The sequence below is a fragment of the Anopheles cruzii genome, chromosome 3, assembly GCF_943734635.1.
Source record: "Anopheles cruzii chromosome 3, idAnoCruzAS_RS32_06, whole genome shotgun sequence".
NCBI lineage: Eukaryota > Metazoa > Arthropoda > Insecta > Diptera > Culicidae > Anopheles > Anopheles cruzii.
Genome location: NC_069145.1, coordinates 60,346,044 through 60,479,033, shown reverse-complemented (window position 1 = coordinate 60,479,033; position 132,990 = coordinate 60,346,044). Strand labels below are relative to the sequence as shown.

General features: G+C 47.3%; 2 protein-coding genes across 2 annotated transcripts in view; one reads left to right on the top strand and one right to left on the bottom strand.

Moving 5' to 3' along the window:
* The window catches only part of LOC128274702 (Krueppel homolog 1), a 7,672-nt gene extending 6,540 nt beyond the window's left edge, over positions 1-1,132 (top strand). Inside the window, exons 3-4 of the mRNA XM_053012985.1 lie at positions 1-562; positions 630-1,132. The exon at positions 1-562 is cut by the window's left edge and continues 426 nt beyond it. Of these exons, the coding sequence (XP_052868945.1) occupies positions 1-562; positions 630-1,119 (1,052 nt within the window). The 3' untranslated portion in view covers positions 1,120-1,132. The remainder of the gene's footprint in view (positions 563-629) is intronic.
* An 11,762-nt stretch (positions 1,133-12,894) lies between these two features.
* LOC128270722 (nuclear receptor coactivator 2) lies at positions 12,895-107,978 on the bottom strand. Its single transcript, XM_053008137.1, has 18 exons — positions 107,883-107,978; positions 92,959-93,080; positions 25,707-26,115; positions 25,471-25,626; positions 23,902-24,309; positions 23,544-23,835; positions 21,864-23,467; positions 20,696-20,908; positions 20,046-20,135; positions 18,842-19,697; positions 18,173-18,748; positions 17,975-18,103; positions 17,597-17,913; positions 17,238-17,526; positions 16,835-16,975; positions 13,863-14,432; positions 13,465-13,574; positions 12,895-12,969 (listed from the first exon to the last, which is right to left on the bottom strand). The coding sequence occupies exons 1-18, from the start codon at positions 107,976-107,978 to the stop codon at positions 12,895-12,897; spliced, it is 6,453 nt and encodes a 2,150-aa protein (XP_052864097.1).
* Between the last annotated feature and the right edge of the window lie 25,012 nt (positions 107,979-132,990).

Sequence of the window (132,990 nt, the reverse complement as noted above, 5' to 3'; positions counted from 1 at the left end):
TCGAGTACTCGTCCAGTGCCGAGGAACCGGAAAGCAACGGTTCGTGCGATGAACCAGCTGGCGGGCGTCCTGCAGCGGAAGTGCGGCACGAGGAGGAAGACGAGGATGAAGAGGACGACGATGAGGAGGACGAGGAGGAACAACGGGAGAGTAAATATTCCGATCGCATCCTGGTGGCGTACGATGGCAGACGGGCCCGGGATCATCAGGAACCGGTCTTCGGTGCGGTGGAACAGCGTCCCAGCATCCCAATCCAGCAGACTTATGGAGCGTCGTTGGGTGGTGTTGATCCTGCCCTGCTGGCTGCCGCCTCGATCGCCGCCGCGGTCGAGAACGGCCTGTCGTCGGTGGAGGTGAAACTGCAGCGCTCGCTGTCACCGTCGGTCCAACGATCGACCTCACTGTCGATCACGAGGATCACTCCGCCACCGTCGTCCTCAATGCAGGAGCCGGCAACGGTCGCAACCTCCACAGCCACCAGCAGCCCGTTCCCTTACGAACCGATGGGCATCATGAAGCATCACGGGTACTTTGCACCCGCTTCCCAGGTCACCGACTTCCGGTAAGTTAGAGCTCTCCGATTCACGGTCCGCTCGGCGCTAACCTCCCGTGTTTCCCTCCCCCCGTAGGTCATCGAGCGATATCGTGCGGCAGGTGGAGGCCGCCATCGCCGGCACGGAGAACCTGCTGACGCCGCCCCGCTCCTCACCGGAATCTCCCGATCGCTCGTCGTCGCCCGAATCCGATTCAGTATTAATGGCCGATCGGGACAACAACACGCTGCCGCCGCGCAAGCGAAAGCTCTACTTTAAGGACAGCCAGGTCGCGGCCCCGAAAGTACCCGCGCTCGTTGTCCCCGAACAGCGCCAGAACCACACCACCCAACCTCAGCAGGTCACCGACTGTAACGCCGCCGTTAGCCATCTGCAGCAGCAGCAACCACTTCATTCCGCCCAACAACCTCAGCTTTTCCTTCATCAACAACAACAGCAGCAACAGCAGCAGCATTATCAGCCGTGTGAGGTGACGCCATCATCACCACCACCACCACCACAAACGGTGGCCCCATCCGTCATTCGGATGAGCTCCGTCATCCAGTACGCCAACAAGTCATCGTAGAGTCGAGCGACGAACCCGGTGACGATCCCTTATTTATGTGTATTTTATGGAGGGTGGTCAGACCCCAACCTTCAAGCCACACTCGCGTCACGTCACATACCCCGCCACGAAGCACATAACCGGAAAAGAAACGGAACCGAAACAAAAAAAAACAACAAGACTGCCTCACACGGGCTAGGCTAATCAGTAGCAGGTCCCCCCCCAAGAAGAAACACTGACGAGCCTGGCGATGATAATTTATATGCAAATGCAAACAAACTGCAACATTTACTGTCGTAATTATTTCTTCTGAGTAATATTATTAGTATCATTAGTGACGCATTAATCGCCCGGATCGTTCCGACGTCAGCACGACGAAGCTGAGCTCCTCTCGTGATCCCACAGCGCGCTCTCATTGCTCTGCGCGTTAGAAAGTCTGGGATTGGAGACGGTGAGAGAGAAAGGAAGAGGGAGGGCGTGTGTGGGGTGTGTGGACCTTTCCGCGCGCCACGCGACACGGAGACCGCGGAGTTTGCGGAGGAATCGTTTAAGACTGTTGATCATTGTCAAATGTTTTTTGCTAAACAAAAGCGAATACTTATGGAGTGCGGCTGGGGCTAAGAGACGCGGTGGCGGTGGTGTGTGTTGTAATATGAGAGGTCGGCTCGATCGGCTGAGGAGCAGCTCGGAGAGGATTAGGTAAAATTTACATTACTAAAGATATGATATACAAAACGTGCGCAGCGCAAGGCCCTCTGCCCCCCGGGAAGTGGCTGGCTGTGGCGGGGTGAGGGTGCTTGTGCTTTTGTTGTGTATCCGCTTTAAACGGTGGCCATTTCTGAGCAAAGGACGAAAAGACTAGTATAGCGCGCTGTACAGCTTATATAGTTAGGGTTAAAACGAGAGCGGCGTGTAGGGGTTAAGGAGAGCGCTGGTAAGGGGGAAGGTGGGACGCGCCACGGGGGCAGGGCGCAGGAACAGAATAGACTGGATCATTTTCCAAAAGCGACGACAAAAACGCGCTAAATATTTAGCACCGTAAGCCATTCGGATCAAACATTATTAGGGCCGCCGGCCACCACACAAGCGAGTCAAAAAGAAAGAAAAGAAAACAACAACCACCAGCCAGGGTTGGTTGGCCATTTGCATTTACTTTGAGGGGGCTGTAGATCCCCAGTAGCCCGCGGCGAGCGTTAAATTATGTCGTGTCCTGGCACTCTGAACTCACGTGCCGCGTATAATAACAATGTAGACATTTAGGCGGTGTAGCGATTAAGTTGCGCGCGGGCTGACGGCAGAACTGACCACAAAACGTCACACTAAACCCTCACACGCATCAACACACACACAGACACAGTCTCAGGGGCACGCGGCAGTCATTTTTGTGGAGGGTGTGTGTTTTGCCGGGAAGATATCAACAAAAACCTGTTGGCTTCGTTTGGAGCAAAGTACACCTCGGATACTGCCACGCACACATACACACACACATATATATGCATTCACAACACCCCGAAGGATGTGAGGACGATATCCGTTATCAGCAGAAGCCTCCGTTCTGGGGCGAAGCCAGTGACAGCCAGTGAGCGCCCAGCACGCAGCCCACTGCTGCGAGGTGGCTGCGTACCGTACGGGCACAGCAAGGACGCAGTACTTGAGCAACAAAAATACCTCGAATCGAAGATGCTTTCCATCGAACAAATCGTCTCTTTGCAGAGCAGCAGTCGGCGAACGACTTTCAGTCGAATCTTTCACCGACGCATAAGGTGGCTCCGAGGGGTGGAAGCTGCTTCTTGAACTGACGATGCGTGTGTGAGAACTGAACGGAGAAAAAAAGGGGACTCTTTGGCCCGGACGTGCTCTTTGGGTTCTCTCCTCCGCGTGTCCTGCGAGTCGCGCTTTTGTAAATAGTCATACTAGTTGTTACACACCGTTCCGGCTTATACGGCGCGCGCACACCGCATCCGTGCCGATCTTCTGTTGCCGCGTGTTGATCGTTTTCGTTGCTCTGCCTTCGTTTAGCTGTTTTCTTTTTACTATTCTGCAAAAAGTATAAGAAAGTTTGCAATCATAAAAAGTATCTTTATAAACTGTAGCCAGAGAGAGAGAGAGGAGGGCGATGAAGGGAGCGTTAGCCTGTCTGTGGTTCTCACAGATTGTCCTCTTGGTGAAAACACGTGTACTGCATACAATCTCTGTACCTTATAGCAATGGATTCGCTCTAGTTTAGTCATCCAGTTCCTTAGGCGGCTCCCAAATAAAGGCAAATCTAGCAAACTATGTGTTGCTTCATCGACCTACGGCGTGTTTTTGTTTTTCGTTGCCTGCCGTTTGCTCGTTTGCTGGGCAACGTCCTCATGCTCCTTGCGTTAATCCGATAAATAACTAAATAAGAAACCAGAAATCAAAATCGAACCCTCACACTCGTACTGATCATTGCCAAATGTTCAACCACCTTGGGTGGTGGCGGTGAGTAGGCAAGAGCTCCCTTACCTCAACAACTGACAGAAAAGCCAAGTTTACAAAATAAATTCTTCATCACCTTAAGAACTGATTGTTTAGCTTGCCTTGCCTTGGCTTAAGGAACAATGTGCAAAACAAACACGCTCACGCTGAAAAACTGCGCCGCATGGACCAGACAATGCTAACACAATGGCGTATGTTTGCCAAATCGATTCCCGGCAGCGGGTGAACGACACATGTTGCGTTCTTTATTGGAAAGAAACAATCACCCTCAAACTAAATCACTTGTATCAGGTTGGGAGCAATCAGCAGAAAGATTCAAAAACACGATTCGAGACGCGCGCCAAGAGGCTGTTGTAAAGAGGACATTCGAAAGGGGTCTGTGTTTAGTTGTCTCACAATCGCTTCTCTTATATCATTACATTGAACTCAAAATAAAGCAATGCCATTTAACACGTTTCGACAGTGAAAAAGAAGTCAGCTGGAGTTGCTTCGCGTACATTTCTATGGATGACAGAAACCTGCACTGGTGGAACTACGGTTTTGTAGCGTAACTGATTCTCATTATTTTAGTGTTAAGGATAAGGAATGTAAATGCATTCCAGTGGCATTTTTTTTGACTGGCTAACTCTGACTGCCTTGAGCATCCGAAAAAAGGTAAACGAATCACTCGAATTTAATCACGTTCAAGATCACGAACCTAATTAGTTTCTCATAGTTATTTCAGTTTTTAGCAATTATTTCATTTTTGAATTGTTTTGAAGTTTCTTTTGTATTATTTATTCTTATTGTACATTTTGTGTACAGTATAATGTAAGTAACAATACTCAATAAACTTTTCAAGGATCTCCTAATGGTGAACATCCATCACAATCACGTTTAAATGGTTTATTTAACAAAATTAGGAGTTATTTGTTTGCGAACAGGGAACCTGGAATGTTCTGTGATTATAGGCAAATGAAAAATTACTAAATTATTTCTGTATTTAAACATGACGGAAAACTATGAAAAATTAACAATACGACATAAATAGCAAAAACTTACAGAAATACTTAGCAGTTCTCAAGTATCGCAATACAAAAGTCACACTTTTGACATTATCAACTTCATTTTACTTTATTTGGTGAGTCTTCGAATGAAATATGTATATATATATAATTTTATACATAGGTATATATAATGTATATATATATAGAATTTATGTACATTTTTGCTTCGGGAAAGCTAGATACAGGTTGTCCCTACTTTCATATGTTCGCCTTTTGCTACACGCTATCACCGTTTTATAACTCTGCACTACGTTGCTTCATGCCGCCCGTTTTGCTCACTTGAACTACACTTTTCACTGTGATCACGTTTGAATTCTAATCATTCTGTTTCTTTGTTCATTTGTTAGCTGATTAATTCATCGATCCGTCTGCGTTTTATTTATTTCTTTTTTTTTGCATGGATTTAAGGTTTTTCATTTGTATCCCTTTTCTGTTTGGTTTGGGTTCCGGTTTGCAAAACAAAACCACGCATCTGCAATCGGTTTTAGAGTAAATGTATCAATGGTGGTGTATATAATATAGATATATTCAATATACATACTACACCTAGCTTGTCCCGGTATCTCTCTAATGCGAAACTTTACGGATTACTCGACCATCCATTAGTTGTTTATCACAACAGACCATATTGTTTGTTTTATTCCTCGAACGCCTCCCGCGCGTCACCTGTGTGTTGACAAAGGATCGGGATCGGGATCATGCTCACTTCTGGCTTAAATGCTTTGCGTTTTTTTGTGTTTTATTTTAAATATAATTAAATTACTACCATTATACGTTTCAGTGTCGATTTGTTGTTCTCGTTTTTGTGTGGTGTGTGAACATTGGCTAATTTTGACAGCTTCTTCGAATGAATTTGTACGGTGAAGAGTTTCACAAAGAGTTTGACTCCTTGAGATCTTGAAATAGGAAGAAAAAACATTACTGGTAAAGTAGCGAGGAACGGAAAACAAGAGAAACAAACCCGCTAACAATATGCTTCCCCGTTTCGGTCGGAAGGAAAGAACCTCAACTCGCAGTCCGGTACTTTCGGTTCATCGTATACAGTCGTCGACACACTGCGCGTATGTCCCAGAGTGTGGTGGCTAACCACACCGTTTTTCCGTTGTTTTTCCGCTTTCAAGCATTATCATTATGTACATTGAGTGTGATAAAACTAAATTTATCGTGCGAAATTTTGCCAGAATTTGCAACAAAATTAAGCGTTCAACAAGAAGGGAAAGTGAAGGGCATCTAGCACTGATTGGCCAGCCATTGTCTGTGTCGAATGGAAAATGGTTCAGCGTTTACAAATATCTACGTCACAAATATTGATCTCAAAATACATCCAGCAATAGTTTCCAATGTAGTCTTTATGGATTTTCCGGTGACTTTTCTCCAAAGCTTCAGTCTGCTGACAACCAACCTCGCCCGATTTTGGTATTGTGTGTTTTTTTTATTCCTATGAAACGTTTTACTTTCGAATAATTTCTCTAGCCCTAACTCCATGAATTGCACTTGAATTTCGTCTTGCCGTTCCGTTTGCTCAGTCAGTGTGGTCGCCTGGAATGGTTTAGGGTTCCAGTCAAAATATCGTAGCGTTTTGGAGTCTTTGTTTTTGTTTTTCTTTTGTTTTTGTTTCGCAGTCTAATCATTTCCGAACCATCAGTTAATACCAAGAGTGAAATTAAAAGCTCAATAAAATACAGAAAAAAGTAGTACATAATGATTCGTTGATGCTACGTTAAATTCGACATATTTGAGACAGTTTCGTGTAGTATAGGTATGAGGGATAGATGTGTGGACAGTTTTTCGAGTTCCGGAATCCAATTATCTTATCTATTCAAACGGTGCATCGAAGAGTTTCGATTATGATTAGCTACATTTCACTACACAATTTGGTTTCATTTAGTAGACAATTGTCACAACAATGTAATGATTTTCTTTTCTGTTTACTTGGCGTTTTTCTGATGATGATACACTGTTAATGTTTGTCCGTGTTTATATTTTAAAGGTTACATAATTTTGATGTTCATTGACATTGTGACGAGATGAGATTCGGAGTCTGTGGCCATGGAAAGAAAACGTGGTCGGGATGGAATTTGAATAAATTCAAGCAGCAAAGCATAGCTTGGAGCATTGAGCATCACGCGGAGAAAAGCGTTCAAAAAGTCCAGCACCAACAATTGTAAGATAAAACAAAATTGCAATCAATACTTTTCTGGTATACTAAAATCAATGGTGACTTCATTATTAAAACCAAGAAGCCCTATGCCCTTTAATAATCACAGTCTACTAATGAAACAAACAATGCACAAAATTGGAGGCAATTTAAACAGTGATAATGCTCGTGAAATAAAAAGGAAAGTTTTGTGAGTTGTTGCGAGAACGAGTTCTTCCCTTCCCGTCGAGTTTTAGGAACGATCAGTTTGGACAGTATGGAATATCTACATCGAATTGTGTGACGCAAAGATATTTAAAACAGAATACCGACAAAAGGATTGCGACCATGCAAGCAAACCAACTATGTCAACTTCAAGCTCTCGCGTCTGTCACGGTACAGGATGACGAAATGTGTGTGTGTTTTACACGCAGGATTTTTTTATTATTTATCTCTTTTGTGTGTACTTATATGGTTGTGTGAATGATAAATACGATTCGCTTTCTTTTCTTTCTTTTTTACACAAATGTTGAAGAAGAAACATTGATTATACACCTTTTACACTGAGTGGTAACTATAGTAAATATATAGATTTCGTTTGTTGTTTAGGTTTGTGTTTGTTCGTTTGTAAGTTTGTTTGGGTAGTTTTGTAGCTTTCGGTAAGGGATTGTTTAGCATGGTAAATGTTTCGTCCCACGTTTAATATGCTCCCATTTGCACGTTTCGGCGACCCCTTCTCTGCGCGGTCACCTTGAGGGCTAGAGGGCTTTCTGTGCAGCGCACTTTAGGATTGAACTCCGCTGCAACTAGCGTTGCCATCGCAACTGTAACGAATGAATGTGCATCACACCGTCGGCGTTGGAACACTTTTGTACGTTATATTGTTTGTATTTTTTACGTCTTCGCTTGGCCGTTCCAGAGGTTAGTAATGTTTTAACTTCATTCCATCCAACACCGGCAGGATGTATGGTGGATATTCGGAAAAGGACATGTTCGACCGACAGGCAGCGGCTTGTCCGAAAGCGTCCAACATCCGTACCAACTGCAGCTTTCGAAAGTAAGCAACTTGGAAGCCCACATGCCGTTTGCTCTAAATCCAAGCACAAAATGTTTAATAAAGCGAGACAAATAAAATTAATTAAACTTTTCATCGTAATGCAGAGAGAAAATATCCAAGAAGCCTACATTTTCAACTGTAAATTCGTTAAACCGTGCTCCCTTTTCATTGCCAGCCGGCATCATCCTGCGGTCGTTCGGATTCAAGGAGCTTCTGGGACTGTTTATTAATTACGCTTGGTTCGATTTAATTGTGTAAACAGGCAGTGTTGGTTTGTTCAATATTTTCTGTGAGGGTGTTGTTTGCTTATTGTGCGCGTTTCAACTATCGTCTTCTGTTGTGTTTCGGGTCGTGGCGGCACAAGAAGGTGTAAACGCTATCCCAGCTGCTGTGCAGTAATTGGTGAATAGGAAGAAACCAACATTATTATAATTTAATCGGAACTAAAAGAATCCAAACGGTCACTTGTTACGGGTACATGTGATTACGCATCGTTTGTATAGGTATTTTGTCGCTAAAGCTCTGTTTCTGACACACGTAAAGCAGATTTTCCCATAGAAGTTAGTTGTTAATAGAAACCGCCACACGTTTAATATTGCAATAATGAAATTGTTGTTAATCATTTCATGTTACATTTTCTAAATTGTTGCTATTCGGGGCACAGAAGTGACAGAATCAGAAGGTTGATATCGTTGCGGAAATTTGAATTGAATTACGGTAACCACAAAGTGTTAGTACTGTTATGACAATAATGGCAGGTAAGCTTAAGAGAAAACTAGTGAAAGATAGGTGGACGAACTAGGCGTGCAAAATGAATAAATATTTTGGCTAACAAAATGAATTCTTTGGATTGACAAGGTCGGAAAAGGTTGGATTTACGAAACGTTGTGATAAAAGAAGGAAAACATAAAAAAGAAAATGATTATTTACTGAATTTTTGTTTTTATTCAATAATTATAACAAAAGATATATGCTCACCATATCTTGCCTTTTACTGGTTCTCTTATTTACTTTTGAATTTTCCCAATCTGTTTCGTGTTTTCACAGTTTTTCCGATCTGTTCGGGCCCTTTCGACTTCTTTGTTATTTCGCCTTTGATGCGATTTTCGGCATTATCGATTTAAATTTTCTACGTTTTCGTAAAACACTTCACTTTACTTTATTTTGCTCAATTAGATAATTCTTGCGATCTGCTTTTCTCCAGGCTTAGCATTTTCGTACGATATTACCTCCGTTCCATAAAACACAAAAATAAAACTAACCTCAACATGTAAACTGTATAATATAATAGCAATAATAATAATAATAATATATTATAATATAATAATATAATAATATAATAATATTACAATAATAGCGATAATAATATTACTACTAACTGTAATGTTCCAGATTGGGGATTTAAATTAGTCCTGTGTACTTCTCGGTAGGTGTAGGGTGTTGTGTTTTCCTCCTTTGTTTACATGCAGATACGGTAAAGTAATGCAGAAAGGTGCCTTTGACGATGACAGCCAGGAATGAAAGGTAGGGTGGTTAACTGAAATAAATCTTGCTTTACTAAGGTAGGTAAATTTGCCCTCAGATAGCCCCACGTCTGCTGAGAGGAGCGATAAAAACGATGACGGGAGCCCAATTAAAATAATGTAACAACGAACTTGTCGGAAGGACATAAAGAAGGATCGCGACAAAGCCAAAACTAATCCGCCCAATCAACCGCGGAACACGAAAACAAACGCACAACACAAGCATAACCCTGCGTCCACACTTGCAGCAAGTTGGGCCAACTTTTTGCTGTCACACTAGCAATTTCTAGACGTCAAATCTGTGAGCTCCAGTGAGTGAAATGACAGTTCGTTTGTTTATGTTTTTAATTTGGCAGTTCACCATTTCATTATTTTGCCAATTGTAGTTTTGCAGCGAATAGGCTTCTTCGAATAATAAAATGTCTTTTAAAAATAATAAAAACAAATCTAAATCGCAAAAACTATGTTTAGTTGGTGCGTCTGTGCTTGTTGCATACGCTCAGTATTTGGATGCTGAGCGTGTATCACGACGTTGTTGGACGCGAGAGCTCTTCGCGGAGGCTTCGCACCACGGATTACATTTAATCGACCAGCTGAACGATGGAATAGGGTTCCGGAATTTCACCCGAATGACCGCAACAGATTTTTGACGCACCGCTTCCATTGGTAGCTATAGCTGGGCAGTGGTTCCTCAACAATTCCGTTATGGTTCGCCATTCTTTTCTGCGGATAACATGAACAACGACTTTTTCTTGTTCACCAAATTGTTCTTCAAATTATTTTCCGCATTTCGCACATATCTTTCCCGAGGACAATTTGCACTTATTTCTCAAATTCACAAACTTGCAATCAACGTAAACAACAGCTGACACCAAACTACGTTTACAAATAATAACAAATGATGTTTTCCTTCTCTTTCTATTGCCATCTTTGTCATAATCTGATCCGCTCTCGAAATGCTGTCCAAAAATTTGGACCGCGAAAAAAGTTGCCCGTACCAACTGTCAAATTGAAAAATATGGCCTCTCAACCCGAATCGGTACAAATAACCGATAAGCAAGAGGAACTCAACGGCAACTCAAAGTAGCTCACGGATGTCCAACAAAAATGAGTGAATTTTGCTGGGCCTACATACATTTTTCCCCATTTACTGTAAGTGTGGACGCAGGGTAACACTTGTATGGTGCGATGGGAGGTACTCAGAACACAGAAAAAGCTTTCCACAATTATAAAAGGAGGGGATAAGGAAGAGAAGTTTGGCTAAAAATGGTTCAAATAAAAATACGGGCGGGCGTCGTTCTTCTTATCACGTTTCTCAACTGTTTGTAACATTTGCTTGTCAAAGGAACGGTTGAAGCTGAAACGAACGAAGTTGAGACAAAAAACGGCTTCTTGCAAGTCTTGAGACTTTTTTGTTAGAACGAGTGTGTGGTGTGTTTATCCGCTCCTAAAGTAGTAAACCTTTCCATGATGAACCCAAAACTAATGAACAAAGATCTATAAAAAAAAATCATAATGTATACAATAATAACCATAAAAGAAAAACTTGTACAACTTTTACACTTCAAAAATATATACACAACGATCACGATGCATCGCTCACGGCGAACAGCTCTCTCTCTCTCTCACACACAGACACGTCTCATATTTCCATGCTCATCATCTCTATCTGAACGATCAAAGCTATCCTGTTTCAATCTTACGTCAGGTGGGGCAGAGGGCAACATATTCAAACGGACCGTCTGGACCGGAACACAAAAAAGGCGACAAATGGAGGTTGAATGCTAAAGTGAACCAGAAACAATATGTTTTCCCCAAATCTTTGATATCTTCCCTGCACCAACAGTCAAGCTTGCAACATTTCTTCCGCATTTTCGTTTGATTTTGAACTCGTAATTTTGATTTTTGCCACAATTGCACATCGCTCAGACCTGGGGAGGAAAGTGGAGAGAAGCCAAAAAACCAACACACACACACACACACACACACACACAGGCTGCCGCGGCACATCGGAAGGTTCGTGATATCGAAAACAAGTAGAAATTATCACAGTACACGAACTGTCTCTTCCTGATCCGCCGCGTTTCATGTGGTTCGTGTGTTCGTGCTTCTTCTGCAAAAGTATGCGCAGCCATAAAGTCGCAGCTAAATAATGTGCGCGCCTGTGTCCCCCCCCACGCAAAAGGGAAGAAAAAAGTCAAAGAGACGATGCATTTCTGCCCTACATTCTCTCTCTAGTCCCGATGGCCAGCTCGAGCGAAACCTGGGCTGCGTTACCCTTTCGTCAGTTTTGAGTGTTGATCATTTGCACAAGTCACCCATTTCGCGCCCCGATACGTATACGGACTCTGACAGCCGTTCTTGCATTAGCGTTCTTGTCGGTCGCCACTTCCACTATGTTTTGGTTTCGGTTATCTTTATCGGTGTGTTGATGAGAGGTTATTTTATCGCTTCCTAATGTTACCTCCACTTGAACGTGTCCACATTTGCTGCGTTTTACTGTCCATTAACACAGCAATCGCCTCTCCTGCGCTGCAACGCTTTTCCGACGCTCTAAAGTTTCTAATCGCCTCTCTGCTTCGTACGTTTGCTTTGTTTGTTATCATTTTATACACGTGGTTTGTGTTACTACGTCCATGGGGTGTGTAAGTTTATGCATGTGTTAAGCATTTTAAGCTTTACTTTTACTTTTACTTTGAACTAAAGTTAGAGGTATTTCTATTTTCATTCATTATTTTTTAACCATCGTACACCGCCGCCGCGTACCGTTGCCACCGTTTTTTTGTGTTCCTCTGTCTAATAATATTTGCTTCATCTCTCTCGTTTCAACGTGTGCAAAAAGTGTACAAAAGCTTCTACATACGCGTAGCGTGCGTATGATAATGTACGTTTTTCTGTATCCCCATGATCTCTTTTGCTCCTCGCGTCGGTGACTTTCGCGTTATTGTTTCTGTGTTACATACATGAATAGGGGGCTAATTATGTACACTCTCTCTTTCACTACACTTTAATAGCATTTGCTCATATTATCATCTTGCTCCCCTGCAGCTCGCTGCCAATGTTTTGGCTCGCGCATTTGTTTTTTTCTTTCCCTCTGTCTGGTTCGATTTTTACATGCACAACAGCGCATCGCCTCCGCTTTCCTAGTCTTCCTTATATACGAAAGTTTTGTTTTTTTGTTTTGTTTTCTTACGTTCACTTACTAGCATTTAATTTTGTTTCTATTTTGTTTTCAACATCAAATCACAAATCAGTTGTATCATTTGTTGGTTGTGTACACACTCCCCCCCTCTCTCCCCCGTTTGCGTTCGCATCACTTTCGGCACATTTTCTTTCGCGTATGTAACATACGACGGCACTCGTTCAACACCGCGGGCGCGCGCACGCGTGTATAGGTATTTCGCGTGCGCTGTTCGCGGTGCTATAGAAAGGGTTGTGTCTTTTCTTTTGGTTTTGTGGAGCAGCTCCGCGTCCGCCAATTACAGCCAATATTATGTTCACCGCCGCGCATCCCCGGCACTCGCTGCTGCTGCTGCTGCTGCAGGGACGCCATCCATCCATCACTTCACTTCAGTCCGACAGAAGTTTTTGCAGAAGAAGGGATGAATTTTTCGGGTCACCGACTCGTGTTTCCTCCGAAAAATTCTGGATATTAGGTAGCAGATGGGAGTAGAAAAAGAAGGGTAGAAAACGGATATTAAACCATCATTAGCCATCAACAAAGCCACGCCACGGTCTGTCTGTAGAAGAAGTTGTTGTTGAAGAGCCTACTGCCCCTATAGGAAAACACTCATTTGCATATGACGAGAGGAAAGATGATTGAAAGGTCGATGATGTGAAAGCAAGACGGGTGGTGCACCGCTTTCCCGAGTACCACCAGGAGAATGTCCACGCCCAATGACACGCGGCACACCGTGACAGGGGTATACAGATCTTACACATACAACTAACATCCCCTATCCACTACTAAGTAACACGCTGTGAACGGAAAAATTGCAACGTAAAAACAAAGGTGAAATCCATTCCGCTGACGCACAGGGCGCTTGGAAGAGGTGAACTTTCGTGAACTAGCTGCTACGGGCACTGTGTGCGTGTCTGTGCGCTGCTGGCTTATTTGCGGGGAGCTAGGCACGGGCTTACCACTACCGGGGCCGGGCAAGGATCGGCACTTTTGTCATCCGCCGTCATCGGCTTTCGGTTCGCCGTCGGTTCGTCTTCCTCGATAGTGCCAATCGCTGCCAATAAAACGTCTGTGTTTTGTTTTGGAGGTCGGTAAATCGAGGCCAAATCGAGGGCGGATCGACACCAGAGCGAGGAGGGGGTGAAGCGAAAAGCGCCGTGAAAGAAAATACACAATCACTTTAGAACGGAGGACACAACCAGCATCATTGCTGCGACAGGATACATGGTGATTGAGAAGATGGTTTGAAGAGACAGTGGGAATTGGGTTCTTGGGCCCCTTAGACAAAGCCCACCAGATCGACGTTTGTTTCTCATCCCCCCCGAGGGCCCACATTCAGAGTGTGTGGGACACTAACCTTTGGGCGTGTAGTGGTAACCGAACAGCATCGATGGATCGAGATCAGTGCTACCACCAACACCGTCGGACGTCGATCGCCCACCACCGACCGAGGGACCCATGGGGCCGTTACCGGCAGTAGCACCGGTGCCCATCAGACTGCTGCTAGTGACCAAGCCGCCACCACTACTGACCACCCCACCACCACCGCCGTTCAACATGCTCGTCGAAGTGTGGAGCGCCGAGTGGCCACCACCGTTGGTGCTGCCCACGGTGCTGGTGTCACCACCGCAGGAGGACGCGGCTGACAGTGCAACACCGAGGGGCGATAGGCGCAGTGGACTGCTGCTGTGCGGTGGTGGCGGGCGCTGCACACGGCCACTAACGACGGCCCGCAGCTCTTGCCGTATGAGTTCCGATTGGTTGAGGCTATGCTGCTGATGCTGATGTTGTTGATGCTGGTGATGCTGATGCTGCTGGTGTTGGGCACCGCCATTGGGAAGGCCGGGGCCCGCAGCACCACCATTGCTTAGTCCTGCGCCACCACCAAACCCACTTCCACCACCGATCATACCCCCGCCGTTGAGACCTGCGAATGAAAAACCCACATTTTGTGGTTGTTGAGCGACGGTGTGTTGTGTGTGTCTGGGTTGTGTGTGGTACGATGGTGGGATCGGGAGCACCTATGACTCCTCTAACCCTCCATTAACGCGTGGAGCGAGCCATTTGTGGTGGCATTTGAACATTTACACAAACAACACATAAATAACGGTGGGCCAGATAGAAAGCCCACAAGGCACAGAGGCACAATAGAGAAAATGACCTTACACCTATCGGTGGCCCTGGGTGGTATTTACACGCAGTCGAAGAGGGTACACGATACACGAGGTGGTGGTGGTGGTGGTGGTTGTGGTGGTAGTGGTAGCGGTGGTTATGATAACACAGGATGGACTTTTTACAAACATTTGCTATTTACAGCTTCGCCGCACCTTACGAGCCACGTTCGAGCTTAGGACCGAACACGAAATGATGAACATCTGACAACATTAATTTGCATCTTCCGATTCGTCGGTTCTTGCGGCCCTCTTTGTCCGTTCTTTTGTATGAAATAATAATGATAACATCATGAGAGGGAAATCTGAAACGCTGACTTCAACTTGGTCTGATACAAATAAAATAATTGTTGACCACTCGATACAAACATGTTTCGTAAAGCCTGGCCCACAAAGAATCAGGAAAAATTGAATTAGCTCTATCTGGAGGTTGGTTTGACTTGGGAAACATGTCAAGGTGTCAAAATGAAGATATTTTATTGTACTTTGAGAGAAGAATTTCAGAAGTTCATTCTGTCTGTCATCGGATGTAATCGCGAACTTTCTTGCGCGCCATCATTCTCTTGCGAGATCAATAGCTTCCGTGCAAATTTATTGCCGAATACAAATTTGAACTTGGAGGGGATGTCTCCCCGTGCCGTAGCGAGATTAAATTTTGGTCCAGGAAGCTGTCCAACATCAATTTTCACATATGTTTCGTCGTCCATAAACAAGCATCCTTTGTACCTCGTCAGAACCTTCTCGTACAACTTCCTAGCGCATATTTTAAGCCACTAGGTGTTGCTGTTTGTATGCTTATATGCAAGGATCCTCTGGACAGTACTTCTGCTGGCACGTTATTTTTTTTGCAATATCCCGAACCGAAAGTCCAGGATTTGCCTTAATTGATCTCAAAACCTTCCAGTTCAGCTGCCGGTGGTATGTCGGTGGTCGGTTCAGCTGCCGGTGGTCAGCTGCCGGTAGTGGTCCACTACGACGTCTACTCTGAATCTTTCGGTCTACGGTATGGGGTGGCCGGAAACGTTAAAGCACAGCATATACAGTTGATTTTGCGAATTTGAGTGTTCTTGCGATTTTTAAAGCAGACCACGTGGGCTTCTCGACGTGCAGAATTATGTTTCTTCTTTCGAGTTCCATTGAGCATAACTTTCTCTAAACTCCGCGTACCAAGATGAATGTTTACTGAAGACGTAACTGTCAAACATTTGAAATCCGATCAGCATAGGCGCTGCTAGAAGACATACAACATTTCTCGATTCTAAGTGGGACGGGCTTTACCTATTTTTACCCAATGGTTCGGTGCCAACATAGAACAATATAATCGAACAAATTCCCAAACATTATTCACTAGAGGTTAGTAACACCGTTGAGAGAAACACAATGTTAAAGACGCATGGTTTTAGTGAACAAGGAAAAACACATACTACGGAAGAGGAGACAGAAGAGAACGACGAAGGATGAGCGATTAGATACACAGTACAGGATACGCGGCGCGGTCGGTGAAGGAACCCCAAAGAGTTGACAGTTGCACTTCGCAGCAAACCACAGCAACCTTGGCTTGGAGGAGCGCGTCCAGCGCGCGCGATGCGTTAACTCGAGGAAAAAAGCAACCCATGATGATGAGAGGCAAATGTACACAGACCCCGCCTGTTCCCCGAACAGACACAGACACAGTGTGTGTGTGTGGTGCACACGAAATAGTGAGAGTGAGTGACGGACAACGGATGGCGGATGAGTAGTGAGACGAGCAACAAAGAGAACACACGACACACAACAAGTATGAGACAGGTGGTGGGTGGGTGGTGAGAGGGAGCAGGTGGGTGTGGTGGGGTGGCAGATGGAAGCACATGAAGTGAGGGGGTGACACCATATATGTATGATGAAGATGGCGTTAACACATCTAAACACAACATCGCACACACCCAGAGACACACGCACGTTGAGAGCCAGGTTTAAATTTAGTAACCAATAGCAACGCGTTGAGAAATGTCTAACCACAGAACGGTTTCTTTGATCCTGCCTAATGTCAATCAAACGAATGAGCATGCGTGTGTTTGTGCGTGTGTGGCTGAGGCGCTCCAGCGAGGACTGAGGTGGGACATAGGACAGGGACATAGGGGGGCGCAGGGTCACAAGAGGGGGTTGTTGCGTCTCTTACCAGTTTGACCGCGATTGTAGAAATCGCCTGGCGAGGTCGCCGTGTGCTGCTGCATTGCGGCTGCATTGCCGAACATCATACCGTAACTGGTGGGATCCGGACCACCGGGCCCATGTCCACCGTACGCGGAACGGGGCGATCCTGCGAAAACAGCTATCCTTTAACGTGGTGTGTACCATTCTTCTCTCGCGAGCTCCCATTCCCAAAAAAAAGCCCCAATCGACGGACGGACGAACGAACGATCCCTGATCCCCCGGATTCACTCTCGCTTAGGACCCCGATCAGTTTAGATTTTGCCCACTACTGCAATCCGATGGCCGCACGACCGTTCTGTGACCGTTCTATGTTCTATGTGTGTCGGGGGGGTGCGTGTAACGCGGGGACACCGTTCCTGGATGCTTACCTGGCAAGTGCTGGGTGGATTGCGGTGGCCCTGCTACGCCCTGGCCCTGCCGCTGGAGCCTCATCTGCTGCTGCTGCTGGTTGGCAAACACGCTGTTGGCAAAGTTAGGCGCCGACACACCGACCGGCGACGGGCTGGGTGGCCCCGGGAAACCGCCACCGTCGACCATCGTTCCACCGAAGGTGTTCGGTTGCCGGGGCGTACCGGGGCTGTTGAGCGTGTTCCGCTGTTGCCGCTGCCCGGGGCCCACAAACTGTCGATTTGGCGTCGGATTGAATCCACCCACGGACTGCAAAGAACAAGAGAGCTTAGTGACGGCCCAACGGATTCTCCGGATGACCCTCCGGCACACGACATACCGAAAGCTGCGCATTGAGCATCGGGTTTTGCTGCTGAATGGACAGTCTGGCGTTGGCGCTCTGTTGCCACTGTTGCAACTGCTGCTGTTGCTGCTGCTGTTGCTGCGCTGACTGGCCGGGAACGACCACGTTGGGTGGGTTGATTGTTTGTCCGCCACTGGTTCCACCACCGGGCCCGCCGCCACCGAACGGTGGTTGCCGTGGGGAGAGCTGCTGGTTAACGGATCCACCGGCGTTCCCAAACCCGGACACCATTTGCTGCAGCTGAGGCGACAACCGATGGCCGGGGTTGTTGTTGAAGGGATTGCCCTGGAATCCTGTGGATTAGCGGGAATGTTAAGTCCGTTACACGCTCTGTTGGGGACGGCCGTTGCCTACCTGTCTGCTGCGGGCTGAGCTGTGTCCGCTGGCTTGGGCTCAGCTGTTGCTGCATCAGACCGGGCGAGAATCCAGGACTAAGCTGTGAATCCGGCACACTGTTTGCCCTCGTTAACGCCACGTTTGGTGCTGCAAGCAAAAACGACCCCGACCATCATCAATGAGGCGACCTGTCTGTCACACGCTCAAGAAACTTACGGCCAAGGTCCGAGTTCGCCGTCGGATTCGAGGGCACCACCATCTGTTGCTTCTGCTGCTGCTGCAGCAACCGTGCCCGCTGCTGTTCCTGCAGTATCCGATCCCGGTTTTGGTGCAGCTTCTGCATGGCCAGCATGGTCTGGGTAACGCCCGGGTTACCGGCCCCGAGCTGCCCGCCTCCCTGCGCACCGGGCGGTATCCGCATCCGTTGCGTGTACACCGGTGGAGGGGTAAAGTTTTGGTTCGGACCCGCCTGGGACTGCTGCTGCTGCATGGTGCCACCGGAACTACCGGTCGTCGATCCGTTGCCGCCCACATTCGGCGTGCCACCGGGGCCCGCTCCAGCGCTGCCGGAATTACCCGGCCCACTGGTTCCCCCGCTGCCGGCGCCCATCGCATGCATCGGATATGCCGGCGGACTGCCGCTAAACTGTGGCGGTTGCTGCAATGGTGAGGTTTCGTACTGCATCAGCACCTTCTGGATCGCGTTGATGGCCAGCTTTTCGTGAATCGGGTCGGCCTGACTGGACTGTGACGGCACCACGGACGAAGTGGACGATTCGATAGGACTTAAGCCTGCAATTTGGGCAGAGAGGGGAAAAGAAACTCATTATTGAACCGACCCGGGATCTCCCTCCGGAGGAGGAACCACTCAACAGCAACACGCACCTAAGATACTGTTGAGTTCACTCTCGGGAAAGTCTCCTTCCGGCGCAATCTCGATCACGTGATTAAGTATTTCGTTCAGCTCCGGGTCCCACTCGGAGGCGAGCTGCGTAGAGGTAGCGGGTGTCGAGGCAGCGTACGAACCACTCCCGGCCGAACCGACGCCAGAGTCCTGTATCGCGGGCGAAAAGTTTTGCTGCTGCCGCTGCGCGGCCAACATTTGCTGCTGCATCAAGGAAGCCTGCTGCTGCTGCTGCTGCGGGTGGTGTTGCTGTTGGTGGTGCTGCTGCTGACCATGGTGCGGCAGCTGCGGGTGGTGCGGATGCTGCTGATGGTGCTGCTGAGGGTGGTGGTGGTGTTGCTGTTGCTGCTGCTGCTGCTGATGATGATTGAGGTAGATATCGGAGGACGTTGGAGGCTGCTGTTGCGATTGAGAAGGCATGGCCGCTTTGCGCATCTGCTGCTGGTGCTGCTGCAGGCGCATTTGGTTCAGTTGTACTTGTTTAAGATTATTGTTGCTCGTCGTCAGGTTGTTGTTGTTGAGTGTTTGGTTCGGTGCGGTCGAGCTCGACACGTTCGCCAGCTGGCGGGCCAACCCCGAGCTCGGGATGTCCGGGATGATGCGATTGAATGGCATGGCCGTCTGCATCGGCATCGGTGCCTTGGCCGGGTTGGCCAGCAGCGACGCCAGCATTTTGTTCTTCTCGCGCAGCTTCGACGGCCGATTATCGGACCGCTTGACGGCGGAACCCTCCTCCGGCTCGGTCGACGGGCGCTTGCGATCGTTGCTCTGTACCCGCAGCATCTGGATGAGCTCCTCGTTGTTGAGCGGCGGTGGATTGTGCTCCTTCGGTTCGTCCTGCGGGCGGAAAAGATAGGGGGACAACATTAAGATATCCGCTCTTCTAAGCGCCGGTTGGTGAGTCATCTGATTGTCTTCGATTTCAAGCTCAACAAATTCAATTCCACAAGTAAACGCACTCGCACGTAGAGAAGCAGCGCAGTTGGTCGTCAGTCGTTTAGTTAGACGCCACTGAGCAAGGATAGTCCAAAAAAGGGGTGGCACGTCTCCGCCGCAGTTCACACATTCCTTCCTTCCGATGCGGATATAGTAAACTAAAGCTTTACATTCGATCGAACTCCAAACTGGCCTCAAACCGAACAACACCGTTGAGAGATAGAGAGATTTGCCTTTGCCAACACTTACTTTCACCTTCTGCAGTTGCTTAAGCAGTTCGCTCGGACCTTGCCGGTTGCGGGTGTCGCTATCGTCATCGTCACTCTTATCGTTGAGCAGCTGGAATGGTGATGGTTGAGGGTGAAGAAGGGTTTCAACATATGAGTATCGTGTAGGGTGTGAGGACCCCGGCACCCCGGCACCGCGCTCGGATCATCCGGTGTGTGTGTGTGTGTTAGGGCAGTGGCGGGCGAGTGGGTTAAAAGGGACACCACCGTTTCGGGGGGCGAGCAAACAATACGCATTTGTCACAATGAAACGAAATCGGAAACGAAAGCTTAACACTAGGTGGTCGGTGTTAAAAGAAGGAAGAACCAAAACACCGAACCGACAGAGGTCGTCTCCTTGTTGTTAGTGGTTTATTAGTGTGCAAGTGATCCAGAGCCAGAAAGGGGACCGGACGTTGGCCGGAAAACCGGTAAATGTGCTCATCATACACGATGATGGTGGTGGTGGGTTGGTGGAGAACAAACAAAACAACAACAGTGTGTAAGAATCCAAACCAAGGTTGAAACAGTGGCGCGGAATAAGTGTAAAGTGAAACGTAACAGGCACGACAGCATGACAAAAAATGATAGAAAAACAGGCAGATAGATAAGGAAAGATATGCAAAATCGTACCTGTAACAGCATGTTATTGCTACTGGACTTAGTACTTTCATTTCCAGGGCGGGCCGTAGCACTCCCTAACCCGCCACCGGCACCACCACTACTACCACCGTTACCGTTACCCTGCGTTGGGGCTCTAACTGACTGAGGTATACGTTGTGAAAGAGATGTGGTACTTAATTTATTGCCATTATTATCCTTCTCTTCTTCGGAATTTAGCAAGCCCTACGAAATGAAACCAAACAAAGTGGACAAAGAGAGAGAAAAAGAGAGAGAGATAGAGAGAAAAGGGAAGAATAGATATTTAGAGAACCGGAGAGAGAGAGAGAGAGAGAGAAAGACACGGAACTAGGACACGAATGTTTCGAACGGGTTGAGTGTTGATGGGTTTCGAAAGTGACTGAAAGTATGGCAAACAACTTTCCCCAGCCAAACACAAGAGAAAATCTATCGAACTCAAAGAAAGCTTTACGGAACACGTGGTGTTCGTTCTGGTAATTAGAAACAGCAAGTGATGTAACTGCATGCAAAATGAAGCGATAAAAAAGGGCAATTTAAAAGAAGTCGAGAGAATCGAGAAAGCGAATCAGAAGTGTGGTGAAAGGAAGGGAAACTTGAAGAAGATCAAGGAGAGCAAAACTATTTATCAACTACAGCTATCAGCCGTGCGTTTGGTGTGCGGATCCGTATCAGAAGTTGGACAGTTTGTTGTTATCGAAAGCAAATATACAAACTGACTGACGCTTGAGCCTAGGTTAGAAAATGCCTAGCCTATTGCTGCTAATGATAATGGCGAAAGAACTGCGAAGAACTGCGATAACACGATGAGATACCATAGAGTGAGAAGTCGTGTCCGCTTTGCGTCCGAGAGCATCGGTGAGTGGTACGGGTTGACCACGCAAGCCCACTACTCTATAAACTACTGAATGCGTGCACTACACTATGCAATTATCGCCAAAAAAACGTGCAAATCAAGGAACGCAGAATGTGGAAAGCAAGTGCGGTTGAAGAACGCCGAGGTTGTCAATGTTAATGATAGTGTTATTTGCTCACTACACGATACTGGAGAGAGTTAGAAAAATCGTGCAACCCAACACCGCGCTTAGGAATAGTTTACAAATCGCGCTTGCAGATTATGAAGGCCGCTACGCCACTAATGGGCCGAACGGGGTTGTCTTACCTTTAGAATTCGGTTAGGATTCCGATGATCATGATCCAGATCCAGGCCGGACGAGGACGAGGCATTTGAGTGAGGTCGCTTGGTTGTAAGCAGGTTCCGTAATCGCTCGGAATCGTGCGTATTCGATGACGGTGGCTGAGGTTGCTGCTGTTGCAGGTGTTGCTGTTGGTGTTGCTGCTGATGATGCTGTTGATGCTGCTGCTGCTGCTGCTGGTGTTGCTGTCGCTGGACCATTTGCTGTTGCTGCTGTTGCGTTTGCATCGCAGACTGGTGTTGCATGGGCGACATATGCTGCTGCTGCTGATGGTGTTGCTGCTGTTGCTGTTGCTGCTGTAGATCCTGCAGCTTGTCCTTGGTGTCTTCGAAGGGAAACTGGAACGCGTTCCCACCGAACGGTGTGCCAGTGTTGTTGTTGTTTGTGTTGTTGTTATTGTTGTTGAGCGTCAGGCTGACGAGCCCGGCCCCGGGTGCCCCCCCGCCGTTCGAGCCCATGTTACTGGACGGCGAAGGCATGCCGCCCATCGTGTTGCCGGAATAGTATGGCGTCATCGGCGAAGCGCACATCGGAGCGGCCGCCGGGCTGTACGCACTGACGGACGGTGGCCGGGGCGTGCTGACGGGGGTTACGCTCGTGCGCGAATCGGGCCGCGAGTCCCACCCGACCCCGACCGCCTCCATATCGAACGTGGAATGTGGAAACTCGAGCTCAAAGTCTGTGTTGAAAAAGTTGCTACTGTCGGACGACTGCGGGCAGAGCAGGGACGAGGACGTCGTGGTGTTTGGGTTGCTGCGAGGCGACACGATCGAACCCATCGTCGAGCCGAGCCCAACGCTTCCAACCGGTCCCCCGCCAACCGATCCCAGATCCGTCGTCCCGCCGGAGCCGCCGCCGCCGCCCATTCCGTGACCAATGTTGCCGGCCGCCATTCCACTTCCTGCTCCGCTTCCCATCATGCCGCCGGAAGCATTGCCAAGGACACCACTGCCGCCACCGCCACCGCCACTGCCACCGTTCAGCACACTCGACATGAGTGGCCCTCCCATGGTACTGACTCCTTGCGAAATTTGCGATAGATGGCGCGCGACAACATCGTTGCCACCGTTTAGACCCCCTCCTGTCCCGCCCGTCCCGGAGCTGCTCGTGCTGGGCATTAGCAGGCCCAGGGACGAGGACGAAGAGGTAGGATTGCTGTTGGCGCCGTTACCCGGGCCCAGCACGGGGCCCAGGCTGCTACCGGGGCCGGGGCCGGTCGCACCCATCGTCAGCATCGTCGTCGTGCCGGAAGCACTGCCACCACCTTCCGACAGTATGGCAACCTCACTCTCGGTCAGCACGGTACAGATGGCCATAATGAAGTCGGACTCGTTCGCTTTCGGGCAGCAGAACAGCCTGGACTGTTCCCGCACGTGCACGTACACGTCCGGGCCGCCGAGCCGCATACGGTACGTCAGCTCCAGCGATGTCCCGTTGGCCGTGCGGACGCTGCCGAGGTGTTCGCTCAACCGCGGACGGTCCTGATAGTGGCAGATATCGTAGATTGACCGTATAGTATCTTTGGTTAGATTTCCTGCAAACTGTTTCCTTAGCGTCGTTGCGTCATATTCTACAACGAAAGCAGAGCAGAAGAGACCGTGAAGCCCACAAGCCCGTGTGGCCACAAAGGGCGCCGCGACACGTACTGATAATGTTACCGCTGGTGTCCAGCTTGAGTGTGAGCTGCTCGCCCAGCGTTTGCGGCATGGTGGTGGTCGTTTCGATGGTGGCCTGATCGTCCTCGGGTAGCGTAATTAGACAGAGCACCGAGGAGGATTCCTCCGTATCATCCTTCACCGGTGCCGAGATGATCAGCAGGTCCTTGTACTTCTCCAGCCGCTGCTGCTTTTGCTCGATCGTTTCGTTCGCCCCTTCCGGCGCCCTCAATAGCCAACGAATCTTTGTCCGAATGGTACGCTTTGGCGTCTGATAGAACATCTGGAATGGCCACAAAAATGAATCAACGCATGAACACGACAGGAAACAACAGGAATGGGCACTTACCTCATTTTGATCCCAGTTTAGCTCAAACGAATTCTTATTTAAAATAGGACTCAGCTTTGAATGATCACCAGTATGCAGGTACGAATAGATAGACTGTCCGTGGAGCTCCGTGCGCGAGTAGTGCAGTACGTCGCGGACGTTCTCCGTGGCACATTCGATCACACCCTCCGAGTTGATCTCGAGCAGGGCCCAGCCGACGTTCGAGATGTAGTGCTGCACTGCCTCGAAGTAGGCCGACTTTTCCGGCGAGTGGCCGTTCACCGACGGCTCTGGTAGTGGGGGTTCAGTGGACGATACCTCTCCCTGTTGCACCGGGTGCAGTTTGCAGGAAGCGGAACAATCCGGCGAGCACTTGGAGCACCGCGAACCAGTGAGATTCGGGTTACCTTGCTCGAGCATATGACGAAACTGGGGGGGACGATAAGAAAATAAACATCGGATTAATCGACCTGTAATGAGCGCCGAACCGAACGATACACCGGAGTTGCGGCGGTTGCACCAGAATTGAAAACTGACTCATCGCCCCACGGGCAACGAGGCCACCTGCACCTGCAAGTAGCCATTCCACCTTCTTAAGTGGTTCATCATCATCATCATCGTCAGCAGCATTGTTTCCTGTACGAGACAATAAGTAGCGCCGCCACAGCGCCGCGGGCGGTCGCCACAAACAAATATAAACCAGATCAATGCGACGTCCGCGATGCAAAACGGCAAAGGCCGATTTTCGATCCTCTTTCGAGCGCACCCGACGGAGGAGGATGAGGCCTACGCTAAAAATAATCACCACCATTCCGGGGCCGCTCAAAGACGCAGCTCCGTCTGTGCGCAGCGACGTTCTACACGTTACTCGGTTCCGGCTCCTGATTCAAATCAGATTGGTTTGATCGTCGACGTTGTGCCGTATTTCCACCACTATTCTAACAGTGCTTTACTCAGGGTCGCGTTCGATCTTGTGCGATCGTGAATTGTCATCAAATCGACAACATTGTATTCGAGAATGCAACGTGAGCCGTTCGTTCGCTGAACGGAATTCTCTTCGATTGTGTGCGGCGGCGGCGGCGGCGTTGTGCCTTTAATTCGCCATTTGTTTACTTTATCAGTGTGCCGGCCGACCACTATCGCACCGCCGCACCGTGCCGCACCGTTGAAGCGGATGCGTATTTCTTCCTCCCGAAAAATGGCTTGAGACTGTGACTCTCCCGTGATTGGTGATTAGGCAACGTAAATAACCGCACGGACCGTGGAGCCGCAGAGAGAGAGCGATACGCGACGCGCGATAATGAACAATCTGCCTGCCGCACGAGGGACGATCGGTTTCATCGGGCATCGGGCTAGGCATTTGAACCCCAAGGAGGGGCCGGATGGGGCCGGATCTCGACAGGTGCCAAAGGTTTGCGCTGTTGGGTAGCAGAGCATGCTGTCCCCTCTTCGTTGAAACTAAAAATAGACGCCGCTCAGGCACCGCAGGTTATCATCAACGGCGGCGTGCTGTTGTTGATGCCTTGTAATTGCAGCAGCCCCCTCTTTAACGGCGTTGTTTTGCACGCAGATCCTTCCGAGCGAACTTACCGTCCGTACTACTTCACTTAGTATCGCCGCTTTGTCTGGTTTGCAGGTGGTCATATCCCGCTTGATCTGCAGGAACTCGCCGAGCTGCTCGATGTACTCATTTTCCAACTCTCGGCGACGCTTCTCGTTGTTGCACTTGTTGATCTGCGACTGTGGCTAAAAGTGAAACGAACGATTAGAAAAGCAATCTTCGAGGAGGAGCGGCAGGACACGCCGAGGCAGGACTCGCTAGCTACCTTGGTGTCTGGCTTTCGGCGAATCTTTTTCGATGCGTTAGGCGGACAGGCCACGGATGGTACGACGACATTCATTATTTTTGACTGACTCTGCAGCAGCTGTGGCGGAGCAGACCCAGATGTCGTGGCGGCGGACGCTGCCGTTCCGGTCGGTGACGGTGTGTGGATTTGGTTTGGCAACTGCACCGATGACTGTTGTTGCTGCTGCTGCTGCTGCTGCTGCTGGAGGCCGCCGCTAGAGGAATGTTGGGCTGCTGCTGCTGCTGACAAACCGCCACCGAGCGCGCTGCCCAAACTTTGGCCACCGGTTTGCGCGGAAAAGAACGATGCTTGCGACGGTTGCGCTGACTGCGACAGTTGAGTATGGACAAGCCACTGGTCCGGCAGTGGTAGTTCACATGGGCCAAGCCTGGAACGGGAAAGAAGAAAAGAAGGAATTAGTCTCACTGCCCACAACGCATCACAACAAATACGCAACTAATTTTCAAAACTCTCGCTGCACGCGGCTCTCGGCAGCGGCAGCTAACCGCCACACGGAGAGCTCTTCACGCGGAGGAGAGTCGCGCGTATCTCGCGCGCTAATCGCGCGCTTGTGCAATCAGCTGTTATCAGCGCGACCAAATCCTCCAAACGGCCACCCGCGCGCGCGGTCAATCCAAGAGATTGTATGACCACACGACACGCCTGTGCTGCTGCTGCTGCTGCTAGCGACTTTCGCTTCGAGCGACGTTAGGCGAATTGTCAAACCGCAACAATGCTATTTTCCCACTTTTTTTTCGCCTTCCGCAATCAACGCACTATATATGACGCGCTGATGGCCCCGGAGGAGGATGTTAACGTAGGAAGAAACGCAACATTCTGCTGCCTCATTTTATCGCCTCCCGGAGGGCTCAGTTCCCACTTCTACATTCACGTCATCATCGGCGCGCGGTGTTTTATCGGGTCTTCAGGTGGGAGACGGCGCGTATCACGTCGATCGGAACACCTGTCGCGCTAACCTCCCGAGGCCTGGCGCTTCTTGTAGGCTTCTTTTTGGAGCTTTGGATTTGTGTTCCGCCAAACAAGTGTTTGGCAAGTGTTTTGGCCACACGCAACAACTTTGCAAACAAAACCCTCGCCCCAAAATGGTGGAATAAATGATGAACTTCTCACTCGTCAAAGTCTTTGGCTCGGTTTTCGGCGCACAACAAAATCTACTAACCGATGGCTTAGTGGAACCGTGGTCACCACACCTGCACTGCTGTAGAGCGGACGGGCCATCACTCTTGGTTGTCGGGCCACTCGAACCGGAACCAAAATCGGGCCACTTGAACCGGAATCGGCAAACTCGGTGCGCTACGGACACGCTGGACACGGGAACTGACAGACAGATCCACCCACCAGCTAGTCAGCCGGCAACTGAGCTCGCGGACCGTATTCGATTTATTTATTACACACCCCTGGGTACACCGCGTTGTTATCAGCAGCGTGTTTATGGCTGTGGGGATGTCTCTACACAGAACCACGGTGCGCACGAGGTTGTGTGCGTAGTTCCTGCGCCTCGAGGGGGCCACGAAGATATGGAGTGGCGCGGTAGGTGTTTTTGATAATAAACCAACTGAAGGCAACTGTCCGTTCGGCAAGAGCAGGCTGGCGGTTCGAGGGTTAAGAATAAGTTATCAGCTCGGCAGCTCCGCAGATGCATCCTCCGAGCGTTCGGCTACTAAAAAAGGTTGCCTCAAACACCTGCCACAATCCGGCACTGGACGGCACACCCGACCCGCCGCTTGACAGCGTCATTCCATTGTGATGTAAACACGTTACATCATTCCAACCCGTGTGCCAACCTAAAGCGGTGCATTACTTCTGTAAATGAATCATACTCATAAAGTTGGAGCGCGCGCGCCGATCGACGCTCGTCGTTTAAGCGGCGATCTCACGATCAGCACACGCTTGGGCAAGCATTAAGCTGCTTTTTTTTGTATGCTCTCTTTGTGTGAATCTAATATCAGGGTGGTGATTGGGCAGTAGAGGGTGCAAAAAGGGGGGACGCGGACCCCCGTAATGTACGCATTTATTCTCGTGCGCCATCATAAAACTGCGATTGTTTCAGTACGGCGCGCATAAATCATTCGCACTCGCAGGAACCTCCAACTACACAATGGATCGGACCTGACTCTGATTGGTGGTGGCTTCAGAGCGCGACCCTACCCTTCCCTTCGGCGTTTCGAGGAAGGCCACCCCAAAATTGTCCAAACATGGAAACGCGACAATGTTTAGTGCGACGCGACAACGATCGACGATGCTGCGGTGAGAAGTTTCGCGCATAACCTTGCCTCCGGCCTGCGTGAGTCATCACGGAAGCCCACTCTGGGCGGCCCAACATCGAGAGTCCGTGGTGACTTCCTTTTTTGCTCCGCGGACAGTAGAGTGGAAAAACCGTTCCTGCCAACAGCAAGCTGAAAGTCCGAAGGTTTATTGCTGTGGACCGTCCGACAATGGGGGGTTGAAGATTGATAGACGATAGCCAATTACGACTCAGTGTGTTCGCGATGATACATTACGCAAGCGACCCAATCGGGCAGGATCTGCAAACTGGCAAACTTGGCAATAAATGGCACAATAGACGTACTAAGGCCCTTGCCCCTCTTTTAGTGAATTTAGTCCGAATTATTGCCAAAAGCTCAGCTGAGAAAAGATAATTGTCTTGTAAAATATGCTGACTTCTCTCTGTTCCGTATTACGTGGTTTGATCACACTGATCCCCTTTGCAACCCTGTTTTAAAAAGTGAGAATTACACAATGATACCTCCAAAAAATGGGAGGCTTCAGTTTTGGGATTAGACCTTCAAATATTCGATGACTCAAATTTAATTATACTTTATTCCAACAATCGCCGGAATGGATCACCGTGGTTCTGAGGAATGGAAACCCCGTTTATGTTACAAATCATACCCTTTTTGCCACTTCATGTGCTAACCCCACTAAGCCCGACACACAACACACGCAACAAAATTAATCGATCAATTTCGATGAATCGCACACGTTGGGAACACTTATTTTCATGCCGCATGCTTGCAAAACAAACATTAAACCTTCCGCCCGAATCACCACGGCACCCATTACTGAGAGCATAAAGCCGTTCGCCAATAGCTATTATACGGAAGAGGCCGGAAGGCGTTCGCGCTGTGGTGACGCGGCAAGGTGCTGACGGATGGTTGCTCATAATGGTGAAATTCGTGAATATAAAATTACTTTCAATGTCCACAACCGATGTGGGGTATCTTCAGGTGCCAGAAGAAGCTGCACGAAAAAAGTCGAGCAGTTTTACTCAAGCGACTTGACATAACCACAAACAATGAACACGAAAGCCCAACTATAAAGCAAGGATTAACAACACGAAGCAATCTCCATTTATTTTCCTCCTCACCAAAACTCGTTTTGGACGGGTTTTCTGCTGGAGTTGGTTGTTGTTGCTATCCGATTACACCCTCTCTACTCTGCTGATGACTGGCGGCGGCGGCGGCGGCTTGCGTTCGGAAGTGGGTCAAGTTCAGATGCGAATTCCGAGCATCCATTACACGGGCGGCGCTGACGAATCGTGTCTCGAGGCATGAGCCGAGAGAGTCGGTCGATCGGGTGGGGTTCAGTTTACGTCATACGCCAGTAATAATGGAGGGGAACCACATTCGAACACACACACGGCAAAAACCGCAAAAATCAAAATAACGCCGGTGGGGCGGGCCCCGGTGCCCAAACTCTCTTCTCCAGGGGCACCACCTCCCGAATGGGTTGCGGCTTTTCGATGGTACTTCCTGCCACCGTCGGCACATGACGGCCTTGGTGGTGGTGGTAGAGCGGGGAGTAGAGAGTTAGGACGGCTCGGACCGGAAAGGATCGAAACTGAAAAGTTGCCCAGTTGGCGAACCAAATTGCATCACTCGGTGCTTGAAATGGGCCAAAGTCACTAGCCAATACTAGGTCGGTTAATAAAGCCCGAGACTAAACACTTTGGTTCTTCGGTTAATTGTTTTTTTTCTGCAACGGATTGTTGGCCCTCAACCAAAGTAGTACTTTGTGGTGGTTATAGTAATTACTAATGGCCTTTTTCAGGGTCTGTTAGGGTTCTGGTCTTATCAATAGGTTTTTAAACGATACTTTTCTAGGCCACCGTTTGATTGGTAGGTTCGGTACTGCAGCAAACTGCAACACTTATTTACGCCATGCGCTGTGAATTGCGCCCAGCTACATACTCTGCCCCGAAGAATGGTAAGTATTGTGTGTTCAGTTGCGATCATGCCGGGTTTTGAAGTGCCGCCGCCACCGCCTGTCGGTTGCACAATATTCACGATTCGAACCGAGTCATCGTGAGTTGACAAGTAAGTTATGTTTCATCACGTTACTCTTTTATCAATGACTCTATTATAATGTTGTTCAAGCAAACAAAATTTATCCCATTCGAAGGCAGCCCATTAGACGAGGCGGAACGTCACGCACGCACGGATCTTCGGACACCTTCGCCTCCGTTAACCTGCCCGTCACAACGGCAGCCACAATCAACAACAATTTGCTATTAATTTACCCAACTTCCCACCACACGGACACACACACCGGGCGGAACGAAACTGCATCCTGCGCTTCATTTCCCTTTCCTTCGGAGGACTCTCCCATCGGTTCCACCGGCCGCGTGCACCGTCGGTGGACCGTGTTCTCTTTGTTCACTTGCACCCGCCTCTCTCTCCCTCTCTCTCTCTCTCGGTGTGGCCTCTGCTACTTGGCGTAGGTTTTGGGGGCTGCTAAAAATCGGTGTCAGTGGGTCACAGTCAAATCGTGTGGTAGTGGTGTGTTGTTGTGTTGTGGCCGTCGGGGCTCTGTCGCCGTCGAAATATGGCCGCCGGCCACCGTTGAGTGGTAGAAGAGAGAGAACGAGAGTGATAGTGAGAGGGAGTGGGCCAGAGAGGTTGCACAGTAAGCGGCAACAAAGCACCCAACACAGAGACACGCACTCAGCATCACCTTCATGGGGACGGAACAACAACACACGACGCAAGACTATCTGCTGCGGCGTGGATGATGCGGTTCTTATGACGTATGCGCAAACGATAACGTCGTTGCCGGTACAAAGGAAGGTACTTTCCGGTCTTTTAGGGTGCCGGCTGCAGCATCATACGGACCCCGCAAGCCTTTTCGAGTTTTCCATTTAAATATTTTTATCTTTTCTATATTTTTATTACATGTACTAATCGCGGCAGGTCGGATGATCTACTTAAAGTACAAAAAACTTTAAGAAATCCTTCATGGGCTGGAAAAGCTTGTACGAGTTGGTTTGACCTACATTAAAATAAAATAATGTAAGTCGGCTTGAAATGCAACAAACCAAGTTTGATTGAAAATTTAATCTCCCCTTAGCCGTGAGAAGACTTTCTCAAGAGGATCTACAACTTTTTGGCAGATCAAAAATAGAGTCCTATTCGAGTGATATTCACCTTAATCGAAACGTCACTAATGTTGGCTTTAATGCCCGACTGTGCCGACTTCGAACATAGTAGGCCCACGGATTGAACTTCTCCGAAATACTAATCAGCCATTTAGTAGCATGTAATACAAGGTGAAAAGCCTGTTTTGTAATACTCGAATCCCATTCATCATGACTTTCGAAGGACCTACCGGACGCGGATCAGTAAAGTAGCGAAAAAAGGAATAGAAAAAGTCTACCGCTATCGATATCAAGGATCAAGGTGTCGCTTTATGCTGCTCTACTCTCAAAAGGGATCGTACTACCTCCGGCGGGGCGGCCACTCACGACGACGTGTTTTATTTAATTTTCTCTTCGTGACCGTGACTTATCATCCATCCACCACCACCACTCACCAGCTTGCCACGAAAGCTTTCAAAGTAAAAGTGTCAAAAATCCTCACTCCCACACTCACACACACAATTAGAGCATCGATTTAAGGGCGACCAGGCCCGGAGAACGAGGCGTTTGTTATGCAAATCCGGTGACGATGGCAACCCCTTTCGAGCCGGCAGCGGCGGCACGGAAGCCACGGACGACGTGGGAGAACGAAACGGAGCCATCGGGGCAGCCTTGCCTGCAAGAGAACCAATTATGACGGTCGAAGAATGATGGCTTGGTACTGGGTACCGGTGTGTGGTGGTGGCACAAATAACACCTAAATTTGTTCAATTTACAATCGTATCGGGAAAACCGACGTTGCAAGTGCGACTCGGCTTTTGTGACACAGTTTGACAGCATCTAAAATTTATTTACTGGCTTTCAACACCCTAACCGCTGCCCTCGTCGAGGGTATCCTTTATTTTCATGTTTCTCCACTGAAAAGTGTGACCTTTGTCCCATCACTAATGAATAAACGGCGCAGACAACGGCAACGTGGGTAACGAAGAGTGGTGCAGTGGAAATTACGATGAAAAATTCATTTTGACGCGTTTCTGTCAATGCCGCGTGTGTGCGCCTCTTAAAAGCGCGCATCATGCCACACAACGGGGCTATAAGGAGCCGAACAGCCGTAACGATGGTTCGGATGATGATTACTATTATCATGACGCTAATGTGAATCACGCTCCTCGCAACGGTTGGCCAATTCGGCTTCGTGCGGTAAATTGTAATGCTTATTTTTTCACGTCCATGTAATCGCTTATTTACTAACTTCAATGGTATCATGTTCCTTGTTAGGTGAATCGGACATTGAATAATTTGATTCCGGTGAATCGTGTTGCATAAGAAATATTATTTCGAAAATGGTGACAGAAAGCGACTTTCTATTTGGTGAGGTTATCATTCTATTTTACATCTTTTATTTGCATGTTTGCTCAGTTTAAGCATAAGCTTTATTTTAAGTTTAAGCATAAGCGTTTAAGTTTAAGCTTTATTTACTTTTTATTTTACGTATTTTTACAATCGATAAAGAACTTTACGTTCCATTTGTGAAGGTTGAATAGCAGAATGTATTGTGGAATGGCCCAAAAATGTTCAACTTCAAATCGCTACTATTAGTACCGACGATGAAATTGAACCGTTTGTTTGGGAACAACCTTGGCATTTGTGGGTTTGCGCAACATCCTTGGCGAACGTGTTTTCGTAGACTAACCGCAGTAGCGCTACCAAGCGATGGAACAATAGGAAATTAAGCACATAAATCACCCGACAGCACTGAACCTCAGTGAGGGATACCGGTGACCTCAAAAGGTGTGGACAAGCCAGTTAAGAGTTCGAAATTTTATTCTCATTCGGCAAGGAGAAATATTATCTCACATTTTAGCATCGAGTGAATACAAAGCTCGCAAAGAGCTCGTCATCGGGAGTGTGATAATCATTGACGACATATTCGGCCAACACCCGACAGGTTCGATTACTAAAACAGAAACCACCAGCAGCTAGCGGTCGTTTGGGGGTGTGTTGTGTAAGACCCGGAACCCACCGGAGTTTTCACTTCACACACCAACACCAACAGGGACAGGACAGAATCAAAGGGTGGATGACGAAAATGCAAAACCGCACATTATCCGAAAAACGTTGTCAAAAGCCCGCAACCGGCAGTAAAATATGAATATCTCGCTCCAAAAACCTACGCTCGCTAACAAAAAGCTCGTGCCGTGAGAGCTTTCCATTTTTGATGGCCACTGGGTTGGCTGGCTGACGCGGCTGTTGGCGGCGTCAGCTGCGAACGTAACTGGCTCATTGCCATTGTTACGGCGTCAAGATCAACCAACCACCACCACCACGACCACCACGACCACGGATCGGATTCATCCGGCTTCGCGGTCCGGCGAGTGTGGGGCACACACTTTTACCTTCGAATTCATCCGTGTGACGCGCGCACGACGGGTGCCTCCAACTCGGACTGTCGGCCCGATCGCCTTCTCTCCTGTCATCACGACGCTCATCTGTCACAGCTGTCACATTCCCTGGTTAGATTCACTCTCGCTGTCGTTCGCTGCATAATGTATGGTCGCCCGGTGGCCGCGAGTAGAGAGTTTCATTCGCTGCGCACTACCTAAACCTCATCGACACGTCATCGTGGGCTGACCGACTGAAAGCGAAAGTGAAGCTCGGGAGATCCAGTTCGATTCACACACCAACACATTCGCCACTTTCTTTAGGGCCTCTTCTCAGCTTTCTCTCGGTCGAAAGTGACTGAGGGGCGAACCATTGGCAACGAGTGACATCATCAAGCGCGATCATGATCGATCAAAAACGCGACTTTGTTGATCGTGTCAAAAACGAGGATCATTCTCGATCCAGTTAGCACCTGACACGGATCCTGCTCGACACTCGGGTGGTGCTTATCACGGGATCCACGCTTCCTAAAAGACGTCAGGATGATCGTTCGCGAGATGCTGATGACCCACTTACAGAGTGCGAGGTTCATCATTGACCCGATTACTTTCATACATTGTCTGTGTCCATTTTTTTTCTCTCACACTCTCTCTCTCTCTCTCTCTCCACATCGCACCTTGTACTGCGCTGCGCGCGTGTGCGAATAAGTTGGACCAAACGAGCGCACAACCTTGCGCTTTGCACGACCGCAAAGGCTTGAGCAGTCTCGCGTAGTGTGTAGTAGGTACCGTGGTGGTTGTGCACTGGATGCGTGCCCTTCCCCCGTGTGTGTTACCCTGGCCATGGTCGACGGTTTGCCTGCTGGGGGCTGCCGAGAGATTGTAGCTCGAGTTGTTGCTCACGCAACACCCGCGGTCGACCGTTCAGCGAATACTTTGTTGTCCAAGTCCATGGTAAAAATCGACCGCCCGCTTCCGTACGTAGGCAAGTGTGCGCCAACACACGCGCATACACACACAGTAGCAGCGGGGACCAGGACACGCCATCGTCGGCGTCGGCACCCATGGAGACGCCTGGTACGTCATGGCGTTTTCCGAGTGTGAAAATGCGGGCAGCAGAGTATTTGGTGCCGAGTGCCGCCATTAACAAAACCTTTGCCCGTACAAAGAGGACCGGGGACCAGGAGACAGATAAGACAAGATTCAGTTGGAGTTGTTGCTCGAAACCCCGTTCCATAGCGGTTGGAAAAAGGGGCCATCTTGTTACACCACCGTGCGTGTGGCGAGAAAAATGAAATGTTTTATATAATAGTGAACCACCAGCATGAAACAGAAATAATAAAATATTCAATGTGCATATCGTCGTGGTCGCTTTATCGCTTTAAATGTTTTATTCGAAAGGCCGTGGAGTGTGCTGTGGGTACTAAAAAATGCGATGATATTTTGGGTGACTCATATTTACATCTTGCTCCTTAGTTTCCGAACCTCTTTCCAGCCGTGACGCAAGGGTTTACGAGTTTCTCCGATGTCCAATATGAATGTGGGTTTTTTTAATGCCTTTGCTATCATTTACACACTATTTCTCACTTTGCGTGCGAGGTGTATGCATAAAAAATTACACTCTTTTCACGGTGAAATGATTTCACCTTCACCTTCGCGGTTCGTTCAGAGGAGTGCGAACAACAGCACCGCGTGTATTGAAACTCTGTTGCTCTTTGATTTCATGATGTACAGTTTCGTATTAGCGCACCCGAGAGTTGCCAAAAAGGGATTCAAGCGGAAAACTCTCGCTCTTTTTAGCGAGTTCGACAGCGGACCTGGCGTTTACACAACCGAACGCCATACACAGCCATAAAACCGACAGCTTACCGGAGGCGGTGGGTTTAAATGCAAAACACAAAAACAGTACCCTAAGTTTTAGCTAGTTCCATAGTTTACTACTCCCTGTGGCCGTGCGGGGTTTAGGGCCACGCTACCGTCTGGCCACGCGCTATGATGATGCTAGAAAAAACGAGAAACAATTGAACGGACGTAAAGAGCTTGTCGATTCATGAAACGCATGAACCAACTTTTGATGCATGAGGTTGATACGAAAATAAGCATTTTCATGCGTCAAGGTGGCAAGGTTCCGTTTGGCAATGGGCAAGTTTACAACCCTTCAATCTGCCCGCAATTTCCTTTCCCAACCCTCGTCCCCTCGCCAGATTAGAGTTGTTAGCAGAGCTCATTCCGTAACCAAATTTACAGCGGACAACTCGAAGTCGACAATTGCCGGAACATAATTTATGCCGCGAGATCGTAAACTGCCGATTAGGTTTTCCTTTCTAATTGTTTCGAACCGAGCGACAAAAGTGCGTCAACCGTAATCGTAAAATCACGAAAAGGGGGGCTGCGATAATTCAAACATTAGGCAAAATGAAGTGCGTATGTCGCAGCGATTAGAGCAACAAATAAATCCACATTTCGGAACAATACTAATCAAAGAATAAACTACGTAATCTTTATCATCTCGGTCTTGGCTTTTGAAATAAGCTTTCATTAATTCAATATAACAGCCAAATTGGATCCGAATGACAATTGTGCGGTCAAATCGTTCATCTGAATAGATATTTGATGATTGATGGAGCTCTAGCTGTCAACTTAGCCCTCATCATAATGCTTTGTTGACCAAAGTTACTTTTTTCGGCATCTGGCAAAGGATTTCAACTTAAAACCAAATATGTTTTGGTCTTCAACATAAAATGCGTATTAAAAAGGGGATATTTAAGGCGAGTCTTGAAAACTTTCAAAAAAGTTCTACGAAGGTGATGCACAAATGCGGCAACAAATTGCGCATCAGTTGAATGTGACTCAAAACGCCATCTCCTTACGTTTGAAGGAAATGGAAACTGAAGATCGAACAAAGATGCTCGCCAGGCACAAAAGGAAGTTATTTCTCCATCGTATTATGACTGACGATGAAATGTGGATTAATTTATAGAATCTTAAGTTTAAAGGATCTTGGGTAAATCCGGGAGAATCATCGGATGGAATCGGATGGGTGTGATCTACTATGAGCTACTCGAACTCATTCACCAAACTTGACTCTTTTTCATCGTACGACACAAACAAGAGTTCGGGGCTAAGTTTGAGGGGACCAGGATTAGTTAAAAAATGTTCAAATTAAAGCAATTGGCGTTGCCGCTGGTCGTTTGAATCATTTACATGTCCAATTTGCCAGAGTTGGGCGCCACGTAAGCTTAGCACAGACCTTGGGCACAGAGGAACGACGATCAATTCCAGCGTCAATAATTGCTTCTGTGCCGAAAAAAAAACCGACCGACCCGTGTCGTTACTTTCTAACGCCATAAATCAACAGACCCGTAACACACCCGCTCCAAAACCGACATCGACGCTTCCTCCTCTGCCGCTGCTGCCTCGGCCGCGCTCACACACACAGCCTTCATACATAAATGTTTGAAAAGCTTAGGCTTTTTTCCCTCCAACAGCGTAATTTGCACAAATCGGGCGACAAGCTCAACAAGCTGTGGAGTGTCTCTCTCCCGCCCCATAGCAGCACCCGTAAGATACTCGCGGCCTAAACGACATGATTGGGGGCCCACCAATCCGCGGTACCACACACTACCGCGCGACCGATTGTTTTCGAAAATGACTCAAATCACCACCACCAGCATTGCGGGCCTTGCGGGTTGCTTTTGTTGGTTTTTTCGGTACAGGGTGACACGGTTTACCATAATCGGGGTCCCCTCGCCGCCGTAGAAGTTCCTGAGCGAGGCTACTGCCAAGGTCCCTCCACCCATTACCCGGGAATTGGGCTGCGTGTGTCGCGCGCGTACGCCAGGGGCACTTTTGGGGGGCCTTTGGGTGCCCCGTGGGGGGTTTTATGATTAATTTATCTTCATGGGCAATTCTCGAATTCTCGAACCGGAACCCATCAGCCGGGCGGAACAACCACACAGCACAGTACAGCGATTGAAACTCTGTCGACCCCCGAAAGACCCCAAATTGTATCGTGAAAAATGCAACAACCCAACAAACGACAAAAAAGCTACACGCTTTTATGTGTGTATCTTATCTGATTCATCGCGGAATGGCTGTTGGGACCCTGTTGTTAATGGGGAGCCCGCTCTGTAGTCAGGAAGCGGGTGAATGGAAATCACTTAACACCTCATCACCGTGTCGCCAACGAGCTCCGGAGCTCCGGAAGAGAGTCCGAAAACTTCACCGCGCCATTCGGTCGCGGCGCTGATACACGCCATTTAAAGTGATCGCTAATTAAGTTGTTAAATCTAGTCGAACATATCTTGAACCTCCCCGCTCGGGGGCCCGCGGGTGAATATGTTTGTCCACCCGGTCGCGCTAGATCGCTATCTTCCCAACAGAAGCGTCGTCGTCGTCGTTGCGGTGGTGGTGGTTGAAGCTTAAAACCGCGACGTGTCGCTGGAAAACAAATTGAAATTAGCTAAAACGAAAGACAGCAAAAAAAATGGCCAGCGACAGAGACCCCCTCGTCGCCGCCTCGGGTCTAGGAGCGCTTGTGACATACCTAACAAGCGTGTATGATTTATGCGCAATTCCTCGCGGACCCGGAGTTCTCGGAGAACCTCTCTTCGGTGTCCTTCTCACGCTTCGCTAGTCGCTAGTGGCTCGCGGAAAATTGGAAACGCAAACTAAAAATCGCCCATTTTGCAGATTACTGTGTGCTCGGAGCTAGCCAGAGGACCCGTCCCCGTGAAGCCCTGCCGGTTACCGGGCACACTTTACACGTGTACAACAGCTCGGGCTCTGCTTCACCGCCACCCTGTGCGTGCCTTTCTAGCGTTCGCAGTGCGGCCGTCGTGTCTTCGAGCACGCACACACACACGCGCACTGGATACAGGGTGGCCATGGCCATGAATCATTTCATTGGCACGAGGCCAATCGTAAAATTTGCAGTCGGCCATGCGCCGTGTCAAGTGGGCTGTGTTGAGCTGCCACCGCGGCTTACTAGGCGGCCAGTCTTACGATGTCGAACACCAAGCCAAGAACTTTGCATCGGGCGCGGTTTGTGTGTTAAAATGTAGTCATTGGAACCCCCGCTGGTTATTAAAATAGATAATAAGGACTATGCATAAAACCTTTACCAACGTTCGATTTAATTGATTGACTTTGTCGTAACGTAACGGATCACAAGACCCAATTAGCACTGAAGCCTTAACAATACGGAGAAAATGTAAGAACGAAACAAACAGTAGAGATATTGAAAAAGGAGGTAAACGTGATGTAATATTGGCTGAAAGGTAAAGGAACATAAGGATTGTCAGGATTTAACAGTTCAAAGGCATGTTGAGCTGTGTGTCGTCTGTTGATCGTCTGCGTGATTTACTAATGTAATGGGTCTAATAGTAATGGGCAATTCTTCGAAAATATATTAGGTTGGCTTAAAAGAAATCCATTATTTTTGTGTGAATTTCAAAACTGTATTTAAGATGTTCGGATGATCCGTTTGTTTGTCAGTTTGTTGTCTTTTCAAAGGAAGATTTATAATGCTTCTCTTGTAGAAGTCGTTATTGACGAAAAAATCGAGCAATTCATTTTAACAATCCTTTCTGCGCGAAAAAGGTGATAATCGCTTGATGCAAGGTGATAATCACTTGAAATTTCGCCTTTATCAAAGAAAAACTGTAAAATGTGTCGAATTTTCTCTTTGGTGACATCCATTGTTAACACCCTGTAACTCACAAACGAACGGAACAAACAATAAACAGTGAAAGCATATTTTGAAGTGTAAAGTGTCAGCTTGAAACTGTACGATCACGAGATTTCGATAACTAAAGCCATCTAGCGAGGAAATAATGTATTACTTTTTCCCCAGCCTTAAATAAAACAAAACATAAACATTTCTGGGAGATCTCCACGTAGTGATCGTTAAACGAAAGCTCAGAATCAATAAAAACATGAATGTCATGTATCTACGGTCTACCCAAAAGCTGCCTTATCAATTATACTCAAATGACTGTCGGCTGCATAACAATCTTGAAACCCACGACTCCCAACAACCTATTCCTATCGAGGAAAACCGACTAGCGCGGTTAAACGTCCCCATTAACGCCGTTAACTATAAAGTTGACTGTATTTAAGTGTTTGTTTAAGTGAATCGAAGAACTATTTTTGAACCCTCGTTTAAAGTTCCACAAGTGCACTAAATCGTTCGCCAACCTCGGAGCGGAGTAAAGCATTTAAATATCTGTCTCAGTGGCCCAGATCCTCTAGCGACGGAACGACCCTCTCTGTGTATGAGTAAGTGGCTCGTAGGTCGAGAACGCCATAACTCCGCCGGCAGACAGCTTCCGCCGATAGACGCTCGGAGAGCTCGAAATATTTATTATTCCATGCAAATGACTCACTCACGGACTTACTTGCTGCTTCGGTTGGCTCTTACATCACCCGGCTGGAGGAAAGTAGCTTCAAAGCGGCAGCAAATTGCTGTAGCTGTAATTTCTTCATGCATGCTAAGACCCGGGCGGACCGAGTGTTGTCAAAGCCTTACGACATCCAGCACCAGCAGCCACAACATCAGAGACCGCTGGTGGCGGTGGCAGGAGCCGACTTCAAATTAATAGAATAACAAATGAAGAAGTATTGAAATTATGCACACCTTGCACCCAGAGTGCGTTCCCCGTCGTCGAGTGTGCATCCACACGGGTCTGGAGATTCTGACGCAACAACGCGAAGCTATATATTGTTCCTGTTGGCGGCTGGCGCCTGCGGGGCACAGGAAGTCTTGAGACGTGGGCATCGCGCCGCCACCTTTTCCGCGACTTGAGGATGAAAAACTTCAACATTTGTTGTAAGCAAATAGTCAAAAACCGCGCCCACGATGGAGGTTGCATGTTTTACAAAACTTACAAGACAAACTCTGCGCGACTTCCCGTCAGGTTAGTGCTTTCCTGTGGTGTCAGACGCAGTAGTGAGTGCTCCCGGGTATTTGCGTTGGCGTAGCATAAATTGCGAAAAGCGCCTCGTTCTGGCTTCGCCGAAGGTTCCCCACGCACTGGTTGTGTGTGTTCAATGGACCTAACCGCGGGTTTTTGCTACATTTATGGACGCAAATAGAAAATTGACGGTATTTGCTGGAAGTCAATTTCAGCAGTCGGCGTCGGGGAGAAAGACGCTTCTCAAAACCTGAAAATGTTGATGTGGAGACCCCCAGCATTTTAGTGATCCCAGGCTCCCGCGGAGTGTTGGATATAAGATTACATAAATATTTTAGGAAAATCGTGAGACTTTTGGACAGAGCGAGCTGTGGCAATGTCGAATAAATAGAATGAATAAATAAGTTGCGCTCTGATGACATCATCGGCCGTCAAATAAGAATAAACGTCAAATTAGTCGCCCCGAACCAGAGTGGAGTCTCTAGCGCGGCTCGAAGGTCTGCCGCGGCATTGGCCTTTAGCAGTTAACAGCAAGCAGTTCCGTTGCTGACCGTTTGCGAGAGTCGTGTTTCGCACGCGATTTGCCGAGGATTTGTGTCGTCTTTTTTTTGTGGCGTGAAAAAGAAGGCGAAACGAAAAATTAATTCCAGGAAATTCAAACACCAACTTCGTTGCATTTCGCTCCTTTTGGCGGCGGCGACGGCGGGCCCTCGTCGCGTTTTGGGTAGCCTTCTTGCCATTTGCGCATTCGGCTCTCGGGTCTCTATCTATGATTTGCCAGGAGGCACGGAACCAATTAAGCAAATTGGAGTATGATACACGGCATCGCACAGAATGTTGGGTCGGTGGATCGGAACGGCTCGCGAGACCGGCGGCCGCGAAGATCGAGTGTAAATGGGGAATCGAAAAAAAGATTTACTTTTCCGTTGGTTGACGCAACCCGAATTGCAGCCATGCCGAAAGCCCACGAGAGAGTGAGAGAGAGGGAGGGCCAACACCTTTTTTGCGCCATTCTACTCGAAGAAAAGAAAAATCTCAGCGAGCATCCACGAATCAAACGACCAAAAACACGTCCATCAGAGGGGTTCCCTCATTGCCGACGAGATGAGTAAGATGAGCCACCGAAAAAGTAGTTGACGAAACGCAGGTATTTTGCGCCATCCACCGGGCCCGGGTTCCGGGCTCCCTAGAAGCGAATCAAGGCTTCAGGCTTTTTTCAGCGTAGAGACGAATCAAAGCATGGGGATTGGAAACTAAAGATGGGGCCCTCTTGGGCCGCCGTTTCGGCGAAAAGTGTGTGGCGATAGGTGGGGTGGTGGGTACCCTTTCTCAAATGGCAATTAAATTAACTTCGAGCGGGCGAAGCACATCAAACGGAAAAACTTCGGGCAAACTCTTCAAAGTTCCGCGCGCGCCCCACATTCCGTGAGCAATGGAATCCCACCGAACGCATCACCGGCAACAAAATGTCTGGTAGCTCGTCGTTCGCCTGTAAAAGTCAGTCCCCAGCTTTTGCCAAAGATATTTCAATTTCAGTTCCGAAATTTGGTCGGGCACCATTCAGGCTAGCCAATCTGTTACAACACGTGTAACTATTACTTTCCTTCGTAAGCGTATCGAAAAGCACGATCATCTAGCTCTAGTCTGCGCGCCCATACACAGTGCGGCAAGAATGTTCAGAGATCGAAGTGACATACTTGGGGTTGTTGTGAAGATACGAACGTCTTAGTTTTGAAAAAAAGCCTGAAGCTAATGAGCGATCCGAGCTCGTGATTAATATAGTGTGTAGATAGTGACATGGACTAAACTTTCCATTAGTGTCATAGTCAAACATTGTCTATTGGAAAAAGGGGTTTCAGAAGGCAAAAAAGTACGATAAACGACGACTAGGAGGGCCACGGAGAATCGGTTAAACTCAGTGGCTGCAAAATTGTATGAATTTGCAGCGAAAGATAGAATGTGCCAATAAACAATGATAGAAGATGTACTCTAAACAGTTGACAATGAACCGAACAACGAGATTCAGTCAGTCAACCGATCGCAATCCTAAATATTGCGGTCTTTTACGCAATAATGCATTGAGTTCTGCAATTCTTTGGCAAAAAGTGAAGCGATGATTCTGAGCTCTGAAATGATCCGAGGGCCAGTTACACGTCAATCGTATATCGTCTTAGAACCCATCAACAGAAGGCGCTGCAAACAAGGACAGAAATTCGACTGAGTTCAACTGAAACCAGAGATAAAACATGTTACCTCAAACCTGGTATATTATATGAATCCCTCGAATGCGAAGCAAAGCGAACCCATTTGAATAATTTGCTTTTAAACTATTTAAATTATTTAACTATGCATGCAGATCATTGTCGATTTTCGGTTCATTACTCTTCGATCATCGTCCGGAACCTTTGTTAAACCCAGTAAACGATGAGCCAAGCTCGAATTTCGGGTCAATACAATGAGTAGAGGACACACCATAGTGTGGTCCAATTCGCTAAAAGAATAACTGTGCAGATGCATAATAATCTCGGAATATTCTTGCCACACGGCGTGGATTGGGAGTATTAAAAAACAGCACCTTAACGGCATCATCTGGATGTCCCTTCAATTAACCCCTTTTTTATTTCAACTCCCATTATCCGCCCATTAAATTACTTGATCCAACCGTAATGAGCCAAATGAGTTTGGGGGGGGCCTACAGCCCCCAAGAGCAGTAGGTCTTTGATTTCACAGCGCCTATTGGGGTCCTTCGCGCCACATGACACCTACCACCGTCACGGCGGCGGCGGCGGGATATTAATTTCGAATAAAAGAAACCACATTCCAAGAAGCGGGCTGGAAGCCCCTAACACGAACGGGAGAAGCCACCGATAGTGCACCGCCCTCTGTGGCTCGCACAGCATGCATGCAAAGGGAAAAGAAGCATAAAATCAATAAATGTTATTTTTATGCTTTGCCACTTTTGCCACAGGATCATTTTCGGGGCGGCCGTCGACGTCGTCGTCGTCGCTGTGGAGATCCACACGAGCGCAGCAGACCGGGCGGCAATTTCCAATCACACACAGACACACTGCACATTACATTTTCTGTCCAAAACGCGGATTCGAGGTAAGCACCGGTCGGCGGAGGCATTAGAATTCCACCGGCGCAACTAAACAACCGTTTCTTTTTATGCGCATCCCTCCCTACGCGGCTGGCTGGAGGAAGTGACCAGAGGGGCCCAATTTAATGCCGCCGCCGGCCGGCCGGGCCCCGTAGAGTCGGAGTGTCGTAAAGAATAATTGTCTAGCAACCGACGAGAGGGCTAGTTGGCTAGTTGGCGGGTGTGTAAATAGACTCCGGATTCAGCAGAAAAAGTGGGACTCCTTTTCAGCCGAGCCTCCGGCGTCATCGTCGCCATCGCCGAGTGGGGCAAGTAAAGTTTCTTGTCACACATTCCCCCGAAGCGCGATGGGTGTGGAATAGGAATGAGCAGAGCAGCGCAGAGCTTGGGCCGCATCATTGTCAGCAACACGTTTGCGCATATTTCACCTGCGTCGTCGCGGGGTGACGAAAGGCGTAACATAACTGTGCAATCGGTGCTGCTGTGCTCAGCTGACGGCACCCTTTGCTGATTATCAAAAACCAACAAATTGTTCGGAGACAAATTAACGCAATCGAGGAGTTTAGTTTCCGTTTTCACGAAAAAAAACTCGCGGCGCCCTCGCAAATTGGTCGCCAATGGAGGAGGCCACGCCACGGCCACACCTGCGACAGCACACGTGTAAGGCTTCAAAAAATCAATTTCGCGGGCCTTTCTCAGTGTATCGGTTGGTTCTGGAAACGTTTCCAACGGCGCGGCGGCGCCCAGTGCGGGCGAAAGCCGTTAGTAAATTTGCTCTCCGTAATGAATATTGACGAGCAACTAGCGACGGCGTATGATATGTGCGCGTAAAGAGCACGCCAACACGACCGTTAAAAAGTATCGGACCGGGCCGGTGTTGAAAAAAATAAATTAAATCAAAATGTTTCACAAACTCGAATATTATATTCTAATAAATAACCTATAATCCTGAACAAGGATCGATTATTCTGCTTCTTTTTGTTCATGTACTTATCGCTCGGGATTCTAAGCGAAACACGTCAGTTCGAAACTCTGACAGCGCATCAACTTGTAACAATTAAGGTTGATGCCAAATAGGGCTTTGTTCTAACTGCGACACTCCATTAGTTTCGTGAATACGATTCTGTCTTATATTGCAATTTGTTTAAATAATAATTAGGGTCTTTTTTTAATGAATTAATGTTAAGCCAACAAAACTATAACTCAAACCAGACAACAACAATAGTACTTCAACCGATAAACCCAATGCATCGTCGACATCTTACAGCCAAGCTAGCCTGGAAAAAGGCTGTTCTGAAGTGGAGGAAATACCATGTGTTTCTTGTTAAGTTAGATTAAGACAAATATTAAGTAAATTTAATAGTTTAATATTGTTTAATCATTAAAGTAAGTGGCAGAGGTCGGCGCTGGAGTTTTTGTAAAGTAATGATTTCAAAAGGCCAGTCCGTCGACGAACATACAAGATGTATAAGTACTCATAAGTTATAGTTTAGTCGAAGTTATATTTTACACCCGTTTCTTCATTTAAAAAATAGCTTTTTGGACCAGCAAGACACCAATTAATGTTGACCATTTAGTGTCCAGCAAAGATTCTTTCGCCAAACTTTTGCCCCACGAAGCAGAGATTGACGTAAATCTCACCCAAACCTGAGGCCACAACAGGTAAAGCGGCCAGCAACCCAGCAACAGACACCATGCGACAAATGTATTAAATTATACATGCTCACTCGGATTAGAAGATGAACGACCAATAGCGTTCGAGCTACTGTTTCGACGAAAAAATTTCGGGCCTTTAATGCAAATTTCCTTAATGCAAATTATACAGACCTTAGCCAGCCGAGCCAGTGGTGTGGTGAGTTACAACACTTTCGAAAGGCCGTGTGTGGCTCCGCACAACGGAAGCAGGACACACACATGATTTGAGGCAAAAAAAAACAACGGTCCGCGGGCGCGGAACAACGGCGTGCTGGCGGCGTTTACGATGGTTAATTTTTTATTTTTACAACGGTACCCCATTTACCCTAACCTTGTTATCCGCCACCGCCCACCGCCGGCCGCCCGCTTCATTATCGACAACAATGTGTCGGCGTGGCCTCTCTCTAGTTTTTAGCGGGGTCCCCACACCACACACGGTGTGGGTGTGCCGCGCGGCGGTGTGCGTAATGCAATGCGTTTGTTTGTAGTTCTGTAGCTACGTTTTAGCCTCAACTTGCCAGCCGCGAAGAGTGTGCTGTTGAGCCGGGCCCCCTCCCGATCGGGCAACTTCTGGGGGCGGCCTCTCATACGCCTATTATGCTACTACGCAGCAGCAGCAGCAGTCAGCTGTGGCGGCTGTGGTTCGTCGGAACGCGCAGCGAAAATTCGATAATTGTTAATCGGTTGGGTTTTATGAACTTTACAAATTATTGCGTTGTTCGGGAGGAAGATTCCGTTACCACCGGTCCTGAAATTCCTTTATTCCTAAACCCTCACCTAAGGCAGGCAAAGCAAGGTAAGGAGATTCGTGGGGTTCTATGACCCACGCCCAGCGAGACAATGTCTTCTCTCCATTAACCGTAACAGGCGCGACATATTTTCCTGTGTGTAGAGACCTGGAACACTTCCGACACTATCTAACTTCCGCTTCCGTCCATCCCATTCCGTGCCGTTCAAAGCGAAAAGCAAGCTGCCCACCACGTTCTCGAGCCGTCAGAGGGCTGACTCATCGCCGTGTGTCTAAAAGTAAGTTACCAGATTATGAGCAAACGAAAAAAAATCCCTTGCGAAGAGAGAACGAGACCAGCGATGGGTTGGAATGCACTTCGCTGCGCGGCGCACCAGCCAAGACTCTTCTGGCCACCGAAAAACGGCACGAATTTCAATCTCTTTATACAGACACAGCCACATGAGACATTAACACACACGCGGGCGCGTTACTTCAGCATTCCTGAGATGCTTCACTCCTCCGTCAGCTGATGAAGAGATGCGCCATCGAAGCCAATACTTTTCGCCCCTCGACTTCGCCCGAATGTTATCCAAAGACGACGACGACAAATGGGAGCATAAATTGCGCCCCATTGAGTTCCGCGGAGCAACGCGTTCTTTGGGCATTGTTTAAAGTTAACCGTCCCCCCAAAAAAAGAACGGGAACAGCCACATTAACCCTAACTCTTTCCGATGAATACTCGGTCTCGAATCCCAAATGTGCCCCGGGTTCCGGATACCCACGTTCGCCTCTCTCGCTCTCGGAAGACGCTTCGCTTCCTTTATTATGCTCCACACCCGTCGTGAGGGAGGGACAGTTTTATGACTTTACCCTCGCCTCGGCGCCGGTTAGGGGTTAGCTAAAGGGCGTCCGGTAAAACTGGAAAATCCTTGGCGTAGGTCATTTGGGTGAAAATTGAACGTTCTTTGTCTTCCAGTACTGTGTCCCACACACGTTTTAGCGGTTTATTTTCCTCAATTCGGACACAGTTTGGCGTGACGCATTTTCATACGAATGAGACACGAGTTTTCCGTTGTCGACTCCGTTGGAAAACTCCTCCTTTCTTTGGACACAAAGCGACGAGCGACGAGTAGAAACTGCCAACCAAAACAGGTTCAAATAATATCACCAACGGTGGAAAACTCAACACAGTGTGTGAGGAGCCTTGAGCGGAAAAGCTCACACAATGCTCGCCTTTATCTGCGCCCCGTGGGCATGTCGAAGCATGGAAAGAACATAGCCTCTCGCTGAAGACGATTAAAGTAATTGGTTTTTTATGCCACTTTTGCAGTGCTACTAATAAGCGTTTAAAGCAGCATTAACTTAGAGGCCCGTCGTTAGCAGCGGCCACAGATGGCTTCACTGTCTCTGCTTTGCTTAACATTTCTTCAATATGCTCTACATAAAACGAAGCTTCCGCGGTGTGGCACACCATAAAAAACCTCTCTTTCTCGTCACGGCTCGCGGACAGCATAGAAGTGGCTAGAGGTCCGGCTAGAGAGTAGAGAGACCGTAAAACATGTAGTTTCAGATTGTTATCACAGAGTATTATTGCCATTAAAACAAGCTCCGTTCCGAAGTTCGGTTGCCTGGACGCGCTGTTCTACAAAACTCGTCCCACCAGCTCGCCGTTCCCCCCACAGGACGCTGCTTCCTCTCATCGGTTCGCCCCATTATAGCACACGCCGCACGCCCTCCTGGCGCCTTTTGTCTTCCAACTTCCAACTTTTGCGAATATTGCAAAACGGTTTGGTTTTCAAGTCGTTTTTTTCCCAGTTTTCGTTCATTCGCCAAGAGATGCGTCGGGTTTTGCGATGTTTGCCTCGGTGTCGGTGTGGTAGCCTGTGTTTTATGCACACAAAGCATTTCTCGGTAGATTCGGTGTTTTTCTCCGCTCGTCGTCGTGGTGTGCGCATGCAACATTGTTGTCGCGAGCGTCCCGAGTTGGTCGGTTGGTGCTCACTGGAAGATGCTGTAACCCAGATCATGGTTGGGAAGAGATGTTACTTTCGTTTCATTTTTGTGTTACTTTTGTGTCTTCGACTTCCTTCGCCAAAAGGAAATTCGAGCTCAGTAAGAGAACCAGCGGCAGGCATGGCGCTACAGGGTCCTTTTGTTCGCGTCTTGGTCTTGGATGTTGTTTGGAATAATTACTCCACGCCGTAGCGACATGTTGCTTATCATTCTTCGACACACTGAGAAAAAAGGAAGAAACTATTCAAAGTAGGATATTTGATGGCATTGGAAAGAAAAGGAAACTTAGGAGCTTTTGTTGATAAAATATTTTCCCATTAGCTAACGTATAAGGGTGGGACACATTTTTTTAAACTACACACTTAAAGGAAATCAGACAATCCACAAAAAACAACCCGTTGATTGATAATAACTTCTAGAAAGTGTTCAAGATGTAATTAGTCCAAATTAAAAAGAGATTACAGATTCCATTCAGATTTACTTTGAATTATAATATAAGGTTGGGGAAAAAGTAATCCATTATTTTCTTCTTTAGTAGATAGCTTTCGTAATCGATATCGATGTTAGTATGAATGATAGTAAGTGATGATAAGAAATTGAGCTCAAGAAAGGATTGTGAAAATGGATTGCTTGAGTTTTTCGCTAATAACGACCAAGACTTCTATTTTTTTATCGAAAATTGTCATTTACGATATGCCCTACATCTGCGAATAAAGAGTTTAATGATCTCTATAAAAAAGGTTCCGCATGCCAATTTATACCGTCATAGATCGAAACCACAATAGATAGAGCAATGGATGGATGTCTTTAAAAGAGCAGCGGCGTGAACTTTGTGTGTGACAAATGTGATCATCAGTAAATTAAACGGGCAAACTTCTTCTGCGTCAGCCCGACGCCCGACACCGAGTGGGATTGCCCTACATTCGAGAGCGTAATCTTGAAGGGTGCGCCCAAGGTAGAGGAGCCCACAGCCCCGACACCAGACACAGAGTGGTGGTTGTGGTGCGCGCAACCGGTGGCGGCGAAGGACCCCAAACTGCTAACTAACTTCGAAGATGAATGGCATCATGTATTTTGTTCACGTATGCGGGGCCGCCACCAACGAGAAGAGACCGACCCGCCGACCACGACAAACAATCCCGTGTGATCCTCTGTGTTCTCCCCGCAAGCCAAAGGACGCAGGATGCAGGCACACGAGGACACACACAAAGCAGCTCTCTATCTGCACGAGCCCAGGAACCGGTGGTGCCCGCGCGCGACAAACAAACCTTGAAAGATTTATTTGCAAGATTTATTGGAACTTAAAAACATTGGCCATAAATTAGAGCACCGGCAGCAGCAGCAGCAGCAGCGGTGGTCGGTCGAAAAAGGATTCACAACATGCGTACACGTCGTTCCGCACACACACGGCACGACTTTCCAATTTGATAGCGTCGGGCGATAGTGAGTAATTGTGGAGTAAAACCCGAAGCCAAACTCCCTCTGCCGAACGGAGAGTTTGACAGGCCAGAAATTAAATAGTGTCAAGTAAGGCGGCAGGATTTGTGCGGTAGTTGCGTTAGGCAACGCATGCTGGTGCCGGTCGGCAACTTTTAATTCCACCACGACCACACCACAGGGAACGCGATTATGATTGCCTTGAAATCCCCGAATGGAAGGTGACGGCAGGCGTCCTTCGATTGTTTGTTCGGCGCACGCTCACCAATCACCAAGACCCACGGAAGATCCTTCGCCGCCGCGAAACCCACGGCCGGATGGACCGCGCCAAGGACATAAAGAAGGAAGGCGTAGAAAAACGGTGCGCAGGATGCAGCAGCACGTTCTGGGCGGCGGGCTGGGTGTGTATCGAATGTCATAAAATTCTATTGTTGCGCGACAATAATGATGGGCGATGTGGATTTTTACACAGGAATTAAGTTGCTAGCCAGCCGGCGGAACAACAGGAACCTTGACGACGGACGAAGTTATGGGGTGCTGCTGTGCGCACATGTTTCGGATTTCTTTCGGAATCCGTTGGTTCGCCTTCTTGTTGTTGGCCAACACCGCTGCTACCGTTGCTGAGAGCCAGGCCAGCAAGTGAAAGCCCATCAGAATAGTGCTCGCGCGGCGCTCCACATAACCTCTCAAGGCTCACGTTTCTTTCTGGCAAGACGTTGACGGAGAAACTGGAAGCATTGTCACACGCTGCAGATTTCCGTTTCCTTCGCCTTCTGGCTGGCGAATGAAAAAAAATGGGAATGAAGCGATAGCGAAGAGCTGCACACAATTCCATCTTCTTGGATAGCAGGTCCTATCTACGACGGTCGTTCTCACTGTGATAAAATTTATGATACCCTCCGCCCGGCGTCGCTACCAGTAGCCATAGGGCTTTCCTCCATCGGCACACACTAAATGGAGCCTGGAGTTTTAGATGAACTGTGCGCGCGGCGCGGCTATGAAATTCTAGCTTTTCAATGCCCGGGACACACATCGGCCACGGAGCGCGGCGAGTGGAAGATAATATCGAGCCACATGAGAATCCACCCGATTGGTTCTAAAGAAAGAAAAAAGAACCCCCAAAAGCATGGGGCCGACACAATGTGAAATAGTGAACCCAAGCGATTGCCGCGTGGAGCGAAGAACAATAAAATTTATTGGTCTACGCCACTTTGGTTTTGGCTCATCATCAGCACAGCAACATTGGTGCTAATGATGGAAAAAAAAGTTCACATTATAAAAATGGAAAATCCCCCAAAAATAATACACACAGAAATCCACCATTAGAAGGCGATTCGGGAGGAGCAGCGATGCGCGCGCTGCAACGCAGAACAGCCTCTAGAGCCTCGTTGCCGAAAACAGTAACCTCCTGTTTCGAAACAACGAACGGGGAAAAAACGGAAGCTTTGCGATGATTTGGCGCGGGTTTTATGACAGTGCCAAAAACAACGCAGAGAAAACACAACTTAGAAGCAGTAAAAATAATACTAATCATCAACGGCTTGTTGTTAACAACTGCACAACCCCGCCCGGCGATGCGGAGTGCCGCCGCCTCCGGAAGGCTACCGGAAGCAAGACCAGGCTGCTCCGGCGTGGCCGCACACATGTGGCTTGCGGCCAAATGGTTTGTGCAGCGCGCGTTTAAATGGTCTCCGCCGTCGCCGCGAAGACCCATGGACAGCAGCAACTAACTTGCCGGAGGAAGCAATAAAATCGAAACGGCCCGGCAACCACTTACCAACGCACGCCCAGCAGAATGTTCCACAAAATGGGAAGGAAACCCACCGGGGACTCCGAAGGCTCCGAACGATGGCTTAAGACAACTTTGCAGGAGAAGGTTCTCAAAACCCGATCGAAAGTTTCTTGTTTGCATTCCAAACACACGACGAGATCCCCCGGACGAGGAGGTGTCGTCATTATTTATGGTGTAGATCCAACCATGGTGGACGGGGCCACGGGTCTTACGTTCACGGAACTGCGCTCTTGCTTGCTCAGCGAAATTAGGACTCGCGCGATCGTCGCGTCGCGATGTTTTAAAGGAAGCATTTCGCGGGAGCCATTTGTTGGAATTGCACTCTACATGGCGCTATGCAAATTGATGTTGGGTTCTACGACAATCGTAACGTCGAACTGACTGTCAAACTTGACGCAACTTCTGTATGATTCCTTTGCGGATTTTTTTTTATAATCTGCTCCTGGTAGTGATGTGACTGTTAAGAGATGATCTCTCCCCAGCTATGGGAACCGTTTAGCAGCAAGGATTGAAGTGCTTGTACTACGTTGTTCAACAAATTCGTAGCCTCGATATGAAAAATACATTTTTACGGTTCGAAATACACTTTATTATTCAGTATGGCCTTCCTGAACATCAATACACTTGTTCCAACGAGACTCCAATTTATAAATTCCATCCCTGAAGTGAAAAACTGGAACGCCTTCAAAATATGCTTCCACAGTTGTTACGACGTCATCATTTGATAAAAAACGCTTCCCGTGCACGATTTTTTTGGGTCTGAAAACAGACTGAAGTCGTCAGGGGCCAAATCTGGTGAATACTCCAACAATTCGAGCTTTAATACATGGATTTTTGCCATTTTCAAAATGCTCTTGTGACAGGATGCATTGCCCTAATGAAAGAGGATGTTTTTCTTCTGCAAACCGGGTCCTTTTTCTCGAATTTTCTCTTTCAGCTGGTTTAAACAGTTACAACAATAATCGAAATTTATTGATTCATCACTTTGCAAGTAATCCGTTAACAAAATCCGCTCGAAAATGCTTAAAATGTTGTCAAGAAAGATGCATTCAACTGCCTTTTTGTTTTATTTTTAGCGAATGCGACATCCATTTTGCAAACAGCTTTCTAAAATCCAATACTTCAGTTAAAATATTGGTTATACTACTCAATGAGATGGCTAGGCCTTACACTAAATCTCTTTCAGTGATTCGACGATTTTTCAATACGATATCCTTTATTTTTCTTACGATTTCAGGTGTTGTTACTTTTTTTGGACGTCCTTGACGTGGATCGTCTTGTCAAGGCTTGTACGAAAGTGTACGAGAGTCCTTAAACTCTTTCCTTTGCTTTTAAACTTTCCAAAACTAAAAATATAATCACTGCACGAAAAAATACTGTGATACGTCAATACTAAATGGCTTGTAAAATAAATCAAGAGATCGATTGAAAGGAAACTTCACATACGTTCATATGAAGAGAGTACCAACAATCAAAAGTACAAAAAAAAAATTAGACTCGTAGCAGCGCCCTGTGTTATCGAGCCCACGAACTTATTGAACACTCCAGTATTACTTCCCAAAAACCGGAACCGCACCCGGAGAGCACACCGGTTTACGGGCGAATAAAATAAGAGAGATTGGCACAAATATTCCACCCCTTTTTACCAGAAACTCGGCCGCCACCGAAAGGGCTCCGAAAAACCGTGGCCCAACACAGGACGGAACGTGACCGCGCCCCACAGAACCTGGCGGCTCTTCTGGAGTCGGACTCTGGGCTGATGGATTTCTCCAAGCTGCTAGCAATCAATCAAGCGAAGAACCACAAATACAATCAAGTTGTCATTTGGTCCTCGGATTGGTCGTCGGGATGGTAGCAGCCACCACCGCCAGCCCGCCTGGCCGCACAAGAAGGTCTACGAAGTCCTGTATTTTTTCCGGCGTCGTCAGAAAGCCGGCCGGGCCCGGCGGCGATGACAAACTCACCGCAATTCAGCAGCACTGACTGACAATCTTGCCATCATCATCTTGCGGCTTCCACACGCGCCACGGAGTTCACGGAAAGATAGAGCAATCATAGCAAAGCCGAAGGAAGCAACCCAATAGACGCCCCAGTCAGGGTTCTTTTACCAAAATAGGAAAAAGCATGTTTCCCGTAGCCGCGTCGTGCTTTTGCATAGGATACGCCAATAATTTGGTTGTACTGAGGGCGGGAAAAAGTCCTTCTTCCAAGAGAAGATACAACAAAGAACTTGTTTGGCACACAGTTAATTTGATTGCTGTTTGGGCGCTCCTCTATTTGAAACCCAAGCAACTAAAGTGTAGTGCGACTAAGAAAGGGTTTGTTTTCGAACTTTACTTATTCACTTGCTAACAAGCTTTATCACCGATCCATCGGTCGTTTTTGGGAACAAATTACGCCGTCCGTTAATGTTGGACACAAATTACTCCATCAAACAGTACACACTAACTCACTGCTCGAGGCTACACTTTTCATTAAAGACCCAACTACTGACCTATTTTGTTTTCGTTTTCGTTGTCCAATTTGGAAGCCCTTACCGGAGAAAAGCTAGACCACCAAGGAAGTGGGTCGTCGATTGACTATTTTCTCGGACACCACACGGACCTTCTCCCCGCGCTACTAGATAGAATGCGTTTTAGGTGGCCCATAAATCGATAGCCCCTGCCGCGCTTATAGCAGCGACCTTACCCTAACACACACAAACCGTGGGGGGGATAAAATACCTTCCCCCAAAAATGTCACGATAACAATGCGAAAGAGTAACTTACTCCAACCCGAGAGAGAGTCACAAAATAAGTCATAGCCAAGTGGGGCTATAAAGCTGATAAATATCAATTTTATTAGTACCCCCCGCTTTCTTGTGCCTCTTGTCCGGCTACTTCTGGGTATGAAGTTTTCGGAAAAGAACTACTTTTCCCGTGCGTCACGCACGGGGAAGACAGAAGAAAGCCAGGAAAAACACGAACACGAAATGTTCTACATTTCTACGAGCGGGTCTAGAAGTAGATCAATGCTAGAATTAATTTCTCCGAACGGAACGCTACGTCGTAGTGGCCCACGGGGTGACGTCTACTCGTTCGGCTGACCCTTTACAGTACTAGAGACCGGCTTGACCAAAGTTCTTACTTATTGTCGACGGCGGAAGAGAAGAACTCGCTCGTCTTACGCAGGAAAACGGACTTCTTTCGACTGCTCGAATGTTGCTGGATTTTGATTTAATACATCTTTTACTTGGATTTCGATCGAAAGCTCACCTGGAATGGAAAAAGGAGAAAAACAGGAATAGAATTAAAATAAAATTCAATAACAATTTTCGGAAAAGCACTTTTTCTCCAAAATCACTAACATTTTAGCGACTTTGTGGCTCGTGAGTCAAGTTGAGAAAAAAGGGACTCAAATAATTATATTCCCTCAGCAACGGAACCTCAGCGAGGACGACGGCACGCCACCCACCACACCGGGGTCCTTTAATTGACGAATTCTCGCTCTTGAGCGCTTAATGATTGCAATAAGAGGATATAAATTTAAATTGCACTCATTATGTGGTCTCTCTAATGGCTTACACATGCCACCACCGCCGGGAAGTGGTTTTAGCCCTCAGCGGGGCGCTACCGGCTTACTGTGGCTTCCGATAATGCCACAGCAACCGATTTTTACTACCATCCACTTCAGCGCAAAGATGGATAACAGGACCAATGGACGCGATCATGAACACTTATCATTAAGCAATTTATTGGGCTAATAAATTCTAAACAAACACTACTTCTAAATGCACCGAAATATATCCACACACACAGGGAAAAGAATCAAAAGGGAACCAAAACATGAAAGCCCAGCGCAAAAGGTGGACCACGAGGAGTTTTAGCAAGAACCCGAAAAAAGAAATCCCCCGCCGGATTTTCGGAAGATTTCGACCCAAGAATCCAGGACGAAGCAGGAGAGCAGAGCATAAGAAGCGGAGAATGGCGCAACCAAAACACAGTCGCCGGCAGCAGCAGCAGCGGCAGCGCCGGAACTTTGCTGCAAAAAGAGAGTGATGCGCTGCGATGACGACGTTCGTGAACGGGTTCATTGCTCCTATCATATGTACGCCCCACGTAAACGCACACACTCAAGGGACGTATCAAAACACAGTGGTGATCTCACACGCACACACTCTCTGACAGTTGTGGAGCGCGGCGGCGGTCGGAGATGATGGAGCAGCGCGACAGAAGATTCTTACACTCTCGAACCGCGCCGAACGCCGCGTTGTTGCGTCCTTCGAAGGATGTGCCCACGATGACGCCGCCGGATGATGCGCCGGAGTTACACAACGCGCCCACCAAGCACAAGGACAGACGGAAGGATCGGAAGGATCGTAGCGGAAAGCATGATGGAAAGCGAATGGCGGCTGGCTGACGATTGATAAGTGTTTGAAAAAGTGGATAAAAGGAAAAGTAGCTTTAAAATACTTAAATAATTTATTTTGATTAAAGTGAAACGAAAGTTGGAAAGCAAAGATTTGGATCTTGAGTAGAGTGTTTCGTCACCCATCTGGAGTTCTTCACCGGTCAACCAGACACCCTCCCGTGTGGCCGATTTCTTGGGGGTGTTAGCTGCAGAAACAACAAACATTTTGTAGCGACCCGAGAGCAACGATCAGGAATCGCGTCTGGGTCATTTCTTGTGCGGAAAAAAAGAAGAAAAAAACAAAAGACGGATTGCCCTACGAAGACCCGACGAGGGATAATTCCCGTGCACTTTCGCTCTCATCGGAAACGAAGAAAATCTGCCAACATCTGTGGCTCGCGCGTTCGTCGTTCTCGTCCCGCGGTGCGGTCTGGCCTTCTTCAAGTCTGCCCCGACTTGAAATCCGCCCTGAGAGTGAAGGGTTTAAAAATGCTGCAGATTTTCCTTGCGCCCTAATCGGGCCCTGTTATTGTGTGTGTGGGCTATAACGCACTCTTGTGCAGCACGCACCACGGTGGTAACCAAGGGTCCCTGCGCCACACGTGAACAAATCCGATTCCTTAAAAAAGTGAGAGCCACTCCGAGGAGCGCAAAAAAAGTGTGTCACATCTGGTGTCAAACGCGTTCGTCGGCGTTGCATTATTTGCAGCAGAAGGAAGGCGGCGGCCGCCACACTCCCGACGCAAAGGACACAGCTGTCCTTCTGTCCTGGACTTTGTTAGTGTCAGAGAGAGAGCCAAAAGCAGAGCGTGTGGCCGCTGCCGGAATCGCGTTTTTACATCGTTAGGATGATGGATCGCGCGGCGGCGGCGGCGCTGGGCAATATTTCTTCGGGCGGCCGAGGGAGAGCGAGAGAGTTGTAAGACGAATGGTTTCGGCGGGATGGAATTGGATTTTCGCATCCGTTTGAAGACACTAATCCATGTGGTAGGGTGTGTGGCGCATGATTTATTTGCCGCAAATTGAATAGCAACAACTGTGGGGGCCGGGGCGTGAGTGGCAAATGCAGTTAGAGGATGTAAAGAATAGGAAAGCTAATCTGATTAAGCTGTCGGATTTACTATTTGCCACGCACCAGGTGTGCACAGAGAGGACACCCATTATATTCTTTTAATCACTCAATTCGGTATCCTGTGGCCACTTAAATTGGAGTCCTTCGGTTTCGGTGGGTTTTCACTGGATTTTTGCTACAACGAAAAGCCACTTCCGATTGCGGTTAGAGCCCGTGGGTTGATCGCGGAACAATGGCGCAGGAGCTAATGTTCACCACAAAACCCGTAAATACCACCGCTAAATAAACAACAGTGCGGGGCACGTATAGTGTCTCCGCTATCGCCCTCGACGTGCTCCACAACACCACACTCTGGTGGGTTTGATCATAATTCGCACCACGTAAAACGGTAATGCGTCCCCTTCGTCCTCCGTCGGCCAGATTGCAGTTGATTTTATTTACATTTTATAGAAACTCGCCTGGCCAGGCGGCAAAACAGCAGCAAGTGAAGAGAGCCGGCAGAACAAGAAGAAAAAGAAACTCCACCCAATCCAACCCAACCAACAACAAACCACCACGCGGCGAAAACGCGAAAGGAACGCGCGAGTTCCTTTCCCTCCGCCAGCCAGGGAAAAAGATTAAGCATTTCGATCGGCGTCGTCGTGTTGGTGAGAGAACCGCACACGACGCGGCGAGAAGGAACTCGCGGGCCCCGTACACTTGAGTAAGGTTAAAGTTGATTGACCGTCACACATATTTTCTTCGTCGTTTTTCGCACTCGCGAAACACGCGAAGAAGCGCCGTACGCGGCGCACATGGGTCTGTCGTGTCCACACGCACACACCGGCACAACCGGCCGCAGCAACGCGTGCATAAGAATGCGCAAGAAAACGGAGTCCCGCGTGGTCCAGGAACACGGGAAGCGAAGACCCGCGAACTGCGTCATGCAAAGATAGCCTTCGAAGGGTTACGTTCCAGGGTCCCTTGGACACAACGCGCGAAGACGACGACGCAAACTGCAGCGCGCTGCAAAACACCGCCGGAATCCCGCGGCTTGCGTGTGTGTTTGTGTGTTTTCGCGGGCCACCCTCCCTGGGGGCCGCCTGTTTTGCATTCTCGCGAGTGCGGTCCGGTGCCGGCCGGTTTTGGCAACTGAGTTCCAAGAGGAGCTCATCCCACGGGAACGCGAGTGTTGCGCTGAGTGGTTCTGGTTTCGCGCTGTGTTTTCGCGTTGTGCAATTAATGTGCGTTTTTGTTGGCGCTTGTGTGCGTTTCGGCGAAATTATATGCCCGCGCGAAACGACCACAGAGGACCGGCAGGCAGAGCGATGGAATCCCGCGTGTGTTGCATGCGGACCAGCTTCGGTCCGACTCCTAGGCTCCGAGATGCCGTAATGCCGGATTTGCGGTCGAATGTCAACAACACCCAACACAAACACACATGTGGCGTCGGCCGTACGCCCCGGGGGAGTTGGGTTTGAATAAAATTTGACCATAGCAGGATAATATGCAGGGATGCGCATCGGCAGTCTCATAAAATATAGGAAACATTAGAGAGTCCTATAAATTGGAAGGCGTCCGCCGATTTGTTGTCCAAAACGGAACCGTGCAGCTCTGCGTGGGGCAGATAGTTTCAAAGATCTATCGGAAAAATAACCGAAATGGGATGTTTTCAAATTATTGGCCCATAACCGCTTCAGACTGGCGGGGTCTCTATATAGTAAAGGTCTCCTCCAAAGAGAGGTCGAAAAGTGTGCTTGAACCCGCGCGGTTTGATGAAATACGTACGCCCATAAGCTCTCGAGAAGGAAGGATCGCTGGGCTGGACCCTCTCGGTTTCGAATTCCGGCCCGCGAGGAACGCGAAGCAAAACATAACTTCAATTTCCTGTCAAGAAATGGGAGAACCCGAGTCCGAAAAAAAACGGTCGAACCATCGCCAACAAGGTAAACGAGGAGAGTTGAGAAACCCCCAAAAACTGATCGCCGCCGCGAAGTTGTGGGCAAAGGACGGACGACGACGCACGCGATCTGTTCTCGGTTCGATCAACGGAAGTCAGATTGAAATTTATAATATCTGCAGCCGAATTCTTGGCAGAATAAACTGGCTGGAGTTGTTTCACGGTTGGCAATACTAGGCTGTTCAATAAGTTCGTAGCCTCGATAACACAGGGCGCTGCTAGAAGTTTTTTTTTTTATATTGGTATACTCTTCATATGAACGTATGTGAAATTTAGTTTCAATTGATCACTTAATTTTTTTACAATCCATGTACAGGGTGGTCAAAAACGCGTGCACATTTTGAACTACACATTATTTCACGTTTAAAACGTCAAACTTGATTCTGGAAAATGTAGACATTTAGTAAACACTTCCACATTTACGAAATGGGTCGCTTTACGCTTGAAGAAAGCTGGGAAATATTAAAAATAAAGCCCATTCGGTCGACCCAATTTTTGAGCACATTTTCGACTGTCTGTTGTCCTATCTCGGCAATAGCAATTTGAATTTGGGTCTTGAGGTCGTCAATAGTTGCTGGTTTGTTCGCATTACATTTATCTTTCACCGCTCCCCAAAGATAATAGTCCAAATGCGTCACATCGCAGCTTCTTGGAGGCCAATTCACATCACCATTTCCGCTAAATGTTCGATTTTCGAAGATGCGGCGCAAACAATCGATCGTGGCTGTCGTTGTAGGGCACGTAGCGCCATCCTGTTGAAGCCAAATGTCGGCTAAGTTCTCAGCATCAATTTCGCCAAAGAAACAATTAACCAACATTTCTCGGTGGCGTTCGCCATCGACGGTTACGACGGCTCTTTCTTCATTCTTTCATACGGCGGCCGATGATGCCGCAAGACCAAAATCTGCACCGAACAGTCACACGTAGGGAGTGCATTGGCTTCTTTTGCACGACGTGTGGGTTTTCCGAACCCCAAAAACGACAATTCTGCTTGTTAACATAACCACCGAGGTGGGAATAAGCTTACATGAAATGTGCTTTTCAAATATCGTTCAGTTTGAGATTAGACCTACCACTTTGGAAGTAAGTTTTTAATATTTCGACCCATTTCGTAAATGTGGAAGTGTTTACTAAATGTCTACATTTTTTTGAATCAAGTTTGACGTTTTAAACGTGAAATAATGTGTAGTTCAAAATATGCACGCGTTTTTGACCACCCTGTAGTATCCACGAGTCACAGTATTTTTCACAATGTGTATTTTTTACAGTGATTGAATTTTTATTTTTGGATGGTTTAAAAGTAAAGGGAACTTATGAACGAATGTTAAACCCTTCAAGACGATCCATGTCAAAAACGTAAAAAAAACAGACACAATACCTGAAATCGTAGAAAAAGTACAGGAAATCGAATTGGAAAACAGTCGAATCACTGAAAGAGATTTAGTATAAAGCTTAACCATGTCATTGAGCAGTATAACCAATATTTTGATTGAAGGGCCGTTATGACGTCATTTGATGTCGTCATAACAGCTGCGGAAGCGTATTTTGAAGCCTTTCTAGATGCTCACTTCATGGTAGGAATGTTTAATTTGGAGATTGATGTTCAGGAAGGCCATACTGTATGTGTATTTCAGTGCTATAAGTGCGTCAAACCATAAAATTGTGTTTTTCTTAACGAGGCTACGAATTTATTGAACAGCCTAGTAAATGTTGGGTGTTTAAGAGTTGGGACCAAAACTGATTGTAATTGTTTTAATATCATCAGTTTTAATATCTTAATAACATTTAAGACTTGAATGTAGTCTAATGTGAACTCCATAATCTAATCTCGATGTGTCTCTGCACATGTCAACTTGTGGAGATCCCGGTCTTATTAAAGTTAGGGATGCTGGCATCTTGTGCACACACACCAAAGCACGGTGGTCACTTCAAGAAGACGAATCGCCATTCTCCGCTTATCGCTGGATAGGATCCACGGTCCGACCGCAGATGATCCTTTCTGATAGGAGATCGTTTGCTTTGGCCCGTTTTTTCGCTGAACGGAAGCGTTAACGACGTTTGAAGAGAGTCTCCGAGAAGAAGTAACATCCGAAACCAGTAGCCTTTCAAAAGCTGTGCTAGGCTGTCAGGCTTTCTTTGAAATGTTGCCCGCGAATTCGACGCCTTTCGCTAAACGGCTCAACTCGATCAGCTGACGCAAGAAAACACAAGGAAGCGCAAGTGGACCAGGCAAAGCTAGCTTCCTTGTACGCCCCGGACATAAATGAATCCTTGAGGAGCAGCAGCGTGTAGTGAGAAGTTGGCCGAACGCTCGCTCTATAAATAACAGCCTGACAGTTGGTAACGGAAGACAAGTTAAAAAATAAAATAAAGAAGTAAGTCAACGATCCCACCGATCCAGGAAGGGCGTAGAGCGCCAGAGAGCCGGGTGATAATTTAAAAATAGTCAAACGCGCGCGCAGCACTCCCATGTGCCCGATGCAAATTGAATATATCGGATTATGGGCGAGGGAGAGAGGGTTTTTGCCCGGCCATTCGCAAAAAAGCTGCTCCGCGGGGCGTTGGTGTAAAAATACGGTTCGATTCATGCATCCGATTACATCCGAACCGATTTGTTATGTAAATCGAAAACAACACTACTACCGGCCGGTGCTGAACCCGCGCGAAGACCCCCGGAGCCTGCTGGAGCCACTAGTGTGTGTGTGTGTGTGTGGCTCACCTACCGCGCCCAAGACCCAAGGTGGGTTTCTTGGGCGAGGTAACGAAGACCGACCGGTGCCTTTTGCTCGATGATCTCGAGAGCATCCACAAGTGATCGCCGCCGTTGGCGTCGTGGCCGCCTGCCGCTCAGGTTTAATCCTCACGTTGATTTACACAGACCCGACCAGACCACGGCGGTATCCCCTATTTCCAATTCCGGTCACGTTCCGAAGCCGGTCGGATGTCGTTGGCTTGTTTTGCTGGCTGGCTTTGCAACCAACGCCCAGCGCCGCTCGGCACGTACATAATAACATGCATCGGCATCATCGCCGTCGTCTCCGAAGCCTCTCTCGGAATCATGCTGTGCTGCCGCCGGCCTGCCTGCCTCGGAACGGGAGGACCTGGCGGACCGATTTGCGTAATACACCACCCGCTACAGTCCGGGCCCGGGCACGTTGGCCCTTTTCAAGTGCTTTTTAATGAGTGTCCTTGATTCTCGTTGGGATTGAGCTAATTTTGTGCTCATATTAAGTGTGTGTTGTGAGTGTGTGGTGCTATGAACTTTAGTAGCAAAATTAGCACACATTTTTGAAAAAACCTTTTCTTAGCCGTAACTATCTGAAGAATTCAGGATCGTGTCCCTGTGGGTCATGGAACCAGCATACGAAACGTTAGTGCAACGCTTTTCGAGCAGACAGTGAACTTTGAAGACAACAACCTGTGTGCTACTGGCCATCGGGGATTCAGTTACCCAAGGTCAAGGACTTCCGCCACTTCCGGGGGTGAATCGCAACCACCCCCCGCGGGGTGGTGATTTGAATGCCAGCATTTTCGCCTGATTGGAAATGATAGGACGAACACCGGAGGGTGGCGCTATTTGCGTTGGGTTTAACGAGATCGCAACGAGACTGGCATCGGTGGAAATGGGGACGACTTCCGGGACTCCATCCACCGGCAACAGAGGCCCATCATGTTGTTGCCTGATTGCTTGCCTGGCAGCAGCAGCATCGGGATCGGGGGCCCGATACATTGTTGCACTTACATAGGGCGGCCACCGCTAGGATTCAAGGTTAATCCACCCAGAACGTGACCGACCGCAAAGCGTGGGCAGAGCGTGGATTCGCTAACTAGACCCGACCTTTGGCACTGGGCACTGGAGCTACATTTTGACCTGTTGCTTGAGCTACACACCATATTTATATGTATGGTGAAGAATCGGTTCGGTTTGTTTCCTTTTTCGCACTCAAATTGCTTTCTTGGACGTATAGGGCAGAGGCCCCATTATGGGGTTGTAATGTTTCTGATTCAATGCGGTTTGGGGAAACTTCGGAATTAGATAAAACATCAGATGAACCGAGGGTGAAGCTTTCCATCATGATGCTTATTTATTGCCACCAAACGCATATTTTGTGCCCCTGTGATTCTTTCATGTCAACTACGCGGATTTAAGATGACGCCATTATTTCTTGGTCAGTTCCTAGGTCTTGCTCTACAGCAGACGAGCTCATCGTCCACCAATATATCCGCGCCCTGGGCCAAAAGGCGGGCCCCCGATGGGGGTTTAGTGTATTCTTTTACGACTTACATCGCCAAGTCGGGCGGCGAACAGCGGACCAATTGTTGTAACGACTGGCTACGCACAATTCGCCGTCCACAGATTACACCGTTCCTCCGAACCGGAATGGTTTGCTCGTTGTCGGAAGCCGTGTAGCAGCACAGAGCAGTAAAACAGTTAGTAAAACGGAATGTTGCGCATAAAGTGAACCCATAAATGATAACCAGTGGCCAGCGGCCAGCGGCGGTAACCACCACAATCGCTGGTGCTGGTGATAAAGTCCTGTTTTTATCGCCTTAATCCAAAAATCACGCAACCATCACCATTGCTTCAATTGGACTTTTGATTTACGTTTTACGCAGCAAAAGGCGGTCCTTCCTTCGACGGACATCGTGAAGAACAAGGACTGTCCGTTGGAGAATTGTCACTAATTTGACCATAGATTAATGTTCATTCACCAGCAGTGTTATGTGACGTGTCTTTCGATGGATTGCGCGAGGTTTTCGCGACGAAACAACCCGATAGGGTTGTTTGTGAAACGCACATTTCAACAGGTATTCTCGATTCATCTTCTTTGACGATTACCGCGCCTTGGACTTGACAATCTTATCAGCCACCCCACCCCGGGGGTGAAGTGCAAGAAGAAGAAAAACCGATACTGGGGCCGGAGCACTCAGTCTCTGCAATCGGACCACACCTGGTTCTAACGGAAGAGAAGCGGACACGGCTCTCTTTGAAGCCCAGAGCGCAAGGTGGTAAGGTTGTGACACTATTCTGCCTACCATCCATATCTTATCAGGATGGGGGTTTTTAAATAAGTACTTCTTCGTGACCATGTGCCCGGTCGGCACTCGCCTGGCCCTGAGGGGGGTCAATGAACATACGCGCGGCCAGGCAAGATGCAACTCAGGGAGCGCGGATAATAAGAAGCCGAGCAGTTGGCAATCTGTCAAGCATCTAAACGTCTTTCGAAGCATCAGCCGGAGGAGGTACCATCGACCTCTCGGGTGCGACGATTGACGCGTTGCGTAAATATTACCACCATCTTCATGCTCGGCTCCGCAGAAACTACGCAATCATTGCATTACACCCCGACCAGAGAAGGACACTCCAAATTGTCCGCAAATTAGGAGGGCTGGGGAAAAAAAACCGATGCCACGCGCTTCCTAGCCGACCCCGGTCGTTGACTTGCGTGTGCGTTTAGCCCACTTTAGTCCTGCCCCCTTCCGCGCGGGACTGGCCTGGCCAGAACTGTATCGATTATGGATGCGTCAGCCGCCCGAAGGTGGAAAAGGGCAACGGTCGGAGATCGGGAGTTCAAGGCTGACACATCGGGGGAATCAAACTCTAGCGACGACCAGCACCTCTCCCTCAGTGACGTCGATACAGCTGTCTGTGCTCCGTGTGCTCTTCTGGGCACTACCACCACCACCAACAGAGTGGTCTCTGTGGTCAGAGGTAACGGAAAAATGCAAATGCCGACCAGGACATCGCCTGCAGCAGTACCACCGGATGGCCTCACCCGTGGTTGTCTTTAGCGTTCGGGCGCTTGATGGGGTAGTCTACACACAACTAGTTCCTCAGTGGCCACGCAATTTATGCGCACTGGACGAAGCGAGGAAATTAAGTCAAATCTTCAACTAAAGTCTACACACTGGGCTGGGCTAACGGCCAGCTGAAGCCGAGGGTGATGACTCCCCGTGGACGTGCATCTTTCCGCTGGCAACGGATTAGAGCTTGACCACCGATGCGCGGGTCTGACGTCATCATCCGGAGAGCATCCATCATTAGTTTGTTCGGAGGGGCGATCCATCAACAGGCTAATCGCTTATCACCCAGGAAACCGACAGCATTCCAGCAGCTGTTAACGATCGATTATCGCACAGTATCGGTGGTATGCATTAGCATTATTGGGGGCCAAAGACTATCGCAGGACAGGACTGGCCATTCGTTGGGATGTTTTATTTGTGCCAGCAAAGAGGCCGAGTCTTATGGGTCCAATAATGAGTGTTTGAGTTTAGTGCGTTAGTAATAAATTCATTTGTTCCGTAAGTGACTAATAATCATCCTAAGAACGTAGCAGTACTCTTCGGTGTTATTCCACTCATTTTTGATCATTTAAGACGTTTATATTATCTTCGCTTAACGTAGATTTATATTATTCTATTGAAATGACATTTAGCACGCAGTCTCCATATGATTGTTATCATGTTGCCTACAAGAGAACGTTTTTCCTCTTTAAAATGTATCCAATTTCATGAAAATCGGTTGACAGATTAAAAAGTTATGCTCGTTTATGTATCAGAACCCTTGCTGCAAAAAAATAAACATGGAAAGAGTCCATATTCAATTTTGTGTTGTATTGTGTTTGTGTTTGTTAAATCAGTAGTTAACGAACTGAAGTTGATCAATATTATTTACCAAAAAAAAACAGTGAGTTCTCCCATTCCTATTCATAAAACCTAAATCCTGTCCAAATAATAATCCATTTCATATTCTTAGCCATTCCTCCGCGAACTAATTTCCTAACAGTGAACTATGTTTATTAACACTAGATATACCACACCAGTCATTTTGACTGGTCGGGCAGTTTGAATGGCAAATTTCCACTACATGTAATTTTTTTTTCCCCAAATGATGTTATGACTTTTAATAGCTCTAAGCATAGAATACATTTCACAAATAAACTTTTTTTTATATATGTTGGAAAAAAAAATTTTTTTTTTTTTTTGAGATTTATACCATGACCAGTCAAAATGACTGGTCCCTTATTCCATGAACAAATTTAGGCCAAAAAGGGCAATTGTTGCTCAGAATATGATTGGGCAGTAGATTGGGCACTCCAGACCATTGATGTGTGCAATTATTTTGGAATATATACGAATTTGTACAGAGTTAGAAGCCTCTAGAGTTTTGGGGAAAAAGTGGAAAATTACGCAAGCAAAATTGAAGGCATTCTTATGTAGTTCGGCAACGTAGTAGATAACGTTCTTATGTAGAAATTGTGTCCAACAAAGTGATAAAAATTAAATGTTTTCTGTTATATAAAAATGTATACAAATCCATTTATCGTTTACAGTTAACATTACTAAACTTGTTTTAATTTTTTTATAGACTTTTTTTTAACACTTGAAGTCATAAAAAGCAATTTTTCACATGACCAGTCATTTTGACTGGTCTGGTATAAATAGGTATATTGAAAACGGTGGTATATCTAGTGTTAATTGCGAAACGGATTTATAATTTATATTCTTTACCATCGCGGCGCACCGCCTTTGAATCGGGAGTTACAGGCTGAAGGTTGCAACACGCCAACAGCGGTGGGCGCTGGCCTTTTTTGCGCTGGTATTATTTGGAGTTGGTCAGTTTCTGACAAAAAACAAACGATGTCAGAATATGTTGGTGCCTTTGACCATCGATAGACGACCCAGCCCAGGGGGTGATTCCGTTCCGTTCCGTTCTGCGCTTGATCAATATGCATGAATTTGATTTTAGACGAGACCACCACTTTCGAAACATCATCGTGGTTGTTTCGCTTCGGAGCCCTCTTCGAAGTGAAAAAGAGCGATCAAGATGGCGCTATAGGCTGACCACGGCCAGGAAAGTCTAGCAAAGGGGGAACCCCCGTCACTAGTAAGAGGTCGATTGGGGGGAAAAACAAAAGTCTTTAGGCAATAGCGAACCGCCATTGGTGATTGGTGATTTTTTTCGATTAAAACTTCGAAACGGTATAACGGTTTTTTGTGTTTTCAATTAAAGGAATGGTAAACAATAAAAGAAAAACTGTTGCACATCGCAAAGGCTAAAGTGAACAATGAAATTCATGGAATAAATAATTCCTTGTTTAAGTATCTAAAAACCCGACAGAGAATAACACTTATCAACTTAAAAAACGTAGTTAAACTATCGAAGCATGAAAGCAACGTTTTTTTAGAAACTATAAAATCACCGATCTTTGGTTAATACGGCTTGCCCGGGAAAAAAAATAAATCAACGACAACAAACCATCCAACGGCCAACATTTTTGTGCCGCCATCGAATGCTTATGTTAGCATTTCCTAATGCAGCATCATCACTAGGCACATGTTTCTCTCCTTCGAGGCACGGCCACTTTCTGCCCGAAGCAAAAACTAACGGAATTCAAAGACCACCGTTCGTTCGGCTGTGTTGAAAGTATTCTTTTGTTATCTTTGCCTTCTCGCGGTGTTGGCAGTATCATCTTCCCGAGATCGGCTGCCGACATCCGCCGAACTACTGGAACTGCAATGCGCTCGAGGAATCAATCAAAAGAAAAAGGGCCAAGAAGAAACACAAGCGGAGCGGTGTCCGAAAATCAAGCAAATGCCCTATAAGCTGGCTAGAGCCCCGAGAAACCAGTCCAAAATCCAACATATAGTTTGATTTAAAAGTGATAAAAGCATAGCCAGCAAGCAAAGTCGGGGAACTTCGGAGCAGCGTGATTAGCGCGCTGATGAAGTCTGGCGTCTAATTGGAAGGATCGCCGCTAGGATCATCATTATTTGCATAATGGCGGATTGGGACACGCTCGAAGGAGACATTTGGTGTGTTCCATTAAATTAATAAATAGCCTTTGGGAGAGTCGCCCGCGAGCTAAGCCAGACTTTGGAACGGCACTTTTTACCAGTTCTAAGAACGGCCTCCCTCCGGTGAACGGCTCTCGAAAACTACGGACCCAGAAGGAGTCTTGTTCGCCCGAACAGCAGTAGTAGTAGTAGACACATAAATCTCCACCAGTGGCGGGACATAAAAACGGGACGCGACCATTCGCGTTCGATGGTGGTAGCACCATTTTACGGCCAATCCCCGGCCGGCCGTTTTCGCAATCCGCTTCGCGTAGGAAAAATATTATTTATAATATCACACACCACCGTTTTTGTGGCCATAAACCGCTTCGTCGATAGTTTGGAACTATTTTCCACAAGAAGTCCCCTCTCCCCCCTTGCCCGACGAAGAGAAGCATTCCCGAAACCATCTTCTTCTCTAATCAGCGAGCATCTTCGCTCCGGCAGTGAGATGCTATCGAATTCGGGGGTTTGGTTTCGTTATGCATGCTTGCGCCGTGCGATGCGAAGATGAACGGTTTCCAGGAAGGAAAAGGAAGACCGAACGACGGGCGCAAAAAAAATCGGGCTTCATTTCACAATGTGCCCCACAATCTTGCGGCATTTTTTCGGATGCTCCACGGCACCAGCCAGCCAGCCAGCCAGCAGCAGCACCGGCACCGGCGACGGTGGAGAAAGAAATAAAATAGAAGAAAATTATTCAATACTTTAAGCGCAAGCTAAGCGCTTGTGGCCAGGACGGAAAGAGAGCGACAGCGAGACAGAAGGATACGATGGGGCGAACGGAACAACCGCTAATAAAAATCGACCATGCGGCTAAGCGAACGAGGACGGCCAACGACAGGGACAGCAGCCGAGGGAGGCGGCGCGAGGGGCACACACATCCGTTGCCGCGCGCTGATGGAGCTCTGCTGATGCTGCAGCTCGCTCGTCTTTTAAGCGTCGCCCTCCTGATTATTGCTCAATTTCCGCACGTTAATTAATTCCAGCTTTTTATCCTTTCCAGCCCCAAGTGCAGTCCCGCGTGGCCGCGAGGGAAAGGCACAGGCACAGGCAGGCAGGCAGGCAGGCAGGCAGAGTGACACCAGAGGAACGGACCTGCCGCCTGCTCGTGCTGCTGCAGCACTCGACACAATAGCACGTGTGTGTTTGACTCTTCTATTCCTTTTGTCCACGTTTGCTTCGTCACTCTTGGCCGTTTATGCTCTGCGTATGTTTCGGATTTCGAGCCGTGAAGTTCTTCGCCACATAGAGATTCGATGCAGAAATAATGCACATCTACTAGCGGTGGCCAAAAACTATCGGGGATTCGCTAACTCGATAACTCGAAAAATCTTTCCTTATACTCTTTAACTATGCCATTATTTTTAAAATAAGCTCTACTTTATATGGTATACCTATGACTTAATTTTCCAATTTTCGAAACGGTCTGAAAAGTCCTTTTTGGAATAGCATTATATACATTTTTCGTTTCGGCTCCTATCTCAACTATAGATTCTTGAATGATATCCACGGACCGGCTTCTTAATATTAGAGAATATTCAGAAGTCCTGGGGGTGCTACAAAAGATATGGGTTGAGTTTGTGGCGAAATGAACCCTAATTGATGACGACAAAGTGATTAAAAAATATCACGAGCAAGTTGAGCCAAGGGTCCCTTCACAAATCCTGTCTTTTTGGCAAATATTATTCTTTGTTGATAGTTTGGCAGGAACTCATAATGCACCAACCCAACTTCATCGATACGCAACTCAACTTTGTGGATACTTAACAAAGGCTACAAATATTTTTGATAAACTTTAAATAACATCTAATAAAGTTTGGCCAATTCATCACCAGCGTCTGTCGCAAGGATGCTTAACACACAGTCGCAGCACGTTGCACAATAGCCCCTCTAAAATGTTGCCCGCAGTCCAAAAGAAGCAGCAAATGATTTAAATGAAATTTTGTCCACTTCAAGAACATTAATCAGAGACCGTTGGAATACCCCCAACAAAAAAAACCAAGACCTTCCCATCACAAACGAAGCACGGGCTGGCGGTTGGGTCCGTAGCCGCGGGGATTAGCGTTTGGCAGCAACGCTGAACGCTTCACGGTGAAACGTCAAAGTCGCTCTGCGCGCCCGCCACCTTACGAAATAGCCCTGTGGGGTTTTTTTTGGATGAAGCTGAGCATAACGAAAAATAGAAAACTACAAAACCGATGACGACATCATCACCATTACCAATCGTCGCGCGATTGCCCTGAGGTGTGTTGTGTGCCAGCCCAGGCCAGGCCCCAGACCAGTCAGCTAATCGTAAAAGAAGTTGATTCCGCTGATAACATCATCATCATCATCGATGACAATAAAAGATTCCCGCTGCCGCGGCGGCGACAGGCAGCAGATGTTGTGCGCGCCGGCGGGACGACGGGACGGGACGGGCGGTGGTTCGAGCATGGCCATAAAATCCACAACTGACTAGTTTTTCTTCTTCTTCCTTTTTCGCCTTCCGTTGGGTGTTATGAAACTTTTTTACATTTCTATGCACAGCGGCGGCGGCGACGGCGGCCGCGGTATTATGAAGTAAGAAGCCATTTATTAGGCCCGGTAATCGCTTGCGTTGCTCAGAATGCCGCGCGCCTTGACACATTGCGGCAGGATTTATCTTCAAATGCTGGGCTTCAACAATAAACGGCTTTTAATTAGCCGCCGCAGCTTTCTGCCATTGCCATTTATCAGCAGCATCCACAGGGCATTGTTGTCAGGGCTAATCCGCGGGTTTATGGTAGAAGTCCAGTTATGCGAAGCCCCTTGAATCGTGCCGATAACTAAAATTATGCATACATATTGTCCAACCGAAGTGTGGTGTTTCTGGCCTTTAAAGCTACCAAAAGCTGTGATCCTTTCCTTAAAAAGAAAACGGGAACGACAATCACCTTGCTTCTACGTCGGTCAACCGAAACGGAAGTTCTGTGTCAGTCAGCGGAACTCAACACAGCTCAAAAGTTTACGCTACATTCATCGTTCCATCGATCCGTCCATTGCACGGCACTTGCCAGAGCACCCTACAGCCCCACACAAAACCGGGGAACCGGGGAATGGAAAGAAATCGATAATGTTGCAGCATCACCAGAGTTCCCTGTCACTACTGACATGACACGGCCACCGAATCGTATCATTACGAAAACTTTGCGCCATTCTGTCATCCAACCTGTCCCAACAAATTCACAGCATAAAGCGAAAGCGAGAGAGAGGCAGGGAGAGTCACCCGTCCATCATGCGGTCATTTCTTTTGAACTCTGGTGAACTTCCTGAACATCAGAAGCTTAACGTACAGAGACAGAGCGAGGAAGGACTCGAGTGATGCACCGGGATTGGAACATGAATCTACAAGTTGCCATTCGCGCCTGGCTCCTGAACTCCTGCGGCTTCTGGGCGTTATGTTGTGCACTTCCGCGTGTGTCCGGTGTGCCTGGACGTCGCAACCACGTAACACCACACAAAGGGTTGGAACCGACCGCGGACGAGCCACGCGCTTACGTCAACCGATAGCGTGTGTGCTGTTCCAGCTGATGCCGCGCCGCGCGCAGTCACGTATCCGCGATCCGTGCGTGGAACTGACAATAACAAAATAAACAACAACCCTCTTGGGTGGGACATCTTCACCGCAACACGACAGACAATGTGACCACACCATCACCTCCTTTCCTCCGGGTGAGCTCAGTTTAAATTTGCTTATTTTTATTAATTGCGCTTTCGCGCCTCATTTCCGTTGCAATTCCCGACGGACGGAGCAGGTTCGCAAATCCCGTGGCCCAACATCCGCCAACGCGACGACACGCACACACACCAATACAGACAATGTGAGAGCGACCGAAGTGCGGCGTAGAAACGGTCTGAATCATCCTTCTTGGTCGCCGGGCAGCGCTTCGTGTTAGAACTCTCGCGGTTCGCGGCTTCCAAAAAACCGGCAACGGCAAGTTCAATAACCCTCCGCCGCATCCGCCGAGGGGGTGTGTGTGCTCGGACGCGGACTACACGCAAAAGATGCGGCCAGGGAGTGAATAAAATTATTTATTTCGCAACAACGAGCGCGTTGAAGGATCTTCGGCCAGACATTTAAATACGCGTCTAGCGTTGCTCTTGCCACGTGACGGTCGATACACACGGCACTGCAACGGAAGAGAACGCATCGCTCCCCGAATCGGAAAAATGCGCTGGTTGGTTCTCTGACTGCCGGGCCACTCATCCAGGTCCAGGCAACCAGGCGCCTCCATTTCCTGCTCCGTGGCGCGTGAGTGCTCACAGCAGTTCTGATAATTTTGAACATTTCCACGGGTCACACTAACAACAACTAGCGTGATCCTCGAGTACTCAGATGTCGTCGTCATCGTGTGAGAGGTCTTCTCCTTTCAGCGCGCGCGCACGCTTTCTCACTGTTTTGTTCACATTTCTCACTCACGATATGCTCTCTGTTCCGTTCCGTTCTCGTTCAGCAGGAGCGACTCTTCGCGTGCGCCTGTGTGAGTGCACGGGACGGTGCACACCACCGCGGTGCGCGCGCTCTGTTTGTGTGTGCTCATGCTTTTTTCCCTTCTGGTGTTCCTGTGTTTATTGATCTCGTGTTGATGCTCTCCACGTCGTCGTGACCTAGGTCAGTGTGCGACGGCAGATTCGAGGTTCGTTGCGCGAGACGCGACGCCCTTTGGTACACCTTCCGGTGCTCGGCACTGTTCAATTTCAGCATCTTTCAGAATAGCAGCACTTCATTGAAGGCAATCACAGGACAATTAGATTATTTAAACCGCTTGTTACGGGTGGGGGGATCCGATCCGGAAATCTGATTCCGCACAACATCCGTTTTATCGGTTCCCGGAGGCAAGAAAGGACGCCCCACCAAAGGGCCCACCGAAGAAGTGCGCCGAACTTTTTGTACATTTCATTTGCATAATGACTCGCCCGCGGCCACGACTGACTGTGCGCGGAGAACCCCCGCCGGAACCGGAAGCGAGGAGCAGCGGAGTTACATCAGCAGGTCGGGCCATCGATGTGCTGCATTTTCAAGGCAATTTTAAGGAGGGTTGAGGGATTTCTCTTCCATTCCAATCCCGCGCCCGCGATTGACGCGGCCACTGGTCAGTGACATTTTTATCGATCCCACATCCCGACGACGACTGCCGATGCTTTGGACGATTTAACAACGAATGGCGTGGAGCTGCCGAGAACCAACACCACCTGCAGCGGGAGGTTAGAGTGCAAAGCAATTAAAACATAAAACTTTATTCGCCTCCCTGGACGAGATGTCATAAGGGAAGGTTACGGAATAAATTTACTGTTCCTCACGTTGGCGGAGTTGTGTTGCCTTCGCCACGATCGTCATAAATTGGTTGTAGTCTCACTTACAAATTTCTCTCACTGCGTAGATCAGGATCATCGATCGTTAGTGGATACGTACCTGTGGAGAGGGAAAAGAAACGAAGGAAAGATATTACTTCGATTGCTTCTTGAAGGTTTATTACTTTAATGCATGATGCATGATTCACGTTAGCCATAAACGGGGACGATGGTCAAACGGGTGAACAGCACACACCTGCAATCATCCATCCTCAAGGACTTTTAAAGAAACACATTTATTGCAGCGCAGCGAGAGCAGCATGAATACATAAATCACCCGTTGCAATATTGAGTTCCACGTGGAACTTGATATCTGAGGCCTTAAATTGAAATTGACACGCCGATGTCCGTGATTTCGAGATTTATTTTGCATGCGGCCAAACAAGGAAAAGAATGACGTCATATTCCACGCCATCGCGAGACGCACAGAAGCGCGTCGAGATGGAGAGGCATGGTGAAGTTAAACATACCCGGAGCAGACGATGGCTGACGGCCAATGTCGCTTCGCTTCAACTGCAAACCACGACGATGATGATGATGATGATGATGATGATGGTGGTGGTTGGTGAAGTGTGATCCGTCTCACACATGCGCACTTCGAGGCACAAGATCGCCACACTTGATGGCCATATGATGTTCGTCGTGTTGTTTGCAAACCAAGGAACAACCAACAGAAAAGCGTTCGGTTATGAGCCTGTTTCCAAGCGCTTAATTGAACGTTACAAAATTAAAAAATAACCATTCAAGGACACAGAATTTCGGCATGAAAATTAACACAAGAAAAGCGTAAATCAAATTTATCATCCTCAAGTCCTCAAAAACCAAATGATGCAAATTCCCATTCCGAATCGCTAGTGTTTCGAATCTTCATCCATGAGTGGCGCATAAATTTACCGAAAATTCCACTGAGCACGCCCCGAACAGCGAGCGGTGGCGAGTGGGCGAACGGGGCGGGATAATAATAAAACGATACGAGAAGCGATGTTCATGTTCTACATAAAACTGTCTGCACCGACACCGGCGTTCGTCGGCGTTGTCGTCGTCGGCGGTGAAACATGACCTTTCCCATCGCGCGGGCAATACGTTGAAAATGCGCGCCGCCGCCGCCTCATGCAGACAACACTCGACGACCCACACTCGGCAAAAGCACCACCACCCTCCGACGAACTCCGAATCCTTTTCTGCCCCCTTTATCGCGCGCCTTCGGTTAGGACGATCCTTATTGCTGCCTTCCCGAGACTTACGACAGGACCCGAGCAAACATTGTGTCAGAACTTTGTGTTCGTTGAATATTTGGATAACACTTAACGTTAAGATTTTACCATCAACAGGTCCGTCTTTTAAATCAGTATGTTCTTGAGAGTATTCATGTCAACAGACATCGTATAATGTTCCATTTCGATCGAGACTGTTTAAAACAATCCAGCAATCGAGCAATAAACGAGGAGCTCCGAAAATGACGAGCCACAACCAAAAACCGGGCGAGAACCAGCGAGTTTCCTTATCGATTTTTAATTCCACCACCACCAACCCCGGCGTCGCTGTCGGCGGAAGCACGGCAACGCAACCTCGGGTACCTTCCTCTGCCGCCCAGACCCACCCGTTTATGGTCTGACCTGGCGCGGCATCACCGAACAAGCGACCGACCGACCGACTGGCTGGCTGGCTGGCTGCCGGTTTCGCCGTCATCGTCGGGAAATCATTTTCCCGACAAGCTCCACGGGCTGATCCTAGGGCAGTCCCTCTTCCAGGGCAGACCCGGTCCAGCCAGACATTGGCAACGATTGCTCAATCGGTGGTGGCAAAAGTTTGTCGGTTCCGTCCCTCTGTCGCTAACGCTCACACCACCACCGTCTGCTGGGAAAGCCACTCGGTGTGTGTGAGAGAGTGTTTGTGTGTGTGTTTAGGTTAGCATGTTTCACTCTTTCAACCTGTTGGCGTTAGACAACAAAGGACTGCGGCGAAGGAGAGCTAGACAGCGCGCGCCACACCGCAGTGAGTGTCCCAATTTTCGGAAAACAATAAACAGCGCACTCCCCAATCGCGAAGGACGATTTAATTTTAGGGTACCATTCAGATTTGTAATACTGTGATCCTGTTGCAGGGTTTTTTTCTCGATTCTGGTACTGTTTCCTTAATTTAACCAGTTTCTGTTTTTATTTTTCTTCTTTCTTTTGTTTTTGTTTATTTCATTATTTCTTTCATTTTATTGCTTCCTGACTCCATTTTCTCTATAAATCTGAATTAAATTGCGATTTGTTACATCGTTTTCTTTACTGTTGTTGTGACTGGTGTCTTCTTCACCTTCGTGCCATCGGGCACCACACTGCTGTGTGTTCGTTAGTTAATGCTGCCCGCAAGCATTTACTTTACACCGATGATTCAAATGCAATCACCGGGAGCCATTTAATTGAATTAAACATCTTTTTAATTGATTTTCCCTGTTTGTTTGCATTTCATTTGGACGAATGTTCCCTCTCTCGGGCGTACAAATAGCATCCACCCGGTTTACTTGAGCAATCAACCGCGGCGCGACTCTCCTTCCCGTTCCGACAATCCCTTTTTTGGACGGGTCGGTGTGAAGAAGCTCTGCTCTGCCGTGCTAGGCCAGATTATAAAATCTTCCTTCATGCTCGATGGCTGCAAACAATGCCGTCGTAGAACAACCGAACACAACCGACCAACCAGACCAGCGACTTAAACGATTCCGATGCGAGAAGGGAATGGTGCAACAACAAAATCGCGTATCGATAGTTGGGCGAGTCTATAATTAAAAGTTAATCATCAGCTTTTTGAAAAGCTGGAATTTGCTGCTGGCGGCGGCCCACCCGTTCTCGCGCCCTCTTGTTGGTGTGTGCGGTGGGGTCTTCTACACGCGCCCATCACGTTCTCGGTGCTCCACCCGTGTGTGGGTGAGCGAAGCGTTCAGGTGCGTGGTGGTAAGGGCCATTGGCAATTGGGCGGCCCAGCGGCAGCCCAAGTCTTCCCGTGGGGCCGGTTCTGGTGCCCGAGCGCGCCCAACAAAAACCAAACCGGGATCCCTTCGACACATGCTACTGTGAACAAAACTTAACGGAAATTTGCTTATAACTCAAAAAAAATTATTTATAAATAACCTTGTGTAAATAAAAAATAACTAAACTGTTTTCAAACTGTGCCGCAAAGTCCGGTACAATCGCCTTCAATGCGTCCTTCGTTTCGGGATTTTAACTTTTCTATGAATTCAAAACGATGTCCACAAAGCGGCTTCTCAAGTTGAGCGAATAGCAAAAAGTCACATGGTGTTAAGTCAGACGATTGCGGTGATTGCTGAACGATTTGGGTCGAGTTTATGTCGAAATGATCGCGAAATGATCAGGAAAATGTGATGCAAAAACATCAAGTTTTTGGCACCAATCAACATTTCACTTTTCTGAGGCTCAAATGATCACTCAAAATGGTTTCCACTGATCCTTTCGATATTCCAACAAGATCTGTAAGATCTCGGACTATCGACGGTTTTGGACCACCAATTCATTGATTTTACTGACGTCCTGAAGTAACTCATCAGTTGATGTTGATGGTCGTCCTGGCCGTGCCTCGTCCTCTTTAACGTTTTCCCGGACTTTCTTCTTTTTCTACCTTTTATAAACTCCTGTTTTCTGTAGAGGTTGCTCAGCGAAGGCTTTCTGTAACATTTTTAACCTTTTTGGCATTAATAATTTCGTTCCGCACGAAAAATTTAATAGAACTTCGTTGTTGAATTGTTTTAGACATTATGAAAAACGAAAAAATCGCTTTCAACTGTTTACAGGAGGTCTCCTTACTTTTTGGTCACAGTGCTATGCGCGCACACTGCATGAACCACACGAAGCGAAACAATCGTGTACACAACAGCGCGCATCGAACACTAATCCGAAGATGGGTGGTGATTGAGTGTGTAGTGGTCTCCTGCACACATTCCACAGTCGTCGGTCATGTTCGGTCTCACCATCCATCCAGGACGGGAGCTGGCCACTATCGATCTCCCTTACACAACCGAGACACACGCACACAAAATTCAATTTCGATAGTCACAGCCAGGGAACGGGCGCCGATATCTTGGACGGAGCCGGACGAGGTAATAGTGGCAATAATGCTGTGGAAACAGAAAGTGCAAATCATCCACAGCAATTAGATGCTCGGCCGAGAACATAATGCTACGCCGGGCGCCTCTATGCGTCCCTCTCTCTCTCTCTCTCGTCAATACAGGGTGTTCGTAGCGCACCTTTTCCGACGGCACAACGCGAGTGCCCAACAACACACCAACAACGACACCATCAACCAGCAACAACACAACACAGCACGCTTATCGATCGAGAGCTTGCGTATTGGTGGTGGTGGTGGTGTTCGAGTCCGAACGGGAGTGGACTTCGGTCACCGCGAAATATTCGATTTCGAATGTGATCGACGATGCGTGTATGTGAGCGGTCACATCGGCAACGGAATGGAGCAGAAAGAGAAATATAGGGAGAGAAACAGAGAGAGAGCGAAGAGAAGACCCAATAAGAACATAATCGAATGGGTGGCGGTTGGCTGCTTCCAATCACGGGGCTTCATCGAGAGGCATTCAATAAATTCAAGGGTTCAAAGGTGTGTGTTTGTGTGCCAACGCAACATATCCAATAGAAACCAACTAACGGAGATTTGGGGGCAGACCGCACACCTGTTGCGTCCCAAAAATCCCAACCAAGAGAGTTGCAAAACGGTCAAAAGGTAACAACATACTCTGGAGCATAACTGTATGGAATAAATAAATCTTTTTACTTCTAAACACACCATTCAGAGCAACTATGGCACTTCAAGGACTTTTCCAACCAGCCACGATACAACAAAGCAGTGGCTCAGTGTTTGTCAAAGTCCAGGAGTCCAAGTGTGGATTCCTATTTTAAACAAATCAAATTAGGAAAACGCTATGAGAGCGTAGTTTCAATCCTCAAAACCCACGACGGGTACCTCCCCACAGGTCTTCCACTGCTTTTGCTTCTCCATTGTCCATTCGAGTACCAGCCCTGCCGTACTGGGCGTACTCTTGAAGGTCACTCCGTTTATGCCGTTCCTTTCCGAGTCGAAACACACACGAAATCGCATTGAATCATATTATTTAAGAAGATTCCGAGGTTTGCTTGGAGGAAATATTGTGAAAAAATGTTGAACACTATTATGCTGCGTGTGTGTCTTATTTTTCGTTAAATTTCGAAGTAAAGTCTGTGTGATAAAGTGTTCGTGGGCAGGTGAAACAATTATAAAACAAAGATGCCAACAACGACCTTCACCATCACGACTTCGAGTTGCAACTGGCAGCCATGGCCATGCAGGTACAGACTATTCTGGACTTAAATTTGGAACAGCTTTATGGATAGTGTTCCCAACCAAAATTAGACAAATATTAAAGCAGAGATTGGGCCTTGACAGTTGGCCAGAATTAATAAATAACAACAGGAAATTTTTGTTTACTAGCCTTTTAGTATCGACGTGTCACAGTGTTTTTTCAACGGAAAAAATCAAATATCGTGCAGTGATTAAACTTTAATTTTTGGAAGGTTTAAAAACAAAGAAAATGTATGGACGAATGTTGAAAGTGTCTAAAGACTCTTCACATTTAGTTAGTACAATAAAAGAGGGTTTCTGAGTTTAAACGTGGTCGTATAAGCCCTGAAGACAATGATCCATGACAAAAACGTCAAAAAACAGACACAACACCTTAAATCGTAGAAAAAATACAGGATATCGCATTGGAAAATCGTCAAATGACTGAAAGCGATTTAGTACAAGCCTGAGTAATGAAGTGTATTTCAAACCATAAAATTGTATTTTTCTTATCGAGGCTCCGAACTTATTGAACAGCCTGGTACAGGCACCATGCGATCGTTGAGGATGATGCGAAACGGCGTTGGCAGTTAGTAACTAAAACACGTCACCTGTGATGTCGATTATACAACAGGATCCCATAAAACATCCCTCTAAAAATTTCATTTCATTGCAAATTATTCATGCTTAACAACCACTCACCAACGGCCATCGACGGACCATTTCTAATTACTGTTGAGAAATTCATAGAAGGGCCAATGTTTCACGCCAATGCATGCTGCTAAAACCCATTCTCGGCATCAATTTTTTACTGACGTGGCACATTAGGCTTGCACCAGAAGCGAGAGACAATCCCATGTTTAGTTGCACCCATCGTGATCCTAGCCTAAGCATAGCAACAGCAGCATAAAAGTGCCGTCCGCGCGCGTGCCACGAAGGACCAAACCGGCGCATTCGCTGGGGCCACCATCGGGTTCATCATTATGGCCATTATTGCACATCAAACAAACGAGATAAGAGCCGTAAATCAGGAGTCAGGGGCGTCGGGCGGCCCCGCTCCGGGGTACACCGGTTGGCTCCAATTTAAATTCTCAGCCTAAACCTGCCGAGCACACACCATAAATCGCCCGCCAGAGTCGCCGCCCGAATCCATCACACACGAAGGTGCCGCCGCTGGGCCACCTTTTAGACACCTTTTGTCCGCAGCATCGCGCCACGGGACGATCCGATGCCGTGATAAAAACACCCATATCATCTCCCCCACACCTTCGGAGGGGGTGTAGGAAAAGTAGTGCACTCGATGGCCAGCAACATAAAACAACATGCTCGTGAGCGAGTGTGACCATAAATCAATAGCTCTTTTCGGTGGCAAGTAATTAATGGCCATCCGATTACACGCGATCACCGTGGACACTGCATACGCATAATGCGCCCAGAGGGCTGATAGGGCTTTTATGCACGTTGGTGTTAATGTGGTTTTAAAATAAGTGTACATCATCCACTGTTTTGACGCTACGAAACACACCATTAATCAGTCGTAATTTTTGTGACAAGATGCCGGCTCCGATAAAACTGCAGCATAATATGGTGTGATTATGAGAGCATAATTTTTTGTCATCATTTAGCATAACTCACCGGAGAACAAAAAGGCTCGCGCCCCAAGGGCAATGATTGTTTTTTCGACCGTGCAAAATAATTTTGCGGTTGAAAATTCGATTGAATCGGGCCACTGATTTATGTTTTCGAAGCATTATGCAACGGACTGCTAAATATTAAAAAAAGAACCCAACAGTCAACTCCATTTAGCAAGTGTAGCTTTATGGGTGACAATAGAGCCGAGCACAATTGCCGTAACGATCGCTTAAGGTGATCGACAAGATCTCAGCAACAACCTTCACTCGCCAACAACCCCACCGGCAGCAGTCACCGAAATGTAAGTGAAAGAAGGCAGCTCACCACCACGACGATGATGCTGCCGCCGGGCAGAGCTCGGTGCACCGCGCACCGCCACCTCTCGCACGCCGGAAGGGGTGCGCACCCCTCTCCGCGCGCTTGCTGGCTGCGCGGCACATAAATTTCGTTTTCGTTCAATGTTACAACATTGACCTGATTAACCAATCACTCGGATCGGAGCCATGGCTCACGAGCGCACCGCGCACGCTGACGATGCTGCGCGATCGTGGCACACCGCGGGGCGCGACACGACGCCAATAGAAGGCAGCAAACGGCGCGGGCGCGCGCATACAGCTTCAGCGCAGCACACACTCAAACACTCAAGTTCAACACGATGCACAACGGTGAAATGACGTCCACCAGAGCACGAGGGGTGCACCCAAACGATAGGTTTGTGGAATGAAACACCCAGGGCACGGTCAGTGCATTGGAGAGTAGAAAATCTACGCATTGGGAGCATCATTATGTAATGGGAACAAAGTATTAAGTAATCCTATGCAAAGTCGAACAATATCCATCGAATATTGAAGTATTCAAACCTATTTTTGTGATATACAACACATGACCAGGGCGAGTATTTTAGTGACTACATTACTAGAAGTTACTGTCCTGACCCCGCTCTACTATCACTTTAGCATAAACTCATACAAACAAGTATACGTGGTGATCCGTTCAAAAATTTAACGACTTTTGGGTGTTATTGGTTAATATTGGTTAATTCGTGAATATCTATTTTGTCCCCTTTGAAGTAATCCTCATCAGACATTATACACTTGTGCCAGCGATTTTTCCAATCCCTGAAGCACTTCAAAAAAACATGTTTTATGATCTTGGTCAGTTCCTTCTTTGACGCCGTCTTTATCTGCCAAACGTAGCGTCGTCCCTTCATGGGCCGCTTTTGTTTCCGGAACAAGAAAATATCACAGGGAGCCACAACTGGGGAATACGGTGGCTGTGGCATCATTATTGTATTGTTTTGGTCAAAATTTTGCGCAGAAACCACGATGTGTAAAATCCAATTTTTGTCTTCCCACAAATCCGGGCGTTTGTGACGGCATAACTTGGAATATTATTTATTGACCGTTCTATCATTTTACAACAACTCATGATGCACCACGATCCTGCAATCGAAGAAAATTGTAAGCAAAACGGTTCACATTCGACCAAACTTGGCTTTTAGAAGTCCAAATCTTCTCGAACTTCCGAAAAAAATTTGAACACACCGATAAACGCTGCTTTGGGTTATAATAGCCTCATTATAAGCCACAGTCAACATTTCGAATGCGTCCGTGCTCTTAGTTTTGTTTTTAACGCAACATTTGATAAAGATTCTTTGCCATCCGTTTTTTGGAAGAGACAAAAATCGACGATGAGCCAAAACACGTCCAAGGAAAACAGCTGTCAAAACTTTACTGCTTACTCAAAATGGCCGAACTTATCACCATAAGTGAGTGACATGAGTAGCAACATAACGCCTAAAGAAAAATCAAAAATTGAAAATACGTAGTCCACTTAAATAAAAAAATTATCAGAACTTTTTGAACAGACCACATATTTAACATTTTTCCTATGATAAGTTATTCAACTAGAACTGCATATCGTAAGGAATCTCTAAGCTAAAAAACTAAATGAGATTGTAATTCATTAAACTTATGTGTAATAATGGAATCTGGAACCGATCCGTGAACTTAAACTTATCAAGCAATCATGGCCACAGATCCATTGCCACAGCTGGTCTCTGTGCAGTGCAAACGCAACGGCGCAGCAGAACTATTTCTGTGCGCTCCGTGGTGTTGATGCTACGCAAACATCGCGCTCTAGAGCATCGCCGAGGCCCCAACCAAAGGCCGAATCTAGAAACACACCCCTAAAACCCGGCGCAGTTGAGTGTATTCTGGTCCGGCTAGATATGCGCGGTTGTTGAACAGGGCCGCCCGCCAGTTGGTATTTGTTGGGCGGCATTGGCACCGACACTACACGCGAGCGGTGTGCGTATCACGGCGGTTGTGGTGGGGAACCTGTTGTGAATCGACCAAGCGCTCCACGAAAAACACAGGGCCATCCTCTACCAGAGGGTGAAGCAGATGAGCGCACAGATTGATAGCTTCGCGCACAAGATCGCAAGATAGTGTGGTAGGAACCACGACGAAAGGCCATGTCGAGTAGCTGAATACGATCATCTCAGCATAACGGGCCACGGGGCGATTGAGCGGGCCACGGGGCGATTGTGTGAGCGTGTGCAAAACCGACCAGCTCACGTGATTCAGGAGCGCTACTCAGGAAATACTTCGAGGAAGACATGCTCAAACTAGATAACGAACGGCGGAGTTGGTAAAACATGGCGACCTTTTTCCAGTCGTTAAGAAAGGTTCACAGTCTAGAAGAGCCCCTAGGAGTCCCTATCTGCCGAGTATCTTGCGAGCGAATGACTGCAGATAAGGCTTAACTTATCGGTTACACGACATGGCAATAGGCCTGACGTAAGCTGGTATAAGTATAAGGACAGGTTGGTATAGGTTTCGGTTGGAGCGTCACTGTAACAAGAGTGCAATACGACGAGAACGTCATTTTATTTATCATCCTAATTAAAACATAAAATAAATTGATGGAGAACATCTACCTGCGCGAGCTGCCCACAACCTTCCGCGCGTGCTAATTAAAATATTAGAGTATCCACTATTTCAAATTAAACGTGGGAGCTGCCGGTGTACGGCCTTGGCATAAACATTGGACGTTTGGCGGTTTTAAACCACATCCGTGCGGGAGTCGGTGTTCGGAGCTTTCCCAAAACTCAATCATTTATAATTTTCGGTTTTCATTAACTTGTTAACAGCTACCCCCGCAAGAGCTTATTGGATGGCTCTGGACGGCACGACCAAAAGCAAAAAAAAATCTGTACACTGTCACACATAACTCCTCGTTTGACAAGATAAGAAGCAGTGGTAGTGGCAGCACATCTGGCGCCGAAATCCGGAGGCGCCTCGGCGCTATCGTCGGGACGGGAAGAACGAACCGGCCACAAAAAACGAGAGGCAAAACGTGCGGCCCTCCGAGTGACGGAACTAAATTCTCGCGCCCAAACATACACACACAACGAACGAACGAAACATAAGAGCATAGCGCGCGCATACGACGGAGAAGGCGATTCACGGTCTGCATCGGCGCGCAGCGGAACGCAAGAACGTTTAAAAGCACATAAAAGTGTCAGCATACCACATCATAAAACACAATTATAATTAGTTAAAGTCAGCCATTCGTTTCAATTTTCGTTTCATGTTCCTCCCGTGGTCTCTCTTTCTCTCTCTGTCTGTTACAACACCATCTTAATGCATTATCATTCGCCCATCAACGTCGTCGTCGCTGTTCTTCCTAGGCCCTCGGCTGGCTAGCGGAACATGATTTTTCTTGCGCCGGGGGCTACGACGCCGATGTTGGTTGGTAAAGTTTGAGGACTCTTAAACTCTTATCGCACCGCTCCGGGGGGATTGCGATCTTCAAAATGGACAGTAAGGTTTCGTGTTCGAAGCGAAAGCTCCATTAGGATAAAATGACCAACGAAGCCCAAAACATTGCCCAGGCCCAGGTCACAGTTGATACGAAATATCCGCATTCGAAGCGAATTGTGCTGAGGGAGTGATTGTTTTATAGACTTCATATGCGAATCCAACAATTTATGGTCCAAGCCAAGAAAGTGAAACAAGGGACCGTAAAACCGACCGAGTACTTGTTGCACACGCACCACACCTTTCAACGGTTGCACGCAGCTGTTTATGTTCCACCCCGCTTATGCTCAGCTGCCCACAAAAGGACCTTCCCCCCTGAACGGTGCATTTCCGCAAAGGAAACGTGAGAAAAATCTCGTTAAAAGGAAGCAATTGATTGCAGCATAAGCATGGTGGGCGCAATAAAGAGGAATACTCCCATCTTGACCCGACCTTGACGGCGGTCGAATTGGTGATTAAAATATTATAGCGCCAGACAATTTATAAAAATGAATAGCCATCATTAAATTTTAACATCACTCGTTTATGGGTCTGAAATTGCCATGCGAAACTTTATATTGCAATGTTTCGAATGGAGAGATGCACAAAATGCACAAAAGATTGGCATACAGCATAGACAGGGGGATCCGTAAAAATATTCCTTACGTAGTCTAAGATTTTAATAAATCCCACCTAGCAGAAAAATATGCAAAACGCGTATAGCTTTTCGAATTGTTTAGCCGAAAAAAGTGTGCGCCCTTGAGACCCAACTAATAAATCGTCATAAAGTTAAATTACCAACAATTCCCACTAACGAAGAGAGGAATATCTGTCGCCATGCGTCGCGAACATCGGGAGTTTCTCCTTCCGGGAGAAAGTTTGTTGTTAACGTTCTCAATGGGAAAGGACGCAGTCCTAGGACGACATCGGACGAATATTACTGTTGGTCAACTTGTAATAAAAAACCATTTGGACCCGTTAACCGACTCCGAGTTACAGAAGGAAAGAAGGAACCACTACTGCGCAGCCATCATCGAGCTTCATATCAAAATTATGATTGCTCTAGGAAGTGCAGGCGTGGTTCAAACACAACTTTGACCGAATTTTCTCCTGTTGGAACCAACCCAAAAAAAAAAACACCCACTGAACTACCGCCGGAGAGACTTGCCCCAACTGCCGGCACATGGTGCACGCTCCATTTTGGGGTAAGGCAAATATTGAAAGTCTCGTACCCGGTGGTGGGCAGTGGAAATAATTTACCCAACCGCAATCAAAACGTTTACTTCGAAAGCTCTCCCCGCTGCTACGCACGATTAAAAAGCTCTAACAGTAATTTGATAATTAGCAAATGTGTTCGAACGGCAAGCAAACGCCCACAACCGGAGCCGGTGGTGAGAGCTGCAGCTCCTTGAGACCCCAACACACGATTGCTAAGGGTTGAAAGTAAGCGGACTGACACACCGGTCGCAGCAGAGCACACATCAAAGCCCACCCCGGCCCGGGGCGGATTTCACTTAAAAAGTTCCTCCTCAACCGTGCGGCGGGGGTGGTTTATTATGCTTTTCACCACCACAACGCGCGGGCGCGCACGCGGCCAGTGATCAATTAGCGATGATGAGCGGCCCCAAGATGAGGTGAGCGCAAAAATAGCTGTAAGCTGTGAAACGAAACTCTATCGAGTGAACAGCAAACGGGTAACGGTTTGACCGACGCCGGCCATCGTTGGCGTCGAAGGAGATGCACAGCCAACCTGCGGTTGTTTTCGGCGCCAGAAATATGCAACGTTTAAAAAGTAACTGACTGCTGAAGCGAGTGGCTGAGTGGTTGGCGTTCAAAGCGATCAAACAAGAAGTTAACATAGTAGATATGGAGAATTCTAGTCGATTTAAACACACTCGATGCCTATCGGCCTCATTGCCTCAATTGCGAAAATAACGTGCCCGTAGATCCGCCGATCCAGATTATGTTGTAAAATGTACCGAAATAGCCCATGATGACGCCCAGGATCGTGCGCGTGCTGTTAACAGTGGCACAGCAACCGGCAACCACGCTCCAAGACACGCTAATAGGATTGATTTCCGAAAGACGCTCCCGCCGAGGCTGGAGCGAAAGACGAGACCGTCAAAATATGTGCATACCTGATGCCGGGGGTTGGGTCGTGATTCCGATCGGCTGACCGGTCGGCCGGTTCGAGGCGAAGACGATGGAAGGGATTGGAACGCGCGCGCAGGAAACTTTGGAGCACCGAGCAGCAAAAACGTATCAAATCTTGAACAACGCAAAGATGAGGTAAAGGCCCGGCCCCGGCCCGGGCCTGGACCCGAGTTTCGACGCTTTCGAAAACGAACAACGAAATCAGCCGCCACCAGAGACCATCATTATCCCACAATCGTCCATTTCATGGTTCGGATGTGTATATTATTATATGTAACACACAAGGCACACAAGGCGGCCTGGCGGGTGGCGCGGGAAGGGCCCAGGAGCGTTTAGCATGGCGATATGTTTGTTCGAGGACCACACCACTTCACATCGCATCGGAATGGGGCGATTAATTTACAGCAGCAACAGCAGCACCACTCGGGCTACCGTTTTTCGGGACCACGGCGGCGGCGGGACACTTAATATCCATCCGTTCTCTTCTCGTCCACATTTCGACAGTTTGGTCGAAGAATTATTTGTTCAGCGAAGGTCTATAACGAAACCATGTTCCCAAAAATGGACGTAGTTAGGACGACGACTCGTACCTAAGAGCTGCAATGGTATCCCCCTCTGTTGCTCAGTATGGCACTGGCCATGTAGGCATCAAAAAGCTCGATTTATTATCTCTCAGTTATGTTTATTTAGTGCCGGGTGTATCAAATTTGAAACGCAAAACTCTAGCATTTTTTTTTAATGTTGCAACAATACTTCACTCAATACTTCTTCCACTGCCATTGGTGCGAGTGGAGATGAAATCGATACAGCGAATGAAATGAGATGAAAACAGAACGGATCCATACGCAGATCGACATTATACCCAACGGAGATTGAAGGTGATGCCGCGTTTTTTTTTGCCATCCACTGAATATGAACCAACAAATGTGCCCTGGTCGATGGAGCATACACCACTCGACTCATGCCGTGCCGAATGTTGCAGCGGAACTGGCTCCATTAGGCAGTTCGAAGCAGTTCCCTTCCACAAACGCACTCCTCCAGTGAAGTGGCCTTGAAGAGCCGAGCATTACTGGGCATTTTAAAGACAGCAACAAAAACTCGAAAAACGCTTCTGAAAGAAAATCAGTCATCTTTGAAACGAATTTTAATGCGAATCGTACGAAGAAAAAAGGTTCAATGTTGCTAATACAGTATTATGTGCAATCCAAAAATCCCCCCCGTATAAAACGTTATTCGTTATTAATGTAATGTAAATTATATAATTATTGTAATATTAAAATAATAACTATGGTACATCAGAGCAATGAATAAGCCATAATATGAGGGGATGGAATTCAACCTTCTTATAGAACTGCAATTCTCCAACTACCAATTTCAATTTTATTAGCAAAACTGATGTACTATAGTTTAAAATAAAGATTTCCGAGATCTCTAGAGATCTTTGAGCCCTAGCCCACACTTTGGTAATGTTTGCCTAACTAGTTTCAATATCATTAATTTATAGAAGCACGTCAATACGAAATTTTTCATTTAAACGTTTTCGTGGCAAAAAATGTGGCTCAATTTTTAAGCACAAGCACGGCACGCCATTAAATATTAATGTATCAAACCGAATCGAAATCCATCATCAGGTTGTTGGTGCCATTTTTCACGATTACCAAAAACAACCCACCAGACACACCGACAGACAGCGACGCTAGAGGCGCTATCGGGCGCTGGCGGTCGCCACAGAGCCCCGGTCAGAATCAATAACTGGTTAAACCGACGATGAAATGATTGTTGAAATTGCATCGATCCACTGCATTAGTGGGGTAGGGCCGTGCTTTTATGCGACTGTCACGCACCCCGAGCCCCGCGAACCCCCATTATCGTCCGGGCAACAGCAACGAGCAGCGACGGATTGTTTCCCTCGTTCACTACTACTGCCGACTGCCGGGAACCGGAAACGAAATGGACGAGAGTCGGGCGTGAAAATCGGGGGAAAAAATGCTGCAAACCCTGCGCACACTGCACATAAATCGATATCAATTTTCATCGGCGTCTCGGGCTGCCCGAGACCCGACCCGATCGGCACACGACACGAACGTAGAAGGGGAATGCCACACCATTTTTCGCAGGACTTGACCTAGGGCAGCAAAAATGATTTTGGAACTGGTCAATGTTCCGCCATGTTCCGCATGAATTAGTGTCAGAGTGGCTTGGGTCGTCTCTGTTTGAAGCGTGAATTATTATTGCTGAAGTTATCCATTTTAATCCTTTAGAAAGTGGAACAATAACAATCTCCTTGCGAAGGTGGCGACATTTTATTTTGTGGCTTATGATTTTCTATGCTAAACTCCCGCGAGGAGAAAGTTTGTTTGTTGATTCTTCAAAGGAACGGCATCGGAACGCACGGAAAAGCAACCGTTGCGCCACCGTTGTTTAATCTTTCACCGACTTTCTCACAATCTGCTTACGGGGAAAACGACCCTCTAGCAACGGCCGTCGTTCACGCACAGAAAAAATTCGCAAACTCACAGAAAATGCTTTCGCTGCTGCTATAGCGACGGCCAGCCGGACGATAGTTTTAACTTCATTCTCACCCAAGGGGCCAGACCAGCAACATGCAACCCCCCCGCCGACATACGAAGGCAGCAAAACTTTAATTCGCCTCCGTCATCAGAAACCGCATCATTTAGTCAGAACCCGGGGGTTTAGTAACACTTTTTTGTAGCCCCATTTATGGTTCCCGAAGGTACACCACACCATCATGCAACACCATGCGGCTGCTGATGATAAAAGTAATGGAAAGTTTGCGTTATCCAGGAAAATGGGGAAAAAAATGACACCACCGACCAATGCAATGATTCACCGTTTCCTTTGTGCCACACATAAAGTGCTGATTCAAGAGACAGCGAAACGTTGCTAAGACGGCATCTTACGCTAACAAAGCGGTCTTATGTAGCACGGTTAAACTCAAATAAATACTGTGGAATAAAACATAAACTACGTTTGATAGTGACTAATCTAAGTGCGAAGAAACTGACACTTCTGCTCCTTCAAGACGCAAACCTTAAGCAAAGCTACAAAAAATGGGCCATCTTGTACAGTTTATGTGAAAAAGTCAAGACCAAAAAATAGTAACGCACCAAAGCCAGTAAGACGTCATACGATACGACCCGCGTGCCGTGCGTTAATCGCGATGAACTTTGCTGCGAGATGCTGTCTGCGGTTTAATCAAACCCAATGACAGAATAATTGCTTCAGTTGCCCCTCGTCCCCCCGTCGTCGTCGTCGTGTGGAGTTACATTTTGCACATAAAAATGGCAAAAGCTGAACACCATCGGCAAGTGTCAGTCAAGAGTGCTGTCGATGGGAGCACGCGGTGCGCACCACACATCATCGCGTAGTTGGTGCAATCGCAAGACGACGATAATCGCCGCTTTCGGTGATGGCCACAAACACGGTCCAACACCACGCCACCTTTGGCGCGCTTGAAGCGCCAACTACGACTCGACTTGCGACATGATTGCGTGTAATTAAACATTAACATCCTCGGCCTCCCGCACGTTCGTCGTTCCAACTCAGACTCAGCCCAATCTCAGCGAGCCGGAACCAGTCAACGGCGGAGGAGAAGAGGACGTGGGGTCCACAAAGAGCACCACCAGTAACTCCTCCAACGTCCCCGGCGGCGCTCTCCTACTGGCGGCGAATTTTAAAACCTCGATCCACTTGGCACATTAAATGGCTCCGATAGTTTTGGGCACCGCATAGACCAACGCTCACTCTCAACGTCGTGGTTTCTCTCATTTCCGTGGCCATGAATCGCACGAAAACTGGTTCTAACGAGGCGAGCCGAAGACGCCGTGATTACAAACTAAATGTGAACCGGAAAAACGCCTGTCTTATTTACGGTCCTCAACCGGCCGGCCGGTTCGGATGCCCTATGGGCACCGCAATAAAGTTGTAAATTAATTACAGAAACATAGAACTGTCCACCAGCGCGCGCGCCGTGTAGCTGTGTTAACACGTTTTGAGCTTTTTTTTGCAGCATAGAGAAGAGCTCCGCGCGCCGGCAAGATCGATCAATCAACATGCGAAGCAGGCAACCGAGGGGCACAAAAAAAGGGCGGACTATGGAATAGGGAAGAAAAAACGGACATTCAGCAGCGATTGCGCGGAGCGATAGTATCCATAGCGAAACACACTTCCGGGACGTGAGAGACACTTGCTGCTCGTGTGGTTCCTCCTTTTGATAGTGTGGCGATTGTGGCCTAGGAGACATACGAGCAACATATTTATGGCGCTTTACCGTTAGGCTCTTCACAAGACGCTAACGCGCGTTGGCCCGGTGGTACGTGCCCGAGTTAAGATTAGGTAACGAGCCAAGACCCAGAGAGATCGTTAATTAAGATCGGGATCGGGACGGGCTGTACGCTATCACAATCGCCGGCCCTGGTTTTATGCTTCACAACGAGCTGTTGATTCGCTTTGACTGTTGATACGGGAAGCAAAAAATCGAAGCCCATTCTATAAATTTGCCTTCAGCAGCATCTTCAGCACAGTGTGAATAGTGTGCAGAACATACTAATAAAACTAACTAACTCGTGAAAATGGATCGTGAAAAACATAGGATTACTTTAATGAAAGTATTGTTCGTTGTTAACTATTATTTTTTCCAATTTTTTCAGATAATTTTCGGGTTTCATGTCGATAGAACTCCCCATCTGTAGAAGCGATCCAATCAGAGATCTATTTATCAATACTTCCACAAGAAGTGAACGGCCGATGGGCTAACAGTTCCCAACCGACATTTTCGAGATAGGTTTTGACCGGTTTCGAAATGTGTGGTGGACCATTGTCATGTTGAAAAATCAGCTTATCATGTCTTTTATCCCATTCTGTTCGTTTTATCGCAAAAGCTTGTTTCAACCGCATTAATTGTTGTCCATAGCGTTGTGCTTCAATAATTTCATTAGGTTTTAAAAGCTCAAAGTACACCACACCTTTCATATCCACCATATGTACAGTATAAATTTTACACAGTGAATATTTCGCTTTGGTTCCGATGGACCTGGTTCACCAGGCTGTATCCAGGCCTTTTTGTGTTAAGGATTCTTGTAATAACTCCCCTTTGCATCACAAGTGACGATTCGGTACCAGAAACTCTTTCCTTTGTGTCGTGCAAGTCGTAATTCGCAAACGGTTTACTTTCCTTCAATCCATGTGGAATCCAATAAGACATTTTTCTAATAATTCCCATAGGAACCAGGTGATGGTCAATTTTAGTGTGGTCAACTTCTAATATTTCTGCAATTCTTTTTGCGTGTGACATGCATCCTGATCTAGTAATGCTAATTCTTCACCATAAACATCCATTAAAATACGATAACTATCGGAGGCACTTTTCTTCATATTGAAGTAATCCTCGCGAAAACACTTTACCACGAACAAAATTAGACATATTCATATGCTTAAAAGAGGTGTTGTTTACACTTTAACTAAAAAACCTATACTGCGTTAGATGCATAATGACAATAGCTGTCAAACACATATTCCATTAAAAAAAATTGTGTGTGACATTTAGTAAATAATGTCATCTATTGTAAAATCCCATGAATTAATTTCCGAAGCCCTAATATATCAAAGTTCGTCTTAATTTAAATTCTTTACACAACTACATTGATACAACGACGACTTGATATAAATAAAGTAAACATAAAAAGTGAACAATTCTCTCCACAGCGACTCATCGTCATCGATGAGACCTAAGCCTCGTTCGCTCACGCGAATGGTTGACGTTGCACAAATTTGTCAACTAAGCCCCGTCGATACAACGCTGCTGCTGCACATCGCAAACTGTCACCCACATTCGGTGGGTAGGCCAATAATGCACATTAGGCCTCAACGGCAGCAATTTGTCTGCGAATGGAAGACCCCATCGCACCGAAGCCGTTTGCTACACCATTTGCCATCATCGTCAGCCACACACACACACATATGCGCACGGCCCACGACATGTGTGTGTGTGTGTGTCGTGGGGTAAATGTATTTGCTAACAATAAATGCCAACAAATCAATTTGTTGTGAGGATGACCTGCCTCAACTCAATTATCGTTCACTCCTGTGTTCGCTGGTGCTGGCTGGCACTTGGTGTCGTCGTCCGTGTAGTGCGAAGAAGTAGTGTGATGCACATTCTTGCACAATGCATGAGATGCAATCGAAAGATGCATTCGATTCGGGGTGGGCTTCGGGGCGGGGGCAATCGGTGTGTGTGGTACGGCACCCGTCGGCGTGTTCCTTAATGGGCGTTCCGAGGCCGTTCGAGTGACAGAGCAGAAGAGAGCCGGCGAAGAAGATGAGACAAATGTGCTTTGACAAATGACTACAGATTTTGCAGGACAGAAGCTGGAGGACTGCGGTGGGGGCTGCTGCCACTCTTCTGCAGGAACTCTGCTTGCCGATCTCTGAACGGCAGGCTTTCTGCAGCATACGACGACGACGACAACGACGAGTATTAAGCCATTCAGTCGCCGTCGGCAAACGCAATGCTACGGATGATCGCCATCAGCTGGCCAGTATCCGCTGCTGTTCAGGCCCCATCATCATGTCACATAAACCGATTTACAATCGATACACCATCACACCTAATGGAAGGCAGGCGTCGTGACAGTCGAAACGGAATCGATGCAAGCTCCTGCTCGCTCTCTGGGTCGCGCTATCCTCCTCATCCTAATCGGAGTCGGTGTCGATGATCTGATCCGCAGAATCCCCCCCCAGCATCAACGGAAGCCAAGCAGGCGGCTTTGCTGCGAAAGTTATGCTCCGCGTTCCGGGGATTGCATCTGGACAGACGCTAATCCGAAGCAGCATGGTGCATTGGCACCAGAGTTCAATAGATATCTGCCACCAATCTGGCTTGGTGTCGCGTGGTGGAAACATTGTTTCGCGGACTGGCGTTTCTCTGCATTCAGCCCGGTAAGTGGCAGAGCACCACTGCAATTCCGATGCAGCCCCGCTCGGACCACGTTTGATCAATAGACGCACCCCGATTGAGGGTTCGCACAAAACGATCGAAAGCAATCACCAATTTGCCGCAGGTTGTTATGGTGCAGCTCCAATGGACGACGTGGGCGAACGCGATTCGCGCACACGTCCGTGGCCGCATCAAAACCCAGGACGCGCGCGCGCAAAACACGGACCGGACCGGAGGAGCTTTATGTTGATATGTTCATAATGATTCCTGTACAAAGTGGTTTTTCCAATCGTACTGGCGGACACAACTTACCCTGCATTTTCGGCCGCAGCAATTGACATGTGAGACTCATCTAAGAGCTGAAGGGGCGAGGGGCCCTGTGGAGGCGCGGGGGGAGCTGTGAGTCGCTCCGTGGTCGCTGATACGCCAGCCACCTGCGGGAAGGAAAAGGATTGGAGAAAAACAGATCGTTTGGTAAACAGTTTCCAAGAGCAGTGCGGTTAAAGATAGAACAAAGCCAGACTCTTCAAATAAATAATAATCAAAACAAACAGGAATTCCTTTCAAACCAATAGGAGGAGTTTGGGTTCCGAACAGAAGATCTTAACTGAACTAATGTTTTTCAATTCATGTTTCGTCTACGACCTCTTCAGAAGAACCTCTCTACATAATGTTAGTAAATCATCAACATTTTTTGACAGTAGGATTTCAGTTACAGAAACTCAGTCCGTCAAAGTGAATTGTAGTGAAATAGATGTGATGAAGAAGGCAACACCACGAAAATAGCGAAACAATCTACAGACGATGAAACAGAGACCCTAACAACTTTGCTGCAAAGATGCAAAAAATGGCAAAGAACAATGCAAGACAGGAACCAAAGGAACCAGGCATAGATTTATCGTGTCTAACCCTATGAAAAGAGACTTGTAAACAGATGGCTCTAGCTGTCAATTCGGTCTAACTAATTAGGCTTTTCTGGCAACATTACCTTGTATTGGCATCAGGCAAATGATTTCATTAAGGCGGTTCAAGAAATTAAAACATGGAGATTTTGACTTAACAAGCAAAAAGCGTCGGAGGACTACAAAAGAAGTCGAGGACGCTGAACTACAACAACTTTTGGACGAAAATGAAACGCAAATGCCACAAAAATTCGCGGATCATCTGAATGTGTCCAAATACGCCATATCCCTACGTTTGAAGTCCCTGGGAGATTGAAAAATGGGTGCCACATGAACTGAATGAACGGGAGCAGGAAAATCAAAAAACGAAATGTGTAATTCTACTCGGTTCTAGCTATAAAAGGAAGTCATTTCTCCATCCGATCGTGATTGGGGATGAAAAGTGGATTCATTTTGAGAACCCCGAAAAAGATAAAATCATGGGTCAGTCCAGGAAAAGCATCAACTTTGACTGCAAAACCAGATCGATTCGACAAAAAGATAACGCTGTGTGTCTGATGGGACCAGAAAAGTGTGGTGTATCACAAGCTGCCGATTATCATTCATTTTCCTCGATGGGACACGCATTAGCTGAGCAGCAGTTCGATTCCTATGAGAAAATCGAAATTGGAAGCCTAATTGTTTTGCTTCAAAACACAAAGAATTCTTTCGTTCCACATCCACGATTTAGCAAAGAAATGGGAGAACAGCGAAGGTATCTAGCGAAGGTACATTGAATAAAATACAGTTTTTCATTTCAATGCAATCAACATGTGATTTTTGGAATGGAAAATGGAATGGAATAGCTGAACCAATGGAACACCAATGAAACCAACTAGTACAGTTCCGAAACAACTGACAACAAATTTGGGCTTTTTACAGGGTTTTCTTTTTGCAACGCTTTGTGGCCAATTTTTTCTACAAACATTTTTTGGTCGCACGGTTTTGGCGTAATTGTTTTGTTTCGAGACGACCGTTTATGCGTCACGTTTTTTCGGTGCTCACGTGTGCTAATCTCGTCAAGAAACGTGACAGGACCAATTAATGACGAGCTGAGCTACGCACATTACTGAGCCGACTGCGCTTCGTAAACATGTTTTCATTCATCACACCTGTGGTGACTCTCGAAAGGCACGCATGCCGCGCGTAAAGATAGCAAAACATAAAGACGTAAATCTGCGTTTGGTAAGCGCCCCATCGTTCAGTGACAAAACTCGAGAAGAAACTTGTCCAGGGCGTGCTCTATCGTATCGTATGTGTCGTGTTAACAGTCGGTGGTCCCCCCGTGGCTAGGTTGACCAAATCGCTTAACCAAAAACAGATCCTTACGGGACGGTCGGTTGCGTCTCATGTTTCGACGACCCCTCAAAAAATCAGACCAAATATTGTGATTCGTAATACTCTACTTTGTATAAGTAACAACGCCAAACGGCTATACTTTGCGCCGCGAAAATAAACAAATCAAACTCGCGGTGATTCTATTTCGACGCCACAACACAACAGCGGCATTGACATCATCTTTTTCCCGAAGCGAAGAAGCGGCATTTTATTCAAGAGCGAGTTTCGAGAAGGTTCTTCTGCCACCCCGGCCACCCGTCCGGAAGGTTCCGGTTTCAGGCGGCTCTCGATGAGTGCTTGAATCTTGCGGTGTTCACCTAAAACTTTCGTCGACACGCCGCCCCCACGAGCAAAGAAAACAGTTCAGAGTGTGCACACAACAGCCAACAACGATCGGAAAAATCACGCACCGTGAGCAACCTTTTCGTGACGCTTCAACAACCTTCAACCGGCCGGTCGGTAGCGAAAGGAGAAAACTAAATAAGTTACAAAACTGTAGGGTAACAAACAAACGTGCGTGGTCGTCATGAAATGAAATTTTAATTTCCAACTAGCGTCCCACGTTCGCGACACCGTTCAATCGAACGTCATTTAAAGGTTCCTAATCGAAGGCGATGATCAGCAGGAATGGAACTATGAGCCAGCGGGCAAATATGAAAATAAAGATTTATGTTGCATCACTTCAATGAATCACTTCAAGGAACTATTTACACATACAGGGTGCGTAATCATGACAAGACCTATTTAAATGTCAAATAACTTCGCTATTTGTCAGTTGATTTTGACTAATCAGCCAGATTCTGAAACGTTGGTCTATGCCGTTTTAGTCATGGATCGAAAGCGGGCGGGCATTCTATATCCCAAATAAATCTTGTTCATTTGTCAAAATCGATTGAAAAATGGCTGAGTTATTTAACATTTAAATAGGTCCCGTCATAATTACGTACTCTATAATTCGTCTTGCACAAGAGACAAAACTTGGAACAAATCTCATGCTCCTCGGCATCTTGTGTTTTTCACCAAAACAAAAACGTTGCCAGTCGATCAAACAATTTGACGCATCCCGATCTTCAATCGGATTCTGCCGAACGAATCAGCACCAAACAACCAAAAAAGACTTCACCACAGATCAACTCACAAGCCAGAATTCCTACAGAGTTTTCTTTACATAGCTGACCAAACAGGCGACAGACACTCGGAAGACGTCGTTTTACTTTGCACACCACGTTTCCGAGATTCCGATGTGGAACCGAAGAAGGATTGCATATGCAACGAAAATGCAGACGGACCCCGCAACCAGGGGGCTTTTCGATCATAGTCCAAACAAACGACGAAAAAACTCAGATCTTCCTCGATAACCTCTGTCTCCGGTCGTGGAAGAGAGATAAAGGGACCAAATGGCGGGGATATGTGTTGCGCTGTTGACGGCCGTGTCCTGGACGCGACCGGGTTGAGAAAAAGGATCAACATATTCTTTACGAAACACAAACACAAACATTCCGAACCACCGGGGATCGGGATCGGGGTGTGTAAACACAATTTCTGAGGTAAACAAACGCGCAAACGCGATTACGCGTACGGCGCAAGGAACAAGCGCTGGGCCTAAAGCACACACATTGAAAGATTAACACAAACACCACCGTAGGTCTTGATTAAACGCCGAGGTCTTCCTTGCGATCGTCCTAGGGGACGATCAACAGGCGAACAGGAGAGGGAAGGGAAGAAAAAAGCGTATACCAACCAGGTCTAACGAATAATCCCAAATTTTGAGGCACTACAGTAAACAATCCGCCAGTGAAGAAAATTTTCTCGAACACAACGCAGGTGTTGCTGCCGCTGTTTTGGTGGTTTGGCGTGGGGCCTCGTGTTGTATGGCCTTCGACGAACGTGGCCCACTCGACGGCGGCGGCGACTCGCGGAGCAATAAATATTAATAATAATAATGATGAAAACTACAACAAATCACTGAACGAGGAAGCGAAAGGACGGCGAAGGAAACCGTGGGAGAGAGAGTGAGAAAGAGAGAGCACGCGCGCGCGAGAGAGAGCGAGCGAGAGCGAGAGGCAATCGTTGAAAACGTCGGGATTATTTAATCACTCGTTTCCTCTTCGCACTGCACTTCTAGAAGTAAAACCGAAACCGGAGGCACTTGCGCCTGCGCACGCACGCACACACACACACTGCGCACATCGGTGGCGATCATACCCCACGCACACACACACACACACACAGACGCAGAGACACAGTGACGCACACTAGCGAACGATCAACAAATTCAAGGATGTAGAGACCTCAGATCACGCTCACTTCACGCACAAATTCGCTCTATATTGACTGCGCGATCAGATTTGCGCGACTCGCGGCACTCACGCACACTAATATATGCACAGGGGCACACGCACGCACACGCGGATCGGGTGACGAACGCCTTTTTAAGGACACTGCTGGATCTACAACACAAAAGAACAACATCAGAGGATGTGGGAAAAAAAGGATGGAAATGGCACACAAAATGGCCCACAAACACACGCACGCAAATCACGCCAAAAAACGCACTCAGCACGGACACACACACACAGATAAACAGACAGCAACGCAAAAGCAAGGGTTGCGCGAAGAATTCGATCGGTGGAACTCGGTGGAACAAAAACAAAAGCTCAAACAAATCAACACAAGTTGCGGATTGTGAACACCTGCACACGGGGTGGAAGGGGAGAGGAACTAGCGCCTGTCACTACTACACCCCCAAAGGGTGAGATCGCGAAGAGATCGATCGATCGACAGCGGGGATCTAGCGAATCTGTCTTTACCGCACCTCACTCAACATAAACGCATCATCAGCAGCATAACACATTCTTCCCAGAGTTTCATTTGTTGACAGAGTTTGACAGCTCGTTTGACGTTTGCACTCTTCTTGATCGAGGAAAACTTTGCACACTGTTCCCTCTCTGTTCTCGATCTCTTTTTCTTTGAAACCGGGGGCCCTTAATTTGCCATACACCCGCCGGTTTCCCTTTCCGCGTTTCCTTCACTCATTCAACCGGTTCCGTCGCGAGTGGATTTGAGTGATTTGTACACTGCACCAACCGCTGGGGGTTTCGCTTCTCGGGTGTGCTGATCGCGTAATTGTTTTGCAGGTATCCTGCCTCCTTTTGCATTCTTTCCGTCCGTGGGTCGGTTGTTGTTGTGTAAGTTGTTTACTTGTTCGCTTTTGCTTGGTGCTGTAACACGGCCACAACATGTGCAAGCTGCTCTACCTTATCCTTTCTGCTTTCTCCAATTCCTTAGCCCCAGTAGCCCCCACTATCGGTGACTTATCGGTGGTGGACATTAAAACACACTATCTCTCGCTCTCCATAGGGCTGCCCAAAATGGCCGGTTAGCACGCAACACCTCGAACAGCGAGAGTCGCGATCGCGCGATTAGCGAGAGGTGTACTAACTAACACACAACGCCTTGAAGGTGGTACTCCTCGCGAAGCACAAAAAGTGGCGATAGAGAGAAAATAATGAATAAGTAAGTAGCAGCAAACAAGCAACAAAGTAGCAGCACTATTCGTCTACAGCACTGTGATAAGCCCGCGCGTGGCTCTCGCATTCCTGACTCCGTGGCTCGCTGCCGAAGCACGTATGTTGTGGCCAAAAACGGCACCCAACGAACGAACGAACGAAGGCTGCATGTAGATCACACCACACGGCCGACCCGACCCAAAGAAGGCCGACCGGTTCCCTGCTGCTGGGTCTGGGCCTGGGGGCGGTGCGGCGAACCGCACCCTCACCGCAACAAGGCAGTGTTGGCCGACCACCCTCTCTCTGTCTTTTTCTCCCTCTCTGTATGTCTGTGCTAATGCGGTGCTGGCTTTCTCTTATCAATCGCAACACCACGGCTCTAGGCGATGTTGCTCATCAACAACCAACAACATCACCCACTACACACCACCACCGGGGGACTTCCTAAAAGCAGCCTCACAAACAAACGAACGACCGCCTGTTCTGTTGTTCACTGTTTGATTCCTATTGCTTACGATCGCGCGCACACCGATCATGCTTGGGGAGTCCGCAGCTCCGGGTTATCAAACACAGTTCGTGGAGAGTTCCTCCGTGGCAGTTGCAGTTTCACTTCCTCCGCAACACGACGCGACGCAATGCACGATTACGCAATCGACCGACCGACCGACGGGGTGGTCACTTCAAACGGCGTCCACCCCAGTCGTGTGCCGTGCACAGGAAATAACCTTGGCTTGGTATTGGTTTGTCGAGAGAGGAAGGGTGCTTGCATTGGACACTGCGTAGTTTGACGCCGGCCAGGATACTACTTCAATGTCACAGGCACGGTGCCGGCGAATGGAATTATGCTTTCACCGAGACCATTTCGCATTCGAAACCTACTTTCTGCCCGCACACACGGCGGGGGGAACACACTTTAGGATCCGCCTTCGAGAACGGGTTGTATATAGGGTAACGCGCGCGGGGCGCCGAATGTTCGCGATGCTGCGGACGAGCGAATCGACGACGCGGGAACCAACTGCGGAACACGACCGTTTCTCACGAAAGACGAACTCAAACTAAAAAGCCCCCCCAGTCGCCGCCGTGACGGTGCGGCCGTGTCACTGTGAAGGTGAGTGACTTTGGTGAGTGGCTCGCCGAAGGGGCCGTCCGCGGCTTCCGGGGCTCCGGCATGCCGCCCCGTCCTGGTCCCTGGAGTGGAGCATTCGCGATCGGAAAGCTCCCTTCACCGGACAGCGCCGGGGGGGATGAGCTTTTTTCGCCCGCGCCGGAGTACCGGTTCACGTGAGTGACCGTTGTTTTCATTCTGACCCTGTACCCATTTCGATCCGCGAGCGCCGAGCGGCTCACTCTGGTTCAAGAAGAGAAACTCGAACCCCGCCGCAAGATTAGGACCTGCTCTCGTAGAGGTGGTGTGTGTGTCGGGGACAGAACGGGTATCCGTCTTTTGGGAGGTGACCACTCATAGAGTAGGGGTTGCGGAATATTACCCGGTTGGGGCCGATAGTTGACCGCGAGCAGTTGCCATGTGAGAAACATATCGCCTAGGATGAGTCGTGTTCCAGGAAAAGTGGGGCAGAAAGATAGCGAAAACAATCGGAGCCTTAAACGCAGCTCCTGAGAGCAGGAATCAATGTATTTAGCGGTGGACACATCATCTGTTTAATTAAATTAACCACCGAAGGACGCGTTACTGGCGTGCGAGTTAACACTTTTACTACACGCCTCGAAACAACAACAAAAAACAGCACGTAATTGCCACCAAAGGCAATCGACAATGGCCTTTACACGGCCGTTCCTCGTTGGGGCCGTTAATCGTTTCCGAGTGATACGCGGCGCGAGCCGACCAAGATGATGGCCATAAAGGTCACTTACGCTCAATGATAACTGAGCGGAATTAATTTTCATTCGATCGTAACGTGATTAAATCGCAACCCCCGACGAGCGCAGAGAAATATGCATTCGCCAGACGGAGTGTTGTGGCTGAGTGCCGCGCTGCGAGTGGGGCGCCTCCATCGCGCGAATTGCATCATTCGCGAATGAGTGACCACCAGCCAGCCAGGCGAAATGCAAACCGAACCGAACCGATTGTGAGAAGGCCATCCGATGTGGTCGCCGTCCAAGACGGCGACGAAGACGACGATGTGCATCGCCCGCTGCGAGATGTGTCTCTCTGTCTGCGCCGCGTACGCAAGAAAGAATGGAAAACGAGAAAATCGAAAACACGACCACCAACCAACCAACGAAACCGAGAAGTAGTAAGATTGCAGGGCCAGCAAGCAGAGCGGGGAGCGGGGTGTCTCCTCGCTCGCTGGCCTCTGGGAACTGGTTTTTTCTACGCAGCCGGAGGAAGCTCTCCGCGGTGGCCGATGGGTTCTTCGCGGTGGATGGCGGCAGTCGCATCGGCAGCAGCAGCATGTGGTTCTCTTCTTGGCCGAGATGGACGTCTTAGCCCGCTCGACGTTCGCCGGTGCTGCTAATGATAATGAAGATCACAACAGTGATAATGGTAATGGTTGGCCTGGCAAAAGCCCGCGTGTCAAGCCCTCTGCTGTGCCGCGGAGCGAACTGAGGTGGTGTTTTTTCCGTTTTCCTGCGCGTTTCGTTGACAGGAATGCAACACCGGGGAATGCAAATTGTTTCGACAAACGACAGTGACGGCCCCCAGAGCAACACACCGACACCGGTGTCTCTGCCAGATGATGAGTGCCATAATGCACACCGCCTGGAAGTAGTAACACTTCTTGGTTTGACGGAACTTCCGAGGTCTGAACTAACCCCGATATTCATTGAAGGTTTTTTAGCCGTTTTAGCTTCGGACGTCATTGCAGATCACCCTATATAAACTTCAAATACAGAGTATGGTAACTGAGAGGAGTTATATAGAGATTATTTCGAGATATATAGAGATTATTAATCACTAAAGACGTGCGTGACATTTAGTTTTCCTGATGGAACACAACACCTCTTCTGTTGGCCGATTTTGGTCATTTCTGGTCAATTGCTAGTGTTTGGCTACACGGAAGCGACTCATAATAAACTATTCCTTTCAAGTCCCACCATAAACCCAGTAAACCCTTTCCGGTCCGTGAGTCCTGCTTTGACCACCGGTTAAGCTGCTTTACCACGCATAAACCACGATCGCTTTTACATAGTATTGTCGTATTTATCCCATTTCTTATCCCCAGAACCCATCTGTTTAAGAAAAGGGTCGATTTCGTTCCGTTTGGCCAAAATTGTGCAGATGAAAATTCGAGCCATAATATTTTTTGGTGTAAATAGGGTGGCGCTCAAACATCGAGCTTCTTTGTGGATCCAGCTTTGCGCAAATGCCTTAAAACTGTCTGATGGTTAATCTCTAGCTCCAGGACGATGCTCTGATTACTAACATGCTGATCTACTTTGATTATTTCTGTTATTTTATCGACATTTTCGACGGCGGGTCTGCCTGTGCGAGATGCATTTTTAACATAAAAAAATAACTGAAACGGGTCAACGAAACCAATATTGCACAAATATTAACAGTTAGAGTATCGGGACCATAAACACAATGCTCAATTTCAGCAGCTTAGCTTGAATTTTCGCCTTTATCGGACAAACATTGTAAAATGTACCAAAATGTACTCCATTGTCCTTCCAGTGTGTTCCATTGTTCCCTGTGGCTGTTATGGCTCCTTCTTCATTTTCGAAGAAAAAAGGGCCGATGATGGGCCACCAGATCAAAATCCGCACAAATCACTCGTTGAGGGTGTATTGGCTTCTCTTGCACGACGTGCGGGGTCGCCGAGCCCCTAATACGACAATTCTGCCTATTAAGTTAACCACCGAGAAGGAAATGAGCTTATTAAATTTAGTACAGTTGTAGTTGAAGACTCACCACTTAGGAAATAAGTTTTAGTTATTTTCCAATTTTCTGCAAGCGTTTGGCGTCTCATTTCGTAAATGTCAAAGTTTCTACTAAATGTTTACAATTTCCAGAATGAAGTTTCACGTTTTAAAAGTCAAGTAATCGGTAACCTAAACACTTGATTGATCACTCTGATGGTTGAACAATTTAAAAGTCAAGCGCTCTTGACTATTCCACGTGTTAGGATAAATAATTTGTTACAAAGCAACTCTTTGGAATTTCTCCGAGTTTCTTACCCATCACTGTGACCTTCTACTACTACAACAGTTTGTGTGTTGGTAAAACAACTTCTTCCATCAGTTAGCCAATTATTAAAACTGTACGACACTAGGTCAGCAGGTCCACATTAGAATATTAATGAAATATCAAATCAAAACAGAAAGATTAATCGCTCCTCGCCTCGTATCTTGCGCGCGTCTGAAGGACTGCACTTGCGGAAATTGAATCATCAACATTCGGCACTTACTCTAGACCGTGCCAGAAGAAGAGCCAGAAGTGTCAGGGTTTTGTTGGGCGAGCGACGGGAGAGCTTTCTTCCGCAACTGGTCCACCTGACCTGCCCGAGATCCGTGTCTCGCGTATGGTCTTTGCCAACGGTACCCAACCAACAGACAGTCGCACGTCGGATGCACTGCGCGCTGCTGGCTGTTGCACAGCCTTGCCCTCTCGGGAGCTGCAACTGCACAGATTTCTCTGCCCCGCCTCCGCGTGTACACACGGTTCCCTTTTTAATTAATTGCTTTTAATGTATGCGCATTATTAAACTGCTCCGGACTGGGAGTGTGCGCGCGCGCGAGCAAGCGCAAGGGCACACGACGACGGACGACGATGCGCCCAGGCCCAGGGAAAAGATAATCCAATCGTTCGTCCCGTTCTATCGTTTCTCAATGCTCCATGTCTTGGTCGGAAAACAAGGGAGTTCTCTCTCGCCCCGGGGGAGGAAAGTTATCGGTTCTATCGCTGCAAGCAAAGGGGAAATTGAATCGTGGGACGCTCATATGGGGGATGCTGGTAGTTGCAAATCAATTTGCAATTTGCTCGCTGGTTTAACTGGCAATTCTTGATGTATCGACAATATATCGCGGCGATATCCATTTAAATGTGGTTAACAAGAAAAATTAATTGCTGCTCATTTTTTTAACCGCTTGACACGGAGCGGAGCGGAGCGCGCAAAATTCCAGTCATAGTCCGCAATCGCAATAAATTGGACACCGGTATCGGTGGTGATTGATTTATTTCTACGCTAAAACGCGATCGAAACCGAGAAGAGAGCTACGCAAAAGCGCGAGCACGCGCTATGCTCGCATCATTATGCTGCTGCTGGGCTTTTCGTTATCATTCGCTCGTTGCAATGCATCAGTTTCCGCTCGGTCCGCAAACAGTACAAAATAACGGACCCGAGCTTTGGGGGCTCTTCTCTCCTGCACATTAATTATTGCTCCTCTCAGCATATTAACATATTGCTGTGCCTCCGGTTTCCCCGAGCTGCACACAGCTGCTGGGCACACGTTGCCACGATTGTTGGCAGCACATTCGAAGGAGAAAGAAAAAGGAAAAAACATTAATTCACAGCATGAACCAGGGGCCTTGTGTGCGCCGAGAGAGCGCTTCACGACGATCTAATGTATGCTTTATGCTTTTTATTGCTATTTGTATGCAGCAGTTCTCCTTCATCGTCACCCGTTGTTTTCTTTTTCATTCAACAGCAAAAACAAACGCCAAGCAAACGGAGAGATTGAATTGAATCGTGAGATGCGCCGTTGGGTGCTGGCCGGGGAGGAGTGTGCATGGTTGGTGATGCATCTGATAGTTGGGAGAGGCCAGGAAGCTCCCAGCTATGCACTTGCTGCGCGCACCTCGCAAGAAGTGGGCCACGGCGGAAAAGAGTTGGCAACACAACGGGGCCACTGTGGTGCAAAAGAATGAGATGGGAATCGCAGTATCGTGACGGTGGTACGTAAAAGTTCGGAAACAATCTAGAAACATCTAGTGTTAACGGAGCAGAGAGCGAGCAGAACTGACAACATAGTTTGCCATATCTGTATAACACATGCAACATTTTTACCAGTCTGTTCAATAAGTTTTGAGCTTCAATAACAGAGGACGATGCTGCTAACCTAATTTTTTGTGTGTTATGTTGGTACACTCTTCATATGAACGTATGTGAAATTTCATTTAAAAAGAGGCTAAAGACTGTGGTGTGAACCAGGTTCTTCGGCTCCGAAACGAGTTCGTGTCCAGAAATCGACCAAGAAGGTATTAGCATAACTTTTTTTGGGATGCGAAAGGAATTTTGTACTATGGATAACTTGCATACTGGTAAAACAATAAATTCCGAATATTATAGTTTTTAGACCATCTGACGGAAAAAATACGTGAAAAAAGATCCGGTTTACAGAAGAAAAAATCCTTGACAATGCATTTTGATCATGCCAGAAATCCATGAATTAAAGATCGAATTGTTGGAGCATCCACCGTATGCACCAGATTTGGCCCCTAGCGACTTCCATCTGTTTCCAGACCTAAAAAAATCATGCATGGAAAGCGTTTTTCATCAAATGATGAGTTCACAACAGCTGTGGAACCGTATTTTGAAGACATCTCTGACTTTAGGAATGAAATTCATAGATTGGAATCTCGTTGGAATAAGTTTATTTATATTCAGGGAGACCATACTAAATAATAAAGTGTATTTCAAACCTTAAAATTGTGTTTTTCTTACCGAATCTAGAAACTTTTTGAACAGTACAAAGCGGTCGTTGTAAATAATCTGAACCCGAATCCTAGCCGAATAACTACAATGTCAATATTCTATCTTTTCCAATGGTTTTAGGCACGTTTTGTCCAATATGAAATGAAACGATATTTATTCACAAACTCTTCAATATTTTTATTAAATAGTACACACAGGGCGACTACTGTAAAACCAGCAACTGAACAGTAACTGGAAGTAACATCATCTGCTCTCCTCATTTCTAAAAACTAGGTGCGGCTGCATTGCACTACAAATCTAACTGAAGTTCTCTTATTTCTGCCATGCTTATGGTCTACATAAATAACGTCGCATATCTGTCTCCTGCATTGCGTTGACCATTTAGACACAGTGCCGTGTACGTGCTGCTTTGTGGACGCGCAAGCAAACCCACAGTAAACTAACTCAACTATCGCGCGTCAGCAGTATCATCGGTGGCGGCCATTAATCTAGCCCCGAGACACGGCCGGGTTAAGCTCTGAAACCGGTCAAGCAGATGCAGCACTATATTACGTTCGCCGCTAGAGAACGTGCGAAGTGTTGTCTCGCAGCGCCAGGTAGCCCCGCGAAGCAAAGTGTACCATATAGTTGCGTGAAAACTCAAAACATTGTTGTGGCCATTGGTTTTTTCCCTATGTTTTTCGACAATGAAACACGATACGACGACGGACGACCCCACTCAAGCTGGCGCTGGCAATCCTAAACACGCGGAGCCCCGCGCGTTGTCGTAGCTAAGCGATTAAGTGGAGAGTGTCATAAAACAGGCGCGATAGAACGGCACACGGCTAAGAGGCGGCGAGTGACGGGTACCGTTCGGAATGCTTTCTCGGTCGCCCGCCGGGAGCACGGAGCATAAGCAGCAGCACCGATTCGCAGGCTAATGAAAGCTCACGCATTAAATCGCTGCCTACGTGTCCCTAGCATCCAAATAAGGTCCACAACGGCGCGACACGTGTGCGATAAAAGGCGCCCCCCACGGGTGGTGCTGTAATGGTTCGATAAGTGACTGGAAGCCTTGTTTTGATATAAGCCACATAATTCGCTACACACGCCAGAAGGAGCTCAGCGATAAAATATGTTTTTACTTACTGTAAAGAGTTGCTTGGACATCCAAAGACAGCGGTAAAAAGGCTAGCGACTTGTCCATCAAACAACCATGGGACCGTACAGTCTGTTTTATGTTTTACCCTTTACACGTCAGGTGTTGCCATCATCCTCGGTCAGTGAGGCAAATAAAACTCCAAGTGATGTCAGTTTCAAAACTCGAAGTAATTTATTATTTTTCGACTACTTATTAGTAGTTTCAATGATTGCGAAGCCTTTTAAATGCTTCGTCAGTTAATAAGGATCGTTTGATCGAAACTCTAGAATCTTGAATCTCTAAAAATTAATACAGCAAAAAGCAAGAGACGATAGCGTTAGTCGAATTTCTATGCTTTCTTTTTTGCTTTTTCCCAAATCAATCAGATCAGCATAGTATTCTTGAAGACCGAAAGAGTAATCCAACCAATGTCTGAAGTCCTTTCCGCGAAAACAATCGATTTAGTGTCGGAGTGTGACAAAAGTTGAGAGAAACCATCCCAGACGGTGCGCAATCGATCGCAGCGGCTGTGCCCGGTTGGGGAACTATGCCGGTTCAAAGTGACTAAACTGCCAACTGGACCCAACAATAATGCAACAATGTCTGCACCAACAAAACCAAAGGTCCTCGACGGCGTTGTAGAGTACGCCAGCGCCCAAACAAGACGCCAGCGCCGAAAGTGTAAGCATTAGACGGGGCGACGGGCGTAGAAAAAAGAGCCAACACTGGCCCCGCCGTCGCGCCCTGGCAAAGTGCATCTTCCGCCAGCCAGCTGTCGTTCGGCGGGGCAGACGAAACACATCCCGCAGCTCGTCGTCACCTCGAGAGACGTGTTGAACTGTTGCCAAAAAATGTGTGCAACAAGAACCCTTCGCATCGCGGAGCACATCGATACATTTTCGTGTCGACAACAGGAAATTCAATAGCCTTCTCTCTCTCTCTCTTTCCCTAGGGCTAGGAGTGACTTGTTACGATTAGAACCGACTGGCACAGGACTTGTTTGATTCTCTGCCCATACTCAGTAACAGGTGCACTAATCGATCGAGTAAGAAGATAATCTTCAGTAGACATTTTCAGTGGCTCAAAATGGTCCCTGTTTCCGATCTTTTGCAGATTATTTTTAACAAAGTTTAGTATGATTTTTCTGTTACAAACCTCGGTGTCTGCAGTTTTATTGCTTAAGGAAAGATTTACTAATGACATCCAATTAGGACACCGCAACAATGTGCGCGGAACTTTAAGCTCGCTTAGGCATCACAATTATACCGCAAAAAAGTGTACGTACATCGTGTATAACGAGCAAACTTCAATGACAAATAAAGAACGGCCCGTTAGAGCGTGTGCAAAACCGCGCATCTCGTGCAAAGCTTATGGCAAATTCCTTGCGCTTTTTTTCGTTCGGAGAGCCCATAAAACTAATGGGTTCTTCAAGGGGGCGACCATCAAATCGAAGCATAAAACCGGAGTCTCTCAAAATAGTGGCAGCCGTGTCGTAAAAAAAAAAATAAGCGCAATAATGACATTTGGTCGCCGCGTCTGGCGCGCATCCCGTCTCAACAAGAGAGCCCCAGCGACTGGGTTATTGCACCTGGAAGAGGTTTTAGAGACGCGACTCTAAAACCTCGCTTAACTACCACGATCGTTCCGTCGCTCCTGGGACCGCCGACCCCACTCGAATAGTGGGGCAAAAAATTGAGCTATGCACACGGACACGGAAGAAGCCGAATGCTTCCTCCTGCAGCAGATCCTGCAGACTGTTGCAGTTGCAGCCACCACCAACCCATTTGGTGGCTGGGGCCACCGCCATGATGTGGAGGACGAAAATAAAGGTCCCGTTATTTGTCCCGGGCCGGGGCCAATTTGCTGCCTAATTAGTAGATTATTGTCGCTTGATTGGAACCTCGCTGGAGGCGCTGTCCATAGGGCGGAGAAAACGCAACCTCTACGCATCAGGCCAACATCAGAGATAGAGAGAGAGAGCGTAGTTTCGTAGCAGGATGAGGAGCAGAAGAAGACAGAGACGGAGTCCGTCGGGCAGTCAATTTGTCTTCACTCAATCGGTACCTGGCCGATCGGTGGTGCTGGCGGGATAAATCGGTCGCCAGATAGGACGGATGGTCGTCTTCGTTGGGGAGCATAACTTCTTGCAACTTCTTGTGCTCCATTCCGGGCTATCGGTATTTCACCTAATTAGAAATTACAGTCCGCCTAACAAACGGCTGGCGCGGTGGTGTATTGGAACGGAAGAAAATATGCCACCGTGGCTCAAAAGTGCCTGGCAAAGTGCCGCGTCACGACTGGCAATTAATTTCTTCTGCTTCGGCGGTGGCACCACCGAAACAACACGAATTGCACTCGATTACACTGCGCGCAGCAATGGAACCGTTTTTCCTTCGTCTGCAGAGAGACAACTTCTAGCCAGCAGCAGCAGCAGCCGGGGCGCATCTTGTGCCGTTTTGATTTGTAAGCTGCCAGTGGCCGTATTTTGGTTTACAGCAATTATGATCGGCGCTTACATTTGGGAGGAATGTGGCAACGATCTGCCGGTGTTGCTCGATGAACCTTTCCCACCCACCCGGAGCTATGTTTTTTATGCTTGTTTAACGTAAACGGCCAATTGTCCAATAATTCGGCCCATGAGACACTGGAAGACAATAATACGTTCATCGTAGACCATTTTCTTTTTTAAAATATAATATTTCAAGAGTTGATAATAATGTTAACCTGAATTCGAGAGTGTGAAAGGTTGAGTCTTGCGAAAGACAGCTTATGGTTTGATCAAAGCCCTTTGTGTTTAATGTTTCCACGCAAACGCATCAAGTGTCAAATTCGATTTAAACAAAAAAAAAAGCATAACGAACATAACTGGAGTAGAATAATTGCAGCCAGAAGCGTTTTTAGCATCAAAAAGCAACAGAAGTGAGCACCGCAACCAACGTAACCAACCGCAACTAATCAGATTCCAGCAGATCTGCTGCCGTTGGGAGGCCGCACACAGAAGCAATGTTGTTGTCGCAACACAGCGATGGAAGAGAAACAATATCCCATCATCAAAATCTGCCCGGGAGGCGCACGACGGCGGGCTAAGCCCTTGCTAAGTGCTCTTCGAAGGAAGTACCCAACCATCATCCGTCCGTCGTGTAGTGACGACTATTGGCTTTGCTTTCGATTGTTGTTGTGCAAATGGCAATTAGAGGCTCCAGAGACAATCGACCTAGTTGGCAACCGGGCGTAGTGTTTATCAAACCAAAGGCTACACTCCGCCGGCTCCTGCTTCTGAAGATTGGGATCAACTTGCTCCGGTTACCGGGAAAACAACAAACATCGATTGCACACTTTGCGATGACGACGCCTGCAAGCCTTTACAAGGCCCTGGCAATTACCATAAGGTATTGCGGTAGAAAACAAAAACATCAAAACGATTCGTAACAGTAACCGTTACAAACCGCCAATAAATAATGGCTGACAACAAGGCAAACCATTACACCGATGACGCACACCGCAGGAAAAATCTCGAAACATGTAACCCTAGTAAATTCGAATTTACCAAGAAATTAGAATTAGGAAAAGTGTTAATTATTTAAGTGCGTAAATGCTACGGAAACGAATTCCGAAATATATACACATCTCCTTCTTCGCGACATGTCATTGTAAAGGTCCGGCCCTGTGTCCGGTCGCACAATGACCGACCCCGATCGAAGGTGTTCCTTTGTGTCGTCGCGTAGCCACCACAACGCTTTCTGCGAGCTTGTTTCGCGGTCCTTCTCACTCAGCGGCAGCAGCACACCGTCCGGCGTGTTTTTCCCATTGTGATTTTAAGATCCGATGTTAAATCATCACACCAACATCACCACCGACGTCGCCACCGTCGTGCTGTTCCTTTCCGCTGGAAACGCGTGACAGAGCTGGCCCCCCCAAAGGAACGAATCAATGGAACGGATTGTTTTCAAGGAACGCCGCGCGAGAAACGCTGGCGCGTTGGTGCGCCAAGCGAAATAATGCAACGGGGCATGCACTCTCTCTCTCTCTCTCTCTGTCCCGGGTTCCGGCCGATGCGCGCCGCATTCGATTACGGCAATCTTGCAAGGACATGAGACATGACGAGAAGTATTCACCGAGCCAGCGCACCAGCAATCAAACCGTGGTGGGGGCCAGCAAAACAGTGTTTAATTAGCGTCACAAATTGAAAAGTATCAGCCCGCTTCCCGAGCGGCGAATCATTCTGCATTCTTTATAATTTTTTTCTTACACACTATAGTTTTCCGTGCTGTTTCCATCGAAGAAAGAAATGCAAATGGTTCGACGATGCTCGAACGATGGCCACTCATGCCATAAAAACTGGTGGTGTGACACAGACAATGAACACCCAATGAAATGGGGCTAATAAAAAGTAATAACATAATCGTTATTTTGACTCGGCGGCGATACCTTTTGCGGCGCAGAGAAAGGACTTCAAGATACGGAACGGTCGCGGTGTTTGACTATTACCAACAAAAAGTAATAACATAATCATTATTTTGACTCGACGGCGATACCTATTGCGGCGCAGAGAACATTGAATTTGATTAGGTACAGAGTGGCTAGCGCTAAATAAAGTTTAGTTCAAGAAAACAAAAGACTTTATGAAATGCGAGGATGGAAAATTTACTTTAGTCAATCAAAAATATTATATAGATTGTGTAAATGATATTTTTGCTGTAGTAAGTAACAACATAAATTCTACTGATGCAAAATTAAGTGCAGTATCTACAATGCTCAGACCATTCTGACCACTCAGTACTGCTAAACAGCGTGGTTGTGTCATGCGGTCCATTCTACAGTCCTCTTTCCATTATTTTGATTAATTTACATAATTCTGTTAAATTGAGTGATGTCTTCTCAGATACTCCTAGAAACATCAATGGCCACATATTCTCATTGGTTGGATAGTTTTACAAACGATTTGAATAACCTTATACAATTATATCATCATCCCAAAGGTCATCCTTTGTAATACCTCTACTCTTTGTATTCTTTGGACTGCTGCATTATCCTGTTGCAGGTTTCAATCTTCGCCAATAAAACATGTTACTTCATGAATGATTATTTCTTTCTTCGCGTTTTGGTCAACTTTCCAGACACTTCGATCAGGAAAAGCCAATGTTGAAAGACCGTATATTGATTTAGCACGCTTTTAGTAGGAAAGTTCAACTTCACATAACTGCAGTTGAGCCATGCCAACAATTCATCACTGCAGGGTAACTTTTTCCCGAATTAGACAGGTTTCACAGAGTATTTCGATGGTCAAACAGCATCCTATTTTCTAAATTTGCTTACTTACGTTTGTGAAGTTTTTGAAAATAAAGCCAGATTGGTCTGCATTATTTTGACTACATCGTATGACATACATAAAAAGGACTTCGTTATTTTCTGATTGAAGTTTTTGTTCAATATTTTTGGTGGATTCGAAAAGGGTTTGCGGTGAAGATATTCACCGTCTTTATTAACTCGTTTTGGTGTTGACTTTTTACGCTCATCAGGACTGCTCATCAGGATTGAGGACCATTAGATGTTCTTTATCACTTAGTTTACAATATTCCAAAGTCAATGTCTTGGGAATTTTTCATCACGGCGAACAGTTTTTCATATACTCTCGTATATTAATGATAGATTAATGATAATATATTACTATTTCTACGACTTTTGATTGATTTTTGAATCATTAAAGTAAACTTTTTATTTTCGTATTTCATTAAAGCTTTTTGTTTTTTGAATCAAACTTTGTTTCGTTAGGGAGTGAATCATTCGACTGTTTTAAGGACACTCTAAGTATGAAAGATTTTTTTCTAATACAATAATAATAATTGTTAAAATTATATAGATTCGGTGAAATGGTCCAACATTTAAGAGCCTTCAGAGCTAATAATAGACAATTTAATGTAATACCCTTCAGTCTATCGTTCATCTGCAGGCGGCCAAATTTTGCTTTCAACTTTCGTTGTCAGCAGCACACATCGTGTGATGCTCGCCACCCACCCTCGCCACAAAAAAGTAAGCAACCTCCAGGCGCTCAACAACTTCATTGTTGCCCGCAACATCGTCGCACAACCACAAGCAAGCAAACCAGCCAAGTTCGTTGTGTGTTCACCAACGACGAGTACAGGTGTTTCTGCAAATTCGCATCAAGCATCACACGTCCGTACACTCACACATCATCTGGTCGGCCAGTGGTCATCTGCAGTACCCACACACACACACACAGCGGCCGCCCACTGGGTGGCTCGGCTCGGTCGGAAGCCAACGGTGTCTCGGTGTGCGGCAAACAACAACAAAACCACAAAAAGTGACTATACAAACGCACGAGGAGGTAGAAAATAAAAATGTGTGTCAAGGAAACGTGCGCGGCGCGTAGTCGTTAAAGAGAGTGCACAAACGCAGACACACAGCCAGCTGGGGCGATTGTTTTATGGCTGTGTTGGTGGTGGTGTTGATGGATGCTTTGCTGACGGTAAGTGTGTTTTTTTAGTGCCCCTGATGGAATTTATCAAAAAAAAAAAACGGTCAGCACCAGCCGCGGTCCACGCACTGGTGAACATGCACAGGGGCTCATGTACGATGATGGTTTATGTTGCGCAAGGTGTCATCGATGCGCTTAACAATCCATAACTAAATCACTTTCTCTCGCTGGGTGCCCGACGAGCGCCCGCGCTCCTTTCAGTCACTCGATTGAGGATTTTCTGTTAAATAATTGATTTATTTCAGTTAAAACTCTCACTTAACCCAATGGAGATGGTTGTTTGATAATCGCCAATTAATAACCTCCTCTTCAAAAGGAGTCGAGGAATTTTAAGCCTAATGCAATAAGGTTTCTTTTCCATTTTATTACCATTTTTATAGAGTTTAAAAATTCGCACCCATCGCTCAAACATGGCTCAAACAAAGTAGTTATGCCAGCAATAAACCTGAATCAACGAGCATTCGCACAAATCGACCCAAGTCCACAGAGAAGCAACCAACTTTGGCACGCGGTCAGGGTTGCCGTCGGTTGATAAGAATTTACCGCGATGATGGCGCACGGAAAGTACATACGCACGGCGCACGATGGCCCCCAAATCGACCTTCACAGCGTGATAAGTAACCTTAGTTCCCGGTGGCCCCTTTCTGGTGGCCCCTCACAGGTGACTCACAGCAGCCCCATTTTCCATTTCGCGACGTGATCTTGAAACCCTAACCTATTTTCGATATCTTTCGGCGGGACGGCGCGGACCAATATGGGTCACGCAAAAATTGTAGGCGCTAAACCGGCCACGAGGTGCACTCTCTGCCCCACTCCCGCGATGTTTGATGATGTCAAATAATGTCAGCCGGTGCCCGGTGTTTATCGCGCGCAGCAGGTTGCAGATTGTCTCACGGAAGACGGAACCCGCTCAGCCGTCAGAAACCATTGGCTGGCTGACACCGCGAACCAGACAAAGTAAAGCCTTGGTGCGCGATGTGTTTCTGATTTAATGACGCGTAGTCACGATGTCGCGTTTGATATCGCCATGTTGGGCAGACAAACCCCGCCGCTGGAAACCAAGTGCATCCGACGAAGCCCCCTTGTTGCAAGCCTCAGCAAGGTCAAGGTACAACAGGACGGACGGTGCAAGGCAGTCGGTCGTCGCCAGGTGTTGTTTAGTCGATGATTAATGTCGCCAGCTTGTTAGACAAAGGCTCCCATGCGTAATAGAGATCATGATTTTGATGGATCGCTCAACATGCAACAGTACGCAGCACAGAGTTGCTTGCAAAAATAAAGGGTATCCCAATTGGCATGGCGTGTGACATCCACAGCCAACGAAAGAAACCGGGTCTCGGGATATCACTAAATCTTGAACGACTCTTGTGTCAAAGCGTCTTGCCTTATGGTTGGCGACCAGCCTCAGGAAAAAAGGGTTTAATTACATACTGTGAGCGAAAAAATGTAATTATAGAAAATAATGGAAAACGAATTGCATTAACCGCTCGCAGTAGTGCAGTGCAGTGTGGCGCGTGTGGTGGCAGTGTTTAGCCTCAATGCTAGCCCAGTCATTAGGTGCTCCGCGCCATTCCTGGGCCACCGACACCCCATTCACGCTAGGAAGCTGTCAAGTGGGACCCTCAACATCGCCCATCGCCGAAGCGGCGCGTGTGTGTGGCTCTGCTGCTAGACAATGTTTTCACTTCGCACAGTAATTGCTCCGGGAATTGTCGGAAATCGGAACCTGCCGGTTTTCCCAAATCTCTCCCAAGAAGGAAGGCAATTCGCTAATGACTGGTCCACGCAGCGCTATTAACGGATGCCGAAGTGGTTTTTCGATCACACAAGCAGCTTCGTTTCGGTAATAATACATATTGCACTAACAGTGCTCTCAACGGGGAGCAGTTGATTGATTCGGGAACGATGAGCGAATGTGACGGAATGTTGACTTAAAGTAAGACACTTGTTTCATTGGACAGAATCAGCCAGAACGTGCAAAGAATCGGACTTCCCTAAATACAATTAATTCGCAATAATAAGAATAAAGCGACAGGGTTATATAAAAAAGTCATCGGCAGTCGCTCGTATGTCCATTAGTTTCATTAAAACTCATCAACAGATGGTGCGCTGAATTCGATCGAAACTCGAGCTAAAAATAATGTATTAACAATTTACTGTACTTAAAAATAATGCAAATACATTATGAATCCCCCACGAACGTGGGGACCAATTTGTACATTTACATTTGATTATCGACGTAGATGATCGTCGATTTTCAGTCGAACGACAACATTCGCCCATTCGTTAGATGTTTATCGTACGTCATAACATGTTGATTCTAATTAAGGGTGGTTTTATTTTCAAAATTCAACGTTGGATGGAACGGTGCCGGCTGATGCATATCATTTTTAAGTCAACTTGTCAAGCAGTGTTTGAATCTATATAAGATGCCAAAGCAACATAATTGAGGGATTCGATAGGTTATTATCGTATAATTACAACTCGATTGTAAATTGATCAAACTTGTTCATTGCAAACGTAAAAACATAGTTTTTTCCGTATAAATAAAAGTTTTCAGATTTACTTACATCAAACGTTGATAAAACAACATTCCTTGATTGTAAGGAACAAATAATATTTGTACAAAACTAAATCGGACATGCTGCATTGTGACCTCTCATGAGAATTAATATACGCGCGATTTTTCACCCTTAACGAGAACCCCCGAGAGAGAGACAGACCCGTGGCCTCGTGCGCGATGAATATTTGGCTGTTACGAGCGAAATGTGTGAGGCTAAATCTCAGGAGATGCCTTCCCAGCCAAATAATTAGATCCACAACTCTGAGCAGAGAATGGAGCACAATCTGCGGCGTAGCCTGTTCCAACAGCGCCAGCGCCTATGCGTACCAGTTGCTGACAGTAACCCACGGGGCACGGAAATGGACTGGCCGTGTACATAAAACGGGCGCCTCATAAACCTAATTAAGATCGAGTGACATTAAAGTCAACGTTGGTCAACGACGACGCACATCGAAACCTGCGCCGCCCGTACGGTTGGACCAAAACCATTCAAATATGGTGGTAAATATCTGGTTTTTCGAAAAATTGACAGCCTGGCTGGGACTCTAGGGCCCCCGGAGGGCATAACAATGTGTTGGATTTTACGGGACCTACAAACATGTTGTGGCTAGAAGTTTTGATTATCATCGGACCGGACCGGTCGGTTGGTCGCTCCCTGCTTGTTCGGGACAGGTCTGGGGTCTCGGTGGGGCCACAAAAGTTCTTCCCACAACCGGGCGCTACGCGACGACACAGTTTTAATTGTGAACGATTTTCATCGTCGATCCGAAGGATCGACTTCTCGCCGCAACGATGCAGCGCAATCGGGAGGATAGAAAATAAAACGATTAAAAAGTTAATACAGAACCTATTAATTTGGCAGCTTGTTGGAGCATAAACCAAGCAGAAGGGTTGTGCCTTGATGATTTAACTTTAATGAATAATAGAGATCGTAAAGAGTGGCACTAGGCACTTGTAATACGGTTACATCTTAAGCTTGAGAGCTAGTAAACTATAAAGTGCTTACGAAACTTGATTCTGGTCCTTGAGTGTTGCTCAATTTCTGACAGTTCGAACCGATGACGTACCTAGAAAAAAGAAACAAAACATTTTTCATTAGTGTTGTAATAAAATTAGAGAGTAGAAAAATATCAGAAAAGAATAAATATATTAGTGTTTAATATTATTAGTGGATGTCGAAAATACAGCAATACAAAACTATACAGTCAATATAACTTGATAGTCACCTTCATTGAAATGGTAATAAACCCGGTCAAGCGCGCTTATGGATTGAAACCTTAGGCGTAGAACAAAGAATCGCGGAAGGAATGTTAGCCGAAACGTGAAGGAGTTGAAGCAGCGGCGCCAATAATTACATCTTGAAGGATATAAACCACCCCGGGGGACCCTGGCCTAGTAGCGCCACCGTCGGAGCGTCTACTCTTTCTGCTACTGGAAAAGCCCCCGAGAGCGAAGGTTATCACCGGGGGCTTCTAGAGCGCGAAGACGATCGGCGGCGGAACGACGCTCGAGCTACCCTCCTTGCAGGGGGCGTACTGCTTCTGTTCGGTTGATTGATTTTGGAGCGCGACCCCCGACCGGACCGCGGCGCAGAGCGGAGCGGTACGGTACAATTTGGCAGAGGCCGGCGGAGCAGTGTTCGCAGAAGTTGTGACGTTGTTGTAGCCAACCCGAATGTGACCAGGAACAGGACCCCGCGCCATCAGGAGCTGCTGAGGAGCGTTGTTAGTGGCATCGTCGTCGGAGAGCAAGCAGAGTGCCCGAACCGAAGGAAGCAAGCAAGCATCCAATCACATCATGCTGATGATGTTGACGACGCTGATTGGGATTGTCGGGTGGGTGCCACTTCAGCAAACAGGGGCACCCCGTCGCGAGATAACGAAACATTTGCATTAATGTAATGTCGACGGGATCCGGAAGTTGACCGTTCCGGTCAGAAGTCCGAAGTGAAGTGGCGTTTTCTTTTTCTTCCTTCCAGCAAGCACAGGAAGAAACATTAGAGCCACATGCAACTGTGTCCTTTCGGTTTGTTAGTAAGAAAAGCGATTCGAAGGATAAATCGACATCGCACTGGGGAAATAACCATTTGCGAGTTTTTGTGGAATTTTTTTTTTCTTTTAGCCATTCGAATATCTCGAGGTTTGGACTAGTTCTGTTGTTATAAAAATAGTGCGGCGCACCTTTTAAGGCAAAGATAGTAAAGGGCCTTGGACGTCTCTTTACAAAAGAAACCCGATATAAAACTACAATTGTTCGAAATAACCCAGCTTTCGACAACCTTGTTGGACAATCATTTAAATAAACAACAATAAAAACCCTGTCAGTTGGGTCCGGCCACGTGGATATTTTATTGCCTTCCAGCTGATGGCTTTCGAGCACCAAACTTGGAGGGTGTCCACTAAAAGAGACACACAACACACGCGGCGGAGCAAATGGTTCCTCGTTTCGCGAACCCAGCGGTTGAGAAGGTCTTAAAAGCTGTAAAATCAAGTTACGCACAACCAGTTCGTACAAAAAAAAACCCCACCACCGAGTGACCTTAAGAAAGCAACCTTCAGGTGACCAGTAGCTGGAATTTAGCTTTTGCATCGACGACTTAAAAGGGTCTCGGTGCGGTGCGTCGTGGCCGACCAATGCTATGACATCAGACAGTGGCGTCCACACGAGACGACGATGGCGATGGCGACGTTAGACGCCGGACGGATGACGAATTCGGAATGTTCGTGATCGCGGTGGTCTGGGCAAATGAGACGTGACGCGTATGGGCGAAGTGGGCTGCAAGCATGACATGCAACACTCCAACCAATCCATCTTCTCCTGCACGGCCACAATGCGGGGAGAGAGAGAGAGAGAGCTCAGCCACGCGGGCTCAGTGCAGCCCGCACTTCGGAATCGGATCGGAAGGCGTTAACAGAAGGCGGCATATCGAAATTGAATGTCATTAGACACCAAAAAAGGGGAGAAATAACGCCCGCAAAAGGCAGAATGGGGCTGCCGAAAATCATTTTCGCTGCAATTCGCCATGCTGCTGGACAATTTGCGAGCAAAGCTTGACATGGTCCGTAACGAAAGCGGGCGGCTCTAGCTACTTTAAATCCGTTTAGTGGCGAGATCGGTGTCGTGGGCCAGGGATTAAAATACTTGGGTTTAAATTTCACGGATACATCAAATAGCACTTCAAAATAATTTTAAAATAATCAACCAGCTCTAACGAACATATGAAGCTAATCCGGGCTAACAGTTCGGTGCTGCGTGCAGTCTTTTTAAAGTTACTGGTAAGACTGTCAAAAACAAGACGGTGCCATTACCCTGAAATTGCTTTCAACTCAAGGTTTAATGTGCTTTTTTCTATTTTAATAATTCGTTGATAATTCTAATTTTCCATTCAAAGATTCCCACACGTACACAAAATGACGCACGTCACACAACCTGTGGCCTTTTGGTTTTGGAAACAGTATGTTTGGTTTGGTCAAATTCACACACCCATTCAAATAAACCCTGCTGTCGTACCTGTCTCAGGACCACTTCCTAGTAGTTGTACTTTATTTGCTAGTACCATAATTTACATAGTAATTACTTTTATGGCCAAAAGCTTCTCGACTTCTCCTCAAGGATGCGAATGTCATGTGCCCAATCTGCAAAGAGCCATTAAGCCGTGTGGAGAAATTAAACCAAGAAAAACTCTGTGAAACCTGAAGTCTTAATTTCTACGGACTTACTTTTTATTTAACTTATTACTTAGGCAAATCTAACCTGCCTTAGCCCCAATCTAATTGAGAATGTTATCTTGGTGGAACTTATACGTCAGTTGTGTAGTGTAGTTGTGTAAAATGTTCGATTATGGCTCCTTATGGGAACGTTTGCATTATTTGTAACTTTGTTGAGTTGAGAGTTTAAGCAATTTGATTACTTGTGAATAGTTTACATTTTCTGTCGATAAATCAAGAGTCTCTTTGCTGTAAAAGTCTCTCGCTTGTCCAGATATCTTCCTAAATATGGCGTTACTCGCGGTTGACATTCTTGACTGTGCATGGGCATACTCACTCTACGCGCTTTGTCTAGACTCTAGGTATTTAACAAGGATGACACGGAAAATGCTGCGAACTACAATTTTTAGATTAAAATTACTTTTCTTTTCCCTTCTACATACTTCTCCAAAGCTGCAGACTTAAAAACAAGACGCAGCAGCGGCGACGTTTTTAGCACAATAGTTGGACGATGAAGACACTAATCCTTGTTTCGCATGCTTCAATCTAACGCGCCCTGTTTGGACGTTGGATGGATGCACTCTACCTTGCCTTAACTTGCCTTGCTACTTTTGGCCACTTCCAGCAGCGTGAAGAGAGCACCACTTTTAGCTTTTTTCACGAGAAAGAGAGTCAGAGAACCATCCGCGGTTGCCTCTTCCGGAAGCTCTCCAGCTCGCACTCCGGGGAACGGAAACAGTTTGGGAAACAACGTAAAATCGCACACCAACAACACCCGGAGGAGCGGGTACGTGAAATCGAAAAGAGAAAATGTACAGTTCCGTTGGATGCCCCAAACAGAGAGAGAGAGAGCGGGAAAGAAAGTGAACGAAAGATGCAAAGGAAGTGATGCAATTATTGTTCGTTTCGCTTTGAAGTTGCACAAAAACCTATGCCCGGGTTGTTGTTGCTGTTGTTGTTGGTACAGCACATTTTCCGGGAGCATCATGTTGCTTCGGGATGGGGATGGTTTCTTGAAAAAAGTTTCAAGTTGGGAAGTGGCCCCTCCGGCATTCCAGCCAGAATCCGCCACCGCCACCACCGGTGCGCGGTTGTTACATAAGACGTCCATCATCATCAGCAGCAGCAGCAGCAGCATCGGCCTCATAATCAGGTGCGGACGCGGCCACAACACGATGATGTTCTGTCCGGTGTTCTTGGGACACGGCCGAAGACGGGCCGGGCCGGGCCGGACCGGGAGGTTGTTGTACGTGAACCGGCACTTATGCTACTCGTGGCTCGATGCTGCTCTAGACCCGAGCTGCTGAGGAGCGTAATTTACTTCATTATGCCTATGTGCACCACGCTCGATGCAGGAGAAGGCCGCGTATGCACCTCCCAACCCCTCCGAAATATCGTGACGAGCGCGCCTCGCCGAGACAGGTGTGTTCTGGTCGGGCGTCATCATCTTTCCCGGAGGAGTCCCGGGAGTTCGGCTCGGTTTTTTTCCGTTTCGTTTCGTTTCGCCAGCCAGCAGCTAACAGCTCCTTCCATGCGGTGCTCCTGAGGTTCGCTTCGTGTCGTGTGTGCCGTCTCACAGACCCTTGACGGAGTGTAGTTAGCATGTCTCGCGAGTTCTTCGGCCAGCACGAGCACCACAATCAGCTACACACGTTTTCGTTTTCGGCGATTTCTAATGAACGGATTTTTCCCGCTCCTCGCGTCGAACGGGTGGGACGGGCGGTAGGGGCCTCAAGCGGGAACATGAGGCCTTTAAGCATGGGAAGGTCTGCGCTGGCTGGCTGGCTGCGGTACGCGCACTTCATTCGTGTCTTGAGCAAATCTTTTAAACCCATCATTTCGGGTAGCGCTGCGCCGCGCTTCGTTTCCTCGCGAACGCACTGTTGGGCCACTTACTCCCGCGGCCAAGGCTTGATTTCGCTCGGTGTGTGTGTGTGAGTGAATAGAGGTTTGCGGGGAAGTGCTGCATGTACTGCATTTAAACATGATGCTCCGCGGTCGAATCACGCTTCTAAATTCGCTGGAAGAGGAAATGAAGTCTTTAAACGCTGCGGTCTCAGCCATTCTCTCTCGGGGCACTTCTGAGTTACACGAGAAAATCTGCGTCCGGAATGCTACTTTGGCACTGAGAACTGTTGAGGAGGCCGTAGAACCTTTTGGGGGCCATTTGATGGTACGTTTTCTGGCCGATTTTGCCTGCTGCTGCTGCTTCACTGCCAAAGCCATCGATCGTTGTTAAGGATTTTCGGACGAATAAAACCCTCATAAAACGACAAATACAAATGCTCAAAAAAGCGTGCATTTTTCCATTTGGTTATAAAACAAAAACGGCTTAATATTCTTGGATGCTTGAACTTTTATTTGAAAGGTTGATCCTTAATTTTTTTTTCATAGAAAACAATTTTGGTAAAATGTTCAGAACGACTGGCTTGGCAGTAGCTCATTTGGTCGACCTATTTTTGAGTACATTTTTGATTGTATCTGGTCCTATTTCGGCAATAGCAACTTGAGTTTGGGTCCAGAGGTTGTCAATAGTTGCTGGTTTGTTCGCATAACATAAACATAATCGATTGTGGCTGTGAAAATGCTGTTGTGACCGCGGCAGCGGCAGCGAGATTGAAAGGAAAACGTTTACGTATGGTACGTAACACCGTCCTGTTGAACCCAAATGGCGTCCAAGTTCTCAGCTTCAATTTCGTCGAAGAACCAATCAGCCAAAATCCGCACCAAACAGTCACTCGTTATTTGTGCATTGGCTTCTCTTGCACGATATGTGGCTTTTCCGAACCACAATACTGATTATTAACATAGCCACCGAGGTGGAAATGAGCTTCAATGAAATGTGCTTTTCACCAATGAGTTGACGACCTACCACTTTGGAAATAAGTTTTCCATATTTCCCAATTTTCTGCAACCAAAATACAAAAGTAAGATTAGGGTATAAAGTAATATTATAATTAATCGACACCTCCAGCTATGAGATTAGCTTCTTAAACTCAGTAAAAAGGCAATCAATTTTGGGTTCATTACTATTCGGCGTTGAATGTTGATGTCATCACTGAACTGAGGTAATATCGAGTTTAATATTTTCTTCGACCAGCCCTTCGATTTGATTACCTTCTTTTATCTCTAATCCTTTACATGACGACAGTCGCATGGCACCACCATTTACTGTGCACAGCACCCCGTCCGATCTGCCGCCGTTTGCTAATAAGAGGCAACCGGCAACGGGCCCCACTTACGGCCGATTTGGGGCAGGATTTTCCTCTGCAGCAGCAGCATCACCTTAACAACAAATTATCGCGAACAACGCGCCGTTGGGAGAGTGGCGTGCAAATAACCAACAGGCGCGCGCAACAAGTGAGAAGGTTAGTGGCAACAACACGAAACTACGCCATAAACCGTGCTTTACGAGCGTTCAATAAATGCAATTAATTTGCGCATGTGCAAAAGGCGAACCCCTCTTCGCCCCACGAGAAGCCGGTGTTCGAGCATCGTCTTGATAGGCCTAAGAGATGTTCAGTGCTCCCCTTTTGCCATCGGGCAACACCACGAAACGAAACGAAACGAATGTATGGGGGCTGCCTGTAGCGGGGTTTTGTTTTAGTGCCCCCTTGTGGTTTCCCTTTGGGGCAGTAATTTGTTTGTTTTAAGCATGTGATCAAGGTAAGAGTGAACGATAGAGAGGCTCGCGTACATCATAATCACGCCCGAAGCGAAGCGCCGATGGTCGCCCCGCCGATGGTACTTTTGATATCTGGACTTTCCAATCGCAACCGATCGCGAGGGAAATTAAAAGCAATTTTCCTTTCAATCTCGCTGCCGCTGCCGCGGTCACAACAGCATTTTCACCGTCGACCGACGCTAATTTTAGCCGGCGACGTGCCTTGTGGTCGGCAATGGACACCATACAGCGCGCGCCAGTTCGCCGATTGGTTTTATGTTCAATTAACGAAGCGTTTTTTTTTTCTATGAAAAATAATTAAACATTAAATGTATCTCATTTGGGTGATACACTTGTACTTGTCGCTGATGCTGCCCATGCTGATTATGTTGCTTCGAGTGTATTAGCATTTGATCTATTTATTGTTGTTACAGAACGGATAGAGCCGCATCAACTCAAACCATCGTTTAATTTTCCCAACATTTTAACTAACCCAAATTGAGGCCTTTTTTTCAAAACCCGTACATTAGTAAAGCTCTATAATAAATAGGAAATGGTGGTTCGGGCCGGCCAACAACACGGTTTAACAACCTATCGTCACCAGCAACCTAGTGACCAGGGAACCAATCATCGCAACGACCGAGAGGGATACACATTTCATTCCCCAGTAAGGTGCAACAACACCGGGCAAATAATGCACTCGTCGTTTTATGCGCGCACTGAGAGTCTTCGTGACTTTCGCCAGAAATCGGTCCGAACGTGATATGCACCCCCTGTGGCCAGTGAGCGGCAGGCAGAGGGCAGAGGCATGAATCTGCGCAGCGAGGGTGCAAAATTAAATACACAAAACCACCACCGGGGCTTCTCGCGATTGCTCGCGTAGGCCACCGTCGCCGCCGGAAGGTTCAATACCTTGCGCGCGAGGAGCAACTTTGTTGCAACAGGGTGCACCAGTATTTGATTACCGCAATTGGAGTTCTATCGAACGTTGATTAAATATGCCAATGGCGGGCTGGTGCGCAATCGAAATCAAAGTTAGTTACGTCCACCCCGTGCCCCGGTGGTGTGGTCAGTACACCCGCTGCCAGTAGCTCAATATTAGTGTAATTAGCTGCAAAGACTATAATTATCAGGCAAACGCAAACGCCTGCCCATGGGTTCGTTATGGCTAAGGTTATCGGGTTCAACTTCTTCGGTTATCTGAAAGTGGTGCATGACTTTCGGACAAATACTTCGCTTTATAACTATTTTTATGATCGACTCGAACAGGCCCAAAGTGGATTTTTGTAACAAGCTTCCCAACTTTTATGCTCTTTTGTGGAACATTCCAATAAAGCACCAGGTCCGCTAGTATGTTGATATAAACCAGTTGATATCGACATCAGCGGACCTGCTCCAGTGCCAAGAAGTTACTGTCAAAGTTGCACAAATCGGTTGGACGGCATTTGTATTGCCTCAGAAAAAGATAATCCTTTAGGAGCACATTAATATTACGGGCCTGTTGTAGGTGCCATACTCGAGTAAGTGTTTCTGTAGTCAAACAGGGTTCGTGCTATAACTTTACAGATTTCAAAAATATCTGTCAATCCAAGTGTCAGTCCAGGTGTATTTTTTTAATCCTAGAAGAACGGAACCGGGCTTTTTTTTTAATTTTACCTAATCTTCTAACTTAACTAACTTAATCTAACTTAACAAGATTGGTTTAAGAAACATGTGAAAATTCCTGCACTTCGGAATAGCCTTCCAGCATATTCAGAATAGCCAATAGGGCTAGCTCGGCTCAAACTTTTAGTTGAATGTCTCCCATTTTAGAAAATGAATCACTTAATGATCAACGTGTTAAAATTATTAAAATTTACTTTAAAAACGGGGATTCGAAAACGCTCATTTTTTTAGCAAAATTTTTTTCAGCGACACAGGCACATTTTAGCGGCTAAGTAAACAAGCGAATTTGCAGGCGGCACTGAAAACCCTCAATCGATTGAAGAGAGGCCGTTACGTCCAGAAAAGGTGACTTTATGGTGCGCATAATGGGCTGGCGGCGTCATAGGACCCTAATTTTTTAGAAAACTGCGAAGGGAGGACCACTATCATCAATTCCAAGCGATACCCCGCCAGACGATAACAATTTTTGTTGGCCTGCAATTGAAGATATGGATTTAGAAGATATGTTTCAGTGACACGGGGCTACGAGCCACACAACACGAGCTGCTTTCGATCTACCGCGATCGAGAACTTTGATGGGCGTATAATTTCGCGTTTTTTTGTAATGTCAATAGGGCACCAAGATCATGCGATTTGACATCGTTAGACTTTTTTCTTGTGGGGCTGCGCAAAAGATCATGTCTATGCTGACAAGCCTACAGCTTGGGAAAATTATCCGCTCAGAATCGACTGTTGCCATAGATCCCAAGGCGGCCATCTGAAGGATATTGTATTGCATACATTATTATATAGTTCAAACTTTATGATAAAATAAAATATTTCATTAAACACTTTATTTTTCATGTATGATGAACGGGAATAAGATAATGATAATGACGGGAATAAGAGACCAATTGGTAGTTAATGGGGTTAATGTGTCTCTATAAATTGTTAACTTTTGCTCGCTGCTAACAATTTCATCCTATTATAGACTAGCTCCAGCATCGTAACATCCTGCAGACAGAGGCCACTAAGCAGCCGACTTCTGTTAGATCCTTGGGATAGGTAATGGATCCATCGTGGGCCCTCGAACCGATGAACTGGAGAAGGACATGAAAAAGAGCACATAGCATCGCGCTGACATCGCATTCGTTCTACGATTCGAATCGTGTGCGACGCCTAGCGACAAGGAGTCAGTCAGCCCCATCGGGTGATAATGGTGTGTCAGATTGCTCCGATGCAACTGCTGCTCCGACCGGTGTCTGCTGCCGATGCCGCTGGGCTGTGGTTTTGGTCTCAGATTCTTCTCCAATCTCCTCCACGGCACAGCGCCCCTGCTTGCGGCAGTTCGGCTGTGTTTGCGCTGCGAAGACGACGCTTGGAAGTTCTTATTTTTGCGCAATGGCAGACACAGGCAACCGGTGCGCCGCATTGTGCAATTTCAAGCGTGGCTTTGTGGTTATGATGGTTACATCGAGCGCCCGCAGAAGAAACCCGATGACGCCAACGGAGGTGGAGGAGGGCGTTATGTTTCAGGCGACGCTCAAGGCAACTGGCATCGGCACTGCGGGGTAGGGAAATGTTCTCCAAGAACAAAAGATGCGCCAACACAAGAGCCAACACGGCCAAACAAAGCGTCCAACCGGAGTGTAGCTTTCTCCCGGCCAGGGCCCAGGTTGTTCCTCGAACAACATCGCGCGCGGTGCATCGCAAGGACGACCGACGCGCACACTCATATGCTGATAAGCATTTTCTCAAGGTGGATTCAAGCGAAAGCCTGGCCGCCGACGATGCGACAAACAAGAAGGGAGCCAACCGCCTCGTCAGCAGCGGCGGCGGGTTTGTTTACAGCCCCCATCGCCCCCCCAGATGATGCGCTTCCGCCGCCGGCAGCAGGGAGCCTGAGTGACTCCTGGGTGCCTTCCGCTATACCGCCGTCGCGTCGCGAACTATAATTAACACGTGAGAACCCTCGCGCGATTCGCGCCGCGCGCTGATTCATCCCGCGCCGCGGTTGGAGCTCATCCGACACAAAATCCACACAAACACAAGCGCGTTTACGGGTGTAGTTTGTGTATACGTTTAAACTCCCCACTTACCTGCCGTGAGGTTGAAACCTGCGGCAAAACTAGTCGCCTTTTGCGGGGAAAGGTTTCGATCACGCATACGCACACGCGGTGTAACTCGCGCAACACACATGAGGAGGCCATCGTGTGTGTGTGTGTGTTGGTGATGGGTGGCGCATTTGAGAGAGGCCGATGCTGACGCTTAAACCATCGACCTTGCATAGGTCCTTAACACGGTTCGCGACGGCTCGGCTGGCTGCTGCCTGCCTGTTAGTGTGCCCCATTCGGATCGTGACGACCATGGAGAATGGACGATGGCGAGATCAGACATCGATCACGGGGACTGAACCGATCCCCCCACCCTTCTTGTCGTTTCTGGGGGCTGTAAACACAACCGAGCGTCACGCAATTTTGACGTCTGTGGCCACACACCACTTCGACCGGTTCGGCGGAACGTAAAGTCGGTGAATCCGACTTGATTCGGAATTGGAACTTGTTCTTGTACGTTGTGTCTGATCCGACGGATAGTAGCAAGAGAGCGAAAACAATTACAAATCATATTTACGAACACACTTAGAAGCATTATGTTTTTTTTTATGGTTGAGGATTAGATGATTTAAACATATTACCATCTCGATACTTCCTGGTTTACTGTAAAAACCCTCATTGAGGAGGGCCGCAGGCTATCCGGAAGATACTATTGGGGCCAAAAAATAACGGAAGATGATTTTTTTCCCATCCGAACAAACTGTCAACAAAGAATACTATTCGTTAAAAAAGACCGAATTTGTGGAGAAACAATTGTTGGTCTTTGCGTAATTCGTGATCATTTCGACAAAAAAAACTCAACCCATTTCGTGCCGTATTCTCTTGACGTTGCACTTTCTGGACTTCTGACTGTTCGCTAACACCTCAAAAGACCGATCCGAGGACACCATTTGCGGTCAATAGTGGAGATAGGAACCGAAATGAAGAATGTGTAGGTTGGTATTCCAAAAACGGACTTGTCGGACCGATTCGAAAATTGAGGCATATTTGGAGCTTCATTTGCTTCATTGGCCATAACCAACTCAACTCCAAAAAATGGATGGCAAGGAATCTGTATCAAATTTTGTGTGAAAAACTAAATTAGGTGCGTGGACGCATTCCGAATGTTGACTGTGGTTTATGGTGAAGCTATTTTGGCACAAAGCAGCGTTTGTTGGTAGTTTAAAATGTTCTCAGAGGGCCGAGAAGATATGAACGACGAAAAGAAGGACGACGCCGTAAAAGGACGAAGCTACACGCTACGCTTGAGGAGATAGAAGACGACATCGAAGGAGCAGCTCAACAAGATGAAAATAATTTTTTAAGGGCTTCGAGGATCGGAAAAAACGATGGCACAAGTCCGTTATCTGATGGGAACTACTTTAAAGGGGACAAAATAGATATTCATGAATAAACTAATATTTAAAAAAAAACACAAAAATCGCGATACTTTTTTACTACACCTCGCATAGAGTTGGGATTACTTTAAAGGTTATGGATTTAGAAGATCAAATACAGATTTTCCCAGTTATGAGCGAATTTTCCATACTTTTTGGTTACAGTAGTATATGCGAGCGATGGCTTTAAGATTGCCTTGCAACCTTTACGCATCTAGATTTGGGTATTCAATCCGTGCATCAACGAAAAAAGAGAACAAAATGGCCCGCGAGCGAGCCACTTCCGGCTGGATGTAACTGGTAAAAAGGTTTGATTGTGGGGTTCGCAACACTGTGCGTTGCAAAGCCGAATGGAGGACGCCATAAACCCATGGGCTCCGAACGCTAATCATACCGGCTGTTCTGTTCGTTGGCTTCAAAAGCGAACCGAGACCAACGGATGATCGGATACCGTTCATCCGTGGCATACACACAACTACAACACAGCGGCAGCACCGGCTAGAAGCCTTTAGAACACCGCGCGCGCAATGAAACGCGAACTTGCGTAACGCGCACCATGTACATGAGTTACCGCGAGCACGCAGATAAGTTGGAGGCCCTTATATTGAGGTTCTAATCGCGGCTACCTCCTCCTGATGCCGTGTCAATGTGAATTAAATAGGCTTCCCCGGGGTGATTCTCACCACGTGACGTGAAGCTCACAATTCACGAGACTCCCGCAGCATCATTTTGCTTTGTGGTTCAACTGCAGTTGTGTTGTAACATCAAGCAAACACACGAATTGTGATCTTTGCTGGCAAGTCAACCGATCACTGCTCCAACTGATCTCGGCTACACCGCTCCGCCTTATGCTCGCGCTCAGCCTTATGCCCACCACCGGCTGCTTCCGATGCTCGTATAATTGTGTATGCCAGAGATTCGCGTGTTCGCGGTCCATCAGCAGTTTCTTAGACGAAAACGGGATAGAGAGCGAGGGAAAGAAAGAGAGACCACGCACTTGCAAACACAAGTACGCCGCGATCGCGTGAGTCCAAGACGCAACCCGGTTCGCGGCGATGGTGTGTGTGTGGTTGCGTCCGAAACCTCGGCGGTGAACGTCTCGCGCGGTCAGTTGGTCCCATATGTTGCGGATTTTGGTGGCCACCAAATGTTTCTGTTTCGCCCAGGCTGTGTGCCTCTCTCTCGCTCAGGCAGCCGTGCTCGGCGGACCATGTTCTTGACGTTGGCTTTGACCCTGTCTCGACGACCGCATGAAGGTTCAGCTGGTAGGAACACAGTTTTAAAACCATACGCAGCAACGACGTGGGTTCCCGTGATCACATGTGCCTGCCCCCCCCCTGAAGGGAAGGCTAGTCACGCGTTGTGTTGTGATTGGGAGAAAATGTATCGAAAGCTAAAAAAAGCGAATTATCGAATTGGAGAGTAAAAAATTACAAAATTATTTTAAAGGCAATTGCTCAAATAGAAGTTTATAAACCTAATCCATCAATCCGTTCGTCGAGGATTTAAAAAAATGACACACCGAAGCCTCCCAAAAAGGAATCGATCGTACGGTACACGGGGGTCTAAGGCTGTGTCTGCCCCTGGAAAGGCTAACAAGTGAGGTTTAGTGGATAGGCCATTTACTGGACAGAGTACTGGTAGACCACTCAGCAGCTCCGCCGTGACTTGCAATTTCTCCTTTTTTGCTAATCGAAAAAAAATCAAGAATCAAAAAGCTGCTCCGGACACGGTGGGGCAGGCAATTATTGATGCCTTTAAGATATTGTAAAACGCATTTTTTTAACAACGCAATTTTGCCGGAACAAAGAAATATGATAAAGAGCGATGACTAACTCGAAGCACCATCGAATCGATTCGTTTTACTGCCACTTCTGGTTCCAACATAAATAATGAGGGCAAACGATACTGTAAAAAATTTGGATATTTCATATTTAAATCAGATCTGGATCTAACTGGATTGACTTCAAAAGCCATTTTGCCATTACATCGCCGACTCGTTCCACTTTCTACGTCGAGTGGACTGGCAAGAACACATTTCTTTCTAAATTGATTTTAAACATGCATAAAAAAGATGCACCACGCCCTGCACAAAAAACAGCTGCAGCGAAACAAAACGATGCATGCAAAAAATCATCAAATTCCTCCACGGGCTAACACAGCGTGGAACATGTTAGAAAAATTCTCACTAATTTAAATCCTTCGAGCAGCAGTCAAACCCACATCAGCGCCCTTGCCAAACCACCAAAATTGGAGCCAACCCTTATGTGTGATACGGCGAACAAATATTGTTGGAGTTTCTCTGTTCCTCGAATTTGGGGTTATTTTTGTGTGGGTTTCTTTCCATTTCGGACAGCAACCAAACCACAATCAAGCCGAAATAAAAAGGAATTGAGCTAATAAGCTATAGGCTGGTTATTGCCAAATAATGCATAGGATTTATGATTATTCTGCATGCCTTTTCACAAACAAATTAAATTGGTACATGCTTTCTTTTACATTCTAGAGGAAGGCGGCTTCATTTAAAGTTTTAGAATAGGAATATATTTTTTTTAGTTAATACTTTTATCGATTTCACAGAGTCTCTGACCTCTACAGTCCGCGTAGCAACAACAGGAATCGTGCATTAGCAGGCAAAAAGTTCAACACGAACCGAGGCATGCAAAACATGGAATAGAAAAAAACATCTAAACACTATGCCCAATCACCCCGGTCCGGCCGATACCCAACATACGCCGCTGACGACAGCGTCCCGCCGTCCTGTGTGCCGGGGGTTGGCCGGCCGCCGACAAGAATGTGAATCGAATGCGCATGTTAATATTATTTATGGTGGCAGTTCCGTAAACGGAAAACACAAAACACCACCGAATGAATCACCGAGAGATGCAGAACCCATAAGAACCGCAGAGTAAGCGGGTTGGAGGCGGGATCCGAATCCGGCCAGAGACCCTGGAAGAGATTCGCTCTCTCCGTGGACAGCACGTCCGTGGAACACATACACACACAGGGGTCCGTGAAGAAGTAGGCTGCCTGCGCTCCTTTGCGCAGAGGAAGAAGCAAACGCGAGCCGACCAACGTGTCACACACGGGGCGCACACGGGGAAAAACGGACAGGAAAGTAAAGGCGTACGATCAAACCCGCTACCGCCCCAAAAACCAGCTGCTCAAAATAGCGATAAACAAAACATAGAAAACATGACGGGAACGAGACGGGCGAGTTGAAATTAGGAGTCGAAGGTTGATGCGCGAAAACGACCAACAACAAAAAGCGGTTCGCAAAACGGAAGTGAAGGAAACAGTATGAAACTCACTGCGAGAGCGAGTGAGCGAGACGACTGAAAATGATTTATTCTTATTAGATTGACGTTTTATTGTATTATATCCTTAATTATTTCATTATAAATTCGGTTCCTTTCGGTGCTAGCCGCCCGGTTCTCGGACCAAATGAATCGCCAGAAGCATGACTTGACAACGCACACCCTGGAGTGAAGGTGCTGGAAAAACCGATCGATAGACGAAGAAGATCGTACATCAGAAACGAACGTCCCCATCATCTAATAATAATAGGAAAAGAAAGAGACTGAGCGCCAATTCTTATTTATGCGACAGGCCATCATATATTAAGTTTATTTGTTCATGCATCCCTTAGCCAACGCATAATTTGCAGTTCCAATAGTTGGGATATACAATAAAACTAATATTTAATTACCTTGCAGCCTTTTTGGTTCACAAATGGCGTCACGTGAAAATGCTTTCATAGTGTTTCCAAAACATATTGCACCCTCACCCTCCTGCTTTGTCATCGATGGCCTGGCCCCCAAATCAATCAATTCCCCGCATTGGTACCGGCACCAGGTTACGGACTCTCCGTAGCAGTGGTTAGCCTTCGGGCGTGTTCTGGTTGCTCCCAAATGGCCAAAATTGAATTTATGACTTTGAGAAAGAACCGTCATTTATTGTGCCCATCAAATATTGTTTCCAACAACGGCGGCAACCTGTGTCGGGGGCTTCCGGCGAGCTTCCCATAAAAGAGCCGGACCCCGCAAGATGGGATCAAACATTGAAGAACGATCGTCGGAGCGGCTCGAGAAGCGCGCGTTAGCATACATATTACTGCCGACCACGCGGTACCTCACCAGGAGCAGGTGGAAAGAAGTGGATGGTTAGTTCGTTCGCAGATGGGAACGCGCCGAAGTTGCTGCGCGGTGCTGCGGTGGTCGTAGATTATTGTTGCCTGCTCCATTTCCATGTCAACGCAAATCCAGACAGAAAACCTGGCGAAACTTGCGCAAAGCTCATTTCAATCAATTAAGCGGACAGCTGCGACGACCGTCTGTCGGTGTGGTCCAGCGATAGCCACATGCCACCGGCGACGGATCCAACGATCCAACCGGCGATGCCCTGGAGGACACACCATGTATCGGAAGTCGACCACATAGGAGAGCCCGGTAGCGTCTTAAGAAGCGGAGCCGATTACTCCAATGTTGCAGCGTGGCACAGCACACGCCGAGGCACTTTTCACGGCGTTCGTTGAGTTTGCTGCTGAAACACCTACCAATAACACACTGTGTTTACCGCTTCGGAGTAGTTAGGCGGTGTAAGCTCAAGGCTTGTAAAATAAAGAAACCCACGCTGCCCACCTTCAGCCAGGTATGCTAAACGCGGCACTCATCATTGACCCAAATAGAGGAAATAGTTTGTTTGAGCAGCTGGCTAGAATATCAATGAGTATCGCCCGGCCGGGCCGAGCAAACTCTAAATTTTCTCAGCGCTTTCCGAGCCGCCAACACAAGGTGCCTCACCTTACCGGGAAGGGGATTAGACGCCAACGACGCGGGTTGGGTGATAAAAGTTTCGGCAGGTCGGTCCGAAATGGTTCTCACCATGAATAATGAAGAAAACCGGCACCCACATTAATCGATATCAATCGATAACATCGCAGCTATGCTGTGTCGAGACCATTTTCACGCACAACATAACCCGTGCAATGCGTCGTATTCTTTCCCAGGACATGTTCGTAGTCAGCTGCCCTGCGAGTGACCGTCAGTTTTTTATGTTTAAAATTGGTTCTTTATTAGACAAAAATGCATGATTACATAAGAGTACAGAGATATTCCACGTTGAGATTGCAGCTATTTGACAAGTCCAAGGTCTCAAAATGATTGGAATGAAAATGTTTCCATTTAAATCTATTTAAATTGAGTCATTCTATCGTACTTAACAGCATCTTACAACTAGTCAGATTCAAAAGCTTC

Bases quoted from the DNA above. Each gene is read 5' to 3' on its own strand.
- LOC128270722 (XM_053008137.1), bottom strand. From the start codon at position 107,978: ATGGCGGTGGCCCCAGCCACCAAATGGGTTGGTGGTGGCTGCAACTGC. The intron at 19,698-20,045 runs GTAAGTGTTGGC...TTCCGCCCGCAG, and splicing joins AGCAACTGCAGAAGGTGAAA to GACGAACCGAAGGAGCACAA. The intron at 14,433-16,834 runs GTAAGAGACGCA...TTTCATTCGCAG, and splicing joins CTACAATCGCGGTCAAACTG to GTCTCAACGGCGGGGGTATG.